The sequence below is a fragment of the Euleptes europaea genome, chromosome 15 (genome assembly GCF_029931775.1).
Source record: "Euleptes europaea isolate rEulEur1 chromosome 15, rEulEur1.hap1, whole genome shotgun sequence".
In the NCBI taxonomy this organism is placed as follows: domain Eukaryota; kingdom Metazoa; phylum Chordata; class Lepidosauria; order Squamata; family Sphaerodactylidae; genus Euleptes; species Euleptes europaea.
Genome location: NC_079326.1, coordinates 26,512,329 through 26,634,224, shown reverse-complemented (window position 1 = coordinate 26,634,224; position 121,896 = coordinate 26,512,329). Strand labels below are relative to the sequence as shown.

At 42.5% G+C, this 121,896-nt stretch overlaps 2 protein-coding genes across 3 annotated transcripts; one reads left to right on the top strand and one right to left on the bottom strand.

Moving 5' to 3' along the window:
• The first annotated feature begins 1,638 nt into the window (after nt 1–1,638).
• ORC4 (origin recognition complex subunit 4) lies at nt 1,639–14,601 on the top strand. Its single transcript, XM_056861638.1, has 13 exons — nt 1,639–1,698; nt 2,175–2,251; nt 3,171–3,261; nt 4,127–4,202; nt 4,852–4,937; nt 5,932–5,980; nt 7,666–7,817; nt 8,653–8,826; nt 10,076–10,162; nt 12,635–12,743; nt 13,671–13,766; nt 13,855–13,922; nt 14,389–14,601. The coding sequence occupies exons 1-13, from the start codon at nt 1,642–1,644 to the stop codon at nt 14,569–14,571; spliced, it is 1,305 nt and encodes a 434-aa protein (XP_056717616.1). The 5' UTR covers nt 1,639–1,641; the 3' UTR covers nt 14,572–14,601.
• A 5,056-nt stretch (nt 14,602–19,657) lies between these two features.
• ACVR2A (activin A receptor type 2A) lies at nt 19,658–109,162 on the bottom strand. 2 transcript variants are annotated; one of them, XM_056861636.1, is made up of 12 exons: nt 108,951–109,162; nt 50,073–50,280; nt 49,512–49,621; nt 43,360–43,514; nt 32,919–32,942; nt 26,057–26,200; nt 24,726–24,869; nt 23,472–23,617; nt 23,031–23,145; nt 22,271–22,409; nt 21,480–21,610; nt 19,658–20,498 (listed from the first exon to the last, which is right to left on the bottom strand). In XM_056861636.1, exons 1-12 carry the CDS (start codon nt 109,003–109,005, stop codon nt 20,304–20,306), a joined length of 1,566 nt encoding a protein of 521 aa, XP_056717614.1. In that variant the 5' UTR covers nt 109,006–109,162; the 3' UTR covers nt 19,658–20,303. The 2 variants fall into 2 exon arrangements, with proteins under 2 accessions (XP_056717614.1, XP_056717615.1); XM_056861637.1 differs by lacking the exon at nt 32,919–32,942 and having other exon boundaries at nt 19,659–20,498.
• Between the last annotated feature and the right edge of the window lie 12,734 nt (nt 109,163–121,896).

Genomic DNA, 121,896 nt, shown 5'->3' with positions numbered 1-121,896 from the left:
GGGTGACTCTGCTAGGAGTTTAGTCCCTTGATAGAGTCTAGACCCCTTACGGTATTGCTCTCAGCTTCCCTGACACACACAAACCCCCTCACCACGTTAAGGTGTGCATCCAGAAGGGGGAGCTTGATCATAAGTGTATCTTATAAACACACTGTACTCCCTGCGAATTACTCTCAGATAAATATGGACAGGTTCTCATAGGTTATCCGGGCTGTGTAACCGTGGTCTTTGTATTTTCTTTCCTGACGTTTCACCAGCAGCTGTGGCCGGCATCTTCAGAGGAGTAACACTGAAGGACAGTGTCTCTCAGTGTCAAGTGTGTAGGAAGAGTAATATATAGTCAGAAAGGGGTTGGGTTTGAGCTGAATCATTGTGACTATATATTACTCTTCCTACACACTTGACACTGAGAGACACTGTCCTTCAGTGTTACTCCTCTGAAGATGCCGGCCACAGCTGCTGGCGAAACGTCAGGAAAGAAAATACCAAGACCACGATTACACAGCCCGGATAACCTACGAGAACCAATGAACTCTGACCGTGAAAGCCTTCGACAAACATGGATAGAATTCTAGTCCTAATATCAACAATGTTTTTTTATGTACTGGGTTTACTTCAAAGGCTGTTATGGCTTTTAAAAATATTGATAGTACCACTAATTTAGGCAAAGCTTAAGTCCATTCCTTCTTTTACAGTGCTGTTTATAAGCAGCCTGAATAAGGTACTGAAGTTGCTGTTCCCCAAGCTAAGCTTTGTGTCATACTATACCATATACTACTGCTACCAGGAGCCTATTTCCTGTAAAATGTCTTAGCATTGTGTCTAGCTCATGTTTGTTGACCAGCAAATATGATGGGTACCTGGAGCTGTACAATAAATCTTGGGCCACTCTAAACCATATATGCCACATATAATCATACATATTACACCAGGGTTCCCAACCTTTTTCATCCTGTGGACACCTTTGAATTTTTTTTTGGGGGGGGGAGTGAATACCCTTCCCCCTAAATGGCTGCCACAGGAGGTGGAGCCAAACACAATGCTTCCCTCATTGCTCTGAAAAAAATTGCAGAGGGGTAATAAAAAAAAGATGGAAGGGAGGAACGGGAATAAAAAGACAGAAAGCCTGAAGGGGAATAGATGCTTACTAGTCCTCTTTATCCTCCAGTGATAGTTGCTGCTATTTCATTTGAATGAGGCAGGCAGTAACAAGCCCTGCCTTACAAAGGTCCCACCAACATTCTGAAAAGCTTAGTGGTTTCCAGGGGAAGTACTGGTAAGTCACATAGCACCAATGTGCGCCATGTTGGGCAGTCCTGTATTGTATTATTGTCACGCCTAATGTTGGGCAGTCCTGTATTCTCATCATTGCCAAAAATTCTGAAGTGGTGCATCTCAAATCTTTCATGGGAATTAAGCTCCAGACTGGATATAATACTGTGTCAGATTTTAGGGAACAGTTTCTCATTGGTGGGTGTTACAGTGTGGAATAACTCACAGAAATGTGCAAGCATCTTTTACCTGTTCAGGCACCTTTTCTACTCTGTTGAATAAGGATTTGGGAATCAATTTGTGTATATGCGCAAGTTCCACTATATATAAATTGTTTCTCCCTCCCCCCCACGTAGGTTGTCAATTACAATGGGTAAACGTAAGTTGAAGGAGGAGAACTTTACAAGTGGGGAATGTATCTCAAAGGTAAGTAAAATACTCCTTGAGACAAAATTTCTTGAATGTGAGATGCAGTAGTTTAGTGACTTGCTCATGCCAGCCTACTTACTACCTTAAGTGCAAATAGAGCTCATGTATTATGATGCATGCGCAGGAGTGGGCTGGGGCCATGGCTTTCCTAGTGTCTTCCCTTTGTCATACTGTTTTGATATTTTGTCATTCAGCTTTCTAGGGTACAGTTATTTCCCCAGAACCTTGGGCAGTAGTCTACTTCATTCATCTTATACTGTGCCTCAGAAAAATGTGCTGAATTTGGCTGGAGGCTTGTCTTATTTTTGAGTAATACTACTTATTTCAAAATAATATTGTATGATTTGTAACTCCCCGAACCACACAGGATAGAAAGAAATTTCTGGAGACAGGCACAAGTAAGCTGTTGTATAATAAACTAATAGTTGGCTGTGGTGTGTTTGAATGTTTGGTATCTATAATTCAATTTGCAGGTACAACAGATACTTCGTGAAAGATTTTGTCATCCAAGTCCAAGTGCAAAGTTGTTTGGAATGGAGCTTCAGTACAAGTAAGTATTCCTTTAAAACACATATCCTGGCCCAAATGATAACCTCACAAATGTATATTAATACAAAGGGCCATTATTTACCTTGACCAAATACACTTTGGCCCATTGGCTTCCTTCAGTGGTCAAATAATATAGATATTAAACACAGAAAGACTCCAGAAGTTAAAATAATACATATGTAATCTCTAAAATAGCCCATGGTGAAATGTAATAGTTATAATACTCTGACCAAAGGCAGAGATACAAAACAGAGGCCTCTTGGTTAGTATTTTTCTGCCATGGTCATGTACAGGTATCCTAGATGGTGATTCAATTGTATGCCTTCTCTCCTGGTCAAAGAATGAAATGATGTTTGGAGCCAATATTCATGTAATAGTGCCATATTGAATGAATAGCCCTTAGGTTACAATTTGTCAATTACCCTATAGTTTCACATTATCTGACCAAATTTTTCCCTGTAAGAAGAGCATGGCTACTTGAATCTCAGAAATAACACATTTCCCTTTTCAAAGGCTTTTTCGCTTCATAGGTGGTTCCCTGCTGTGTTTTCACATATATAATATGCTATTGTGCTTTCTTGAAAAATTGATGGATAGGTTGGATCATAAAATATGTTTGCTGTTTCAGGACTTTTCTGAAATATATCTGCTTGATTTTTTCTATTTGTTAATATCAGCCATGTTGAAAGTGCATGTTGGTGGTTCTAGAATTTTATTAATGTGTTAAGCAGCTGTATATGAAATTTACCATATATATGCTTGTGCTGACATTTAGTTTTCTGTGGCTGAATATATGTTTAAATACTTTTGAAAGTCCAATTAATTGTAATTTTCTCATAAGAAGTGTTAAAATTTATAACCTTGTCCCAGGAACTGCCTCCTCTCAAGTTTAGTTATTCATATTTCTCTTCCCCCCACAGGCATTTATCTGAGCTATTAAAACGTACTGCTGTCTATGGTGAAAGCAACTCTGCACTCATTATTGGACCCCGAGGCTCAGGAAAAACTCTGGTAGTATTTTAATATTAGTTAGGTGGATGCATGGTGTTCTGAATTTAAATGTCAGTAACCAGTGAAGTTTGATTTTTCTGTTACAATATTTTACTGCTTATTTAGCTTTCAGGTTTGGCATCTGATTTTTCCCAGATAATGTAGTTGTTGAATCATTTGCACTGTTTACAAAGTAATCTGTGCTTTTAAAAAAAAAAAGACTGGCACACCATGTGAATGGTGTAGACTACTCTAAAGACCCACATCTTTTATTTATTGGATTGTGATTTCCAGATAAGTCTAATATGAGTCATATGTAAACACTTCCTACCATCAGTATTTCAGTTGTCATTCTTATACAACTGTTAAAAATGTTATGTCCTGCTGGATGGATCTGATCCATCTGCATAACGGAGTCCACTGTAGGAATTTCTGCTGCCTTCTCTCAGCAACTCACTGAGATGCAAATTTGTGACAGGGAAGTTATGTGGCATCAGTTATGTGAGAGGAAAAGGGCAAGCCAAAATTATGAACTTTGCAGTAACAAGGCCAGGACACGTCAAGATATAAACCTGCTTAAGATGGCAGTGCAGGAGAGCCAGGGACAGGAAACAGACTAAGCACCCGGGATGTGCTCTGTAACAAGGAACAAGACCAGGATTGGCACTATGGAGGGGTCCTCCACTGATGGGTGACTGATGAATATATTGCATGTAAACTCAATATACTGATGAATCTTCTGTCAAGTACAAGACGTTTATAGTACAAACAGTGGCCTTAGTTCAGTGTTTCAGTTTTGATCAACAGTTAGTAAGTGGTTTGTAATAAGCAGTGGTGTATGCTCTCTTGCACCAGATGTTTTACTTCATTCTTTATTTCTTCCTAGTTAATACATCACACCTTAAAAAAGCTCATGGAAGTGAAGCAAGTGAGGGATAACATCTTACAGGTTCATTTAAATGGTAAGAAATACACCATTTGATTACTACTTTTCTTGAAGATTACTTAGTCTTGTAATTTAGTACTCATTTGGGTGGATTGAAAATGGCGAGGAAGTTTTCTCTTGTTGCTGTAATGTCCATTAACGGCAGGAATACAATTGTAAACAAAGCCTCTGAGGTTCTGCATTCTCAGCTCTCACTGCCTGATTTTAGAGAGGACTCGTTTGAGGATGATAGGAGAAGGGTGTGGCCTCTAAATGGTTGATGCCAAGGCAATTCTAACATTTACTGTGGATGACAAATAGAGTTTGTGACTATACGAATGAGCCTGAGGGACCAGGATTCTAAGCCATGGTGTAATCCTGGTTTGAAATGCAGATTTATAGGAAAGATGACAAAGTGTGGTTTGTGATTTTGTGCTGGTCTGCAGCAAAAGCAGAAGTGTTAGATTAGCTGGCAGAAACTGGGAGGCATAAGGCACCTTGCTTGTGGTTCCTCATGCTCCTTCACATAGTGACCAATCAGTTTGTCACATCATCTGTATGATGCCTTTGTCTGCTGCTTGTCTGTTAACTAAGGTTCCTTGGTTTTTGCTTTGTGAGAAAGTTTATACCACCTTGATTTACGAGGATAAGCAAAATATAGGTTATGCATTGCTGTTAATTTGTAGGACTACTACAGACCAATGATAAGATTGCCCTCAAGGAGATTACAAGACAGCTAAATCTGGAGAATGTGGTCGGAGATAAAGTTTTTGTAAGTAAAAAGTTCAGATATTTTTGAAAGTTATATAAGCTTTTGTTGCAGGAGACCAAGGATCCCCAACCTTTTTTGAGCTGGTGGGCACCTTTGGAATTTTGAAGATGAGTAGTGAGGGCCACCATGGAAATGGCTGCCGCAGGAGGTGAAGCTGAAACCAAAGTGACTGTTGCCAGAGGGGAAGCCAAACCCAATATCCCCTTCCTCACTTCGCAAAAGAATTGCAAAGGGGGAATAAAAAGAAATGAAGGAAATCCCAAGGGGAAGAGGGAAGGAGAAGGGGAAATAAAGGTATAGCCTGTTGATAAGTGGGCTGCTAGAATAACCAGTATGTAAAGGGAAGGGCAGGCAAATATTTTATGGGACTAAAGGACTTATTAAGGATGCTTTGCAGAAGAGGGGATGATAGAGGTGTACAGTAGCCAGTAATTCGAGTGCATACCATGCACAGATCAATGCAAATGTACATTATTCAGGGTGTTCCTGTATATATTTATTACATGTCGTGAGACCTCACACAAGCTACTTCTAATAAAAGGACTCAACAACCAGAGTTTGAGCTGCAGAAAATATATGGATTATTATGCAGCACGCCAATTGTCAGTAATGTACATTTTCAGTTATGTAAATAGGCTTTCTTATAATGGCTTTCTAATGATTTCTTGTTCTGAATTTTGACATCGTTTGGTTCTTAAATTACGACAAGTTGCTGACCTCTGTGCTTTGTGTGACCTGTCAAGATGAGTCCTAGAGAACTCTGAAGTATGTTTTATGAATCTCTTGTCATAGAGGCACAGAAAGTGCTAGACGGCAAGGAAAAACCCCAGCTTTTCCTTATTCAGAGGAAATTGTCCCTTCTTTTAAGACTGCCTTTTAATTCAAAGGTCAAAAGAAAAAAGCATGTTCCTAAATAATAGTTGACTTAGCAATTTTTTTCATATTTTAAACTTAAAATAAAATAGTTAATCATTCAAACTTTTCACTTTTCTAGGGTAGTTTTTCAGAAAACCTTGCATTTCTTCTTGAAGCATTAAAGACAGGTAAAAATGTTTCCCTCGTAGTGAATGACAAAGAATGTGTGGTTTAATCTAGCGTGACTGCACTGTAAATTGTAGAGATGATTGAGGTGAAGGGAAGCATGGGATTGCACCTTAACTGGATGAGCCTGGGGGGAAAAGCTTGGGTGTAAATGGAACATTTATATTGTTTCCGTAAAATTGTCTTAGTTTTCTGTTAAGATTTTACAGCACATACAAAATTATGAAGACACTGAACGGATGTCCTCCAAGTCATCTTTATTCTGCTCCGTGATTTTTTGAATACCAAACAAGTGAAAATGGGATGCTACAAAAGTGGGACATGTTGCTTAAATTTATTGAAAATTTACTCTCTCGTGTGTTGGCTCTTTAGAAATAAGAAGCTTCATACTTTACTAGGAGTGCAGAGTATACCTGGCAGACCAATCATTTAGCTAATTAATTTTAAACGCAAATTTAAAATCAGTTGAATGGAGTCACTATTTCTTTTAGACTGTTTTGTGATACTGCTCATATCGCCTATGGGAAGGGTCAGCCCAATAAAACAGGTTGCTAAATTCTGTTCTGCAATATACAAGATCAGCCAGACAAAGCGGGGGCTTGGCAATCTAACCTAAAATGGAGAATGTTATTTTAATCTGAGGTTTTTAGCTAATATATTTATCTATTTAAGATTTATATATCTCATAGTTTTAGATACTGTATCTTTTAATTCTATTTTGTAATTGATATGAATATTTTAATGGCTTCGCCGTATTCATAAATCTGATTAGCAGTCACATATAAAGTCCGCTGCTTAAAGTTGGGTCATGGCAACTAGATTATTTTTTTAAAAAAAATTATTTTAATATTTAGTGGATTTTAGTTTCTTAAATATTAGTCAAGAATTTTAACCAGGTATTGTCTTTTTAAAATTTATGTAATCTTTTATCTCATGTATAAATGATACAAATGTTTTACTGTCATATGCCACACTAATAAATCTGAGTTCTGATTCTGCTGGTAGGGAATGAAAAGGTGTTAGAAACAGAGCCTTTGGGGAACTCTGTGGTTCAATTAACCGCAGCCTAATGCTAAAGGAGAACCCACTGAAGACGATCAGGCCTTGTGAGCTGTCAAGAGGCAGGAAAATATTACCATCTCTGCACATACAAGAACTTTTGGACATGTGTTTGAAGAAAACTCTGTCTAGTTTATTGAACATGATGGGTATTGAAGAGACAAGACGGTTCCCAGCCACAGTGCTCGTCCAGGGAGCATAAAAGGAGCTCATTCACTCATTGATATTTTAATCCAGCGACTCATGCTGGACATGAGCAGTGTGCATGGATCTTACTCACAAGGTGGCTAGTCCCAGTAGCATTATTCAGGAATGCCCAGAGCCCCCCAGCCCCTCTGTGTACAGGACAGACAGGTCTCTGGAGCTGATGTAGCCACCCTGGCACTAGACATACGCCCTTTCTTGCCATGGGACTCTGTAGGATGGGTGCTGCGGGCGTGGCACTCCATAACAAAGGAAAATATTAGGCTAATCCCTTTTCTAATAATGAATGGTACCTTTTGTTTATTGAATTGTACATTATCTTACATTTACTTCAGTCTCTCAAAGGCACCTATATTGATGTTTTGGTAATGTATGTTGTTTAATCTTAATGTTTACCACTTTGGTTTATTGTTGGTTTTTTTAGGTGACCGTGCTCACAGTTGTCCAGTGCTATTCATTTTGGAGGAATTTGATCTTTTTGTTCATCATAAGAACCAGACTTTGCTGTATAATCTCTTTGATGTATCCCAATCTGCACAGACACCTATAGCTGTTATTGGTCTGACTTGCAGACTGGTAAGATGAGTCGAGCTTTTTTCTTAACATATGGTACCCTTAGAACATATAGCTCACATACTGGTTTCTCAAGACACTTGAACTGACTTCAGATACTCTTCTTCTAGGGCAGCTAAGGTGGTTTCAGGCTGTATGAATTGGCTCCGCATATCATATTTCAGATGATGCTTTAGTCAAAATTCTGAAAAACCTCTGCTTGTGCTGCTGAAGGTAAAACAGCTTGGTGAGATCATGCTGTTAAAGACATCTGTGAGTGAATTCTCTTCTGTGGGATCGCTCACGTGGAAATGTCAAATTGTGAAAAAAATTCAGTTCGATCTGTTTAAGGCATAGAATGAAAGAGTGAAGAATGAAGTCCTATATGACCTTTTTTGTTGCTCTGTTTGAGCACAGTGTAAAAATAAATACCTGATCAGAAGTTGATTAACAGTAGCCAGATTATTGCAAGCGCAATACTGGAAACAGCATAACCTCCTAAAAGGTGGATTATAATGATTATGGTTAAGATTAAGGCGAATAAATATTTTTTTCAACAATTCTGTAAAACATGGTAACCATGTATTCAGTATTGGAACAAAGTAAAACCAGAGGAAAATATTAGGCAGGTTATTTGATACACAAGTCATTTTTGTATTTGGATAATTGTGAAATAGAATTATGATTTTTTATTAGAGCACATATGTTGAACTGGGGGTTGTACTTCAGCATTTGATCCCCACTGCAGAAAGACAGCTTGGATCTATTTTTCATAGTTTATTTGAAATTTTAGATGTTTTATATAATTGTAATAATTAGGCTGAATGGTAATATTGAAAACTTTTTGGGGTTTTTCTAGGATGTTCTAGAACTCCTGGAGAAGAGAGTGAAATCGAGATTTTCCCACCGACAGATATATTTAATGAATTCTTTTGATTTTAAAAAATACACTAATATTTGTAAAGAACAGCTATCCTTGCCTTCAGAATTTCCAGAAAAAACCTTTGCTCAGAAATGGAATAAGAATGTGCAGGTAATTGAACTAAAGGCAGCAGTAGCCAAGCTCTTGAAATGCCTTGCTGAACATCCTTCAAACTGGTGTGACGTTAAAAGTAATAAATGGAGAGCATACATTTTTCTTTCCAAGATAATAATTAAATTTTGAAATAATAACTTATTTAAATGAAAATATTGTAGTCATGTTGGTGTGTAGAACAGCTAGATTCAAGTCCAGTAGCACATTAGTGATCAACAAGATGTTCGGGGTATGAGCTTTCAAAATTCCAAGTTCCCTTCATCTGGGTCATTTGGGACCCCCAAAATTTTGTTGGTCTCTAAAGTGCTACTGGACTCAAATCTAGTTCTCAAGTGACAAGATGCATGATAGTCAGCATCTCAAGTATAACTTGAGATTGCCTTGGGCCTCTTAACTTAATAGTCCTGGTCATTTGTCAGTACAGTAGTTGCCTTGATCACTAGCTGCCAACCTGCATGCTGGGTGACTGCCTTCCCATACGTCCACAGTTAGGCAATTTTGCTTCTGTGCTGTCCCGCATGTGCCGGCCAGCCACAAAGATGAAAGTTCTCAAGATTTCTGTCTCTAAGGCTATTGGAACGTTCCCCTACCCTCAAGCCCTCTGAAGTTTCCTGCCCAAACAGGCATGTGACAGAGCGCTGCTCCCTCAGTCCTCTCTTCCGTGCCATGGAGATAGGACCCTCTCTGTTCTAGCTCCTCAGTTTACCTCAGAAAGAATTTTTGGTAAGACAAAATGGGTGTCTTGCATCTTCAAACAGGTGCCTAAAATTCTGAAAGCAAACTCATTGTTTTATTTGTTTATTTAAAACATTTGTCGCCTTTCCACCTGAACATAAAAACATTTCAACATTTAAAAACATGTAAAATTCTAAAACAATTAGTAAGAACCCAGACATCATTAGAACCAGGGAAGAGGGCCAATAATTGTTTTGGGGAGTATGCCAAACAAAGCAAAATTAAGCATTTGTCCTACAAAATGGTATTTTGCATGAAGTCTCTTAATTTTAAAGAATGGTAGAAAATAGCTTTTGTAATAGCTTACTCTTTCTGCACACTTTGAAAGATTTTGTTATATGCTTTTTGCCTTTTTTAAGAACTATAACGGGAAGCATTATTGTGATCTTGCACAAATATTGTATGTTTCCTTTCTAATTGCAACAACTCATGATGGAAAAACTATCTGACTGTAAAGACTTGTTTATGTTGGCTATTCTGCAAATCATTATTTTTTAAAAATCCATTCTAGTCTCTCTTTGAAGACCAAACCATTCAAGATGTGCTGCAAAATCAATACCATTATAGTAAAGATCTGCGATCTCTCTACCTGCTGTTGGTAAGCTGATCTTTTTAAAAATCTGCTGAATTTTATTTCTGTAGTTCCTATAGCATCCTGTAGGTGTCAATTTACTCACCAGCTTTCTTGCAAGGAACCTGTCTTACATTCTCTTTTACCATCCATCTTCAGTAATCTTGCAACCAGTTCAGAGGACGGTGCTCAAAACATCATACATAGTGATCCTTTCCCTGTTTTATCCTCACAATGACTCTTAAGAGGTAGTAGTAGAAAAGGGCAAGAGTCCAGTAGCACTTTAAAGACTAACAAAAATATTTTCTGGCAGGGTATGAGCTTTCGTGAGCCACAGCTCACTTCTTCAGATACACTGTGAATTATCTTAAGAGGTAGGTTAGACTGAGAATGATTGACTGCCCAAAGGTCAACCCAGTGATCTTTGCAGACTGAGGTCTATCTTTTGAACCTTTCATATTTTCAGATCCAGGGTTTTTTCATTAGGCTTGAAAATCCGCTAATGAGTTTTCTATCATGACTGAATCAAATTAAACTGTTTACATGTAGTTGCATGAAAACAAAGGAAGCAAGTCTGCAGAAGGAATTTTTACTATTTTGCTTAGCAGCTTCTTACATCTCTGAAAAGCCACTCATGAGAGTCGGAACTCTGCAAGACCACACCTCCAGCAGAATTGGTTTTTGCAGGCACAGCACAGTACAAGAGGTGGCTGAGGGCAGGAGAAAGTGCTAAACAGTGCTCTATTGAATTTGCACTGTTCTCAGAAACCTGCAGATTGTGTCTATATAACAAAACTAAAGTGTGACAGAGTGTGCTGTGGTTTAACTTGCTCACGTTGTATCCCTTCTGTAAATTACATCTGAACTCTTATCACGTATAAAAGTGTGTTTCAGTGGTTTTACTATGTATTAAAATTTTCTTTTTTAGGTTTGAGTAGAAGAGAAATGAAACTGCTTCCTGTAGCATAACATTCTTTTCTAAACATCACTTTCCCCAATATATTGCATTGGATGCCATGACCCATCAGTAAAAGGCATTGTCAGATATGGATCTTTTCTTTGTCTCTCTCCCCCCCCCCCCCCCCCCCGGTAATCATTTGCACTCCTGGAGAAATTGATCCCCATTGTTTTGGTACCCATATGGACTGATAAGCATGTGGGTCAGGAGACTGCAAGGGGGTGGGGGGGGGAGAGAAGGGGGCAAAATTACTCTTCCTGTATCTTCTGTAAGAGTGGCTTTGCTGACAGGAGGTAGGATGGGTAATATTTCTCCTCACTCTATGCAACCTGAATGGCTTTTAGTCCAGGAAGCCTCTCCAACCCAAGGTACCGTATATACTCGGGTATAAGCCGACCCCCCCAAATTTGAGGCCAGAAAAGGGAATTTCTTATTGACCCGCATATAAGCCGAGGGTCAATAAGAAATTCCCTTTACCGGTAATGCTGCGCTCTAAAATGGTGGCCGCCATTTTAGAGCGCAGGGATGATCTCGGCCCTGCCCCAGGTCGCCCTCCTGCCAGCCTCCCGGGCCCTCCCGACCCCAGTGCCATCCAAGGGGGGGGAGGGAGAAGAGCCCCTGAACCCCCTACTCACCGGGAGAGGCGGTGAATCGGCGGCGCGGCCTTCCTGCGCCTGCAGGCCAGGGGAAGCCGCGCGGGCCTGGCAGCAATGGCGGCGGTGACAGCGGTAAGTTCCCCCTCCCTCCTCTACCGTATTGACCCGCGTATAAGCCGAGTTTGGCTTTTTCAGCCCTTTTTTTGGGCTGAAAAACTCGGCTTATACGCGAGTATATACGGTAAGTTACTACTGGGGAGAAGGGGTGAAGGGACAGATCTGCATCCATCAGTGCCTTCTGCTGATCCACACTTTATTATATTAAGTATTTTCATTATTGCATATTATTTAAATTTGTGCTGCTAAGTTCCATTTCTGCAAGAGAAATAACCAGCTTTGTCAAGTACTTGAGTCAAACCACTGAAACATTTTAATTGGAGACTTAACATGAATTGCAATTTCATATTGTAGCGGTTATAAGCTTTTCTTAGGTTGTATTATCTTGGCGCCTTTGTAATGAAAGTTCATACTTGTTGTCCCCTTGTTCCAGCTCTTCAGGAATTTTTATAATCCCATCTCCCAGAACAAATCATTTCCCCTGTCTTTTAATATATTTTGATTAACAAATTTGCACAGTGTAGATTGACATCTATATCTGTAGATATAGAATTTGAACATGTCATATTTTTGTGTTAGAATGTTCTGATTGAAATCAGATTACCAAAGCAATTAACACATTTATCAGTGCAAATTGTCTGTTTTAAATTATTATAGGATGCACTGGGCACTCAGCAGCTAAACACAGTATTGTATCCTTCAGTGTTACTCCTCTGAAGATGCCGGCCACAGTTGCTGGCGAAATGTCAGGAAAGAAAATACCAAAACCACGGTTACACAGCCCGGATAACCTACGAGAACCAACAGTATTGTTTCTTTTTCCTTTAGATGCTTGCTTTAAGAAGTGTAACTATATCCCACCCATTCATCAGTTCATCAGACATTCTTGAAGCAAGCAAACTGTGCAGAGTGGACTCAAAAGCAAACATTGTACACGGTAAGGCGGCAGTGTTTATTCAGTCTTAGTGGCATTTGGTTCCATCTGTGCGCGGGGTGGGTAATCCTGAAGCCCTACAATGCACAAGCCAGAAGCACTTGAGGCAGTGTACCTTTGCCTGCCATTGGTAACACTTTTGGGAAGTAGTCACTCTCATGGTTTAGTTTTGCTTTTTCTCACCCTAAAGCAGGGGTCCCCAATTTGGTGCCCGCCAACACCTTTCCGGCACCCACAAAGTGTTTTTAGGAAGTGGGTGGGTGGGGGGCAAGGTGTGCTTTTGCCCAGCAAGGCTTCTGTTTGGCTACTGGAGATTTGATTGGCTGTGCAATCATTTTTAAGGCTGGCTCCACCTCCTGCGACAGCTACTTTGTAGCAACCAATTTGTGGCTGCACCTAACGCCCTGGGTCAGAATTCCCAAGGTGCCGGCAGGCTCAAAAAGGTTAGTGACTCCGCCATAGAGTTACCACTTCATGGCTGCCAATAGGTATTTTCTTCAGGTGCCTAATTCCCCCAGCTGTCCATATGTGCATGTTCTTATATCTTGCAGGTGAAAATGAAGTGTACAGAATAGAGCAAGTACAGAATAATTGGGCTTGTATTACTGTTTGCGTCAGAACAAATGGAGGAGTGTTCCACCATAGTTGTGAGGGATCCAAAGTAGCGGGAATGAAGTTCACAGAATTTCACCCTTGTTCTGAGCGTACTGCAGTTCTGCTTCTGGGGGCCAGGGTAACCTCACAAGTCAAACTAGGGAACAGTGGGAGTAGGGGGACTAGCAAGAATACCCTTCCCTTCCATGCAGGAGTGTCTTTCCAGCACTGTAAATATCATTATGCCAGCAGAACAGCCCATTTGGATTAAACTCCATATCTTGAGGGCTACATTGCTATGAAATGCAATTTAGGATTTGTTGTTCTCTCTCACAGGTCTGTCTGTGTTGGAATTCTGCCTCATAATAGCTATGAAACACTTAACTGATATTTATGAAGGGGAGCCTTTCAACTTCCAGATGATTTATAATGGTGAGCTGGTATCACAGTGGCTTATTTCTAGTTATTAAACTAGTGGTTTATTTCTCCCAAATCAATAATAATATGTTTGTTAATACAGAGTATCAGAAGTTTGTTCAGAGGAAGGCACACACTGTCTACAGCTTTGAGAAACCTGTGGTTATGAAGGTATTTGTAACTTGTTGGTTGTTCAGTAGTTGGTAGAATATTGTGTTACAGTCACAAAAGCTGAGTATTTTGAAACCACTGTAGTAGTATTGTACTAGTATTATGATTGTTTCCATTTATCTAAAAACTTGACCTAAAATCTGGGAGAATGTTGAGGATCACAAATAGGGCTTTTGCACTAATGCTTGTATCTATTCATTGTGTGGTACTATACTGCCCTCTGGTGTATATTCAGTGTGTATGCACAGCTTCCTATACTAAATATTAAAGAGTTCAGAATTGATTTGCTAATGAGAATAAAATTAGCTTGCAGTCCGAAAGACCAGCCGTAGATACATCCTGTATCTGGGTTTGAAATTCTGTGTTGAGGTATTTATGTAACTGTTTAATACAGTTTGAATTGGTTTCTATTTCTTAACTGATAAGCTAGAGAAGAATTATGTTTGGATTTTTTGTTTTGTTTTAGGCATTTGAACATTTGCAGCAGCTCGAGTTAATAAAGCCTGTGGAAGGGCTTTCTGCATGTGCACAGAAAGAATACATGCTAATGAAACTACTTTTGGACAACAATCAAATAATGGATGCTGTGCAGGTCTACCCAAACTGCCCAACTGATGTAAAACAATGGGCTACGTCTTCACTAAACTGAAGGATGAATGTCTTCCTGAGAGTGACAGAGCTGCTAGAAGTTAGCAGGGCTGCAAATCATTGCTACCAGAGAAAAAGATAACCCAGCAATTACTTCAATTACCAAATGTGTTTTGTTATAACAAGAGTAGTATCTTTTTTTTTTTTTTTTGAAACCAGGGTTTCCAAGAAAGTAAATGAATGCCAATTTCAGATTTGGTCTTCATGTTAAAATAGTCTGCAGGTCAACTACCTGGCAGTTTGTAAAAATGTGCAACTGGCTTTTCATGACAATTGTCCAATACTACTTAGGAAAAAAATTACTACTCCAGAGTTTCATGTGACTTGAGTCCATTCAGTCAGGACTGTGAGCTGCTTGGACAGCCGTTACAACTTTTTAAAGGATGACTGCCCCACTTAAATCCAGCTGGGTCTACAGGACTATTGAGTGTTCTATACTGTCTATATTATTTTCCTTTACTACCCTGTCATTCCTCTAGTGCCTCTTACAGGAAACCTTTTTGGAACTCTGTTTACAGTGCAATTTAGGGTCATGTTCGTGATACCTAGGAATATCCTGTTCTTTACTGCTGCTAAGCACCAGAACTCTTCAGCTACTTCCTGATTTTCTGCTGTTCATACACTGATGTTTAATATCAGTTTCTATTGTAGTTTCTCCCCTCTGGAGGAAGTATATTTAAACAGCCCTGAGCCTTCTAGAAAGTCATTTAGGATTCCTTGGAATTTGTTTTCCTTCTTATGACTAGTGCTTTGAGAACATATTCCTTAATTGTCTACTCAGTTTTAATATTATGTGCATTTGTAATAAAAAGGTTCAAAAGTGTTCTGTGGGCTTGTGAAGTATTTAGAACTGCCAAGTTTGGAAACAATCTTACTGTTGTATTTGAACAAGGGCTTTTAGCAGAAGAGTTACAGAGAATAGGCCCTACTTTACTTTGCCTTAAAGCTGTCATCAGCCTGAATTTTCAACCCATTTCCCATTGTGGGAATTGTCTCCTTACAGTTAACATTGCCATCCAGTGTTGCTCTGTCTGTTTCCTAGCAGGATTAGCTTGGTCACTCGCTGATTTTGGACTGAAGGGGCCATTGATTCAAATGATATCAAAATAGGATTTGTCATACTTGGCCATCTTAAGCCAGAGTTGTGGCAATTTCACAATGGCTTTAGCAGTACCGTAACTGGTTGTTCTGCATTGGTACACATACGTTTCATATATTGTTGGAGATAATGTTCCAACTTAGTTATATGCAGAATACTAATAGTATCCCATTGTAGGAACTGGTCTGTTAAGGCCCAAAGTGCTTAACAGCAGTGGATACTTTTGTTCAGATTTTACCCCAATTGTCTGTCAGGTACATGTACAACTGTGTTACAGCTAAACCTTCTTGAGCTAAAATCAACCTGTTGGTGTATACACTTCTGTGTTTTTAATCTCCATCTACTCACCTATGCCCAATACAGGGATAATTAACTCCCCTAGGGTATGAAATGTCAGCCACCAGTTCCTTCAGCATTTACTGGAGCAACAAATATGGCTATCCACCTTCTTGTTGAAAACACCACTAGTAGGTTTGAAGAACAAACAAGCCCTTTCCAGCTACATTAGCTTGAGCAGAACAGAAACAGCATTTCATGGAATTGGGTGAAGAACACAAGAACAGCTTCTTCAAGCCCTAGTGACTGAAACTGCACAGCTGGATCAGGTTGTATTCTCCACCTGAATCTATATGCCAAAAGTTCAAACTCTAAGGCTAACAAAATAATTCTACATAGAGTTATGGAGCAAGGCCTTTAAAATTAATAGGCTTAGACTGGAGTAACTATTGTATTGCAATATTTTACTTACTTGGTCAATGCCATGCATGGAAATATCCAAACTTCTCAATACTTTATAATTTATTCAACAAACTACTTGCGAATTTATACTTATCTTAGAATGGTTATTCTCCAACAGGGAAGGATAAAGTTGGCTGATTAATGTACACAGTGACTAATAACCTGTTTGGATATGTGGAGGCTGCTCACATAGAACTGGAGTCATTCATTTTTATAACTTCTAAATAGCAAGATCACATTGGAAGTAGTATTTAATGTCCATGGTAGACAACTTAGGGATAACATTTGAAAAGAATATGCAAGTCATAGTAGTCACTTAATTTTTTATTCATCTTTCTGTGGGAATAGGGAAAGAGAATACATTTTATACAATATTTAACAATCACTTTTATCCAGGATGGGGGTGTTTGTTTTTAAATACTTGCTAAAACAGCAAGTGCAAGTTGACAGTAGTACAACAACCTGTGCCCAGAACACTGACAAGTACAGAGTAAAGCTAAAACAATTGCTTACCGATAACTTGAGAGGTAACAGATCTTTTATGGACTGAGTGTGCATTAAAAAAAATAGTACTGCTGGTTGAAGACTCTTGAGGTAAATGATGTTCCAACAAGGATACTGTTTTTATCATTTTGCCCATAAGCCTGTACATAGCTTTCTGCACCTTATACCAAATATTCCTAATAAAATGCATTAAAAAGGTTAAAAAGAGAAAACTGGAAAAAAGGTCAACCAACCAGTCACCTCACTTTGTTAAACTACAATCAGCAATTTATTCTGTAGAACTGTAGTATGAACAAATATTTATTACTACTACATCTGATTACACTTTAGTTATGCAAGAGCTACTCCACATGGATTTTGCTATCAAAGGTACAAAGTTGTGTATTTCAATCCAGACTCATTTTCAGAATACCACCATGAATGAGAATGCTAGCTCAAGAATTCCAACAATTACGAGGCACGATCTGTTCCAAAATGCTAAGTTAATATTTAGTAGCAACTGTACAAAGTCGTCATGCATCATGTGATATAAAATTCTTAGCATCTAACACAAACTGAAAAGGTAATGCAGGGTTTAGACTTTGAGCTGATCACAAAAACTGGCTAATCTGTTAAATCCTGTGCCAATTATATGGCAGCCAACTAAGTAGACACAGGCAAGCCAAAGACAACTGAAAACTTGAGCCAGGGGCCTAGCTTTTCTTCACAAGTCAAAAATACAAGGTAAACCACCAGAGCTGGCCATATCCACACAAGCTGTATGATTCAAACACATAAAAGCAACAATGGTCACAACATCTGCCAGAAAGCAGAGCATCTTCCCTAGCTCAGACTTTAAATGTTGACCTTTATTTATGGGTCTTCGCTCAAGCATTTGAAACCTGCTCACCTCTACATTTACTGTAGTGTAAAGCTGGAAACAAAAAGGTGTTGAGATTCCCTGCAAGACAGTGTTTTAAATATGGATTGAAACAGTTCAGCGGATTTTAAGTTTCACAAAATCAGTATAACAAAGCTTTTATGTCCCATTTCTGAATAATGTAGTGGTATTCTCTTTAAAAATCTGAACCCAGGTACTTCAAATTACCAATCTGGGGACTTTCAAAAGCATCTGATAAGTATGAAGAGATGCATTACCCAGTTTGATTGTCTGTTTTGATGATTTCCCCTCTATGACCTGCAAAAATACATGTTTCCACTTGACTCGGGGGCCATCGTGGTAGATGTTCCTATTTGATGGAAAGTTGCTTTACAAAAACCAAATAGATTTCCACCAACAAAAAAAGTCGCATTAATGTTTTCAATGAAAAATGGTTCTTGTATGTACATGTTTTTGGAGAACCAATTATTCTGTTCCTGCATTTTCCTAGTATAAACACTCCCACCTGAGGAGAAATCAGATATATTAAATCAATAATCAACCATTAAAAAGTTCAGATCTTTTCAGTCATGAGTTGGGGTTGACATACTGAATCCCAAGATTAAAAACCAAGTATTATGCAATCCACACACAATATAAGTAATAATCCCTTGCCCACATTGTCTGTCAACAAAGAATGAGCAAGTTTTGCCCAATAGTATGTTTCCCAATTGGGGGATGGGGTTATGATTACCATAAAGCCATGAGACAACAGTAAACTCTGGGTGGTGTGCCAGTTACTTATGAACAACTCTGCTGTTACCCTTCTCCTCCCTGCTTTACAGAACAATGACCAAAATCTTTCTTATAAATAATTCCTCTTTGTTCCCAGAGATTGAGTACATTAAAAAAAACACTGTTTTAATAAATAACTGATTAGAAGAGAACATTCACAGTGAGCTCCTGATTGTGACATTAAAAAAATTATTTATAAATCTACTGCATGATTTTTTTTATTTAAAAAAATGACCTGACCAGAATACTGGCTTACTGTTGAGTCGGTAAGTTTGTAATTTTAGAAAGTTAAAGTTAACTTTGGCCTGTAGAAACATAACTGATCAAATAACCGTAGTGTATTATTACTTTGGCACCTGTCCACTTACTGCCCATTTCACTTCGGTTGGTATCGTAAGGCTCAATATCTTAAATGCCTGTAACTCTTAAATACAGGAGTTAGATTTAGTGTAGGGCTTTTTTTTGCTAGACTGTGCTACATCATCAACTCTACGTAAGTCATTGCATATTTGATGGTAAGCATTTTTTTTAAAGAAAAGGTGTGGTTATACGTTCTTTGTGACCATAGGATACCCCTATGCATCACAAACATCAAATATTACTCTGACAAGTCGGCACCAAAATCAAGTGTTGTGAAGCAAAAGGCAACGCAAAGAGTGAGGAGTTCTGGGTAGTGAAGCTTCCTGAGGTGATCCTGAAACAGTGACACAGTAGTAACTGTATTCTGTTTAGTGAGACGGAAAATAGGCAGAATATTTACATACATAAATTGAAAAAAAAAGCTTATTTCAAAAGAATTAGAAGAACTTTCCAGTGCCATAGCTCATATAAAGTTTAAAAAGTCATGCTTAAATTTTCAAATAACCCTCAGACACAGCAAACCTAAATAATATTTAGTAAAATAAACGTATGCAATATTTTGGAAACTGGAGGTAAAATAATGCTTTAAACTAAAACGGGGGAAGTTTGCCATTTCAAACACAATACTTTTTTTATACACAAGCTAGATCAAGGAAGGCAAACACACTATTTTAGGAATGGCCACTGACTGTTGGCATGAAGCACAGCTTACCAATTTTTTTCCAAACACCATGAATCTGTAATACATCATTTACAAAATGAGGATCGATTTATTGTGTTAGTGTTGTCAATTTCGCAATTTAGCCGCAGGTGAAACTGAGGTATACCTTGTTGAGGGAGGTTAAGTAATGCTTGGAAGCCTTTTTGCTAGATTCCACTTTGATTACATACAACAGCAGCACACTAAACATTCACAAGCTGTGTCATATTGGCATTACAATAGTCATTATATAAACACAACAGCAAATGCGTTAAAAACAAGTTACCCTTTTTTCTTAAATCTGAAATGAAATGTTTGATTTAAAAAAAATAGCAGTAGTTCATTTTAAGGAATTAAGTCTTTTCTGACGTATTAAGAAATACAATGTCAGCTTTTAAAATGCTTGACTAGCCAGGATAGGTCCGTGTTCTTCAAATGTTCATTAACATCATTCTGCCACTTCTTAGTCTTGTGTCCTTCATATGCAGGGAATGCAGTAAGTCTCCTGGATCCATTTCTGGAGTAGGACAAGAAAGCGTCTTCCTAGTGACACTTCGAAGACAGACTTACCATTCCAAATTTCACGCAGAAAGTTATATTGACCGGAAACAGGCCCGTTAGCTTAGCAGCTCCAGTTCAGAGAGTCTCATTGGTCATGATGTGTGACCGGTGTAACTATCATAGACTGGATTCTTTGGGAGGAAAGTCCACGTTTGTCACCATAGTGACCACAGTCACAATGTCCTCTGTTGTTATAATGTTTGTTAGTCTTTGCATCTGAATAATCCGCTCCTCTACACAACCAGCTGATAATCGGGCTTCTGCATCATGATCCCAACACTCTTCTATAGTTTCACAAAGCATTGTCATTCCCTAAAAAAATAACATCGATGTATAAGGCCACTGTGTTTCAATTTGAATACAAAGGGTTGGATCTAAAGACTCTCCATCAGAAGACTATGAGTGAATCTGGTTCCAACCATTAAGGAACAACTAAAATTCTATTTAAAATATATCAAAGCAACATATACTGTTTTTCAGAGGCAAAAGACACTAACCTCCTATTTGGGTGATTATAACAGAAGACAACACAACAGAAGAGACCCCTGTTTCAGGTTCCTCCTTTATCAAAGTAAAAGTGCATGTGAAGTTTGAACAGGGCTTCATACGTAAGAGGATGACAGCCCCCCCCAGCAAACTCCCAGTTAAATATCACAGAAATATTTGTGCAATTTCACATCGTTCTCACAACCCCTAGAAATCTATTATTATTCTAACACCAGAGAGCACAACTGAGACTGAAATCCAAGCTGCGCTTTGCTGCAACATCAGTAGCGAAGTCACACAGGCACAATCTAACAAAATACAGTCACAGTTTACTCCTAGTGAAATCAGCTTAGCCAGTCATGAGTGAATCCCATTCATTACTTTTAACAGGACTTGTGGTTAATGTCTGCTCTAAACAAAAGGATACACATGTAATTGACAGTTAACTACACTGAGTTATGCACCTGAATGTCTGAAGACCACTACAATGAAATACAAATCCTGAACCTTATTCTCCACAAGAGAATGTTGTTGTTGTCTTAGGATTCAAGTGAACACATGAAGCTGCCTTATACTGAATCAAACCCTCGGTCCATCAAAGTCAGTATTGTCTACTCAGACCAGTAGCGGCTTTCCAGGGTCTGAGGCAGAGGTCTTTCACAGCACCTACTTGCCTAGGCCCTTTAATCGGAGATACTGGGGGATTGAACTTGGGACCTTCTGCATACCAAGCAGATACTCTACCACTGAGTCACAGCCCCTCCCAGTGGAACCTTGTTATTTTGTAAACGTGATCATATTACTTACTGCGTGCTTCTGCCAACACTCTCTCAAAACAGGCCTCTTCTTTTTATGTACGACAACTTCCTGCATATCTTCAAGAGAGGGATGCTGGCCCACCTCTTCTTCAAAAGGTAGCATATACTCATCCACAGGTCCTGTATTTTAAACAATAAAGCATTAGGTAACACATTCACATAACCTCTTCCTTTGGGCAGCATACAAACAATTCTCATTTTAGCCTAATATCCCAATGAAACTGATTAGGCTTAAAATTAGCAACTTCCCCACGATCGCCCAACGACTTTAGGCCTAATAGCCAAGCCCAGAACTCCGTAATCCATTGTCTACCCACGACAGAGTATGGAGAAGATAAGTACTACTTCACGCAAACTTCTATTCATCAACATTCACCAAAAAAGTGCCTATTTCCCCCATGTGCGAGTAACGGACACAGAAAAAGACTAAATATAATTCAAAGCATCTTCTACACATTTTGAAGTGCTTATCCACATAAAGTTTTGCACTTTTAAAATCTGAACTGTAAACTACTTTGGAAAACGAGTATGTGGATAGGAGAGGTATAAAAGTTTGTTAAAACTGTTTATTTATAGTTTTGAATAGACTTGATTTCTGCATCTAGATGCATATCAACACTGCTATGTTGAAATAATTAACAGTTAATTATAGAGTTTTTAGAAGTGTATTCAACACTCTGAATACATAGCATTTAAAAATTATAATTCCTTCACGACAGGTTTTATAGAAAACCAACTCAGCAAACAAAAAGAAATATGAAAGAACTGCACATTACTTACCATCTGCCGCAGTACATCGTGAAGATAGCTCCCACAGTACCAGTCCCATGGCATACATGTCTATTCTCAAAAACGCGTCCCTTTGGAAGTTGATAGCACCTTCTAACACTTCTGGAGCCATATACCTTCGGGTGCCAACCTGGGGAAAAAAAATTAGCCACAATGTTGGGTTTCTATTCATTTCACAGCTAAAAACGGTGCATATGGAGCACGTGTCAAACTGATGCTTTTTACAGAAAGGTCTACTAAATATCTGCAAATACCTTTTGGTTGAATGCTGTAACTACCCAAGGAGCAACTAACACTATTAACTTCAAAGTCATGGATTGTCATCTGGGCATCACATGCTATATTAACAGAGCATTTAACATCTTTAGAAACCAACAATTACAGTAGGTTTCTGAATTTATAATGAAATGGCCAAGACAAGAACATAGGAGCAGCTGAGGACAGAGAGCTTTTGGTAAGGATAGACCAGCCCAGACAGGGAGATGTGCTCCAGGCCTCACTTAGAAGCATTCTCTGAAGCCAAGCCCCTCATAAAAGTTTTATAAGGAACACTGTTTAGATTAACCTTAATCTGCTGGAAATCTCCACGTAACACAGGGGAGAAGGGAATATTATGGAGTTAGAATGCTAACTTTGGAGGCAGCACCAGTAATTTACACATCCCTACCCAGGAACACTTTCTGTCCCCCTTATCCTGCTGCTTTGCAAGCAGTGCTCCTAATGCCAACGAAAGTGAATCACGTCTACTTACCTGACCATGTGTGTCACCTGCTGACTTCCCAGCTTCAAACTTCAAAGCGAGGCCGAAGTCAGCAATGCAAGCTGTAAGGTTGTTTTTCAGCAATACATTCTTGCTCTTGATATCCCTTGAAAAAGTAAAAACAAAGATAAAAGTGATCACGCATACTATATAAATGCCAAAAGATTGTACCGAATAAAGTATCACACAGACTTGTTTAATAAACTCCAACTTCCAGCTCCATTCAATGGAATAATTCATGAAGGGATGGAGGATGGGGAGATGTACAGATTTCCCCTCCTCACTGCAGCCTTCCAGACCTCACCCCATCCCCCTTGAAAGGGTCCTCTTGTACAATCTTCATTAGCGATTGTAATTTATGAAATACTACAGAAGTACATATATTCTTTATATGTTTAAGGAAGGAAGGATTAAAGTATTTTATTATCATACCTATGTGAAATTGCTGGTTTATGCCCATCTTTTAGACCAGGGATGTCTTCATGAAGGTACGCCAAACCTCTAGCCATAGTTTCAGCAATGTGACATAGTTCATTCCATGTGACTACATTAGCCTTGAGGAAGTCTGTAAGCGAACCCTGATCAAAGGAGATGATAAAAATTACGTCCTTTCCTATGACAATATTCAACACACTTCCCCTTCCCAGTTTTCACAAAGATGTTAGAAGTTATAAATACTAAGCAATGACGTCTCACATTTAGATATCCACAGATGCTCCAATGTACACAGAATGCTTTCAGCTACCACAGGCTTTGTAAAGACAGGCTCAGACATTTATCTTGATATCCTGATATCCAATTCTATCATCATGTTTACTTTCTACTGTGAAATTTAAACTGAACAGTTCAGTGCTCAGACTCTTGGAGCAAGCTGTCCAAGGGCTTAAGAATAGGAATGTACATAAAATTTATACCAGCAACTCCTAAAAGCAAAGACAGATAAGACACTCCAGAGTTTCTGTGGACATTCAAGACCATGAGACACAAAGTCTGAGGAAATCAAGGGATTGGTTTTACTCATTTACGTACTTCAATTATTCCTTGTCTTTCTCCCCACTGGGACACAAACCTGCTCACATATTTCTCCTCACCTCCCTTTTATCCTCACAACAATCCTGTGAGGTACGATAGGCTTAGAGCGTGTAGCTGGCCCAAGGTCACCAGCAAGCTTCCAGGGCAGATTGGGGATTCAAACCTGCATCTCCCAGATCATAGTCCAACACTCTAACCACAGATGTACTGTTTGCAAAGCAGAAATCCAAGTACAATTAAAGGTAGGAGCTTTATGGAAAAAATGGCATGCTTGATTTTTAAACTAAGGAAGCCGGACTGAATTGCGCATGAAAGACATAAAGGGCTATTGCTGAAAACGGCAGCCTCATGTAAAGTTATTTCCTTCCCCTTCCAAAATCTCTAGTATGCTGTTCTCAGATTCTTATGCTGTGTGTTTCTCTGTCCCCATTCCACATTACTGGCTAGCAGAGGCAGGAAAACATATATCTTGCCATGTGTAGTTCTCATTGTAGCTAATGAGTTTTGCTGCAAACACTTTTAGAAACCTGTTGAAGCATACATGCCGTATGACTATATAAAAAGTCACTTAATTTACAGCAAATATTCTCTTAGTGCACTCCGAATGGGGCTACTACAAATATGGAAATTGCACATACAAAACAATCCAAGTACCTTTTCATGAAATGCTGTAATCAGCCACAAATCTACATCAATGTTGGTGCCTCGTTTCTCAGCGCCGATGAACTGCAGTATATTTTCATGTTTCATTCCAGGCAAGCTGTAGATTTCATATTCATTTTGCCATGACTGTTTGTCCTTAAAAAAAAAAAAGGTATGTCAATACACAAATACAGCCCACAATTTTAAAAACTTCTCCCTATTCTTAAAATTACTTTTGCAATTTTCAAAACCCATCTAAGCTTTTATATCAATCAAATGGATACCACAGACACTTTATGGGACTTAAACACACAGAAATACCAATTATACTGCAACAGTTTATATGAACTGGCTACCAGATTTGAATAGCTATTTTATTAAACTCTCTAATAATTCGAAGTGATAAGTATGGAAATTTCATTTATACCCCAAACCTTAAACATTGAAACTTTTTAGTAACTTTATATTACATTTTTAAACATGCCCACACAATCAGTGATTTCTGGCAGATATTCTTTTAATAATATAATAGCATAATTTAAGAAACTAGTCTCCCTTTTTCTGAACAGCTAGATTCAAGTCCAGTGGCACCTTAAAAAGGTAAAGGTCCCCTGTGCAAGCACCGGGTCATTCCTGACCCATGGGGTGACGTCACAGCCCGACGTTTCCAAGGCAGATTTTGTTTGCGGGGTGGTTTGCCAGTGCCTTCCCCAGTCATCTTCCCTTTACCCCCAGCAAGCTGGGTACTCATTTTACCAACCTGGGAAGGATGGAAGGCTGAGTCAACCTTGAGCCGGCTACCTGAAGCCGACTTCCGTCGGGATCGAACTCAGGTCGTGAGCAGAGCTTTTGACTGCAGTACTGCAGCTTACCACTCTGCGCCATGGGGCTCCTAGTGGCACCTTAAGAGACCAATAAGATTTTTGGAGTATAAGCTTTCAAGAACAAAGCTCCCTTCATCAGATACCTTTGACTCTCAAAAGCTTATACCTCCCCCCACTCCAAAAAATGGAGGGTCTCTAAAATTGCTACTGGACTTGAATCTAGCTGCTCTACTGCAGACCAACATGACTACCCTCTGAAACGTTCTCCAAACAGTTATGGTTCAAGTAAATGGGTTACTTTTCAGCCCAGTATTTTTCTCTGCCCTTAATTAAGTTGCAATATTTTATTCATTGCATTTTGAAATCTGGAATTACAGGGATGGATTCCACCCCCCCTCAGTTGCATGAGCAACATGTCTCAGTGAAGTTGCATTTCACAATAATGTAGGGCACTAAGATTGCAATCCTAGCAGAGTAAGTGAGTAGCAGTTGAGTGGCACTGTAAAACTATTTATATACCTGGATTGGAAATATTTTCACAGCTACATGTTCGTTTAGCAGCTGAGCTTTCCAAACACAGCCAAATCTTCCCCTAGCTTTGACTTCTAGTAACTGCAGTGGCTTCAGGCCCATCAGTGGCGATGGTGGTGGAGGTCCAGGGTCCTAAAAGCAAACAGACAAAGTAATTAAGCTCTATATTCTTCCACATTAAAATGATTACTTGAGATGAAAAAAAAAATGAAGGGCCTACTTTTAACAATGCACCTTATTAATAATATAATCAACAGGATTTTAATATTAAAATCAGAATACTTATTCCAATATACTGAATCGATCATCCTTATTTAGCAGAAGCAGAAAAAACCAGCAAACCATTATTTGCGTGCAGCAGTACAAACTATTGATGCAATACACAGAAAATTATACAAGCTTCCATAATAATAAGGGGCTTAACACCACCTAATTTACTCTAGATTTACCAAATATTTATAATTACCACCCAAATTTCTAGCAGTTTGCACCAAAATCAACCAAACCCAATCTCTGTAGTGTACCCAATCTCATTGCTACAAATAAGTGGCTTTATGGCATTTTGGCAGCTTTCCAGTTTCACAAACCAAGGGCGGCAACGGAGCGAGCTATTTAGAAAATCACTGAAAGAGGAAGGTGAGTCCAATCTAGAAGAGTTAGCAGATGCCCCTACCTAAGACGATCATCTCCATGGGCCTTTCTATGAGCAACACTTCCACTTTCTGTCAGTCATTGTGCTACCTCAGCACCTTTGGGAGTCTTTCCTCGCTTTATACAAGTTCTCGATCCCTTACAAGTTCTGTTCTAGTGCTGAACCTGCTTGCACGTCAGGGTCAAACATTTTGCTTATATTCTCAGAGACAGGCACTGCAGATTGGGAGAAGAGGCCCGTGGCACAGAGTGGTAAACTGCAGTACTGCAGTCAAAAGCTCTGCTCACAACCTGAGTTCCACCCCAATGGAAGTCGGTTTCAGGCAGCCAGCTCAAGGTTGACTCAGCCTTCCATCCTTCCGAGGTCGGTAAAATGAGTACCTAGCTTGCTGGGAGTAAAGGGAAGATGACTGGGGAAGGCACTGGCAAACCACCCCGTAAACAAAATCTGCCTTGGAAACAGGGATGTGACGTCACCCCATGGGTCAGGAATGACCCGGTGCTTGCACAGGGGACTACCTTTACCTTTTAATGACAGGCAGCATACATGCAAGTGGAGAGAGGTTAATGTTTTGCTCATATGCTCTGGAAAGGTGGCACTGGGGAAAGAGAGAGAGGCTTGGGCTTTTTCTGCACACATCTCTCTGCGGATGTGCTGCCTAATATATGAGAAGCAAGCATTTTCCTTTCATTTCCTGAAAGGTGAACAGACAGGCAGGCTCCTGCAAAGTAGACTGGAGGTGATAAAGGATAGAGGCAAATGTTCTCCCCAAGAAAGGGCAGTGCCAAAGCAGACAAGATGCAAGGAATCTGTGATGGGAAAATAGTAAGCATCACATTTCTCAGCTCTTTCAGTAAGCATGATAGAATATAAAAGCAGACAGCCTGTTTCCCAACACAAACCATTCACTTGTATCTCTCATCTCTGCTTGTCTCTAGCGGGTTAAAAAAAAATACATTCTGTGAAAAGAAAGCTGCCATGAGGTCCGACTTTGAAATAAAACTGGAGTGTGCCAGTGAGTGAAGGTAATGTTATCCCCTCCCATATTTCAGTCTGATTCTTGAAGAATTTTTCTCTCACCCAGCTCTGATACTGACTAGTAAGCTGGGCTATGAGAAAAATGCTGAAATAGAACTGAGCACTACAAGGTAAAATGTGTGTGTGGGGAGGGGGAAGGGGGAAGGTTACAAGGTTCTTCTTCCATCACTCATTTATTGTGGTACAGGTTGAATATCCCTTATCCGGACTGCTTGAGACCAGAAGTGGTCTGTATTGTGGATCTTTCCGTATTGTGGAATATTTTGGAATTTTTGCATATATATAATGAGATATCTTGGGGATGGGACCCAAGTCTAAACATGAAATTTATTTATGTTTTATATATACTTTATATACATAGCCTGAATGTAATTTAAAATAATATTTTAAATAATTTTGTGTACACTGAACCATCAATGGCACTGCTGAGGATCTGTGAGTAATGCCTGCATGCCGGCTCAGAAGGTCCGGTTTTTGGATCCGTCTGGATAATGCATGTCTAGATAAAAGATACTCAAACTGTAATTTTTTTCTTTAGGTTACTAGTAGTCATAATCCTTTCCTGGGAGTTCGGAAGAAGCTAAAGTTTCCCTTCTCTTAGCAAACTCCTCTCGGGAGATAACCATTCAAGTAGCCAAATTTTGCCTCTGGTCTAGTGGGATTCGTAAACGGCTAATTGAAAACCTTTCCCCATAGAAGATCTTTCCTCCTCTTCTTCAAATCATCCCTCCCAGAATATCAACTTTTATTATTTTATTTTATTATTTTAACCTAACTTTGCTTTTTATTGAGCTGCTATCGAAATAAAACTTGATTGATTGAATAGTCATCAACTGAAAAACATATTTAGAAAACATCCAATTTTCACAAATTTTTTAAAGCCCAATGATGGGTTTTAAAACAGCTTTCAAATTCAATTTGCAGCTGCATTTTAGTAGTGTTAACATGTTTTAAGATCTTCTCATGAGGCCAACAGTAAAGCAACAGTACTATCAAAATTAATGTAATAAGTAGTAAACAAATAATGGTCAATGAAAATAAAAATTTAAACCACCTAACAACATACTAAAGAAATAAACTGGCAGATCTTTGAGAACACTGCCTCTTTAACCAGAATACAGGCATGGACTTTCAACCTAATATTCCCACCAGCAACTGAAATGAAATCTAAGATGAAGTCAAAGTACATAAAGACTTCTGTTCATATTTATTCTGCTTCTTCTTTCATCTCTCACACTCTCAAAGTTTAGACTGTAAGCTCCTTGTAGCAGAAACTTGGCTTTTAATGTACAATAATCCATAAAGAAACTATTTGAAAAATTTTCATTTGGGATAATCTTGCACAAAGAAAATACTTGGAATATTCAGCAATCAAGAATCTAAACAAGTATTTTTGTAATAAAATGTAGGGGGCGGGGAGAAAAACAATACTCAAATTCAACAACACTCTTCCTTAATCTTATCCATTATTGTACAAGGAAGCCGCAAAATTTCAAAACCGTTCAATTCACCGTTCAACTAACAGTCCAATTAAAAGGCACTAATCAAAGTCCAACTGTAGCTCCTGATTCCAGAGATCCTAAAAAGTTTCCACCCACAAGCAAAACTAGGCTTAGACAATCTCCCATCTCTGAAGTCCACCTTTTTCAGTAAATTTGTATAATATGGCCATATCTTTGTTCATTTAAATATTTTACACTCCTCCAACAACTTTGGGCAGTATTCATTTTGGCAACTGTAAGAAAATCTGAAGCCACTGCTTTGTACTTGGGTTATACATGTTGGCAATGAATTTGGTAACAAAACTTTAGGATCCTCTAGAATTTTGTATTATCATATGGTTAATAGATTTTCCTCACACTACTCCACAGAATACCTAATAATCTCATTATGTTATGTAAGCAATTATTTTAATTGAACACACATTAAGTAGTAAAAAAAGAGCAAGAGTCCAGTAGCACCTTAAAGACTAACAAAATTTCTGGCAGGGTATGAGCTTTCGTGAGTCACAGCTCACTTTTTCAGATACACATTTAGTAGACCTTCAATCCAATTTCCCTTTTTTTTTGCAACAGAGCAAGCCAGATGTTAAGACTTAGCCAAATTTAAATCTGATACAGAGAAATTAAATTACTATTTCTGCAGCTACACAGGGCTAGGTACCAGAGTAAAAGGCTATAAAAGTGCAGTGTGTCAAGAACATGTTGTAGGATTGCATTTCTGAGCTCTGTTTTTAAAGATGTTTTAAAACTTCCCTAAGTACTACTCCAGCAGTATCTTCTCGGAAAGCTTACATTCACCTGTAAATAGATACAGCAAATTAAATATTATATACTTCTGGAGGTTGTTTTTGGATTGATTTGATGGTTTAATGGATTTCTGTTTGACTTTACTATAATTTTAATTTTGGTTTGTTATGCGCTTTAAATTATATTTCGGTGCCACATTGTTTGGTTTGAAAGATGGCATATAAACACCCTAAATTGTGAGATCCCGCATGGCGGGGGGAGAGTTGGGGTCACTGGGGATGTGGGGGGGGGGAGGTAGTTGTTAATTTACTGCATTGTGCAGGGGGTTGGACTAGATGACCCTGGTGGTCCCTTCCAACTCTATGATTCTAAATGAAATATATATTTTCCATGAAGTGATTTTTAAAAAAATTCTTCATACACAGCTATAAAGATAGGAGTTAGTAACTATTATTACTTAAAAGCTTACAGAAAGCAATTAATAACAGTATCAGGATACAGATGACAGAATTCTAAAGATTATGCAGAACCTTAGATTCAGGAAACAACCTGCCTGGTTTTATGTTTCTTGAAAGAGGAAACTAAAAGAAGTTCAGTTGAAGGTAAAGAAAATAGGACACTGGACAAACCGGGCTGTGTAACCATGGTCTTGGTATTTTCTTTCCTGACGTTTCGCCAGCAGCTGTGGCAGGCATCTTCAGAGGAGTAACACTGAAGGACAGGGTCTCTCAGTGTCAAGTGTGTAGGAAGAGTAATATATAGTCAGAAAAGGGTTGGGTTTGAGCTGAATCATTGTCCTGCAAAAAGTATCAAAGGTAATGTGCTAATCATTGTCCTGTAAGTATCAAGACAATGTGCTAATGAGGGTGTGGTATGTTAATATGGAACCATTGTATCCTGAAGTGATCTGTTAATGTGTGAAATCCAAAGCTAATCTGCATGGCTATTGTGGACTGTAGTTTTTGTTAGTCTGGAGGTTTTCAGGACAGGAAGCCAAGCCTTATTCATTCTTAAACTCTCTTCTTTTCTGTTAAAGTTGTGCTGATGTTTATGAATTTCAATGGCTTCTCTGTGCAATCTGACAAAGTGGGTAGAACTGTCCAGTCTTTCAGTGTCTTGGAATAAGACCCTGTGTCCTGTTTGTGTCAGTCCATGTTCAGCCACTGCTGATTTCTCAGGTTGGCCAAGTCTGCAGTATCTTTCATGTTCTTTTATCCTTGTTTGTATGCTGCATTTTGTGGTCCAGATCTAAACTTGTCCACAGCTGCAAGGTATACGATATACTCCTGCAGAGGTGAGGGGGTCTCTTTTGTCTTTTGCTGATCGTAGCATCTGTTGTATTTTCTTGGTGGGTTTAAACACTGTTTGTAGGTTATGTTTTTTCAAAAGTTTCTCCATCCTATCAGTGACTCCTTTAATAAATGGCAAGAATACCGTTCCTATGGGAGACTGTTTTTCCTGAGTTTTCTGATTTTTGTTTGGTCTAATGGCCCTTCTGATTTCATTTCTGGGATAGCCGTTTGCTAGCAGTGCGTGATTTAGGTGATTAGTTTCTTCCTTGAGAAACTGTGGTTCACAGATCCGTCTTGCACAGTCCATTCATGTTTTGATTATTCCTCTTTTCTGTCGGGGGTGGTGGTTGGAGTTTTTGTGTAAGTAGCGATCTGTGTGAGTTGGTTTCCGGTAGACCTTGTGACCTAATTGAAAGTTTGTTTTACGGATGACAAGGGTATCAAGAAATGGGAGTTTACCCTCAATTTCCTTTTCCATGGTAAACTGAATGTTTGGATGGATATTATTAAGATGGTTTAGAAAGTCCATTAATTTTTCTTCACCATGGCTCCAAATAGTAAATGTATCATCCTGAACCAGACTGTAGGTTTGTAAGGTGCCGATTCTAATGCTGTCTTTTCAAAATATTCCATGTAAAAGTTTGCTATTACTGGACTGAGTGGACTTCCCATAGCTACTCCATCAATCTGTTCATAAAATTCTTGATCCCATAGGAAATAACTTGTTGTCAAACAATGGTGAAATAAGGCTGTTATATCTTCTGGAAAAATCTGGTTAATCAATGAGATTGTGTCTTTTACTGGAACCTTGGTAAAGAGGGATACGTCAGGAAAGAAAATACCAAGGCCACGGTTAGACAGCCCGGATAACAGAACCAATGAACTCTGACCATGAAAGCCTTCGACAATATACTGGACAAACCAATTTCATTGCACTTAAACGGGATGACTGCATTTGTCAAATACACATTGGAACCAATTCTTTAACAATCAACACAAACTCAAACTTAAACAGCAACACAGTTAGCACTTTTCACTGTACAAAGCACTTCACACTTCACAATACTATTTCAATTTTGTCCAGAACTGTAATACTGATTTCATCTGATACCTCATAATGCAGAAAGAAAAATGAATAGAATTTAGGATTTTTAACCAATGTTAAAACTCGGGGCGGGGGGGGGGGGAATCAGGGTTAACTACTGCACTGTGGTTAATAGTGTAAAATTTTCAATATGCACACCGAGCTTTATGACTTTTTAGGTGTTTTTCCTCAAATTGAAAACAACTGGAAATTTACTAGAGGAAAAAGTCTAAAAAAAGGGGGGATATCAATACTAACTGGATTGTACTTGGCATGAAATTAGTTTCTTCTATTAAAGTCACAGGAGAATCACAACTGTTGCCAAAGAGCATAGCCAGGCAAATCACTGACACAGAACTGAAGAACAGTGTGCAGAAGTTTAGACAGGGCATTGATCAACACTTTTGGAATACAAGTATTTGGCATTTTGGTCCATATATGCTTATTAATAAAATTCTATCAAAGTTAAAGCCAAAATGCCACTCATCATGTATAACCCCCAAATCCACAATTGTGAGTAAACAATGCATCTTACCTCTATCATTATGTGAAAGGCGTGCTTGTAAAGAAACACACAGAGGCAGAGGAAGTTATTTTACATGGTACACTTTAGGTACAAGAATAGCATAGGAAAAGTTCTAAACAGAGTGCCAAAAAACATAAGACAGGATTCATTAAGGTGTCCTTTTTTTTGTAATGTACAACGAAAACAACAACAACAACGAAAAAGTTAACAAAGGATGTGGCCAGGTAACAATTTATGTCTCTAACATTACGCCAGAGGGCAGTGCTGCATCATCCAAAACGACTAACATTTCAACTACCTGTGAAGGAAAAAAACGTTAAAAGATCAAGAACGACTCTACCAGTAGAGTCTCTCTCTCTGGCAGAAGGAGCAGCAACACGTCTCTCTTACACTGGAACAAGGCACCTTGCGCTCAAAAAAAGGATCTGCCTCTAGCAGAAAGGATTCAGAGGATCCAACAGTACACAAGTGGAGCAGCACTCTTAGAAGGGAACTGATTTTCACATATCTCATTGGCAGGGAAGTTGGCTGATGATATTATTGGTCAGCAAGCTGCAGAGTTGCTGTGTGCTCTATGGATGGTGAGATTTAGTATTCCTTTAATACGGATAATATATTGAGTTGCTGCTCAGCATAAAATATTGACTTGTTTATGTAAGCAGAGACAATAACCCTAGCTGGATCATGATTTCAGCTGTACATCTCAATCACTTCAAAATATTAAGCTACTGTAATACATGCTTCCACAAGTGTTTTTTGTACCACTAACTAAAAAAATGGATAAGGAGCACACTGGTGCGGGGCAGAGTTCTTATTCCTCATTACATTCCAGACCCTCAGCCGCGTGTACAAAAAATGAGAAAACCCATGTTAACTCCATGCGTTCATAAATGTCTGCATGGTGGTCAAAAAAACAGAAAACATCTGAATTAATGGTTCACACATGGGCAACATATTCCTCCAAACAACTTTATATGATTTTTAAATAAGGCACTACAAAAAAGTAAATATTTCAAACAATTTTAAAAACACCACCATTTTTGTACAGAGCATCTCTGTAGTAAAACAGATGTAATTTACAAGATGTCCTGTTTTAACAGCCAGCTGTCTTTTTGTAAAAAAAACGAACACAAAATCTAGTATTACCCAACATTTAAAACGAAATAACCTAAAGTAAAATAACAAAACATTTATACTGGTGATTTAATCTTAGCTTTGTGACTCTACTACCACATTTTAACGCAGGCAGTTTCTCCCACAGCAGGGCCCATGTGGACAATTAGTATGCCAGTTTGCCTTATGTATCTGGGCTAGTTCATAGTAATAGCTCCCCATATAAAAATAAAGCAACGATGCTACCAGAATGAAGACCATACTTCTTCAAAGGTAAGAGTGACTCAGCATTCTGGATGAGTTACATTTTCAGCAATTCAGATATAGAAGCAATAGTATAAGGCAAGGAAACTCTAAATCTATGGGGCTTAGAGGCCATGAATCAGCTGCTTGCAGAGCAGCCAGATGTACACGTTTGCGATCTTTGTGCCTTTATCTTTTCCATGTACTTTTTCTTAGCTCTGTACTAGTGCTATCTCACCATGTTGCACCTTTTTTACCCTTAGAATACCTGTTTTTGCAAGTAATGTTCAGTGTCCTTTACTGTTGTTAGGGGCAGCCAACCTCCAGCTGGAGATCTCCTGCTATTACAACTGATCTCCAGGCGACAGAGATCAGCTCATCTGGAGAAAATGGCCGCTATAGAAGTTGGACTCTATGGCATTACACTCCATTGAAGTTCCTCCCCTCCCTAAACCATGCCCTCCTCAGGATCCACTATCAAGTTCTCCAGGTATTTCTCAACCCAGAGCTGGCAACCCTACACATAAATCAGCTGTAAGCAGAATAAGGCCCACAGGCCGCATCCAGCAGCCATCAAGGCTTTGGCCATGGTGCAGAGAGAATGAAATTAATTCTATTGGGTGACTCAGTAGGGTTTTCAAGCCAAGAGACGTTAGGAGGTGGTTTGTCACTGCATGCCTCCACATGGGCTGAGAGAGCTCTGAGAGAACTGTGACTAGCGCAATGTCACCCAGCAGGCTTCATGAGGAAGAACGGTGAACCAGAACCAGTTCTCCAGATGAGAGTCCACCACTCTTAACTACTACACCACGCTGGCTCTCAATCATTTATCTAGTTTATAAAAAATCTATTCCAATATGAGATCAGTTGGAGAGGCCTTGCTTCAAGTTGCAGGGATGCCGAGTCAGCATGGCAAGGTCTTCTCACCTGCTGCCCTAGAGCTCTGGAATGCCCTATCCTTTGAATCCATCTCCCCAGGCATTCCAGGAGAGGTGAAATGCCTTTTCTTTCTACTAGTCTTTTGAGCAGATGCTTTGTAATGTTCTGTCCTGTTATCTTTGCTGCTGTTTCTATTTAATATTGTGCTAACAATATTAGATGGGATCCAAGGTTTCTGTCCGCACACTGAGTTATTGAGCATCTTCCTCTTCCCTCAGCAACTCCCTCTGCCTCAAGCTGTGGAGAGCTATGAGGCCTAGGGCTGTTGATTCGGTTCGGCCCGAACCAAAAAACAGCCGAATTTCTCTCAATTTGGCGGTTTTTGAGTTCGGACGAACCGAACTCAAAAAGGGGGGGAACCGGGGAGCCGAATTGGCCGAGTTCGGGGTGTTCCCGAATAAATTCGGCCGATTCGGGCCCTTTCCCCTACCCCACGCACCTTCAGGGAGCTTCCCTGGAGAGGCGCGGGGTGCCCTTTAAACAGATCTGCGCCTCCCGGCTGGGAGGCGCAGATCTGTTTAAAGGGCACCCCGCGCCTCTCCAGGGAATCCCCCTGAAGGGGGGGTGGGGTGCCCTTTAAACAGATCTGCTGCTCCCGGCCGGGAACAGCAGATCTGTTTAAAGGGCACCCCGCGCCTCTCCAGGGAAGCCCCCTGAAGGGGCGCGGGGTGCCCTTTAAACAGATCTGCTGTTCCCGGCGCAGATCTGTTTAAAGGGCCCCCGCGCGCCTTCAGGGAATCCCCCTGAAGCTGCGCGGGGGGCCGAATTTTTCCCCGAACTCCGGATCCCCCCAAATTTCCGGGGATCCGAAGCGGGGTAGTTCGGACTTCGGCACGGCCCGAATAAAAACGGGCCGAATTTTGCCGAAGCCGAACTATACCGAATTTTTTTTCAACAGCCCTAATGAGGCCTCCAGAACAGTATGCGTGAGCAGAGCAAGAGGTGGTAAGTCAATTCTCACTTCTTGCAAGAAACAAAATAATGCAAAGAAACTACTATAGTGGGTGAGCAGCAGATGTAAAATTTTATGTCACACGAGAAAAAAAAAAATCCCCCCTTTTCTTTCTTTTTCTCTCTCTCTTACTTTTAATACAGCTTATTTAGCCAATAGGCCTTGAGCAATGTCACACTAGATACAACAAAAAATAAGTAACTTAAACAAAGTCACAAAGTCTATCAGAGTATGAGGTCCTTTGTATTTGACCATGCATTACTTGAGAAGGGACAGAGTTTAATCTTGCAAGCATAAATGCTCTCTTGTATCAAGGAACAGTTAAAAAATTTAAATGTTGTAAAGGCGCCTTTGGGTAAGACAATCCTAAGTCTAAAGGGGAGCACACGCTATGGGCTCTTTTCGTAGTGCTGATAAAGTCCATGTTATACAGACGTTTATTCACCACAGAGAGCACAGCTGATCTTCGCAATATCACCAGCTTACTACTGCTAAAACCCAGAAGTTGGAGTCCAGCCTCCATCAATTTTCTCCACGGGGTAGCATAAGAGTCAGATTTTAACAGAGGCACCCATATAGTTTCTGTGGCAAATAAATTTTTTGGCCAAAGGCCTTACCCATTCCTATGCTTCCGGACATTGTAAGCATAGTTCCACCCTTACAGAGGCATTAGCCAAGCAATTTGGTATCCCTGTGACCTTCCGCAAAAATAATGACTAAAAGGAATCTAGTGTCTCTCTAGAGGCCTCGATATATATAGAAGCTCCATAGAGAAGCTGACCACCTACTTTTGCATTAAAAACTGAAATAGCAGCAGGAAAAAATTGGCCAGCCGGTGTAAAAACACTATATTAAGGCCTTTGTTGCGACTAAGGCCCTGTTATGAGTGTTCTTAAGATGGGCCCTCCAGGTCAAATAGCTTGGAAGTGAACTCCTACATAACAAAACTGGATAACTTGCTCTACAGATTTCCATTAATTTGCCAATTATATTTATTTGAGTGATTAGATTTAGAAAACACCATCACCTTAGATTTCCCTTGGTTGACTATCAACCCTTTTGCATTACAATATTCTGAAAAGGCCCTCGACAGTCGTCAGAGGCCCACAGAGGTCTAGCTAACAGAAGTATATCATTCAGATATAAACAACACTAATGTTGGAAGTTTCCCCTTTTTTTAAAAAAAATGAAAAGTTGGGGGAAACAAACTTTATAACACTGAAACAACTACACCTTTTAATAATGCATTTTAATCATGCAGATTGTTTAATTTAACACACCAGAGAATATTAATAGTTGCCAAAATTATTCACATTGAAATAACCAACACATTCTTGAAAATATGTTGCATAGATCTATTGTACACCCAGGAATTATCATCATAATCAATTCTGAACCAGGCCATAGAATGGATCAAATATCTACACTATGGGGCCATGTACACACAGGGGAGATTTTTCTACAAGCCCCATATCTGCAGGAAAATCTGAAATGTGTAAAAAAAAAAACAACCCACATTGGTGTTTTTTTAAAACCCCAAACCTTAGAAGTTATCTATTCAATAAGAAAAATATGCCAAACTTGGACCCATGTATACAACTGACTCAAAGGCTCTCTTCCCACCCCTGGGATTGTGTTTATAGAGTTTTCACATGCAGGGGACACTTTCCATATGACAGGCCTGACACAGGCACAGATGTGGGTAACAATATCGCAAGACTGTGTTGTGAGAGCTCAGCAGCCAATTTGGGGGTTGCTCTGCAACACCAACAATGCTAAGGCTTTTGTGCCAGCACAGAGGAGTGTGGGAGAGAAACAATTTTAAAAAGTAAAAGGTGGGAGGAAGGGAAAGTAAAGATGAAGAGGGGCAAAAATGGGAAAGCTAAAGATGGGGTAGGGCAGGGGTGGGGAACCTTTTTCCTGCCAAGGGCCATTTGCATATTTATAACATCAATCAGGGGCCATACCAGACATTGATCTCCCCGCTGGGAGGGGGGGGGCTAGGGTTGCCAAGTTCCTCTTCGCCATGATTGGGAGGTTTTTTGGGTGGTGCCTGAGGAGGACGGGGTTTGGGGAGGGACTTCAGTGCCATAGAGTCCAATTGCCAAAGTGGCCATTTTATCCAGGGGAACTGATCTCTGTTGGCTGGAGATCTCTTGTAATAGCAGATCTCTAGCTAGTACCTGGAGATTGGCAACCCTAGTTCCTTACTCTACATATCAAGACAAATGGAAAGGTGTTTGGAGGGTAGCTTGTGGGCAGTTCAAAGGTGGAATAGGACTGCCTGCTCCTCCACCCGAGGGTGCTGGAGAAGCCACCGGAAAGAGGGAAAGAAGGGAGAGAGGGAGAGAAAGAAATGGAGCAAGGGAGAAAAAGAAAGAAAAGTAGGGAAAGAAAAGGACGGAGGGAGACAGAAAGAGGCTGGGAGGGGGCAGCTGTCAGCGGGGCAGGACGCCGAGCCTCCGCGGGAAGGGAAGGGTCTCCCGGCGCCCCGTGTGCTGTGGGCTGTTTTGAGCCCCCCCCACTTCTCTGCTGAGGGGGGAGGAGGCGGGGGGCTGTGTGTGTTTGGAAAAAGTGGGAAGGCTTTTTCTGTCTCTGGCCACTGATGCACGGGAGGTTTTGCCTTGGATTTGCCGCTCTTCAGATGCACATTTCCCCCCCTCCAAATTCTCAAAACTCTGCATGGGGGCTTATTTTTGAGTTTTCAGCATTTGGATGGGGGAAATGTGCATCTGGAGAGTGGCAAATCCGAGGCAAAACTTAACGTGCATCAGTGGCCAGAGACAGCAAAAGCCTTCCCGCTTTTTCCAAACACACACAGCCCCCACCTCCTCCCCCCTCAGCAGAGAAGTGGGGGGGGCGCAAAACAGCCCGCAGAACACGGGGCGCCGGGAGACCCTTCCCTTCCCGCAGAGGCTCGGCGTCCTGCCTCACTGACAGCTGCCCCCTCCCAGCCGGGCCCACCGCCAGCGAAGGAGGGGGAGGGGAGGTGCCCGAGCCTCCGCCTGCCCGATTTCCTGCCCCGCGGCTCGCCAGCCCGACCGCCGCACCCTTCGCCTGTGGGCCAGGCCGGGCTAGGCCCCGCCGCCTCCCATGTGCCTGGAGTGAACAGCAGGAGGAGGATCCCCCGCCTGGCTGGGCCCCACCGCCACCTGCTCCACCCAACCCTTTCAGAGGAGGCCCGTCTGGTGCGGAGGAAGGGAGCCCAGCCCAGCGCCCCTCTCTGCCTGCCTGCCTGCCTTGCCCAGGCCCCTAAGCCCCCCCCCCGCCCAGGGGGGATCTTCCACCGGCTGGCCTGACCCGAGGGGGGGGCTCCTTTCTACCCACTTGCGAGGGGGGATGTGGCGGGGGGCCCAGCCAGGCGGGGGATCCTCCTCCTGCTGCTCGCTCCAGGCACATGGGAGGCGGCGGGGCCCAGTCCGGCCCGGCCCACAGGCGAAGGGTGTGGCGGTTGGGCTGGCGAGCCGTGGGGCAGGAAGTCTGGCAGGCGGAGGCTTGGGCACCGCCCGCTCGCCTCCCCCCTCCCTCACTGGCGGTGGGCCCGGCTGGGAGGGGGAAGCTTCAGGCTTGTGAGAGGCGAGTGGGGTGGGGCAGAGCCTCCTTCGCGCCCACCCGCTAGCCACGCCCCTCCGCTCACACAGGCCCAGAGGGCGCCGGAGAAGCCGCCGGCCATGCCGAGTGTGGGCGCTTGGCTTCTGTTCCCCACTCGCCCGGCCATCTGCGCCCGCTCCAGCGGCGGCAATGGCGGCGGCTTCTGCAGGAGAGTCTGCGGGCCGCCACCAATGATGTCGCGGGCCGGAGGTTCCCCACCCCTGGGGTAGGGGAACACACAAAGGAGGGTGTGTGTGAAAGAATCATAGAATCATAGAGCTGGAAGGGACCACCAGGGTCATCTAGTCCAACCCCCTGCACAATGCAGGAAATTCACAACTACCTTCCTCCCCAAACTCCCAGTGACCCCCACTACATGCCCAGAAGATGGCCAAGATGTCTTCCCTCTCATCATCTGCCTAAGGTTATAGAATCAGCATTGCTGACAGATGGCCATCTAACCTCTTCTTAAAATCCTCCAGGAAAGGAGAGCTCCCAAGGAAGCCTGTTCCACTGAACAGGGCCAGGGGAAAAAAGAACAGAACAGGGTAGATTTGTGGGTAAAAGAAAAGGAAAAGGGCACTGCCAGGGGGACAGAAAGCAGAAGGGGAGGGGAAGTGTTTGCAGAGAAGAGGCTGTAGATCACTGGTTCCCAACTCGGGGTCCGTGGACCCCCAGGGGTCCGCGAGAACTAAATTAAGGTCCGCAAAACAAAGTTATAAAGTTCCCGGAATATAACCAGACCGAATCAAAAGATACCCAAAAGCTGATTCGCAATCCTTTTGGTATTGCTGTTGAAGAGGTTGCAGAAGAAATCCAGAAAGAGCTCATTGAATTCCAAAATGATAGGCACTGTAAGGATGCGTTTGAATCAGTTTCTCTTGAAGAGTTCTGGTGTAAAAAAGCAATTTCATATCCTACAGTTCGGGGATTCGCCTTGCGATATCTTATGCTCTTCTCCACAACTTATTTATGCGGACAAGGTTTTCTGCTTTGCTTATAATTAAGAACAAGACCAGAAATCGATTGGAAGCAAGTGATGATATTCGTGTAGCTCTGAGCAACAGTATTAGCCCCAGAATTGCCCAGCTTGTAAAAAGGATGCAAGCTCAAAAATCACATTGATTTTCAATTAAAAGTTCTCTATTATAAAAAATATATTCAAATATTATTCTAAGTTTAATGTTTAACTAACAGTTATGATTAAAGTTTATTTTCAAATTCTCAGAATTTTTATTTTGAACCTTGGGGTCCCTGCACCGAATAAAAAAGTCCTAGTGGTCCCTGGTCAAAAAAAGGCTGGGAACCACTGCTGTAGATGCTATCAGAAAACAGGGAATGGGGGGATTACCAGCCCCTCCATGAGTACTCAGAAGTCTTCCATAAAAAAATTATTGCTACAGATTTTCAGTAAGTCTTAAAAGGATTTCATTGATGGCAAAAATATTTCACAGTTTTTTTCAGTGCTTCCCAAAGTGTTTCCATCAGAAAATTAATTAAAAATGGGGGAAAATTGTTTTGTTGCATATATTTTTCTGTTTTTGCCCAGGCCTTCCACATCTCTAATGGAGGGAGAATGGATGGAAATAAAAACTAAGGTATGAGGTCAGAAGAGACATGAAATTGCAAGCAATTTGAAAAGAGGGTGAACCAGGTGAAATGAGGGCAATACACTGGCAGGGCTTAACAATGGACGAGCATTGCAGATGGGAAAGTCAACTCATGAGCGTGACATCACATTTCTACCATTTCTTTTTCCTTGTCACAAGCTTCTTATCTTTTCCTGCTCACTTAATATGTGTCTTTCTTGATAAATAACCCACTACCTGCATATATTCACACATAACCACGAAGACAAAAGACCTGTTAAGTGGGCTGGCACTGAGTACTTTATCAGATTGACCATTAGATAGTGAAGAACATCTGGCTTCCCATCAGCTCTACCATGATTATTACACTATTTTACTACTACTAATTTCCCCTTCCATCTAGGAGAATTTTGGAACAGAATCTGTCTTTGGATTCAAGATGTTACGCCCCTTACATTTCAATTACTGCCTAAGTAAGGGGTTCTCAACCTTTTCGAGTTTGTGGGTATCTCTAATTCTGACACAGGGTGGCAGAGCCAACTACAAAATGGCTGCTTCAGGAGGCAAAGCCAACTGCAAATTGTCAGGAAGTGAGGTTATGTCTAACTGTAATAGTAACTCTTCAGTATTTCAGGTACTACTTTAACAGGATGTCTTTTAAAATGAACATTGTTCTAATGACAAGTTAGAAGTCCTGCCACGCAAAACTCCACCTGGCCCCAACTACTTTCTAAGAACACTAGTCATTCACCAGGAAAGGTGAAGGCAGGCACCATGGCACCTGCAGGTGCCACATTAGAGAACCTCACCTAAGTTTTTGCAAGTTCAGTGATAAAATGTAGCAACAGTCCAAACCAGACATTACTTAGAGGTATGTAAGAGACCTTAAAAAATCTCAACCAAAAAGTGAAAGCATTGTATTCCCCTAATTAACTTTAGAGCAGGGGTGTCGAACTCATTTGTTAGGAGGGCCGAATATGACATAAATGTCACTTGGTCGGGCTAGGCCATGCGTACCAAATAAATAAATACAGCAGGGGTGGGGAACCTTTTTCCTGCCATGGGCCATTTGCACATTTATAATATCATTCGGGGGCCATACCAGGTGTAGATCTCCCAGTTTGGGGGGGAGAGGCTAGGGTTGCCAGGTCTCCAGCCACCATCTGGAGGTTTGAAACCCTAGGAGAGGCTATGCAGAGGAGGGAGGGAAAGGAAGGAAGGCTAGGAAGGAAGGCTAGGGTTGCCAGGTCTCCAGCCACCACCTGGAGGTTGGCAACCCTATCAGAGGCTATGGAGAGGAGGGAAGGAAGGAAAGGAAAGGAAGGCTAGGAAGGAAGGCTAGGGTTGCCAGGTCTCCAGCCAGGCAACCCTAGGAGAGGCTATGCAAAGGAGGGAGAGAGGGAAGGAAGGAAAGAAAGGAAGGAAAGGAGGCTTCCCCCACACACACACACGCACACATGCCTTCCCCTTCACACACAGATACATGCACGCACACACGCGATCAGGGGAAGCCTTCTTGGCTCCCCCCCCCCCAGCATACAAACGCACTCACTGGGCCACGCTAGCGGCATGGAGAAGCCCCGAGAGAGCCAGAACGGCTTCTTGAGCGGCGCGGCTCACCGTCTCCAGCTCGGCCGCACCGCCCAGCTCCAAGAAGCCGTTCTGGCTCTCTTGGGGCTTCTTCATGCCGCTGGCCTGGGAAGGAAGGAGGGAAGAGGGCAGGGAGGAAGGAGGACAGCGGCGGTGGCTCTTCTTCGCCTCAAACCGGAATAAGACCCGGGGAGGGAGCCGCCAGCGCGCCGCATCCGGGAAAGTGGGGGGGGGGCATGGGCCTTGGCTCACGGGCTGGAGAACAGCCCTCCGGGAGGCCGGATCCGGCCTGTGGTCCGCCTGTTTGACACCCCTGCTTTAGAGAATAAATTATCATGAAAAAGACCATTTATGCAAAAGAACACTGAACTCATTCACCTTACAGAATCAATCATTGACTTACAACAAACATAGATGAGACATAACCACTTACTTGGGTTGGTACAAGTACTGGAGGATATGCTAATTTGTGATGTCGGTACATCCAAAATGAAAACAGTACGATTACTGCTATTCCCATTATAGGCACCAGAGAATACAGCAAGGTACTGAACAGGGCTGGCTTAGACGTGACAGGATTGGAAGTAGCTGCAAGGGAAAAAAAGTTGTAATTAATGTTCTGATTGGTCTAATATTAAGCAAACTACTATGAGCCAATTCTTACAATGGGGAGGAGGAGGGGGAAATAAATACATACTAAAAAGCAGAGATCAATGTTTAAAAGCAGAGCAAAGTTTAAAAGATTTTAACTTACATTTCAAATTAGATTTTATGCTGCATTAATGCATTGCCTTTTTAACTTTTTAAAATTTTTGCTTGGCAAATGGTATGAGGCTTGAAAGCTTTCATTTCACCAGTAGAAATCAGCCCAGCCAGAAGCACCCTGTATGACAGCGCCAGAAGCTAACTTTTTCTGCCCACAAAAGCCTTCAAAACACAAGTGCTACTTTTAGACCCCTTAACATTTGCTTTAAATAGTTCCAAAATTTAAGAATACTCATAGGACTTAGATTTAAACCAGCTTCTCAAGCAGGGAAGCTTCAACAATGATCAAGGAAATCAGTGATGCAGAATGACAAGAATACCTTCTATAACCCTAAGTTTTCATTTCAGAGGAAGAGAACAGAGGTGCATATAGCTTAGAGTTTTTACTTCCTTCTTTCTCCCCCTTAAACAACCACAGTAAGGTGTGCCCAAACTAGGAGCTTTCACAAATTGCTGCTTGTTTCTTGCCTAAAAACAAGGACTATGAACAAGGTACTTCTAGGTAACAAACCATATTCTTATGCTCCAATATAAACTCTGATCAATACATAAATGCATTTGTCGTCTACTGGCTTCCCTGGATGCTCAAGACTGATGGAACAAAACCTTGCCAAGCCTGCATTATCTACAAGCATGTAGCTTTCAGTGGTCAACAATTCTTGTCAGATTCTAAATCTAACAAGCCTTTCTGAAATAAATTGGCCAACTCACTTTTAATCTAAACAGATTTGTAAAGATCTTTTTAGAGAAGATCGCTCGCTCTTAAGACAAAGACAAGTAAGTATAATTGAATGGAATATTAGGACAACATGAATGTTCCTTTTAGTTGAAGTTAAGAAAGGCATCTTTGACAGATAGGATCTCTCTCCTGGACCCAAGGCAAGAATGCATACTTATTTATGTCTCCACCACTAGAGGGTATCCTCCTCTATCATTTCTGATAGAGCCTCCACAATGTGTGCATATTGCTGTCCACCAGCCTCCACAATGTGTGCATATTGCTTTTCCTAACCCAATCATTAATAACTCCAACCTCAAGTTGTACAGCAGATAAAAATGTATCTTTAAAGAGAAAACAATATACACTGAAGAACAGTCCACAGAAATGAACAGATTGGGAAAACTTTTGATTATTTGTGCTGGCCGTCCCTGTTCAAGGAGATGCATGCCTTTTCCCTCTTAGTTCAGGCTGGGAAGGATGCTCTCTTTATCTTCAAGCAGACAGAACTTTTACGATAAGTCTCAATGTTCCATTCTCACCTGAAGATAGAGGGCATCCTTGACAGATGGGATGCTAAAAAGCTGTTTAACAATCTAAGCAGGGAAAGACCCCCAGGCAAATATAGCATTAAATGGTTGCAGGATTCTGTGCTTGAACACCACATCACCAGGGGGAACCAACCCCAGTTTGTTACATCTGCCCCAAGTTACCACTCTACAAATATCAAGTAGTGCCATGTTTTTGTAAAAAGCTGCTGATGTAGCTCCACTCTGTATAGAACGTGCAGTAATCCCTTCAGGGGGTTCAAGTCTTTTGACTCATAGGCCAGCCAAATATACCCTCTCAACCACTGAATTAATGACACTTTAGAGACCTTCTTGCCCTTTATGATGGTTTGATGAGCCATGAAAAATGAATCAAATTTCCTAATAGAGATGTCCATGATTTAACTTTGCAGAGCCTTGTGATAATCCAATGTATACCAGTCTTTTATGTGCTTGGGAGAAAAAGAGAAAATATAAATTTCTTGTGACTTATGGAAAATCAAATTCACTTCAGACAAACAGATAGGATCAATACCTTGTTGTCTTTGAGAACGACACAAACACCCACTCTGATACCCTTTCTGCAGATGTTATGGCCACCAGAAATAGGACCTTAAAGGCAAGCAATAGTTTCACACAGTGGCTCAAACAGAGACCTTGTTGATGCTTGCATGACACATGCAATCTCCAAGCAGCGAATGACTAGAGGTCAAAGTTGAGTCCATTTAAAAAATGCTTCACATGGGGATGTCTTGATATATGAATTCCTTCAAAAGGTGTAAGCTTTCCATGTGCTGTCATATATGCTGGTAGTGGATTCACAGAGCAAGAAAAGCATAACTTGAGTTACTTCTTCAGGAGCATTTGCTTTTCATCTACCATGCAATTAAGTGTAGCTATCCCAGGTCTAGATCATATACTGGTCCTAAGCTTAACATGTTGGGTGGTACTGTCAATTATCGTGCAGATTAAACTGAGAACTCTGTCAGGTTTGAAAACTATCATCTCACTGACCAGCGGACAGTAACAGAGTAACACACACCAGGTTGGATTTCTCCCATCTGAGTTTACCATCTTGGAAGTCGTGGTAATTGGAGGAAAAGGTAAAGCAGACCTGATAGCCAAGGTGTCCTCTGTACATCTGCCTGTTCTACTTCCAAACAGTTATAGTGTGTGAAGAAACTGCTCAGTTTGGCATTATACAGAGACAAACATGTCTACCCGAGGGGTGTCCAAACCTGCTTGCTATTTCCAGGAATGTCTCTTGGCTCAGACTAAGCTGGACTAAGCTGGTGTTTCCTGAGCCAGACTGCCTGAATACTGATGGCACTTCTGATGTACTCCGCACCTTAAGAAGGGTGAAGTGTCTCTCTGCCCACAAAATTCTCTCTGAGGTGCTCTCAATCTAGTGCCTCCTAGATGACTGACTGTGTTTGAACTGTCTGTCTTGATGCATATGTTCAGATGGTGAGTTCTGGGGGGGGAGTGGATAAGGGCCAGACAGATAGCCCTGAGCTGTAGGACACAGATATTTGGAACAATATTTGTGTCTCACAAGTCCCTGGTGAGCCCTGCTGAACTGTGGGCTCTCCAATCCAATCATGATCTCAGTGCTTTGTACTTGAAAGTTTCCCCTCGGAAAAACGACTCACCACATTCCGTCACTTCATGCTGTGCCATAGGTAAGCATTCGCTTCGATGTTATGTTTTAATAAGAATTGCCTCTGAAAAGGAAGTAGACTCCAGGATTCTTAAATGTGATCTCACCCACAGTAAAAGCAGATATGGCTGCCATTATGGACAACTGCAGCAGTGCAAGGAACAAGAAAATGAGTTTACCTAATCCGTTGATGAGAAAGCTATGTTCTTATAAGTCTGCATTGTCTCTCTGATCGCACAGATTGCCTTGAGTTTGAAAGGTGATGAGAACAGAAAGTTGTTGGGATAAAGATGTATATGAATTCCATGGTTTGTAAGGTAGCTACCACACAGCCAGCATTAACTTCATAACTGCTCAGGGGACTGAAGCTAGGCCAAATGGCATTACCTTGAATTGAAAGTACTAGTTTCTTATACGAAGCTGAGGAATCTTCTGTGAAATGGAAGGATCAAGACATGGAAATAGGCCTCTGTTAAGTCTACCAATGCCATGAATGTCTGTGGTGCCTGCGTTTCTCCTATTGTTCCCATGATCTTCAATTTGAACATTCTGTACTTCTGAATGAGAAATCTGATGTCCAAGAATGGCCCTCTATTCCTTGTTTTTTTCCTAAGAGACTGAATATACTCAGAATTTTTTCCTGCAATTGCAGTTGATCTACCACTTTAATGTCCAGAATATGATTTATAGCATCTATAGTGCATTTTGTTTTGTGCGAGCAAGGTGATGCGGAGGAGGGCAGGAGCCTGTCCCAAGGAATATTGTAAACCTCTACAGCATAATCCATGGCTACTGTGTTTCACCCTGATTGGTTGATGAGTTCATCCATGCCTGTTTGAATTGCTCCCCCCCCCACTTGCTTTTTTTTTTTCCTTCCTGGGCTGACCTGCAGAACTGCCTCTAAAGGTCATCTTAGATCTAAGACCCAATGTTTATTTTGTAGTCTTCATAGTAGTATGTAGATACCTTTGAGAATCAGAGGACTCAGACCCAAATTTCTCTGGATGACTGTCTGAAGACAGCTTTCTTCTTATCAGTGGTCTCATATAGTGACAGTTCTTTCCCCAAGAGTATTCTTCTCAGGAACATGTAGGATGGCAGATTGCACCTACAGTCCTGTACTTTAACTACAAGTTGCATCTTGCTTCCAATGCTGAAACCATGGTTCATTTAGAAGAACATTTTATTGCATCCAGACTGGCATCTGCCACAAAGGAGAAACTTACTGTTCAGCTTGCCTCTTTCTTACTGTGGAACAATTCATCATTCATCTTTCTCATTCACATGCGAGAAACTCTGAATCAATGGTGCAGTGGCTGAGGCTTTGATGACAGAGTGACACTCTCGGTTCTGCATAGAGATAACTCACTTTTCCAGTGCATGAAATCCTTTTGTGAATGTCTGCCATCCTTCAAGACAACTGCTAATGAAATGAAACCTTTGTATAGTAGCATCATCTACAGGGATTTGAATCTGATCAGTACCCCCTGCTAGGAGAGTCATACATTTTTTGTGCATGGCCAGAATGAAATCTATGTTTTCTTCTAAGAATGCTGAAAAAACAAACATCTGTTCTGAATTCTTAGTTCTGGGGAAAGTATTCTAAGCTCTCTTGGTTCCTCCTTGGGGAACTTCCTTATCAGTATCTTCCACAGGATCAGACAGCTCAAGAACTTTCACTGAAGAACTTTCAGGGTCCTGATTGTTAATAACAAGGTTCCTCTTGAGAAAATAGGCATCTTGTTGGTTGTTCCTGCATGGGTAAACCTTCACTGCGTATTTCCCCTTCCTCTCTGTTAGAATTCAGGTCTGAGTCCTCTGTTTCAAGAAGGTGATCCACTTCCTCTGGTCTATTTAAGGATCTGTTGAAGAGCCCTCCTCTTTTAGAGCTACTTTGGTTGCCAAGTGTTGGAGAGGAAAGGGGCCATGACAACTGCTGCACATGGCTTGTGTTTGTGAGGGAAGTTATTTCCGTGTGTGTGTGTGGAATAATCTGGTGGTGGTTTTTACCTCCAGGTAGGTTTTGTTTGTTTGTTTGCTTCCGGTGTTTTGTTTTGTTTTACAATTTGCTCTGCCTGGACTTTAGTGTCCATTTCCCTGGCTTCAGACTGTTTTAGCCATTCTTGCAACAGAAGTTACTGAAATAGGGGTCGTTCCTCCCCCTACATACACACACAAAGAGGGGGAAATTGGAGGATCTAGCTCCTGACCCATCCCCATGCTTGTTCTGCCTGAGGAACATCCTCCAGCTTGCTCAATCAACTGCTGGTCCTCTTTTGGGGCTACTAGGCCAGGGTGGCATTTTGACACCCCAAACCACACCACTGTTCTCTGGTTTCGAACTAGTAAAGTTGTAGTCAGCTGCTCTACAACTGAACTCTGCCCCTTTGAGGCAAGCAGCCATGCAAATATGCAAGGCCCTCCTGTGTCATAGCTTGGGAAAGAAGGGGAAGTTATTCTTTGGATAATGCTCAGGAACCGTGCCATATCATCATGTCATCTGAGGCTACAGAAGGGCTGGTGCCAACTAAGCAGTGGGGGAGGGGCCAGAAAATATAGAAATGAAGGATATTTTTGAAGGATAAATAGCTTGAAGAGGTGAGAATAGTTGGTAAAATCAACTAAATAGGTAAAAGAAAACGAGCTCTTTTAATTTAGATCGTATGGACATCTCTAAATTCCATGCTCTTATTTGTGAGGAAGGAAAATACTGAAAGAGGAATGCAGCCTCTAGATGTGGAGATGAAAACTGCAACCTAATTTCTGCTTGAAGTGTCCATGAGAACTTTCACTTCTTTCTAACATGCCCTTTTTCTTCAAGTGAGAAGATCCTCTTTTCTAATAAGACAAAAACTGCACGTTCGGTTAGTAAATTCTTAGAAAACTAAACTTACGTTGCGTAACCTCCATCTCTGGAAAGTAGAAAAACCGTTCATTGCACATGTTGCCTTCACAGCAGCAGAAAAATACTTCAGGGCTGTCTTTTTTTTCTATGCAGTCAGTTCTGAAAGGGATTAAAACCAATTATTCATCTTCTATTTAAAATGGTATAAATTTGTTTTAGCACTATACAAGAAATGACGCTTATGAAAAAGGATAAGGATTTTAAAAAATTAGAATCTAAAACATACTACAAAAGTACATTTTCATTAATTATTTCATTAAAAAACAAAATTTCAGAAGGCAAGTAGTTTCTTCTGAAAAAGCAGCACTCCTCTAGGGACAAAAATCATCTCATCTAGAAGCAGAGAGGGTTCACAATGAGATTACAGAAAATGAGATTAGGTTATAGGACTTAACAACGCACTAAAGTGTGATACAGGAATCGATCCTCATCAAGCCCCACTAACGCTGGGCTGAACTGTGCTCTATATTTCCTCCCATCATTATTTTTAAAAAAAGAAAAGAAATGGTGCTCAAAACAAAACATGCAAAAGTAATAGGAATCTGCTTGCCTGTCATAACAGTTAATATCATCCAGCCAGCAGCCCTGCTTCACAATTTCAATGGATCCAGAAATATTCTTCCATGTCGCAAAGCAGTGTCGTCTTTTATCTTTATCGCCATAGCAAGGTTCAATGCCGCTCCGATTCGTTTTGTCCTTCTCCCAGCTACCATTGTAGAAAATGCACTCCTGTGTCTCTGATCTGCCTAGTATGGCACCTGCATGAGATTGAAATAATTTAAAATTAAATCACTGAATAAGGCTGCAAAACACTTTGGGGGCTCAGAACATGGCTGCATTACGCTCCTCATATGCCTTCTGTGCTAGTCAATAAAGAGTTCCAGTACTAATGCAGGCATGGATTTCAAACAGATATTGAAAAGTAGCAGAATAAGCTTGTTTTAAAGTTTAGCAATGTGACCCTAATCACTTGGCAAATACTGAAGATCGCTAAACAATGCTGTTGCTAAAAGGCTTTCAGAGCACAATATTTATGTAACCCATCTTCAAAAGCATACACATGGTTCAAAAGCCAGCTCTTAGTTAGGCCTAATTTAGAGATGCTGCGGTGCCAGAGTCATTGCACAATGGTGATTTTTTTTAGTCTTTCTGGGTTCAGCGGTGAGCATCTCGCTGTCAGAGAAAAGTTCCATTTATTATTCAAAATGTTTATACTCAAGAACATGAGACTTATTGTACTCTATTCCAAGAGGGCAGCAGTACATACCTGACTTCTCAATACTACGATACATTCTCTCTTCCTCTCTCTCTCTCTCTCTCTCTCTCTCTCTCTCTCTCTCTCTCACACACACACACACACACACACACACACACACACACACACTTTATAAACCTTTAAAACACACACTTAGATTTAATGCTAAGGAGAGTTACTTTAGTCAAAACCCATTCATTTCAATGGGCTTAGAATGGAGTAACTTTGCACAGGATTGTGCTGTTAGTACTTATGGCGTTATAAAGACGTGTCACCACTTAACCTTTTCAGGACAATGAAAGGAAACTAAAATATTCACTTCATCTCTCCTGTCATTCGAGACTCAATCTTTCTGCAAATTGCAACATAAAGTCATTAGAAGCCATTAGAACTCCAAGGGAAAATGCAATAGTACTATAATTTTGTTGCACATACAAACTGGTCAAAAGGCAAGCGTGTCTATTTTTGGATTTTTAAAACAGGGCACAAAATAGTCGCTGTTCAAGCCATTTCCAACATCTCCAACAACCCAAGGTGTCTTAGAAAGTTACAATAAAAATAACAATTTTTTTTACTCAACTGAAACATGCAACATGGTTGTTACATACAGCTAAATCAGGGATACTAAAGCCAGCACATATAAACTTTACGAGACAAAAAATCCAGTTAGTTATTGATTTCTTAGACTTAATATAGCTTCAGCCATTGACACAGTCCTAATAAGTAAAGGGATGTTTAGTGTTCTCCTATACTTAAATAAATCAGCCACCTCCAAATGCAAGCACACTGCATACCAAAACTGGTTTTCTGATTATTGGATCAGGTTTACTTAATCAGAATGTTAATAAATTTTAACTCTTCCTTGACAAGCATAAAAAGGAACATTATTAGTGAGTATTCAATCATCAATCTCTTCTACCTTCAACATTTAATCGACCTCTCAGACTGCCTGTCATCTTTCAGCTTTTCCCTCTCTATCTCATTTCCTGTTCCTCTGTTTTTTACCCGAAGACAGGTCTTGTAACTAAGGTAATGGTCGTAATCTTTCTGGCCTTGATCCTGCAATAATTCATCTCTCACGCCACCCTCTTATGTTTTTTTGTCTCTTCATGTCAAATCCAACATTTTTCATCACACTCCACAGTCAAAAGTTATTCAGAGCTATCAGTTTCTCAGACCCAGTTCACGCACTACAGCGGCAGGCATGTTTGCTGCATTTAAACCATTGCTTCCTTTCGTGAAGGGAAAAAAAGTGTAAAGGGAAGATGCATGTCTCAAAACGAATGTTAGAGCCCCCCCTTTACACTTTACAATGTAAAATTTATATCCTCGCAACAACAGAAAACACTGGTGTAAATGTAGCAAATGTGCTTGCCAGTATATTGTCGAAGGCTTTCACGGTCAGAGTTCATTGGTTCTTGTAGGTTATCCGGGCTGTGTAACCGTGGTCTTGGAATTTTCTTTCCTGACGTTTCGCCAGCAACTGTGGCAGGCATCTTCAGAGTAGTAACACTGAAGGACAGTGTCTCTCAGTGTCAAGGGTGTAGAAAGAGTAATATATAGTCAGAAAGGGATTGGGTTTGAGCTGAGTACTTTTGCAGGACAATACTCAGCTCAAACCCAATCCCTTTCTGACTATATATTACTCTTTCTACACCCTTGACACTGAGAGACACTGTCCTTCAGTGTTACTACTCTGAAGATGCCTGCCACAGTTGCTGGCGAAACGTCAGGAAAGAAAATTCCAAGACCACGGTTACACAGCCCGGATAACCTACAAGAACCAGTGCTTGCCAGTGTTTGAATGAGCACTCTTACCAGTTTAAATATGTACTGCTCTGACTTGTTCAAATTTGTACTGACATTCCTCTCTGTTTTCCAAGCATAAAACAGGCATATGTACCTCCAAACAAATTATCAGCCCACCCACAGATTTAAATACTGAATACACATCTAGTGACCTTATCTCAAGGAAAGAGACTGTATTTTCTACACAAGATCCCAGTAAATATCTATCTATCTATCTGTCTGTCTGTCTGTCTGTCTGTCTATCTATCTATCTAGCGCTGAAGGCTATATGAGCCCTAACCTGGATGGTCCAGGCCAGCCCAGTCTCGTCAAATCTCAGAAGATAAGCAGGGTCAGCCCAAATTGGTATTTGGATGGGACCACAGTGGCAGGCAATGGCAAACCACCTCTGAACGTCTCTTGCCTTGAAAACCCTGCAGGGGTCATCATAAGTTGGTTGCAACTTGACAGCACTTTCCATCACCACTACCGCAGGCTACCTATGCTTACAAACCATGCATGATGTTAAGGTATTGAACTCAGTACTCTGGATATTCATCAACATATTAGAATTAAAATATTTTATCCTTTCTGGCATTACTCAAGCTTAACCTCTCTCAATTGCCATTCAGTTCCTTCTCCAGCACCCAGTCCCTGATTTTTCTACTGCCATTTCTCTTTGATCTTCTCCCAGCTATTCCCCAAATACATTCTGACCTTCTCCAGAATCTTTTTTTAAAAAATCATTCTGCAGCCATTTTCCTTCTTCTGTACTTCTTGAATTAGCAATTGCGCCCCTTGGTTACCAATTCAGAAATTCTTCACATCACTTCCTAGGTAACTTTAGCAAATGTACTGCTTACCGTATTTTTCACTCCATAGCACGCACCTGACCATAACACATCCCCCCCCAGCTGGCAGTCGGGGCGGGGAAAGTCAGATCGTGCTGGAACGACGCGAGCCGGCTCTGTGTGACCCCCCCGCCTCCCAGCTGGCCGTCGGGGCGGGGAAAACCGGCTCGCGCTGGAATGACGCAAACTGGCTCTGTGCGCCCAGCCCGCCTCCCAGCTGGGCAGGTTCGCACAGAGCCGGCTGGGCGTGCTGGAACCGTGCGCACAGAGCCGGCTCGTGTCGTTCCAGCGCGCCCAGCCGGCTCTGTGAGCACATTCGCTCCATAACACGCACAGACATTTCCCCTCACTCCAAGCAACGGGACGAGAAACACCCAAAGCTCAAGATGACCTTCCTTCAGAGCGGGAAAATACGGTACATCTCTTGTTCTCCAAGACTCCATATTTCAAATCTAACCTTTAATCTTAAGAACCTGCTGATATACCCAGTCTTCTCATTAGAAAGATTTTCAGACTTTTTGAAATAGCTAGCTGCATATACAGAAGAAAGAAGGAAAGACGCAACTTCTATATTTTGAAACCTCCCCACTTTTCTGTTCCTTCAAATATCTTCCAAGCATGCTGGAAGGGAGGAGGCAAGCTGAGGAATCTCCCACATTTAACTTGAACATGTTGCTAAGATGTTTCCTACCTTGCTAGCCAGTTTACAATCATATTACTTTCATCTCAGTAAGTTTGTCAACCCCCCCCCCCAGCCCTGAAAAACTTCCAACCATCAGGCTATCCAGTTATTCAGAAGAGTGCTAGAAATTGGAGAATTAAATGGTTTTGGCAACTCTGCACAAGACTGGTACCTAAAAATATAAGGATAGCTCTCAAAAGTTTGTGACTAGCCACAAACTCCTTGTGGAGAGAGGAAAAAATGATAAAGGCATACATTTACAACAGGTTTCTGCAGTCAGTTTGGGCCTGTACTGCAGATAACATCTCAGAAAAACACAGGTTAAAATATATTCCTCAATTTGCAATATGTATATTATGGTCAGAATGAAAACTTCATTTTAAGTGGTTTTCTAAACTAGTTGAGAGTGAATTTCATTTTCAATTATGTTTCACAGTCCAATAATTCAGACGTTTTACTCTGTGTTGGTTGTTCCCCCATGTGTATTTCTGTGATGCCCATTCCTTCTACCAATAGAACCTTGAAGGTAATCCTGCTCAGTCATCATCAGCTATAATAGTTGTGACTAAAACACAAGGTCTACAAAGGTGGGGCCAAAAAGTCATACGGAAAGAAGGCAAATGATATCAGCAGATCCATAACATCAAATGATAAATGGGATTATAGTAATGAAAAAAACATGAACAGGAAAGCAACAAAGTCACAGATGAAAGCTATGAACTATATGAACAAGCATACAAATTAAAAATGTCAGAAAGACTGGTGGCTTCTTTGTGATCACAATAAAAACAGTTAAAATAATAGGATTAACATGTGAGACTTTTCACCTTTATAAAGAAACAAATTTATTATTGTCGAAGGCTTTCACGGTCAGAGTTCATTGGTTCTTGTAGGTTATCCGGGCTGTGTAACCGTGGTCTTGGAATTTTCTTTCCTGACGTTTCGCCAGCAACTGTGGCAGGCATCTTCAGAGGAGTAACACTGAAGGACAGTGTCTCTCAGTGTCAAGTGTGTAGGAAGATATAGTCAGAAAGGGGTTGGGTTTGAGCTGAGTCATTGTCCTGCAAAAGTAATGTGCTAGTCATTGTCCTGCAAGTATCAAGATAATGTGCTAATGACGGTGTGGTATGTTAATATGGAACCATTGTATCCTGAAGTGATCTGTTAATGTGTGAAGTCCAAAGCTAATCTGCATGGCTATTGTTGACTAAAGTCTTTGTTAGTCTGGAGGTTTTTTAGGACAGGAAGCCAAGCCTTATTCATTCTTAAACTCTCTTCTTTTCTGTTAAAGTTGTGCTGATGTTTATGAATTTCAATGGCTTCTCTGTGCAATCTGACAAAATAGTTGGTAGAATTGTCCAGTCTTTCAGTGTCTTGGAATAAGATCCTGTGTCCTGTTTGTGTCAGTCCATGTTCAGCCATTGCTGATTTCTCAGGCTGGCCAAGTCTGCAGTATCTACTGCCTTGCATCTATTATTTATACAGAGCACCTATTGCTTGTAATTTTTTTATGTGCATTTTGTATATTGCTGTTTATGGCTTTAACCCTAACTAAGCTTCCTTGAGTTTATTTTTGTAGAAAGGCAAGACAAAGTTTTCCTAACTAAATAAACTAACTTCAAACTGCATACACCTGAAAAGCACATTATTCACATTTTAAATCTAATCCAAACCAAGCTTTAATTTTAAAATAATTCATTAGGTCTTAACAGTTGCATGACTTCCTCCTTCCCCTAACATCCCACAAAAGTAATGAAAGCTTTGTCAATTTCCCCTCAACACAATACCCAATGCTACACAGAACTTTGTCCATAGGGATCCTTAATCAGCAGTAAGTTTTTCAGCCGCTTTGAGACTCCTTATGGTGGAGAAAAAGTGAGGTATAAAAACCAACTCTTCTTCATCCTCAACTGTAGGATCAATCCATTGTATTTTAAATACTTTAAAAAGGCATACTACTCATTTTTGGGGGAGAGGATTAAAATTTTGCTGATGCTGCTGGAACACTACAAACCTGCACTTTTTTCCCCATAGGAACAGAAAAAAATCTAAAGCAGTGGGTAAAAAACAACAAACCTGTGCTAAATTAATATTACATCCATTATGGTTTTGCTATTTCTATATTCATACAAGAAGTGTACAAGAAACTTTGTGACCCTACGATGCATAACATTCATGCAATGAAACAAATATATGCTATACTTAAATTATGGGTAGCACAACGTATACATCTCAAATGATTATTAAAACAGCTGTATTTGTGGTGAAGAAATCATAGAGTAGTTTCAGAAAGAAGCAACCCCAAGAAAACAATTCCAAGCAAATAAATGAATGCTGCATTGGTATATATACTGAGGATATTCACACTTAAGTAAAACAGAATTTTATAGGGGCTGATCACATTCCAACTACAGTCAAACATGAAATGATTGCTACTGTTCAATTACATATTCCTGTTCAACTGTGTTGTAAAAATATTTTAGAACACTTTATACACCGCCTTTGAATTTAAAATTTTGCATCTTAAAATGAGAGTAAAAGACAGGTATAATCGAGATGTTCAGCAGCAAGTAGTTAAACGAGCATCCATGATAATCTTCATATAACGTGAGTAGAAATGTAAAACTTTTGGGAATTCTGAAAACACGGAAAAATTCGAAATGGAAACATTGTGAAAAACCTGAAATACATACAATATTTGCTTTCACCTCAAATTTTAACTTATTTTAATGCTTTAACATAAAATGCGTAATTTAGAATTTAGTTATAGCATATTCAATTGTACTATTTTGCATATTTATTGCATTGAGAAGTATAAACGCCCTAGTTTTTTACAAACGAAATTGCAAATGTACCCAATACTTGAGTGTAGTATATACTCTTCATCTTTTAAAGTGAGCTCTGACTCATTAGATCTCATTCTGGAATATATTTTATTTGGTTTTTTGGATGCCACTGGATTTCTGTTTAATTTTGCTGTACCAGACTAATTTACCCCTCGGGATTTAATACACTGGATTCTTTAATAATGTATTATCAAACACATTAATTGTTGAAAATTATCATTTAAACAATAAACATATTCTTGAAAAATTGTTACATATAGCATATACTTAGAAATTATTTAATACTGCAGAAAAATAATTAAAAATTCAATGCAATAGATTAAAAAGGTAAAGGTCCCCTGTGCAACCACCGGGTCATTCCTGACCCATGGGGTGACATCACATCCCAATGTTTACTAGGCAGACTTTGTTTATGGGGTGGTTTGCCAGTGCCTTCCCCAGTCATCTTCCCTTTACCCCCAGCAAGCTGGGTACTCATTTCACCAACCTCGGAAGGATAGAAGGCTGAGTCAACCTTGAGCCGGCTACCTGAAACTGTCTCCAGTTGGGATCGAACTCAGGTCATGAGCAGAGCTTGGACTGCAGTACTGCAGCTTACCACTCTGTGCCACGGGGCTCCTATCCTGCACATTATGAATCAGTAAAACCTTGTCTTAAAAAACATTTTACGAATTCCAAAAGAGAAAAATATTTCATAGGTGTTTTTCTTTTCAGTGCACCCCACCTCAGCAACTTTCTATGTGAATGCTTCCACGGTAGATATCTGCTTGGTCATCACCTGGGCCTCAGCCTCTACATTTATCAGGCATTACAAGATATCTCAGCTGGAATTTATCAGGCATTACAAGATGTCTCAGCTGATGTGGCTTTCGGGAGAAGACTTTTACAGCATTTGTTTCTTGCTTTGGTTGGCAGATGTGATTTTTTTTAACCTTCCCATTAAAAGTCTGGCTTGGTAACATCCCAGGTATGACAAGTTGTCCTCCTGCAGTCAAGTGAAAATAGAACATTGGACTTAACCATGAAGGTTCCTTCTGCTTGAGGGCAAGGAGGGCATTCTGGACCCACACTGCTTTTTCTTTTCATGGGGGTCCCTACTGGCTAACTGCAATTATCTGAAGGTTGTATAATCTCATCTGCTAATTCAGAAACATGAACGTATGAAGCTGCCTTATATGTTATCTAGGTCACTATAATCTACTAAGACTGGCAGCGGTTTTCCAGGGTTTCAAGTAGAGGTCTTTCACATCACTACCTGATCCTTTTAACTGGAGATGATCGGGATTGAACCAAAGACTTTGTGTATGCAAAACAGGTGCTCTACCACTAAACTTCCAAGAGAAAAAATCAGATCATTTTCTATTGTTCCTCACTGTTACAATCATTTTGTAATTTTTTTCATGTACTCTGTCATTCTGAATGCTACATTATTAGCTACAGTTCTTTCAGAGAACATACTGTTCTTGGAGATGACAGGCACCTGTCCATTGCAGAAGCTCTCAGAAATCTCTGAATGAAAGGTAACAGGTACTCCCTTTTCCTTGGAGACCGAAAATTCAAACCTACTTCCTGCTTCCAGGATTTATGGGAGGACTCAAACGTGACTTGATGTCCTCCTCACCCTCAAGCAGGGGAAAACTTCATCCTGAGTCCAGTATTCGTTCTATGCAACTTCATTTCTTATAAAGCTTCATTATATCACAGGGGAACCTGATTCCCCTGCCTAGTTAGATGCCCAAGTGAAATCACGCCTGTCATTTTTGTGGTTCCTCCCTGGAACTCTGCCTTTTCAGGGGTCTCAGGCACACAGGAATACAGGGCTACTGTATGGCCAGGGGATCACTGGAACAGTTGTTCATTGCACAGGTCAGTCAGGTGAGAAACAAGGATATCCTTAAAGTCAACTCAATATGCTTTACAGCATTACCACTGTGTAATATTATTTATTTTTATTTTATTTATTTTGGACTTTTATCCCGCCATCATTCCCAGCCAAATCCAGGCTCAGGGTGGCTACCAACAAGTAATTAACATATAATACAATAACCATAAAATATAATTAAATAAATACAGTTAAAATTCTAAAAAATATAATTAAATAAATACAGTTAAAAACTAAAATTCTAAAAATACAGTTAAAATTCTAAAAAAATCATCTATTAATTAAGTCTTAAATAACAGATGGTGTTCATAACAAAAGCATAGCCACAGTCACATGGCGCCACTAGGTCATCAAGGATCCCTCCACAGAAAAGATGTTAACCAAATGTCAAAGAAGAAAAGGAGGGAGGATACCGGGGGTGGGTGGGTAGGGAAGCCAGCTCTGATGGAAACTGCAACAAGGAAACACAAGGCCTGGTGTGGTAGTTAAGGGCGGCAGACTCTAATCTGGAGAACAGCGTTCGATCCCCCACTCCTCCTCATGAAGCCTGCTGGGTGACCTTGGGCCAGTCACAGATCTTGCAGAACTCTCTCAGCCCACATGGAGGCAGACAATGGCAAACCACCTCCAAACATCTCTCTCGCCTTGACAACCCTACAGGGTCACCATAAGGCAGCTGTGACTTGATGGCACTTTCCACCACCAAAATAGTATTGGGAAACAAAGCCCTCAAAACTGCACACAGAGCTCCAATTCAGTACTGAAGACATGACAAATTCACGGAATATAACAATAGTAACAGTGGATACATATCGAAAGATCCAAGGGAATGACAGACAGATGAAGAACTGAGACACATGACACCATCCAGGGAGAGTAGGTCTGTCCCTTTGAAGTATCTTAACCCAAACACTTAACAATGTATTTAAATCATGCTAATTTCAACAGAGCCTAATACACTTACTTTCATAGGTAACATTAAGGTGTTTTTTAACCTGAAAAGTTAACACTGAAGAAACATGAATGCCAATAATGTGTCATGCTATAATAAGTATCGTATATACATTTTTAACTCCATTCCCAGACGTAGAAGCAGAAAATATGGAGGGGGAACTGCAAAGCTGGCAAGAGACCCCTTCTCTCTTACAAAAAAAAAAAAATCACAAGGAAGATCAAACAAAACCCTTTCTGCCACATAAAATTACAAAGGTACATGAACAGTGTTTTCTCTGCCAGCAAAAATATCTCATAGCAGAAAGACTCAAGCCTCTGTCTAGAACCTGAGTGAACATAAAGAGAGCCTTGCTATAGGTCAGATAGAAGAGGAGGAAGAGGAGTTGGTTTTTACATGCTGACTTTCTCTACCACTTAAGGACGAATCAAACTGGCTTACAGTCACCTTCCCTTCCCCTCCCCACAACAGACACCCTGTGAGGTAGGTGGGGCTGAAAGCTCTAAGAGAACTGTGACTAGCCCAAGGTCACCCAGCTGGCTTCATGCGTAGGAGTGGGGAAACCAACCCGGTTCACCAGATTAGCGTCTGCCGTTTATGTGGAGGAGTGGGGAATCAAACCCGGTTCTCCAGATCAGAGTACACTGCTCCAAACCACCGCTCTTAACCACTACACCACGCTGGCTCTCAAGAAGCCTACCAGCAGGGAATGAAGGCAACAGCCCTTTCTCACTGTATGCCTCCTAGCTACTTAAAATGCATACTTTCTTTGAGCATGGAGGTTCCACTTAACAGCCCCTGCTAACAACCACTATCCTCTATGAATTTGCCTGATCATCTTTTAATGCCATCTGAACCTGTGGCCTTCATCATATCTGTAACCATATTTATGAACTCTGCAAGTACATTGTGGGCAAAAACAGTTTGCCTTGATTCTGCTGACAAACCCTAAACTCAAATTCAAAACTGAAAGCCTTCTGAAGGAGCTACCCTGAAAATAGTTAAGATCAGCAACTTCCGGTTTACATACATTGTCAATGGTGGCTTGTCTTCTTGAGGAAGGGTCTGCCTGAGGAAGGTTCTCAGGGTTCTATCATTGAACAGAATGTACAAAGCAGGAGGCGTTTCTATAACTGGGTTAGGACTGTAGTAGAATGGAACAGTCCAGGAGGGCAACCTGATAACAAAATAGGATTGCAGTCCACTGCAATTAGTATTACAGGTATCTTGCTTCTACTGCATTGTCTTATACCACTGTAATTCCACTTTCTGTGTTGTTTATAATGTACCTTGCCTTAAGCATTTTGTTGTGTGCATTGTTTTCTAATTCTGCAGTCCTAGTCCTGTTGCATTGTTAATTGGTTGTTTTATACTGCCTGACCACATTGTTTTATATTCTGTAAACCATCCTAAGCCTCAGCAAGGCGGCCTATAAAATAAATACATAAACCTGAAAAAGAAAACATCTATCCACATCCTGCTTGATTGCATAAATTTCTATCATATCTCCATACCTGAACCACAACACACACACACACACACACTTTTTAATCTGTTCTCACAGTGAAGGCAATTCAATCCCTTGACTATTTTGGCTGCCCTTTTGTGCCTCTTTCCCATCTCTACAATATTTTTTTTGAGCTACAAGTGACCAGAACTGTTTATGGCAACTGTATATGCTATCTTCTGACTTCTGTATACAGCAAAACATAGAGGCTAGATTTCGTATCTTCATGTTTGTACATGTTCTGGATTGAGTTCTGTGTTTTTTCCCACTTTCACACCTTTGTGTGGGAAATACTAATTGTTCTTGACTTGGAAGTCTTAAAACTGCAGAAGGGTGCTTCCTACTGGTGGAAGCAGAAAGCAAACTGTCCTTACTGCCTAACGTGGTGGGATGAATCACCCATCTAACCAGGATGCACGCCATACATCAGCATAGAACAATCACTCATGGTAAATCAAGCTTTCACCTCGAACATGATATATGCAACCTATGCCAGCAATACAACTGTACTGTTTACACCAACCAGGCTAGACGAGACAGCCTCTACAAAAGAAGATAAATGGACACAGATCAGGCATTAAAAATAAAAACACTCAGAAACCAGAGTAGCCTTTCAACTCTCCCAAACATTCAATAACAGACTCTAAAGTTGCAGTATTTCAGCAGAAAAGTTTCAAAGGGAGATGCTACTGAGAAGCTACTGGGTGCATGCAGATTTGAAAACAGACTTGCTCTCAACAGGGACTGGAGGGGGTTGTGTGTGTGTAAAGTGCCGTCAAGTCGCAGCCGACTTATGGCAACCCCTTTCTGGGGTTTTCATGGCAAGAGACTAACAGAGGTGGTTTGCCAGTGCCTTCCTCTGCATAGCAATACTGGTATTCCTTGGTGGTCTCCCATCCAAATACTAACCCTATTTAGCTTCTGAGACCTGACAAGATCAGGCTAGCCTGGGCCATCCAGGTCAGGGCAGAGGGGGTTAGCTCACTGTAACAAGTAGTAGTTTCACCATTCAGCTTTATATTCAGATTCATCCCATTCTGCTAATTCAGTGGTCCACACCTACTCTGAATTGTTAACTGTATCTCTGCATATATGTCCTGAGAGAATGGACCTTCTACCCTCCTTTTGTAGTAACTAATGCAATCTGTAGTTTTGATTAACTATCTCTGACAAAGTGATCTCTGGCTTAAACAGTTTATGCCACTATAAATCTGTTAGTCTTTAAGGTGCCACAAACCTTTGTAATTTTGGCTACAGTAGATTAACAGTCCTTAACTTCAATGGACTTAGAAATATATAACTGATTAGGATTTTGCCTCTTACCCGGTCCATGTTTGGTCTAAGGCACATTCATTTGTGGAATCCAGAAGCATTCTTGGTCATTATTTGAATATACAGTACACTACACTGTCAATATGGGGATAAGCAAAGTCACCCATTATCACATTTTATCCTCTGTTGTGTTCTTGATTTCTTTTTCCATTTCAAGGTCATCCTCAGTAACGACATATCTCTGATGCTGAATTACTTTTTAGGCCTGGCATTGACGTTCACTGTGATTTCCAGAAGAATTTTATGTTTTAAATATATCCAACTTTATGCCCTGTGACACCAAAGGGCACCATCACAAACACATCCTTCCATGTATTTCCTATAGATTTTATTATCCAGGGATAAACATACCCATGGCTTCTTTCCAGTCTACCAATTGTCAAATACACCTACTTTGTCCAAGTTCCGTTTTAGCAAAAGGCAAAGGTCATCAGAAACATCCAAAGTAGGTTTGGGGCAAATAGAAATTATGTCCTTTGGCCCCAAACTCACTGCAGATAATTTCAAATTAGGCTTAAATACAGCCTGCCACATTCATTCCAAGCCACGAATGACAATACCAGCAGGGGGGGTATAAGAGCCTTGGCTACTTACCGTGAAGGCTTCTTCTGCTCAGAGGGATGAAGGGCATCTTCATTATGGGTGTTTCCTTTTCCTCTTATCTCGGGAGGCAGGAACCAAATATTTAAATTTTTCTGACCTCTGAGGGTAAACGCCCCCTTGTGATCAGTTAAAGACTTTCCGAGCCTTATATATTTAAGATAGACTGAAGAAACATGTTAGTTATAATTCTATACAAGAAATAAGTTCCTAATAAACATTAACGATGAACCTTTAGGATAACTATAAGTCATGAACCAACAAACAGCGTTTAACTTGAATTGAATGTCAACTGGAAGTTAGATGTAACCATGATTACCTGTAATTTTATTTTATTTGTTTTATTTATATTTTACTGACGTCTGGGCGGGCAAGATGCCCTTCGTCCCTCTGAGCAGAAGAAGCCTTCACGGTAAGTAGCCAAGGCTCTTTCTCGCTCAGAGGGAGAAGGGCATCTTCATTATGGGACATACAAGAGCTGTCCCCCGCCCTTGGGAGGGTTAGACGTCCTGAAGTATACTTTGCAGTACTCGTCTGCCTAAGGCGGCATCTGCTGACAAATATAGATCTAATTTGTAGTGTCTCACAAATGTGGACACTGAGGACCAAGTTGCAGCCTTACATATCTCTTCCATAAAGCACGGCAGTCGAAGGCTGCTGAAGTAGCCGCACTTCTTCCCAAGTGGGCAGTAACGCCCGCAGGAGCAGGTAGGTTACTTATTCTATAAGCCTGTGTTATGTATAAGGTGATGGTCCTACTAATGGATGCCTTGGACATATGCTTGCCCTTGTCAGGTGGTGAGATATGAACGAATAAGGAGTCAGAGTTCCTAATAATTTTAGTAAGATAAATGTAAACAGGTAGTGCCCTTCTTAGGTCTAGCTAGTGCCAGGCCTTCTCCTTAGGATTCTTGGGGTTAGTGCAGAAGATGTAAGCACTATGTCCTGCTCCCTGTGAAACTTGCAGCTACATTTTGTCCTATCTCAGTGATTGGTTCGAATGGTAGTTGTGTGAGTGCTGTCAAAGCTGTGTGCAGGCTCTAGTTGTGAACCTGTGTCTAACAGGAGGAGCTAAATAACTGACGCCCCTTAAAAAGGCTTTTATGTGATGGTGTTTGGTTAAGCGGTATCCAGATACCTTGGGTACTATGGTAGCTATAGATGCCAGTTGCCTTTGTAGAGTGCAGGTAGCTAGCCCTAAGCTCTGTCCCTCCTGATGACTTCCTTGTTGTCAATATGGTAGTGACGGCCACCGGGCTATAACCTAGGGCTATAAGTCATCTCCTTTCAGTGCCCATGCGGTCAGTTTGTACCACCCTGGATTGGGATGGCATATTGGGTCTTGTAGAGGGAGATCTTGTCTGTCTGGAAGTCTCCAATGGTTCTGTATGGACATCTGAATTATAGATGGGAACCACGGTCGTCGCAGCCAATATGGAGCTATGAATCTGACTGATGCTTTTTGAAGTCGTACCTTTCTCAATACCCTTGGAGGGAGGGGGGAAACCCGTACAGTAGTTCGTGTGGCCCTGGTGACATTAAGAGGTCCATTTGTTCCGCCCCCTGTTGACGGTACATGGAATAGTACCTTGGCAGCTGGTGGATGATGCTGGATGCAAACAGATGAATCTGTGGCGTGCCGAATCTCTGAGTAATAAGTTGAAAGACCTCTGGATGTAGAGACCATTCTGCCTCGCTGATGTCCTGTCTGCTGAGCCAGTCTGCTTGTATGTTGACTGTGCCCTGAATATGTTCTGCTGATTTTGATGAGAGGTTGGACTCGGCCCAAGGAAAAATGTAGTCGCTTCTGAGGATCGTCCTGATTTCTAGGGCACTGATGTGAAGATTCTGTTCTTGATAGTCCATGTTGCTTGAGCCATTGTCCCTTGAGTGTGGCTTCCCAACCTGATAGACACGCGTCCGTGAAGATTTGAATTGGTGTTGGACGGAGATACCAACTTCCTTTCGTCAAATTCTGAGACTGAAACCATCATACTAGTCTTGATCTGACTTCATCGGTCAGGATGAGATTTCTGTCACTTCTTCCTTGGTATGTCTCTTTGGTACGGCCTTAAGAACCATTGAAGAGGTCTTGCTCGTAAGCGTGCCCCTTGAACTGCGGGAATGCATGCAGACATGTGACCCTTCAGTTTGGTCAGGGACATTAGAGAAGGCGACCGGGAATTAATCGCTTTCTTTGCTAGAGATGAAATGTTGTGGATTTTTGTCCACTGGAAGGTATAAGGAGTTTGTCAGTGTGTCTATGTCCATCCCCCATCTCTCTCAATCGTTGGGATGGAACTAAGTGGGTCTTTCTGAAGTTGATTATGACCCGTGTTCTGTTAACCTCTTCAGAACTCTCTCTGAATGATCTATGCTCTGCTAGTTTGAGCTTGCGCAAATCAGAATGTCGTCTGAGAAGGGTGCATTCTCACGCCCTCCTCGCGCAGAGATGTGACTGGTGTGTCCAGAACTTTGGTGAATACTCGAGGAGGGGCGATGATAACCCGAATCGTAAGGCCCTGAATTGGAAGAGGTGTCCCTTGTACGGGAACTGAAGGAAACAACAATGTGCCGGGTGTATTAGAATGTAAGAAAATGCTTTTCCCTGAGGACCTGTGTGACTGACTTTAGTGTCTCCATCCTGAAGCGCTTTAATGGGATAATCTGTTCAGAAACTTGAGGTCTAGGATGGCTTTCCATCCGCCGCCTTTGTTGGGAACAGTAAAGAATACTGAATAGACTCCCAATGTATGCTCTAATGGTGAGACTGGCTCCATCGCCTTGATGTCTAAGAGGCCTCTGAAGTTCTATGGATTTTTTTTGGGGGGGGGAATGTTGGAGATATTACTAGTCGATGTGAAGGAGTGTAAGAAAAACTCTATCTGATAGCCTTGTGAGATAATGTTTGTGACCCAGAGGCCTGGTTGGGAGGTGACCACTGACGGTGTAATAGGCTGAGCCTGCCTTCCACTGACTGGTGGCTGTTTGACCGTTGGGCGGTCGGGTTTATCCCCTTTATTGCCCTGGAAGGTGGAGGATTTTGGAGATTTATTGAATCATCCTCCTTTACTAAAGGAGCTGCGATTCTGGTGCCGGTGGTTTCTAGGTTGATCAGGTCTGTATCTTTGAAGTATGTGATATGCACGAAAGGACATAGAGGGAGTGATCCCTTGGATTCCTTGCGTAGAAACTTGTCTTTGGTCTCCACTGATATGGCGACCAAACTGTCTCCAAGCAAGGTCTTTCCCTGATACAGGAAGCCCATAATAACCAATTTTGATCTATATACTCAGCTTGCCAGGGGCGTACCCAGAGAGCCTTTCTGGCAGCTGAGGCTGTGGCTAGTGTTCTAGCTGCATATGACATGTTATCTAAGGAGGAATCAGCTAGAAAGAATACCACTCTCGAAAACGGAGCCTTGACTACTTACCGTGAGGGCTCCTTCTCTTCTGAGGCGAGGGCATCTTGTAGCTGTGGGTTATTGTCCACGCCCCATCTGGAGAGGCAAGACTAAAATGATTTCCTGCTGCCCCCTACCGGGACACTAACCCTCTGTTCCTCAGTCACAGGCTTGCCTAGCTCTAGACAGGAACAAACAAGGTATAACAGAACAAAAACGTAACCTTAACCAGAAAAACAGGAAGGAACATTTCTATAACATGAAAAATAGACAGGACTTGTGACCGGAGAGGTCTGAACTGACTGTCTTCTGAAGGCATGGTTGAAAGCACGTCGTCTTGACTTATCGCCCGGGTGGGCAAGATGCCCTCCGCCTCAGAAGAGAAGGAGCCCTCACGGTAAGTAGTCAAGGCTCCGTTCTCCTCTGAGGCTCGGGCATCTTGTAGCTGTGGGATCTATAAGAGCTCCCATCAGGGTGGGTCACGCATACTCCTCCACGACATGCTGTAAAACCCTGCGGCCGAAGGCCGCTTGTGCAGATGACCATGTGTTGATCTTGTAATGCTTGACAAACGTAGACACGTTTGACCACGTAGCTGCACGGCAAATTTCGTCAACAGGAGACTGTCTGTCAAACGCCGCCGTTGTAGAGGCGCTGCGAAGCGAATGAGCCGTAATTCCCTGTGGAAGAGGAGCACCCGCAGCTTTATATGCCTCCGCTATTGTGGACTTTAAGGCATAACTAATGGATGCCACGGACATTCTGAGACCCCTGTTAGGATTGGAGATGTTAATAAACAAGTAGTCCATCTTTCTCAGTTCTGCTGTTCTGTCAATGAAGATGCGCAAGGCTCTACGCAGGTCGAGAGAATGCCAAGATCGTTCCTTTGGACAAGATGGTTTTGGACAGAACGATGGTAAAGAAATGTCCTGACCGTGATGAAAGGGAGAGTTAACCTTAGGGATGAAGGTAGGGTCTGGTCTCAATACCACCTTATCCCTATGAAAAATGCATACCCCTGACGAATGGATAGGGCTCGTAGTTCCGACACTCGTCGAGCCGACGTGATGGCCACAAGGAATAGAACTTTCATCCTCAGGAACCTTAGAGGTACTGCCCGAAGAGGTTCGAAGGGTTCCTTCGTTAAAGCCTTGAGAACGATGTTAAGGTTCCAGGTAGGGAACCGGTGAATCGTAGGAGGTCGAGTCTGGGATACTCCCTTTAGAAAAGAGACAATATGCCGATGTTTGGATAACGAAACTCCATCCACCATGGGTATAACTGTAGCTATGGCTGCCACCTGTCTGCGTAGAGTAGACACTGCCAGGTTTAATCTCACTCCCTCCTGTAAGAACCCCAAGATGCTGTTAATTCCTGGTTGAAGAGGGTCGAATTTTCTTCTACGTGCCCATCTGACAAAGGCCTTCCATGATGCGGAATATATGCGCCGGGTCGCAGGTCTACGTGCTTCAAGTATGGTGTTCACGACCTCTGTAGAGTAACCCAGATTGAGAAGGTTCATCCTTTCAAGTGTCAGACGGTCAAACAGAACCAGTGGGGGTCTGGATGGATTAAAGGTCCCTGGCGTAGAGCTCCCCACTGCATTGGAATTCTCCATGGATCTTGAACTGCCAGTTTTCGCAGAGTGACAAACCACGGACGTCGAGGCCAAAACGGTGCCACGAGAAGTACGTTGGCTTTTTCCGTCTGAATCTTGCGAAGGACCTTCGGAATGATTGGCAGAGGTGGGAAGGCGTACAGAAGAGTCTTTGGCCAAGGATTGAGAAGAGCGTCGATTCTTTCTGCGTCTGGGTGGAAGTATCTCGAGTAGAATCTTGGAAGTTTGGAATTGTCTGACGAGGCGAACAAATCTACCTCTGGAAGACCAAATCTTTGAGTGATGAGACGAAAGGAGTCCTGGTCTAAGGACCACTCTCCTTCGTTTACTTGTTGCCTGCTTAACCAATCGGCTTCCACGTTGAGGGTGCCCTTTATGTGTTCTGCCCGGATTGATAGGAGCTTGAACTGGGCCCACTGGAACAGTCTGACTGCTTCCTGATGCAATGTCGTTGACCTTGTGCCCCCCTGTTTGTTCAGGTGGGCCTTGGTAGTTGTATTGTCCGTCCTGACCAGGACGTGATGTTTGCAAATGTCCGCTGAGAAGGATAGAAGAGCCAGTCTCACAGCTCGTAACTCTAGTACATTGATGTGTTGGGTCGATTCCTGAGCAGACCATCGACCCTGGGCAATTTTCCCGTTGAGGGTGGCTCCCCACCCCTCCAGACTGGCGTCCGTAAACAGTTGAAGAGGATCCTCGTGTAGGTACTGTGTGGGCTTGGTTAGATTCTCTCTGGACGCCCACCAACGCAAGCTGTTGCGGACCCTGACTGGTAAGGGAATTAATCTGTCCCGCTTTATCCCAATGTCCCCTTGATACGGACGGAGATGCCACTGTAATTGTCTGGAGTGGAACCTGGCCCAGGGTACCACTGATATGCATGAAATCATGTGCCCTAAAAGCTTCGCTAGGGACATTAACCTGGCTGATTTGGAGCGGACGGCCAAGGAAGCCCGACTGACAATCTTTTCCACTCTCTCTCTTGACAGGGATACAGTGTTTTTCCGAGAGTCTATACAGACTCCCAGGTGGACCAGAGATTGTGAGGGGTTGAGGGAACTTTTCTCGAAGTTCACTAAATACCCGTGGTCTTGAAGGATCTGAACCACTCTGATGGTATGAACCCGGGATTGCTCCCTGGATTGTGCACAGATCAGGATGTCGTCCAGGTACGGATGTACCTGGATAGACTCCTGTCTGAGGGTGGCCATAACAGTCACCAGGGTTTTCGTGAATACCCGGGGGGCAGAGGCTAACCCAAAGGGGAGTGCCCTGAACTGATAATGATCCTTGTCGTGGGTGAAGCGAAGGAACCTTCTGTGGGCTGGGTGGATGAGGACATGGAGGTAGGCCTCCTTCAAATCCACCGCTGTCATAAAGGTTTGAGGCTGGAGGGACTCTATGATGGATTTTAAGGTTTCCATCCGGAAACGTTTGCGCCTCATCTTTCTGTTTACGTATTTTAAATTGAGGATAGCCCTCCAGTCCCCATTTTTCTTCGGAACCGTGAAGAATATGGAGTAGACCCCCATCCCTTTCTCCGGGTTGGGGACCTTCTCCACGGCTCCTATGAGCAGCAGATGGTGAATTGCTCTGGCGGTTCTGGCCCTCTTTTCTTTCTTTAGAGGAAAAGGGGAAGAAAGGAAACGATCCCGAGGCAGGGAAGAAAACTCCAGGAGATATCCCTGAGAAATTATCTGGGATACCCATGAATCCGGATTGGATTTGGCCCAAATGTGACTGAAAGCCTGAAGTCTCCCCCCCACTCCCAGTAGTGAGGCGTCATTGAGAATTGTTGTTTTTGGGAAACTTGTCCCCTTTGTCAGACCTAGTCTGGCCTTGTCTCTGGAACTTCCCCCCTTTCCGAAAGGACCTGCTCTGATTCCAGGAGCTGTTCTGGTTCCAGGAGCCCTTTCTATAATCTGCCCGGTATCTGGGAGGAACCTTGGAAGAACGAAAGATTCTGATTCCAGGAGCTGCTCTGATTCCAGGAGCTGTTCTGGTTCCAGGAGCCCTTTCTATAATCTGCCCGGTATCTGGGAGGAACCTTGGAAGAACAAAAGGACGGGTAGGAAGAGGATCTATTCTCCTTCCGAAGTTGTCTCGGGAGCACGTGCTTCTTATCCCTAGTTTCAATCAAAATCCCATCCATTTTTTCCCCGAAAAGTCGTCCCCCTTTGATGGGGTATGACATGAGGATGGTTTTGGATCTGAAATCGGCCGGCCAAGCCCTGAGCCATAGAGCCCTTCTAATAGACGTGGTGGAAGCCATGGCCCTGGCCGTAAAAGACATTGTGTCCAGGGATGCATCTGCCATGAGAGTAATGGCGCTAAGCACTCTTTCCAGGCCCCCGACTACCCTACGGTTCTCGGCTGGAACCAGTTGTAGGAGCTTTTTGACCCACAAGTAAGAAGCCCTCGCAAAAATGGAGGTAGTGGCGCTAGCCTGGATGGCTAGGGCCGAAGCCTCATGAGCCTTCCTTGCCAGCTGGTCAGTCTTCCTGTCCAACTGGTCACGGATGGAACCTACCCCATCCTCAGGGATCAAACCAGGGGTCTGAAGGTCAGCCACGGGAGCATCTACTACATGAACTTTTAACATCTGCATGGCATGGGGAGCCAGGCTATAGTGTTTTTTGACATAGGCCGGAACCTGCTTGTTGGATGAGGGGTTATCCCACTCATCTGTAAGGGCCCTAATGAAAAACTCTGGGAAAGGAACCAGATTGGACTGAGTTCTCCTTCTGGGAAAGCACTCCTTTACTCCCTCTTTGAATTTAGATTTGGGTTCCTCTGAGGACTGTTGTTCCTCATTAAGATCCAGGGCAATCATAGCCTTTGCCAGTAACCCTTGGAAGTCCTCCCCCGAGAACAGCCTGGGTTGTTGGTCATCAGGGCGAGGGGTCTCGTCCTCGGAGTCGAACTCCCCTTCCTCACGTTCTTCTCCTGCTGACTCCTGGTCAGAGGAAGGAATATCATGATGGCTAGGAGAGTCAGAGCCAGATTGAGAAATCTGCTGTGACTGTGACTTTCTGGCGGCTTTAGTGGGCCATAAAGCGGATGTCTCTCCTCTGGATGTCCCCCCCCCCCGAGGTAGATGTACTGCCCTCCTCCCCCACGGAGTGGGAATGGGAAGCTACAGTGGAAGGGGATCCTGAAACCCCGCCAGAAAACTGGGGCAGGCGCATTTGAAAAGCCTGAAAGGCTTGCCACTGCCTTTGTAATGCTATATTAACCATGTCGTTGGCCTGATCTGCGGTTAAAAATCTCCCTGTTGCCGCCTCTGAGGTGGGAAAGGGATTGAAAAATGGTTGATGGGCAGATGCCTGCTGCATAGGCATAAAGTGGCCCCCTATAGGCCCTAAGGAAAAGGCGGGAAGAGGTACTGCAGGCTGCCTTTCTGCTTGTTCCGCACGGGGGGGGGGTACATTACCACCTCCCGACGGGAGACCTTGCATTGCCACGGGATCCAGAATCGCGGGCGAGGTCGCTGCTGAGGAGGGCTGATTCCGCGAGTAGGCAGTCGGGTCCTTCCCGCTGGCTCTCGCTGCGCCGGAAAACTTCCCGTTGCCGCGTCTCCTGCGTTTAAGGCCGGCAAGGGTCGGGGCTGTTTTTCGCGCCTTTTTATTCCTGGGCTGTGTGGTGACTTCCCGGGTCTCCAGCAGCTCTCCGCTCTCCTCTGCAGTCAGCGCGGGTCCGCTCCCGCCGTCCTTAGACTGCGCGCTGTTGCCAGGGGCGAATTGGACCAGCCCCAGAGAGTAATCTTTTTCCGAGAGAAGATCGTCTTCTCTATTCAAAATGGCGTCCGCCATTTTCTCCCCCCCCCCCTCTTCTTCCCGACACAAGACTGAGGACGACACCAGGAAGGTCGGGAAAAAGACACCGGGTAGGTAGGGTAGGGTGGGGAGGTAAATGGAAGAAAAAGAGGAAAGGATTGAGGGAAAAAACACACTAAAAGCCTCTAAAACCTAAGCCTAATCCCAGAGCTGTGAAGATCACTGCTCTCTCCACTAGGCAGGACAAAAGACTGAGGAACAGAGGGTTAGTGTCCCGGTAGGGGGCAGCAGGAAATCATTTTAGTCCTGCCTCTCCAGATGGGGCGTGGACAATAACCCACAGCTACAAGATGCCCGAGCCTCAGAGGAGAACATGGATGACATGGTATCTAAGGTAGAATCAGCTGGAAGGATACCACTCTCAAAAAAACATGGATGCCCTTCTGGCATCTGATGCTGCGGCTAGTGTCCTAGCTGCATATGGCATGGTATCGAAGTTCGAATCAGTTAGAAAGAATACCACTCTCAAAAAACATGGGTACTCCTGTAAAGGCGTTTCTTTCTTCCTGTGGAAAAAGTTGATATAACTTCCTAGTCCAAATTATTGCCGCTCTGTATACTAGGGCAGATGTGATAGAAGCGCTTGATAGTGAGTGCCAAGGCCTCTGAGCATTTATGCCTACTAACTCTGCCTTCCTATCTGTAGGGTCCCTAATCATGGCAAGGCCATGTAACAAGGATGAAGGAGTGAAGGCAGTGACACGTGATTCTACTGAAGGCACTTTTAGAATTTTAGAAGCACCGATAAACCAAATATAAAGGCTTCCTAGAGGCTGTGGAGCATTGTATGGGTGCCATTGGTTTCTCCCGCTCTGCTTTCAACAGAGTTAGAAATAATCAAGCGCTGGCACAAACCTATCTGGAGTCTTTTCTCCCACTCTGAGTCCTCTGAGAGATCAAGAGTAGCTAGGTTTTTATGCCAATGCAGAAGGAAATCTTCTGCGTTAAATACTATAGACAGTCTGGGTACCAATTGGCAATTTTGTGACCGTGAATTAGCTTTCAGCGCTGCTTAGGCTGGCCAGAACGTACTCTCTTGGTACTACTTGGACTGGTGATTGGCTCACCAGGATCTCAGGCAGAGGTCTTCCACATCACCTACTACCAGAATTGGCCCTCTGCATGCCAATCCGACGCTCTGCCACTGAGCCACAGCCGTTCCCCTGCTTTGGCTGATATTCTGCCCTTTTAGCAATCAGATTACTGTTTGTGGTGCTGGAGGGTGTGATCCCTACGATCCCTGTATGGATGGGGCAGGATAAGGAGGTTGTACTGCCCTTAAGCCATCTGAGAAGGCGTTTTTAATCAGGGCGGAGAGCTCTGCTCTTACAGGAGTAAAACAGGCTGCATCTATGGGGGGGGGGGCGAAGTCACCTTACCGGCAGTCGATGTCTCCGTTGATGCTTCCCGTCCTTGAATAATAGGCGAGCCGCCTGAGGACGGAGCATTGCGAGGCAAAAAGGCGAGCCGCCAGCCTCCTTCATTTTCCCCGTTTGTGCAGTGTGGGAGAAGTGGCTATAGCCGCTGTGTTCTCCTGGCTGCTTCCCGCTGCTTCCCGTCCTTGAATAACAATAGGCGAGCCGCCTAAGGACGGAGCACGGCGGGCGAGGCAAAAAGGCGAGCCGCCAGCCTCCTTCATTTCCCCCGTTCATGCTGTGTGGGAGGAGCGGCTACCGCCGCTGTTTTCTCCCGGCCGCTTTCTGTTGCGATCTGGCAGTCGCGTCTTTCAGGCGCGGCAGAGCAGCGTGCGTTTTGCAGCAGGCATTTGGCGCGCTTGTTAGCGGTCGAGCAAAGCTGTTTGTACTTGCCTGCGCCGTTCTTGCCGCTTTTGCCTTTCCCTTTTGAGTTTTGGTCCTCAGGTCACCAGAGTGACTGTCCGAGGGTTCATCTAATTGTAGTGGTAAGGCCACTAGCAGGCTAGGGTCTAAATTGGCAGGCGCTATATAGCTGTCCTGATGCCGATCCGCCATTTTTTTTTTTTGGCGGGAAAAGACCCTTCTGAGGAGAATAGGCAGAAAATTAAGACAGTAAATAGAATTGAGTAGTAGATTAGTTAGGTTAAGTTTAGGTTTGTTAAAATAAGAATATTTTTAGGTCTAATAAGTAAGGTTAAGGTTTCTCTATTATTTCTGTAGCAGAGAGCTGCTAGAAGGCTGCTCTCCCGTTCAAGGCAGGAAATAGAACTGATCACAAGGGGGCGTTTACCCTCAGAGGTCAGAAAAATTTAAATATTTGGTTCCTGCCTCCCGAGATAAGAGGAAAAGGAAACACCCATAATGAAGATGCCCTTCTCCCTCTGAGCGAGAACTCCCTGCTATGCTTCAGCTGTGGCCCAGGTTCAAAGAGCTCTCATAACACCACACTGTTCTCCACTAGGCACTTCTATTCACCTAGCGAGGAATTCCTCAGAGAGGGGGATTAAAAAAGACAGAAAGTGACTAATCTTTGTGCCACAGCTTTTTCATAGGTCTCTTGTCGGATATCACTATAGCTAACAGTAAACCGGCTGGCTTTTGTGTGAATGAGAGCTGAAAAAACAGTCCACCCATGGCCTCTACCTATTCAGGGGAAATCTCCAGGTATGCAGAAAATTATCCAAAAGGGGGGGGTGAAACAAAAACTAGCCTGATAAGAGTTAAAGGGTCTCCAAAGAGAAAAACTGACACTGCAGGCCAGTGTCACTTAAAGAGGCAGAAGAAACATCAGTCTGTTTAAGATCAGAGATGCAAACTTCCAAGAAATAAAAGTCAAAATATGTGTAATACTTGTTATAAAGCTTACACTTGTGCAATGGCTTTTAAATAAAATGTCTTTGTAATACACTGAGTTTATAAAATTGTATTATCTGGCATATTCATTAAACTTAAAATATAAATGGCCTAAATTTTCCACAAGCAAAATTGCAAATATACTCAATGGAAGAGAGACTGCTAACTAATGCATACTAATACACTTTTGCTTTTTGCCATCTGAGAGGGAAGCAAAGGTCAAAGTTGAAAATTGAAAACAAATGTAGCAAACAAAAGAAAGTGTAATATTTTGACAGAAACAAACATGGGCAGAGCAATCCTAAAATTGGTGTGGGGGGGTAGATACGTGACGGCTGGGAACAGTGCAGCTGAAGTGCCTCCTGAGAGGCTTCCAGGCCAGGGAAAAAGGGTTTTAAAGGCATTTTAAATAACCAACCCGTGAAACTCGCCTATTGAGCTTCACGGGGTTATGTCAGCTATTTTGCTGGTGCAGGACCGCCGCAGAGCAAAGGGGTGTTCCTGGGCTGAAAGGGGGTTTGAAGCTGTCTAAAGGCAGCTCCACTCCTAGGAATGTCCGAGGAATGGCTCTCCAAACTCACTTCCAGGAACACAGCAGCGCTGGTGCCCGAGGCCCACACTGTTGTGTTGCTCCCTGAGGGCTGGAATAAGTGTCCCCTTGCTGGTGTAGCTGCCACTTGGCAGGGTGCCAAGTGGCATGGACACCGGCGTAGGGGTCACGCTGGCTCCTATGAGACTCCACCCCCCCATTCAGGATTTCACGCTACTTCATTGTAGGACCAGAAACACATATGGATATTACGTTAAATTTCATAACAAACTGTCCTCTTTACTAGCATATCATCATATATGTTGTAGCATATTAATTATGGGCACATTAATCAGATTTACACAGGAAATCCTTGAAAATAGGAGGTTCAGTATCCAAGAAGTAGATCCCAAACTACAGCAACTTGAGGACTCCAATTCTGATTTTGATGGTCTTGCAAGCCTCCCCCTTCTCCCTCACTAGTACATACAAAGCATGCAGCAAGATGCATACGTCACAGAGAGGCTCCAGTATTGTCCTCAAAACAATAAGCGAAAACCACAATGGCTACACATTAAAAGCCAATTTGAGTAAAACGTTTGTATTGTCTGTTCCTAGCCTGCAAAGTCAGGTCTCACAGAACAACTGGTTCTATAGGGTCACAATTCAAAAGGCCAAGTTCTTCTGATCAATCCCATCCTTTGAAATGACTATGTGCTACAAACAAGAAAATTTCCTGTTGGTTAATAACTTCTACAAGAACAGAAGCACTCAACAGGGGTGGTAAAGTACCTGGGAAAATATTCACAGCTCCACGCAGGAATAGACCAGCATCACACAACACCTGAAATTCCAATAAGCAACTGAAAACCACCACTGGCTATTACTGTCTATGGATATGTATACTGGCATTTACAGTGAAACTCTTATCATTGGAAAGAGTAAAAAAAAACCAGTGCAATGTTATACCTGAAGTAACTATGACAAGTATTTAAGAACTGTACCTCCCTGGTGCCACCCAACTAGTTACATTTCCAAAGGTCGAGCAATTGGATCGCAGCAACTAATTAGCATGATTTCTGGTTAGTGCTGATAATGATTTTGAAGCTAGCCAACTACTGGTTCAGCAGCTTCATTAACTCTCATCCTTTAACAGCAAAAGAAACTATTCCATTGCCTTTCCCAAAGGTGGAGAGAGAGTCCTTGACCCCATTCCTGAAGACTAACAGGGCTCCATTTTCACTTTAACGAGATGGTCATGACAGGGCTTCATCTTTTATCCTTGAAAAGGACTCATGGACCACTTGGAGTATCCCTTCAGACCCTTCAATACACAGCTTGTGTATTGGTTTACAATGCACATAGGAATTACGTAGTAATACTGATTGTAGTATGAATATATTTACGCATGACACATCTTCAGTAAAGCCTGATCCTAAAAAGCATTTCGCAAAAGAGAAAATATTTCACAGGTGAGTTTCAGTGCTCTTCAAAATTTAAATACATCCCCAGAAAACATTTTCCCTATATTTTTCCCTGTCTCCTTACCCTCAACCCCAGGCCTTCATCTCCACTCAAGATCCTGATATTTTAAGAGAATGCTAGAGAAAAAGATTTTGGGGAGCAAATGGGCTAATCTGCGGAGTTCTTCATGGAACCATGACCAAGGAAAAAAACCCTGCTATGCAGACAGGGGCCTCCTTAATTCCCAGCAATTTATATCAAGTTCTATGAAAAAAATTAAGCCAGCTAAAGGATGGGGGATAAGTTTAAGCTCCCAAGACAACAGTATCTATAGCATACACTTTTAACGCTTCCCTTTTAAGAAATTTTTTGCCATAGGGCAAACCAGAAGGCATAATTTGATGATAACGTTGTAGTGGCATTGCAGTAACACCTTGTACCACAGGTTGCAGAGAAAGGGCAATGTTTCTGACACACACACACCCCTCCAAAAAAACAACAACAGGATTCTGGAAAAGCAGTACATAAATATGGCTAGTGGGCGGAAAATAAATGCAGCACCAATACTTTCAAAAGCTGGTTAGGCAACAAAGTGTATTTGGACTGAAGATCAATGTAGTAAGTGCTTTACTGGAAGAACAATACAAAAATGCTAAGCTTGCTTTCAGAGATCATCAATATGCTTTCCTCTCAGACTACCTGTAAGTCATTAGTACGCATATCTCAAGCCCCAAAAATATTTAGTTGCAACTCTGTCTGCAAATGAGCATTATATCTTCGCACTAGGCTTTAGCTATTTAGGGAATATTAAATTTAATTTTGCTAGATGGTTTCAAAGTCAGCTGTTACTTTGTGCGGCTAAAATTAATTTTGAAAAGTCAACCCTTATAGAAAGTAATAATTCCAGTACTAAAAAACAACTGTTCACCCAAAACAATCCCTCCTTCACAATAGGATGCCCTGTTTAAATGCAATCCTTTTATAATGGGAAGTAATCCACAATTTTTAATTTAGTCATGCTAAGACTGCAAGACATAGTAAAGGTCACGTTTGAAGAGAAGTCCTAGGTCTGAATCCCTACTTATCCACAAAGTTCATGGAGTAATTTATAGCCATTGGAGGAGCTGCTGCTGCCCTGGAAAAAAGGCACTTTAGATGTCAAGCCTATATTTTATCACGCACAGCAGAGTAAGCTAAATCCTGTCAGTCACTAATACTTGAAGCATCTGAGTAAAAGGTAAGAATAAGGAGCCATCCTAATGTCTTTGAACGTCAAGTGCACAGTGCTTGCATACCATTCCTACCTCCCTCTTCCACAGCAGATCCCTTTGATCCCCAAAAAGGTAGTACTTAGGGGCCTTGGGGACAAAACCCTCTGGAGCACAGGAAGTCTGCAATGAGGAGGGACGACGACGGAAAATCACCTCCATTGCCCTCTTCTGCTATCAGTGCTTTTGATGTGCAGAAGTGCTACTGGCCAAAAAGAGCCTTGGCTACTTACCGTGAAGGCTTCTTCTGCTCAGAGGGACGAAGGGCATCTTCATTATGGGTGTTTCCTTTTCCTCTTATCTCGGGAGGCAGGAACCAAATATTTAAATTTTTCTGACCTCTGAGGGTAAACGCCCCCTTGTGATCAGTTAAAGACTTTCCGAGCCTTATATATTTAAGATAGACTGAAGAAACATGTTAGTTATAATTCTATACAAGAAATAAGTTCCTAATAAACATTAACGATGAACCTTTAGGATAACTATAAGTCATGAACCAACAAACAGCGTTTAACTTGAATTGAACGTCAACTGGAAGTTAGATGTAACCATGATTACCTGTAATTTTATTTTATTTGTTTTATTTATATTTTACTGACGTCTGGGCGGGCAAGATGCCCTTCGTCCCTCTGAGCAGAAGAAGCCTTCACGGTAAGTAGCCAAGGCTCTTTCTCGCTCAGAGGGAGAAGGGCATCTTCATTATGGGACATACAAGAGCTGTCCCCCGCCCTTGGGAGGGTTAGACGTCCTGAAGTATACTTTGCAGTACTCGTCTGCCTAAGGCGGCATCTGCTGACAAGTATAGATCTAATTTGTAGTGTCTCACAAATGTGGACACCGAGGACCAAGTTGCAGCCTTACATATCTCTTCCATAAAGCACGGCAGTCGAAGGCTGCTGAAGTAGCCGCACTTCTTCCCAAGTGGGCAGTAACGCCCGCAGGAGCAGGTAGGTTACTTATTCTATAAACCTGTGTTATGTATAAGGTGATGGTCCTACTAATGGATGCCTTGGACATATGCTTGCCCTTGTCAGGTGGTGAGATATGAACGAATAAGGAGTCAGAGTTCCTAATAATTTTAGTAAGATAAATGTAAACAGGTAGTGCCCTTGTTAGGTCTAGCTAGTGCCAGGCCTTCTCCTTAGGATTCTTGGGGTTAGTGCAGAAGATGAAAGCACTATGTCCTGCTCCCTGTGAAACTTGCAGCTACATTTTGTCCTATCTCAGTGATTGGTTCGAATGGTAGTTGTGTGAGTGCTGTCAAAGCTGTGTGCAGGCTCTAGTTGTGAACCTGTGTCTAACAGGAGGAGCTAAATAACTGACGCCCCTTAAAAAGGCTTTTATGTGATGGTGTTTGGTTAAGCGGTATCCAGATACCTTGGGTACTATGGTAGCTATAGATGCCAGTTGCCTTTGTAGAGTGCAGGTAGCTAGCCCTAAGCTCTGTCCCTCCTGATGGCTTCCTTGTTGTCAATATGGTAGTGACGGCCACCGGGCTATAACCTAGGGCTATAAGTCATCTCCTTTCAGTGCCCATGCGGTCAGTTTGTACCACCCTGGATTGGGATGGCATATTGGGTCTTGTAGAGGGAGATCTTGTCTGTCTGGAAGTCTCCAATGGTTCTGTATGGACATCTGAATTATAGATGGGAACCACGGTCGTCGCAGCCAATATGGAGCTATGAATCTGACTGATGCTTTTTGAAGTCGTACCTTTCTCAATACCCTTGGAGGGAGGGGGGGAACCCGTACAGTAGGTCGTGTGGCCCTGGTGACATTAAGAGGTCCATTTGTTCCACCCCCTGTTGACGGTACATGGAATAGTACCATGGCAGCTGGTGGATGATGCTGGATGCAAACAGATGAATCTGTGGCGTGCCGAATCTCTGAGTAATAAGTTGAAAGACCTCTGGATGTAGAGACCATTCTGCCTCGCTGATGTCCTGTCTGCTGAGCCAGTCTGCTTGTATGTTGACTGTGCCCTGAATATGTTCTGCTGATTTTGATGAGAGGTTGGACTCGGCCCAAGGAAAAATGTAGTCGCTTCTGAGGATCATCCTGATTTCTAGGGCACTGATGTGAAGATTCTGTTCTTGATGGTCCATGTTGCTTGAGCCATTGTCCCTTGAGCGTGGCTTCCCAACCTGATAGACACGCGTCCGTGAAGATTTGAATTGGTGTTGGACGGAGATACCAACTTCCTTTCGTCAAATTCTGAGACTGAAACCATCATACTAGTCTTGATCTGACTTCCTCGGTCAGGATGAGATTTCTGTCACTTCTTCCTTGGTATGTCTCTTTGGTATGGCCTTAAGAACCATTGAAGAGGTCTTGCTCGTAAGCGTGCCCCTTGAACTGTGGGAATGCATGCAGACATGTGACCCTTCAGTTTGGTCAGGGACATTAGAGAAGGCGACCGGGAATTAATCGCTTTCTTTGCTAGAGATGAAATGTTGTGGATTTTTGTCCACTGGAAGGTATAAGGAGTTTGTCAGTGTGTCTATGTCCATCCCCCATCTCTCTCAATCGTTGGGATGGAACTAAGTGGGTCTTTCTGAAGTTGATTATGACCCGTGTTCTGTTAACCTCTTCAGAACTCTCTCTGAATGATCTATGCTCTGCTAGTTTGAGCTTGCGCAAATCAGAATGTCGTCTGAGAAGGGTGATTCTCACGCCCTCCTTGCGCAGAGATGTGACTGGTGTGTCCAGAACTTTGGTGAATACTCGAGGAGGGGCGATGATAACCCGAATCGTAAGGCCCTGAATTGGAAGAGGTGTCCCTTGTACGGAACCGAAGGAAACAACAATGTGCCGGGTGTATTAGAATGTAAGAAAATGCTTTTCCCTGAGGACCTGTGTGACTGACTTTAGTGTCTCCATCCTGAAGCGCTTTAATGGGATAATCTGTTCAGAAACTTGAGGTCTAGGATGGCTTTCCATCCGCCGCCTTTGTTGGGAACAGTAAAGAATACTGAATAGACTCCCAATGTATGCTCTAATGGTGAGACTGGCTCCATCGCCTTGATGTCTAAGAGGCCTCTGAAGTTCTATGGATTTTTTTTTTTTTTTGGGGGGGGGGGGGAATGTTGGAGATATTACTAGTCGATGTGAAGGAGTGTAAGAAAAACTCTATCTGATAGCCTTGTGAGATAATGTTTGTGACCCAGAGGCCTGGTTGGGAGGTGACCACTGACGGTGTAATAGGCTGAGCCTGCCTTCCACTGACTGGTGGCTGGCGTCACTGTTTGGTTGGGCGGTCGGGTTTATCCCCTTTATTGCCCTGGAAGGTGGAGGATTTTGGAGATTTATTGAATCGTCCTCCTTTACTAAAGGAGCTGCGATTCTGGTTCCGGTGGTTTCTAGGTTGATCAGGTCTGTATCTTTGAAGTATATGGTATGCACGAAAGGACATAGGGGGAGTGATCCCTTGGATTCCTTGCGTAGAAACTTGTCTTTGGTCTCCACTGATATGGGGACCAAATTGTCTCCAAGCAAGGTCTTTCCCTGATACAGGAAGCCCATAATAACCAATTTTGATCTATATACTCCGCTTGCCAGGGGCGTACCCAGAGAGCCTTTCTGGCAGCTGAGGCTGTGGCTAGTGTTCTAGCTGCATATGACATGTTATCTAAGGAGGAATCAGCTAGAAAGAATACCACTCTCGAAAACATGGATGACATGGTATCTAAGGTAGAATCAGCTGGAAGGATACCACTCTCAAAAAAAAAAAAAAAAACATGGATGCCCTTCTGGCATCTGATGCTGCGGCTAGTGTCCTAGCTGCATATGGCATGGTATCGAAGTTCGAATCAGTTAGAAAGAATACCACTCTAAAAAAAAAACATGGGTACTCCTGTAAAGGCGTTTCTTTCTTCCTGTGGAAAAAGTTGATATAACTTCCTAGTCCAAATTATTGCCGCTCTGTATACTAGGGCAGATGTGATAGAAGCGCTTGATAGTGAGTGCCAAGGCCTCTGAGCATTTATGCCTGCTAACTCTGCCTTCCTATCTGTAGGGTCCTTAATCATGGCAAGGCCATGTAACAAGGTTGAAGGAGTGAAGGCAGTGACAGGTGATTCTACTGAAGGCACTTTTAGAATTTTAGAAGCACCGATAAACCAAATATAAAGGCTTCCTAGAGGCTGTGGAGCATTGTATGGGTGCCATTGGTTTCTCCCGCTCTGCTTTCAACAGAGTTAGAAATAATCAAGCGCTGGCACAAACCTATCTGGAGTCTTTTCTCCCACTCTGAGTCCTCTGAGAGATCAAGAGTAGCTAGGTTTTTATGCCAATGCAGAAGGAAATCTTCTGCGTTAAATACTATAGACAGTCTGGGTACCAATTGGCAATTTTGGGACCGTGAATTAGCTTTCAGCGCTGCTTAGGCTGGCCAGCACGTACTCTCTTGGTACTACTTGGACTGGTGATTGGCTCACCAGGATCTCAGGCAGAGGTCTTCCACATCACCTACTACCAGAATTGGCCCTCTGCATGCCAATCCGACGCTCTGCCACTGAGCCACAGCCGTTCCCCTGCTTTGGCTGATATTCTGCCCTTTTAGCAATCAGATTACTGTTTGTGGTGCTGGAGGGTGTGATCCCTACGATCCCTGTATGGATGGGGCAGGATAAGGAGGTTGTACTGCCCTTAAGCCATCTGAGAAGGCGTTTTTAATCAGGGCGGAGAGCTCTGCTCTTATAGGAGTAAAACAGGCTGCATCTATGAGGGGGGGGGGCGAAGTCACCTTACCGGCAGTCGATGTCTCCGTTGATGCTTCCCGTCCTTGAATAATAATAGGCGAGCCGCCTGAGGACGGAGCATTGCGAGGCAAAAAGGCGAGCCGCCAGCCTCCTTCATTTTCCCCGTTTGTGCAGTGTGGGAGAAGTGGCTATAGCCGCTGTGTTCTCCTGGCTGCTTCCCGCTGCTTCCCGTCCTTGAATAACAATAGGCGAGCCGCCTAAGGACGGAGCATGGCGGGCGAGGCAAAAAGGCGAGCCGCCAACCTCCTTCATTTCCCCCGTTCATGCTGTGTGGGAGGAGCGGCTACCGCCGCTGTTTTCTCCCGGCCGCTTTCTGTTGCGATCTGGCAGTCGCGTCTTTCAGGCGCGGCAGAGCAGCGTGCGTTTTGCAGCAGGCATTTGGCGCGCTTGTTAGCGGTCGAGCCAAGCCGTTTGTACTTGCCTGCGCCGTTCTTGCCGCTTTTGCCTTTCCCTTTTGAGTTTTGGTCCTCAGGTCACCAGAGTGACTGTCCGAGGGTTCATCTAATTGTAGTGGTAAGGCCACTAGCAGGCTAGGGTCTAAATTGGCAGGTGCTATATAGCTGTCCTGATGCCAATCCGCCATTTTTTTTTTTTTTTTTTTTGGCGGGAAAAGACCCTTCTGAGGAGAATAGGCAGAAAATTAAGACAGTAAATAGAATTGAGTAGTAGATTAGTTAGGTTAAGTTTAGGTTTGTTAAAATAAGAATATTTTTAGGTCTAATAAGTAAGGTTAAGGTTTCTCTATTATTTCTGTAGCAGAGAGCTGCTAGAAGGCTGCTCTCCCGTTCAAGGCAGGAAATAGAACTGATCACAAGGGGGCGTTTACCCTCAGAGGTCAGAAAAATTTAAATATTTGGTTCCTGCCTCCCGAGATAAGAGGAAAAGGAAACACCCATAATGAAGATGCCCTTCTCCCTCTGAGCGAGAAAGACAGTGGGAGGAATTTCTCCAAATTCTTCCTCCTAACCGCACCCTACCTTTTGGGGGGATCAAAGGGACTCATGGGGGAGGGGGAAGATGGGGAAAAATCCATGTCCATTGCTCTCCTAAATTGTAGGATCCAGTCCACCATTCTGTCATGGGTCAATACCTACCGACAAATTAAACTGTACAAGAGTGTTATCTTCACATAATTCTATAGGGAAAGTTGAATTTTTTTAAGTACAGGCTCCTGCAATGACTTAGAAACTAAAATCTAGCTTGAGCCTATTGTCGGTACTGTCTAAGATATTCTGGCTGCCCTGGTAGCATGCCGTGAAAATCAGCTGTTGGCGTGCCATGGGAGAGCTTCTCACCCTTGAAGTCCAAGGAAAGTGCTATTTGGGTTGGTCCTTCCCTGCGTCTCAAATACTTATCTGTTCCCATCCTTTTAGGTATGCAGGACACTCCTGCATTGGACTCCCAGAAAAGTTTCCAGAAGCTCTTCCGCTGAGGAATGGAAGACTTATTCATATTACAACCTAACAGCCACCTCAACTAAGGTGACAATATTGCAACTGGTAAAAAAAGGGAGGGGTGTCTTTGCTTTTTAAAAAACCCAATAGCATGAGGAAAAGGAAGGAGATAAGGTTACTATCAGCTAAAAAAAAAACAACAAAATAGAAAGCAGAGGAAAAGTTGGCTTAGGAAGTACTATGAAGCGTAATTCTTCAACTATCCCCCCATCCTGTGTATTTCCTTCAGATCCACTACCCCCGCCCCCAAGCAGCTCAATTTTGGAAGGAACAGAAGGCTTCAGGGGGGAGCAGACCCCCCCTTTTTACCAGTTGCAATATTGTCACCTTAGCTAAGGTATGGCTCTAGCACAACCCCAGTAACACTACTTCAGATCAACACCACTGTAAACGATTTAGTGCAGTCAGTGGGTTTAGGTTGGAGGAACTCTGATTAGTATTACACTATCAGCCACTTAAATATGATAGATGAGCTAGTTGAAATAGCTGGATACAACATGAAGGTATAATTTAACAACATAACATTGTATAAATTCTGCATGTACTTGATGTCAAGCTAATAAAAGTAAAATAGAAGAATCATAGAGTTGGAAGGGGCCATACAGGCCATCTAGTCCAACCCCCTGTTCAATGCAAGATCAGCCTACAGCAGAGGTTCCCAAACTTTGAGTCATGGAGCACTTTTCAGGAGAGAAATTCATCATGGAGCACTAATTTTTACCTAGCACCTATATGCTAAACCGAATAACAACAATATTTTTATTTCCAATCTCTTCACAGAACACTAGGATATGCCTTGCGGAGCTCCAAGTGCTCCTTGGAGCAGAGTTTGGGAACCTCTGGCCTACAGCAGCCCTGACACGTGCTTGTCCAGCCTCTGATTAAAGACTGCCAGTGAGGGGGAACTCACCCTCCCTAGACAGCTGATTCCACTGTCAAACAACTCTTACTTTCAAAATCTTTTTCCTAATATCCAGCCAGTACTTCTCCGCCTGCAATTTAAACCCATTATTGTAACCCATTATTGTGAGTCCTATCCTTTGCTGCCAATAGAAACAGCTCCCTGCCCTCCTCTAAGAGACAGCTGTTCAAATACTTAAAGAGAGCAATCATGTCCCCCCTCAACCTCCTCTTCTCCAGACTAAACATTCCCAACTTCCTCAGCCTTTCCTCATAGGACTTGGTCTTCAGGCCCCTGATCATCCTCATCGCTCTTCTCTGCACTCACTCCATTCTGTCCACATCCTTTTTGAAGTGGGACCTCCAAAACTGTGCACAATATTCCAGGTGTGGCCTGACCAACGCTGTGTACAGTAGAACTATAACATCTTGTGATTTGGATGTTATGCCTCTGTTGATGCACCCCAAGATCGCATTACCTTTTTTTGTCACTGTGTCACACTGGCTGCTTATATTGAGATTATGGTCCACTCGTACTCCAAGATCTTGTTCACACACACTGCTACCCAGAAGTGTATCCCTCATCCAGTATGCATGTCCCTCATTTTTGTTACCCAGATGTAGAACTCGGAACTTATCCTTGTTGAATTGCATCTTGTTCACATCCACCCACTTTTCCAGTATGTTCAAATCTCGTTGAATTCTATCTCTGTCTTCTGGTATGTTAGCTGTTGCTCCTCCCAATTTGGTATCCAGATCATTAATAAAAATATTGAAAAGTACCTGGCCCAGTACTGAATTCTATGGCACCCCAGTGGACACCCCCTCCATTCAGATGAAATGCCACTGACAACTACTCTGAGTGCGGTTCTCCAACCAGTTCCCTATCCTCCTAACTATCCTAGGGTCCAGTCCACAGCCCTCTAGTTTACCCATTAGAACATCATGGAGAACCCTGTCAAAAGCCTTACTGAAATCCAAGTAAACAACATCAACTGCATTCCCTTGATCCAGTAAGTTCATCACTCTATCAAAGAAGGAAACGAGGTTGGTCTGGCAGGACCTGTTGGGGACAAATCCATGTTGACTTCCTTGGATCACCAAGTTGTCTTTCAGATGCTCACAGAGGCCCCGTGGAGCATAGTGGTAAGCTGCAGTACTGAAGTCAAAAGCTCTGCTCACAATCTGAGTTTGATCCCAGCGGAAGTTGGTTTCAGGTAGCCACCTCATAAACACAGTCTGCCTAGTAAATGACATGATGTGACATCACCCCATGGGTCAGTAATGACCCAGTGCTTCCACAGGGGACTACCTTTACCTTTTACCATGCCATTCAGTGCTTTGATTCAGCCAGAATTTTGCCCCAAAGATACTGTTGAGCAATAACTTGTTCTTATCTAGAGATTGATGGTTAATTCCTCATAAGAACATAAAAACAGGAGGCAGGGACAAAGCATAACTTCCTAAGACTGCCAGTGGGAGAGATGCTTCCCTTCCAGCAACTGGTTTCCTGTCTCCACAAGGAATGCAGAGATAGCTGCAGGAGGATCTCTAAAAATTAGGTGACTGGGCAACAATGTGGCAAATGAACTTCCATGTAGGTAAATGTAAGGTGATGTACACTAGAACAAAACTGCCAACTTTTAAGTATGCACCAATGGGGACTGAACTTTGAGACGGAGCGGGAAAGAGACAGCGGGGTCACAGTTGATAGCTCAATGAAAATGTGGACCCAGTGTGCTGCAGTGGTGAAAAAGGCAAACTCTATGTTGGAGGTTATTAGGAAAAGCCAATGTTATAATGCTTCTGTATTGATCTATGATGCAACCTTATTTGCACTACTATGTGTATGGTCACCATATCTAAAAAAGGACATTGCAGAGTTGGAAAAAATACATAAGAAGGCAATGAAGATGATTAAGAGCACCTCTCTTCCTCTCCCCAAACCTTGGAACAATCCAATGAAGCTGATGTGCTGTAGATTAAGGAGGGACAAAAAGAAATCCTTCTTTACTCAAAAGAGTGATTAAAATGTGGAATTTGCTGCCAAAACATGTAGTGATGGCCACAAGCATAGACAGCTTTAAAGGGGGATTAAACAGATTCATGGCAACAAAACAGAACCTCCATATTTAGAGGCAGTAAACCTCTGATTACCAGAGCAAGGATGCACAATCAAGGGAAGGCCTAGGCCTCTATTCACTGTTGTTGGCACACCTAACCTGACAGCCACTGTGAGTGACAGGATGCTGGTCTAGATGGACCACTGATCTAATCCAGCAAGGCTCTCCTTATAGTCTTATGTTCACATCAGCATGAAAGATGAAGCCACACTTAACACTAACTTTGGATAATAAACCTTCAAACCATGGTTTCAGAGACTTGTTTGACCATAATTTGCTGAGTGGCCCATATTAGGTAACACTGCTACTAATTTAATAAAGCAATAGTTTTGTGTGATGCCTCAACTGAGCCTCAGTTTTTCTGGTTCTCTGTTTCCATAGACTCTGTTGTTATTGTCCAACTTTTAAAAATTGTATTTCATAACTATGCTACAAGACACTTGAGCATGATTTAAATATAAACATAGAAAGCCCAGATTTGCCAGCAGTGACTTTTTAATGTGTTCTTTTTTCCCCTTTACAAAGGTAAAATTTGGTCACATGAACAACTATCCATAATGTACAACTTTATCAGAGTACAATTTGGACTACAAATAGGCTTGATTTTTTCACACACACACACAGGCACTACTTGTATAAACTATCCATGAAATGATACTACCCAGAGTCTCAGAACAGACTTTGAATGTCATTAAAAAGCAATCCTATTCGCTTCTACCTAGTCAAACTCCTATTGGCTGCTCCAGCTCAAACAGTCTTGTACTAGTTGCAAAACAAAACAAAAACCTTAAGGTTCTCAATTCACCCACAGAACAAAATTACACAAAGGTCTTCCGAAAAACCATATGCTCCAGTACTCCACCTCTCTCAGGAACAGTATTACCTACAGCAGACTCTAAACAGTAAAGTCAGAACAAAACCACACTGTATGTTGAAAACTAGCATATTTATTAGAGAAAAAGGCACTCCAACCTGTTAAATATTAAAGTTTAAAAGGCACAAATGATACAAGTGGCTTCAATGGACTCAGAAGGCTTTAATTATGCACTGTTAATTCCAATTTAGAAGGAGAAATGCAGGTTGGTATAGCAACTCTAGTAAAAAACACTGTCAATTGACTGATTATTATCTGACTGCAGTCAAACATTGGCAAATATTCAGTGAACACAAGAATGCCACCATATAGTTTGCAACCTACTTTATTTCATTGGTTAGCAATAACTGCCTTCAAAATCTGACTGTTTTAATAGTTACTTTGCTCTATTTGAATATTTTAAAAATCAAATTAGAACATTAGACTGGCCCTGACGATTCAGGGCAAAAGCCAAAGAGAGCAGCTCAATAAATCATGCTTACAGAAACATTGAAAGTTATAATTCCATTATATTTTAAGAATTTTGTTTAAAGTATATTAAATTGTTTCTGCGATTTGATTAAGCTTCAAACCGGTTAATAACTGAAATATCTTCATTACTATTAATTTTCTTTTTGAGGTCAGCAGAATTCCAGCTTGCCTACCACTTCTGTTTAGAGTAAATGTGAGCATAGATTTGGGATGAAAAATTCTATATTTCTAAAACTCTACTGTTACATAAAATTAGCATAACGGGATGGATGTCATTGCCAATACAATATTAGCCATGGTTGGCAGTTTTAAAGTTGTAATTAATGTTTTCCAGGTGAGAATCCCTAGGACTTTTTTGAGAACAAATATGTTTTATTGACTTGTAAACCAGGGCAAGGGCAGGAGTGACAAAACTACCAATGCATGTAATAATCTAAATTTTAAAAGATCAAGTTATGAATTCATCTGAATAGCTGTGCAGGTCATATCAAAACCAAAGGTAAAATTCTTATTTATAACTTCCATATGGTAGAAGGGATACTGTAATCACTAATCTGATAATGAAACACAATACAGGGAATGACAGTGAAATCGAGGCGCCACAGCAACCTCCATGGAAGAGGCTAAATTCTGTTGAAACAGATCAGTAAAGAACCACGTCCATTCCATATGATGCACATTTCGGTGTACTAAAATCAGAGAATTAACAGTATTCAGTACCATCAGTTTTTTCTTAAATCTAAACAATGAGGGAAGCATATACCATATAATCTTTTATTTTTACATGTATTATCCAAAAAATCCACATAAAGCTGAGTTTGTTTGAACTTTTAAACCACACTTTTTTTCCCCTCATCAAATATTTCAGGTCAAGTATTTGTTGCTGGGGGTCCTTTTAAAGTTTTGCTTACTAGATATAAGTCTAAATAAGCATTCTAAAACATATCAAGCTCAACTTAGAGTGAATTCAAATTTTTCTGGAAGACCCATATCACATCAGTTACCATATTTTTCGCTCCATAAGACACACTTTTTTCCTCCTCAAAAGTGAGGGGAAATGTCCGTGCGTCTTATGGAGCAAATGCTGGCTGGGCGCGTGCACGTCGGGACGGCGCGAGCCAGCGTTCCCCGCCCCGATGGCCACGGTTACACAGCCCGGATAACCCACAAGAACCAATGAACTCTGACCGTGAAAGCCTTCGACAATATTTATTCTGCATGTTTTAAATTGTGATTTTTTAACTACCTTAAGGCACAAAGAAAGGTGGGATATATATATTTAACAAAATATATATATATATATATATATATATATATATATATATATATATATATATATATATATATATATATATATATATATATATATAATTTGTTAAATATTTATATCCCACCTACTGAATATATATATTCAATAGATGTGGGTAAACAAGTTCAAATCCTGATAAATCCTCAGGGAAAATTAAGGCAACCATCATCAATCACTACCTTCAGTATATCCATACACTGAATGAACCACTACAGTTGCAAATTATGGCTACAACTGTATCCACATTGATAGTAAAGTCCACTAATTTGGTAGGATTTACTTCTGGGTAAACATGCATAGGATTATGCTATAAAAGAATGTTTACTAGGCCTTGCATTCATGTTATCAACACCCTGTGTTTCAGGATATTTAAATCAGTCTATTTCCTGAACAGGAAAGCATACTAATTGGTTGCTACAACAATTGACTTTAAGTAAGGTCTAAATACCAGAATTCAATAGGCTCACACTGGAGCAACTCAGCATAGGATTGCCCTGCACATTTGGTAGTGATCTGGAAGAACAGTGTGCCTTCAGGACATGGAGAATCAATGTTTATTGTTTAAGAGTCTATATATTCATATTTTGCACAAAAACTAACAGAAAACTATTGTGACATTTATACATGCACAACTCCCCAGACTGTCTCATTTCTGCTATGATTTGAACTCTTACATAGAAAAATGATAGCTGCAACTTGGTCAACTCTGATACTATATCATGTGTTTGTTAAGTGCTGTCAAGTAGCTTCTGACTCATGGCGACCTTATGAATCAATGTCCTCCAAAATGTCCGATCTTTGACAGCCTTGCTCAGATCTTGCAAATTGAGGGCTGTGGCTTCCTTTATTGAGTCCATCCATCTTTTGTTGGGTCTTTCTCTTTTCCTGCTGCCCTCAACTTTTCCTAGCATGATGGTCTTTTCCACTGACTCGTCTTCTCATAATGTGACCAAAATACGACAGCCTCAGTTTAGTCATTTTAGCTTCTAGGGTCAGTTCAGGCTTGATTTGATCTATAACCCACTGATTTGTTTTTTTTGTTTTTTTTGTAGTCCATGGTATCCGTAACACTTTTCTCCAACACCACATTTCAAAGGAATCGACTTTCTTCCTATCAGCCTTCTTCAGTGTCCAGCTTTCACACCCATACATATTAATACAGAATACGATGGCATGAATTAACTTAATCTTGGTGGCCAGTGACAAATCCTTACACTTCAGAATCTTTTCTAGCTCCTTCATGGCTGCCCTTCCCAGTCTCAATCTCCTTCTGATTTCTTGGCTGCTGTCTCCCTTTTGGTTGATGATGGAGCCAAGAAATAAAAAATCTTCAACAATTTCAATTTCCTCATTGTCAACCTTAAAGTTGTGTAATTCTCCAGTAATCATTACTTTTGTCTTCTTGATGTTCAGCTGTAGTCCTGCTTTGGCACCTTCTCTTTTAACTTTCAGCAGTAGTCGTTTCAAGTCTTCGCTATTTTCTGAAAGTAGTATCATCGGCATATCTCTAACTGTTAATGTTCCTCCCTCCAATTTTCATTCCACCTTCATCTAAATCTAATCCAGTTTTCCTAATTATATGTTCTGCATATAGATTGAAGAGATAGGGAGATCAAATATACCCTTGTCTAACACCTTTGCCAATTGGAAACCATTCTATTTCTCCATATTCTGTTCTAACTGTGGGCTCTTGTCCAGAGTACTGGTTGCACATCAAAATGATCAGATGCAGTGGCACACCCATTTCCTTTAAAACCAGTCATAACTATATCATACCATAGTTTAATATGAAACATGGTTTTCAAACTCCTACTTTTCCTCCGTCTTCTCTTGTGAGGGGAACGATGCTCAACATAGCAAAAACAACACATGATGAGGGAAGGGAGTTGCAGCGTAGGAGTAGTACATAAACACCCAGTTTCTTTAAATGAAACTAAGTCCTCGTGGCCAGATGAACTCAATCCAAGGGTACTGAAAGAATTTGTGGATGTAATTTCTTTTTGAGAATTCTTGGAGAACAGGTGAGGTGCCAGAAGATTGGGGGCAGACAAATGTTGTCCCCATCTTCAAGTAGGGGAAAAGGAAGATCCAGGTTACTACCGACCTGTCAGCTTGACATCCATACCTGGAAAAGTTTTAGAACAAATAATCAAACAGCCAGTACTTGAGCATTTAGAAAGGATGGTTGTGATTTTTAAGAGCCAGCACGGTTTTCTCAAGAACTAGATGTCAGACTAACCTTGTCTTCTTTTTTGAGAAAGTTACTACCTTGCTGGAATCAGGGGAATGCTGTGGACAAAGTTTATCTTGATTTCAGTAAGACTTTTGATAAGGTTCCACATAATATTCTTGTTGAAAAGTTGGCTTAGAGCCTATTAATGTTAGGTGAATCTGTAACTGGTTGACAGATCGCACCCAAAGAGTGCTTGTTCTTCATCCTCTTGGATCTGCCCTGGGCCCTGTGTTGTGCAATATCTTTATAAATAATTTGGATGAAGAAATAGAGGGGATGCTTATTAAATTTGCAGATGATATTAAACTGGGAGGGGTGGCAAATATGTTAGGTCAGAGCCAGTATACAGGATGATCTTGAAAGGCTGGAAAACTGGGCTAAAACTAATAAAATCAATTTCAGTGGAGATAAAGGTAAAGTTCTGCATTTAGGTAGGAAAAATCAAATACTTGACTTGGCAAGAAGGATCTAGGGGTCTTAGCAGACCATATACTAAACATGAGTCAGCAGTGTGATGCAGTAGCTAAAAAGGCAAATGCAATTTTGGACAGTATAAAGAGAATTATAGTGTCAAGATCACACAAAGCGATGGAATCAGTTTACTCTGCTCTAGTTAGATCTCACCTACAGTACTGTGTTTAGTTGTGGGAACCAAAATTTAAGAAGGATATAGACAAGCTGGGACGTGTCCAGAGGAGAGCAACGAAGATGGTAACGGGTCTGGAGACCAAGTCCTATGAAGAAAAGTTGAAGGAGCTGGGTATGTTTAGCCTGGAGAGGAGACGACTGAAAGGAGATATGATAACTGTCTTCAAGTACTTGAAGGGCTGTCATATGGAGGATGGTGTGGAGTTGTTTTCTGTTGCCTCAGAAGGTCAAACCAGAACCATCAGGTTGAAATTAAATCAAAAGATTTTCCTGCTGAACATTAGGAAGAACTTTTTGACAATTAGAGCTATTCCTTGATAGAACAGGCTTACTCAGGAGGTGGTGGGCTCTCCTTCTACAGAGGTTTTTACGCAGAGACCAGAAGGCCATCCGTCAGCAATGCTGATTCTGTGAACTTGAGCAGATAATAAGAGGGAGGACAGAAGGGGTTGCATCAGTGTTTGACTCTTGTGGCCCTCTCTTACATGCCCAGGGAAGTGCCAATCGCCACTTTGGGATCAGGAAGTGATTTTCCTCCAGGCCAGATTGGTTTTGGTTTTTTTGGGCCATCTTCTGGGCATGGAGTAGGGGTCACTGGGGGTGTGGGGGGAAGGTAGTCGTGAATTTCCAGCATTATGCAGTGGGTTGGACTAGATGACCCCAGTGGTCCCTTCCAACTCTATTATTCTAACTAACTATGAAAACTATGTAAAACTCTTAATGACAGGTTACATAAGAAAGAACATCTTGGAACAAACATAATAGGAAAAAAATATACTGAAGACTGACAATATCCTGGCTGCTATAGTTGGCACAGTTACCTATTTTCATATATGTGAAGTAGCCAACTGTGTCCCCAAGAATACTTCTGAGTGGGTCCATGATGTCCTTCTCACCTTCAAGCAGAAGGAAATATCTATTTAGTTATTTAACTTGTTCTAGCTGTTGGAGGGATTAACTACACATCATTGAATAGGAATTTTGTGAAACCCAGAAGGAAAACCTGGTTTAAATCCATGATCTAAATTATAGTTTTCACTCTTAGTATTTTACCCCTCTGATTCAGATCTGTTTATACTGAAGCTGTAGCAGCTCTCTTGTGTTGCAGGACTCTAGTTGTGGGTTCCAGGTACTCTGGGAGGAGAATGTGGCTACTGGTGCCAAAAACTTATAGCTAAACTATATTTGAAAAGGGAGGCTTGGTCCATAACACACATTTACATCTAAAAATATGTCAACCTAATTCTCCAGAGGTAATATGCAACTGAAAATCTAACATTGTTAGATTTTGGAAAACAAGTAGCATTGTTAGTTTGGAAAAAAAGATGAGCATATATATGCATGTCTTTCACTGCTATCTTAAGCGGTATCTGAAGCAACGTACAATAGAAATTACTTACAAAAACCCTCAAACATTTAAAAAAACACACCTATGCAGAAAACATCCCTAGGAAAAATCATGAAATAAAAAATCCCATGTCTTCAACCTTTTTTAAAAAGCAGGTTTTAAACAAGCAGTCAGATCAGTAAAAGGTGGCTAAAATGCTTCTAATGTAGTAATAACACAGAGTACGGTGCTAATCCAAAGAGGGCACTGTACCATGCTCTCATAATTTTCATTTTGTAAAAGTCAGGATATAAAGCAGCATCTTCCCTGCAGATCCGAGGAAGTGAGAAGTACATAAGAAGTTGTTCCCCAAGGTAAGAGGCCATGTAGAAATTTACAATAAGTCAACAGAATTTTGAATGGGGCACAGAAGCAAAAGGATGGCTTTCCTGAAAACTTTCCTATTAGAACTGTAGAAGCATTTTGCTCTAACTGAAGCTTCTGAACAGTCTTCAAGAGGCAACCCCACTAAGATTACAGCAGTCCATACATGAAGTTACAAAACATTGAGAAGAGACTAAAATCCATGTCAAAGAAGTGGATGCTGCTGGCTCATTAGCCAAAGCTGGTGAAAGTAACAATGGCTGTTGCCACCACCAGCAGTAAATCAGAGTTGAGGAGAGCTCAGAGACCAGGCTCCTTGTGTTTCAGGGACAAGGAAATGCTATCCAGGACAGGTGGAACCAATAGCCCTCCAATTATCCTAATCTATGTGTTGACTGAATTAAGTTTCAGTTAAGCCTCATTTACTCAATAATGTGTTTGGACCTTTGAGATATTGAATCACTGCTTCGGTTAGCAGCAAACCAACTACAAAGGTATGCCATCCATTGTGATGCAGGGTCATACAAATATTCAAAGAAGAAAAAGTGAGGGAGGTTTTCCCAAGTGCTCTGTAAATTGCATGAACCCTCCCCTCTATCTGGATGGTAAACTGGAAATTCCAAGATTTGCAGCACAAACCTCATCACGAAATGGGTTAGGATAGCATCTAAACCAGGGATATCGAACTCATTTGTTAGGTGGGATGGATATGATTTAAATGACACTATGTTGGGCCGGGCCGAGTGTACCATAAAATTTAACGTCAGGTACCAGAGATACAAACTTTATAGAGGACACAGGCAAAACCAATTAACGAGGTGTCAATTATCAAAGACTGTTAAATAAAAGAAAGTACTGTTAAGAGTGTTATTGTTTTAAGCATGTTTGTATTTTAAGTAAAAAATAAAAACAATATCAATAATTGGCTTTGCCTATGTCTTCTATAAAGTTTGATCTCCGATCCCTAGCATTATTATTTTTTAAATTTTAAGTGAAAACAGATTTTTATTGTGATCTCTGATAGATTGCCGAAAGGGTTGCAGAATTCTGTGCAAAATAACAGCTGTAATTGACACTGGTGGAATAGTGTTTCAGTGAGCTTTTTGGCTCGGTTCTGAAGTGACGTGGGACTCTTTTTCTCCCCTTTAAGGACACAATTTTAAATCGACCTAAGGGTGTGTGGATGGTAGATTATCTTTTCCTTCTCATCTTTGGCACAGTGAACTGATCTAAACAAAAGAAGCGGAGGGGGGGCAATGCTCATTGCAGGAACCCACAGCAACTTCTGGCCATAAAAGAAAAAAGAGGGAGAGAAGGAGAGAAAGACAAAGAAAGGAGAAAGAGATAGAAAGAGAAACTGAAAGAAAGAGGGAGAAAGAGACAGAGGGAGAGACAGGGAATGAAAGAAAGAGACATCTGGAAAAAAAACCTGTGGCTTTATTATTATTATTCAAAGGGATGACAAGATCTAAAACCAAGATGGATGTAATTTACATACACCCAGAATTGGGGTGTATGTATGTGAAAATGAAGCTGAAACTAAACGTGGCTCCACTTTCCTCTTCAGCCACTTGAGTTCATCTTCCTGGCAGCTCTTCTCGTAACCCATCCCTATGGCTGGGAACCCTTGAATCTCCCCCCGCCCAAATAATCGCATCCCAGAACATACAGCAGCCACCGTAGACATCTCCAGTGGATTAATTCTTTCTGTTGCTGCCCGGAGGATCAATGGGCTGCGCCTGGAGAGGGGTGAAGCCTTCAGAGGAGGCTTTTGGGATCAGTATGGCAATAATTATTAATGCCACTATATTGTGCCTTTAAGGGGGTTTCCTTCCTTCCTCCCCTTTTCTTCTCTAGTCCAGTTTTAGACACGCACAGAAAGGGGGGAAGTCAAACCCTGGACAATAATATTCCCCTCCCTCCAGCTCCATTCCTCCCTCATCCCAGCAAATCCCACCAAAGACGCAGACGTCCTGGTGCTGCAGCCCCCTAGGCCAGGGTCGACTCCCCCCTCCCTCACTTTGGTTTAGCGGGCTTTTCCCGTTTGCAACTGAACAGCAGTGGGGACGCTTGGCTGAAGCTTGGGTCTCCTTGGCTTGGCGGTCCAGGTGGTGCCCAAGCCGTGCCTGCAGTAGATTAACTTCAATTTGGGCGAGGGAAACGAGCGGAGAGCAGAGGTCAGGCCGAGGGAAGGTGAGCAAGTCTTGGAAATGGCTGCCGCCTTGCTTGAAGCCGAGCCTGGTCCTAGGAGTCTTTCCTCGGAAGTATGTCCAATTGAGATCCATTACTTCCATGTAAACATACACAGCATCGGGTTGGGAGGATGCCCTCCTCTCCCCCTCATTTGGGAGGAGAGCCCGGCCCAGTTCTGCATGGGTGGCTGAGAGCTACTTTCCACATTCTTCCCGGGGCCCTGCTTAAAGGGGCTATTTTCTTAAGCTTGGGGGGGCTGTTTGGACACCGGGCGCTGTAGTTACCTTCTGTGCTTAAAGGAAAAAACAGCTAAATAAATGCCTCTTCTTCCTTCCCCAGTTTACCTCATATTTGCATGAGCAGACTGGTGATTTGGGGGATTGGACTGGCGTCAGCCAGCTGAAGGGGGCCAGCTCAGAATGCCCCTGGTGCTACAATGGAAGGTTGCTGACCACGTCACCTAGATAACCAGGGCCCGGGGTGTTCCAAGGTGTATGGAGCAGATTGAGATCAAAGGGAGGGCCAGCTGGGCAGCAAGAGCATGCGAGGATCAAGCTGCGTGGAAGATTGTGCGGGGCAGAAATTTGTCCCACCCTCAGAATGTGGAAACTGCAGCAAAGTTTGCTTCTCCTTGTTTTGTGTCAACGAGGAATCCACCATGATTGGCTTTCAGCATTAACCGCACAGCAGCCGGGCTGGCCCAGATCGGGAGCGGGGGTGGTTGGCTCGCAGGCTGGATAAAACCGCTCAAGGGGCCGGATCCGGCTCGTGGGCCTTATGTTTGACAACCCTGATCTAAGCCCTATACCAGTGGCAAACTGCACCAGCATTGCACTACTACAATCATAGCACCAATACAGAACTGGTTGGTGTCAGTGACACACCACAGACAAAGCAAGACTTAGTAAACCTCCTTAACTTTTAGGGGCTGGGGGAACGCCCCCAAAACCAGTACAGCATTGGACCACTGAAGATCCTGGTGTACCACTCAAATATTCCAATGATGCCTGGGGGTCGGTTGGGAGGTGGGGAGACTTGCTATATTACACTTAATATAGCAAGTCTCCCCACCTCCCAACCGACCCCCAAGCAGTGATGCAGCTTACCAACTAAGGCCATAGTCAATCACACCACCCACAGTACTATAAACCCTATATAAACCCTATCCAGGATGCCAATCCATCAGACGAGGCATGCAGGATGGGACTATATCACTGTGACTTCGTATCTTAAAGCATACATAGAACGTACTTTGATAATGGTAACCCCCCAATATGGTGCTTTGTACAACAAGGGAACATTGAACATACACACCTAAGGGAGAAAGCATTGTTCTAGCATATGTCTCACACTGCCTTGCCGAGATCACTTACAGATAAGCATCTCAGGACTATGAAGGTCAATTCTGCAGGACACCTCCCATCTCCACCAGTTCTGCCCACCACTGCTCAAGTTGGGAGGCAGAGGGGAAATGGCGGTGGGGGGGAGTGGAATTTTGCTGACTCTTACATTTCTAGCACTACTCAGAAAAGGTGTCATCATGCTGGGCAACACTCTTAGCTTCCCCATTAAACTTTAAACTATTGAGTTTTGGATGAATGCTACATAGAAACAGAGCTGGAAGGGACCCCAAGGGTCATCTAGTACAAACCCCTGCACAATGCAGGAAATTCACAGCTACCCCTCCCCCACTCCGCCAGTAACCTCCGCTCTATGCCAAGAGAAAGGCAAAAAAACCTCCAGGATTCCTGACCCAATCTGGCCTTGAGGAAAATTCCTTCCTAACCCCTATGTGGTGATCAGCATTACCCTGAGAGTATAAGGGCCACAAGAGTTAAGCACTGGCTCATCCCTTCTTGCCCTCTCTCTCACAATCTGACTAAATTAATAATGAGTCACAGAATCAACACTGACCAAATGGCCATCTAGCCTCTGCTTCAAAACCTCCAAAGTAGGAGATCCACCACCTCACAAGGACACCTGTTCCACTGAGGAACTGCTCTGTCAGGAAGTTCTTCCTAATGATTAGCTGAAGGGAGGAACTTTCTGACAGTCCTCAGGGGAACAGGCTTCCTCAGGAGGTGGTGGGCTCTCCATCCTTACAGCATAGCCACAACATGATAATGTCACTTACAGGTCACACTGGCAAGGGCCCCCACCCAATTTAAGTCTCCCACAAATTGCCAGCCGCAGACTGGCAACCCACTCAGGACACGAACATCAAAGGGGAGAGTCTACTCCCAGAAACAGGAATATAAGGACAACACAATCCACAGGTAAACGAAGGGAAGTCCCAACCTCATGCTGGGACTGCCAAAACTTCCTCCCCCTCCCCCCATGCCTATAACTGTTATATCAACAATCCCATCTCCCACAACAATTGCAAGCTGCAAGTAAGCACAGTGCAGAACATGAGGGGGGCTGGCAGAAATGCTGGCACTAAATTACTATGCTGTCATCAAAATAATAGTCCCCTCCACTGCAAGTGGGCAACACAAGAAGCACAACTACAGTCCAGATTGGTTACCAGTCACTCCAATCTGACCTATGCTAATGCAGACCAAACACCTAGGACGATTATTGCCTTGCAGGATCAAAGACCCATGCAGTAGCCCCCAGCAGACAGTGCAGATACGGCTCCACTACAACTCCCTATAAGTGTTAGCCCAATGGTTACATTCTGTTCCCCCAACAGGCACAGCTTATCATGTGGGAACTCCCAAGGAAAGAGGGGGGAAGCTGCTGACTCTGCAAGAGTACCACATGCAGCCCCATTAGAGTCCACTTGCTGTCTGATGTTACTGCAGAACCTTATTTATTACTTCCCTTGTGCCTGTTCGGACTCTGTGCCAGAGACCAGGATGGACTCGGTCCACAATGCAACGCCAGTGTACTGTACCTCCAACTCTACCACCAGCTGCAGTGACCAGTATGCCTCTCACTGGCTTGTTCTTGCTTGTCTCTAAGGCTCAACAGAACGTTATCCAACCAACTGTCCCTCTCATGGGCTTGCACTGAGTGGGACAGCTCTATGTGTTGTCTTGTCAACCTGAAAAGGCACACAATCCATGCTAGAACAAGATAATTGTCAACCCTTGCTTTCAGTACTTCTCCTGATATAGTTCAATAAATGTGTAAATTGTGGCAAGGCTGTGTCTGATTAAAGTTTGAGAGATAAAGTCCAATTCCCACACCCTGCCTGCTACTAACCTCAGCTGTCTCTGGTAAGCAGCTCACACTGGGAGGGGACTGAAGGATGTTCCAATGTGTGTACAGGTATGTTCTCGCAATGGGTAATGAAAGGGTCCCTAGACTGCACACACCACAGATACTCACTGGCACATGATACGCCAGGCAGCTGGCAAAAGGCTGGAGGAGGGGGAGAGAGGTTGCTGGGGCAAATGGCAATATGCTCCGAGTGCAGCAAGGAGATGGTACATGGGGGCCTGCTAGCCAAAATGATGGAGCAGCCAATCAGTGGCCTATTCCAAGTGACTGTATGATTGAGAAAAAAATTCAGCTGTGGTTGGGGACTTGGTCCAGACTGCCTCGATGATATCACCTTGGGGATTTTTAACTAGGGGCCTTAGTATGCTTTCCCGGCACATTTCTACTGTGCCATGCCTTTGTTTGTATACTATACGGCTGGTGCTAATGGCAGGGCTGCCAGTCCCTATGCTGTGTCTTGTTCCTGTGCACCCAATTTAGGTGAGTTGTTAGAGAGCTGCTCCTTATGTGTGAGATATGGGAGCCATCCAATGCTGCTTGGCCTGTTGCTGACCAAAGGATGAGCTTTGCCTACTTGACAGTATCCCCTTAGTGGAATCAAGAACCCTGTTTGCCACTTGGGTGTCTATTGAGGGGATTCATAGAATTGCCTTCTAGAAGGTGCAGTTGAGTGTCCCCCATGTTGGTGCCCCAGAATCTGCATTTCCCTTGCCTGGGAAAATGTCAGTGCTCTTACGCTCCGTTCAGCCAAAGATCTTGTGTAGGAGACATCTTTGATGTTCTATTGACAATGCCTATTCTGAGTGAGCTACAGATGTCTGAACCCACATCTGTTTCTTCACTCCAGGGCTTCTCCCTGACACACCACAGTGCACTTTCCCTTGGTATGTTCTGCATATGGGCAACAGTGCCCTGTCCTGACATCACGAGGGTGTGGCTGAATGAGCATACATGGTTGGCCATTTCAGTCTTTGTCATGGATTTATTTTTTCAACTTATAACCCCCACCCCTGGGCTCAGGGCAGGTAACATCAAACATATCAACCATCAACAATAAAATAATTCTGGGACTTCCTGTAGAGCGTTTGGTCCGAGCGCCATTGTTTCCTGGGGGCTCCCAGGAAACACCAAGAGTCGTTTAGATTTGGAGTGCAAAAAGCACTCCAACTCGGTCCTAAATAGTGGATCGGGAAGCAGGAAATTCCCCTGCAGCCTTCAAGAGCGGTTTGGACTCCCATATTCTCTAAGAGAGCTTTTTTAAGCCTCCCGTAGAGTTGGAAGTTGTCCCCGCCGGCATAGGGGCTACCATTGCCACGGACGACTCTTTGGATTATAGGCTTTGACCTCCTCTATACATTAACATCAAATAATCTATGAAAAGAACAAGAAGCCTCACCTTTGGAAGTCAGAGTGAGTAAAAAGACACTTTTTGCCTTTATCTTGATTGAGAAGACCTGAATGACGATAAAAACACCTACGAAAACCGGCGACTCCCTGCCCAGCGTAATGAGACTTTTAAAATAAACAAATGCCATTAAATGAACTGACTAAGACCTTATCAACTTGATCAGTGAGTAGACGCAATAAAAGGGACTTTTGAATGACTTTACAACTACCAATTAAATGCTTTGAGGGGAGGGAGGGAGACGAAAACCTTCCCCCCCCCCACTTCCGGCTCTCTTTGATTCAATGTCCAGCCACGTCGCCTCTTAAGACCGGAAGATAACAAGAAGGGCTTTGTTACCATCGAAAAGATAGGGCAGATTGGAAGACTTGAAGTGAATCTCCCCTGTGTAACCATCAAATCGTTCCTACTACTTAACCACCGAGAGGAGACGACGCAGGGTCTATGATACTGCAGTTTCCTGTCTACTTTCTTTTCTTTATCTGTGCTGCTTTGAAGCATAATTGAGGATATCTTGAAAATTACAAAGCCTGCTTCTATATAAGAATACAAGCAGATATGTCAAACAAGAGGATGGAAGAGATGTTACTCAAACAAATGGACATGTTTGCAGTGCAACAAGATTTAGTCTTTGAAAAACAACAAGCGCTCTCACATCAAGTATTTCAACTAGCTGAGGTGATGAATATCCTATTTAAATCAATTAATGGAAAACTGGACACAATTATTGAGGAGATCCACAATATGAAGACCCAAGATTTTAAAGAGGTAGCTGCAAGTGACCAGCTGGCAAGGAGAGAGAGCAACATGAGAGAACTCAATACCTCTACAATTTACTTGTCTGAGTTACTGCTGACAGGAGGAGCATTATTATCCCAAGAAAACACTTCCTGCCAGCCAGCGATGGAGGGAGACATGACGAAGGATTTTACCAAGAAGATGCTGGAAATTTTAACAAGAAGCCAATGGATACAATCACCGGGATCTTCTTTTACATCTTCAGAGGCCAGAATTGCAGCTACTATATTGAAAAACGGGGGGTGGGGATTGGGAAATAAAGAAGGACTGGCAGATCCCCTCCCAAAACAAGATAATGGCTAAAATGATGCTTATTTTTGGGGTGTAAGGGAGCCACGGTGGATTTACTTTGATGAATTTTTAATGGGAAAATTTGTTTATGTATTGATCTAATCCCTTTAATTTAGAATAATAGAATGTTATATAGAGACAATGATGATAATATTATAACTAGGTAGGACTTGAAATTGCTTATAGAAGTAGTATAGATAGCTTAAAGCAAGTCTGTATGAGAGAAAATAAGGATTAGAAATTAATTTGAAATGCAAAAGTGTTAACCAGTAGAATCAGTGACTGAAGAAGATGCGGGGAAGTCACATATAGTAGATAGCATAGAATATTATAGATAACATATTCTCAGTAATAGCAATGAACTTTTTTTGTTACAAGCAGTTACAACTGAATATATTGTTGAGATATGTTTATTTTAGTTGAATTGTAGAAAATAATAAAAATAATTAAAAAAAAAACAATAAAATAATTCTAAAATTAAACAATAAAACCCAATTAAAAACCTTTAAAACTCCAGATGACGCCTAATTTAGCCTATAGTGCCTGGAATATGCAGTAGGTTGCCCCTAGGATGCATGGACAGCACATGCATGGACAGCACATCACTCCATGACTTGTGGCTTGCAGCAGGGTTGTTATCGACTCTAGCACATTCACTATCTTCTCTGTACCTGGGCGGGGGGTGTCATAGTTTCCCTCTGCAGAGCAGGCACATGGTATTTCCTAGAAGTACCAGGGTCATTGGATTGGTCTGCTGAAGGCTTAAGCCAGTTTCATGATGGCTGTACCAAGCTCACAAAAACCAAGCACCATCAGATTGGAAAGACCACCATCAGACTGGAAGGAACACCCAGCAGTTAGAAAAGATACCTTAAACGGTGGACTGTTTGCACTAAATATTTGGACTGTGCACAATATCCAAAGTGCTTCAATAATGCCAAACAAGGATTGTGAAGAACAATCCTAAACAGAGTGAGATGAAGAAATTTAAACAGGAATTAGCTGATCCCACTACTCAAGTGACACACGTTTCCACCATGGTAATGCTAGAGACCAAATTAAAGCTTGCTGTTGGGGGTGGGGTGGGGGAGCAAGGCACACGTTCTTTCTGCCATTTCATTCCTCTCACAAAATCCATTTCAACCATGAAGGCCACAAAAATAACACTGTAACAGAGCACTTCAACTACTTCATACACTGTCTGAACAAAATTATCATACATGTCAAAGGATGAATATACAATGCTAATATATCTTTGAATTTGTAGAAAAAACTGGAAACAAGGATTTAGAAACTAATATGAATTACTTATGTACTCTTTAAGGTTAAGCAGTGCATTTTCTTTAAATATTTATACAAGGGGAAAGGGGGAAAGAATCTGAACAAATGATCCCTTGTGTAATACAAACTGTCAGAAATCCCAGCTTAGATTTGTTATCTAATGCTGTACTTTCTCTTCCATATTTTTTCATCTTGAGCATTTTGAGGGAATCTTAAGGCATTACACTATTTCCAAAACAAAACAATATTTTAGTGCTCCACAAGATTTTCCAGTTTTTGTATCAGAAAGACTGAAAAATGTTACTGGGGAAAACATAGAAGGGGGGATTCATATTTCAGTAAACCTCAGCCTCTCCCTCCGAGTGCCTATCCTGGCATACAGTAATGACATCTGGACCAATTTTTAACATCCGGCTCTGTAACTCCTCAAGAAATTCCAGTGAGCCTTTAACAACTTCACCATTAACCAGCTGAGCCTGGAATAGTCCATGCAGCAAGCTCACTTGTGGATACTGCTGTACAACTTACATGATGGACATAAACATGCTACTTCACATTGAACTACTACATTTGTCTACATGCTTCCAGCTATTACCCTGAACATCTCATATGATTACAGCCAAGACCTAGAGATATTATCACACCAAATAATCCTTCAGTACCCACAGCAAGACACTCTCAAACACTCTCCAAACTACAGTATCCGCTAACAAGGTGTAGACACAAGTAGATGGATCCCCACTAGTTACATGCAGCAAATTAGGCCTAGATGGTAAAGTGACAATCCCTCCAATGAATCATTAAGGTTCTAAATTAAAACCACTTTTTGAAGATGATCCTTCCTTCTCCACAAACCTTTGGGGGGAAGTGGGAGAAGGTAAGGTCCAGTCTTACTTACAGACAACCACACCTCAAAATTAGAAGTAGCTATCAACACAAAATTAGAAGTAGCTACCGTTACAAGTTCTGTTCTAGTGCTGAACCTGCTTGCACGTCAGGGTCAAACATTTTGCTTATATTCTGAAAGACAGGCACTGCAGATTGGGAGAAGAGGCTGCATGGCAGAGTGGTACGCTGCAGTACTGCAGTCCAAGCTCTGCTCACAACCTGAGTTCGATCCCGACAGAAGTCGGTTTCAGGTAGCCGGCTCAAGGTTGACTCAGCCTTCCATCCTTCCGAGGTCGGTCAAATGAGTACCCAGCTTGCTGGGGGTAAAGGGAAGATGATTGGGGAAGGCACTGGCAAACCACCCCATAAACAAAGTCTGCCTAGAAAATGTCGGGATGTGACATTACCCCATGGGTCAAGAATGACCCGGTGCTTGCACAGGGGACCTTTACCTTACCTAAAATATCAAGCTAATGGTGCAGGTAACTACAGAGTTCCATATCATCAACTACTACCAAGAAATAGATGCACCTTTTCAATAAGGAATCACAGAATTTTTCAAAAAGCAGATTCAGACTGGTGTACATAAAATTTAACATATTAGCAAAACTCAAACTCCAAAAGAGATCTGCAAAGCTCAACTTTGAATCATGTAGCCAGTGTACCAAGTAGTTTCAGTTACCCAAGCAATTTAAACAAACTGAACTCTGAATGCCAAAGCTGCTAAAACAGATCTTACTAAGATTACAGTCGTCTTCCATACAGCTGTGGTTGCGTTCTTGTATGAAAACTTTCATCGAGCTTATTGACAAAGAAAATGAAACTACATTAGTTATAGAAGGTTTGAAAGTTACGTGGCAACCAAGTAGTCTAGAAAAACAGCATTCTTTGAGTTCCATTACAAATACAGCTTCTGGAAAGCTTAATGTATAAAATTATATTAGGCTATAATGCAATTAAACATAGTGTGGTCATAACTACTTTTGAAAGCCACAACATTTTTTACACAAAGCATTTGTATGCTTCTGACAAAGGAGTGTACAAAAGGGAAGTACAATCAAAGTAATACTGATATACAAATACAAGTAACTCTATATTACTTTCTCAAAATCTTCCAGAATGTCAGTCTAACAGTGAGGAATTATCTGAAAATTTAAATTTCATAGCAAATAAGGCTACACACGAGCAGAGATAAGAGTGGCTTCATCTTAAAGTTACCAATTCCCTTCTCCCAACATGTCCAAGAACATGCCCTCCACCCAACATCACTGCCTTTTGTGAAATTTAAAAAAGTTCCCTTAGAAAGTTTACTAACTGAAGAATTAACCTCACAATGAAGCTTTCCCTCATTATAGCAATGCAGTGGTTGGAAACTGGGTTCAAATCCCCACCCTGCCATGGATGACAGTGAGCCAGTAATTCACACACACTCAGCTTAACTTGTCTCAACAGGGTTGTTGTGAGGATAAGATGAAGGGGAAAATGTCATAAACCATTTTGGCTCCCCACTAGGAGAAAGGTGGGGCATAAATAAATTTTAAAAAAGAGAAAGGGCTTGTTTGGCTCTTCCACGTGAGGTTTTTGTGAACAACTCTAGAAAACAAATTCCCCAAGGTTTACCTCGTACAAATTGGCAACTACTAAAGTAACTCAAGTGGCAAAAAAAAAAAAAAAATCCACTGTATGTTACATAACCACAGAGTTTATCCTAAGGAAGACAAAAAAAGTTTTAAATGTCAAGCAACTCACAGCATTGTAGCCATGAGTGTAGTCTTCCAAACCAAACTGTCAATAATAAAATCAATTTTAGTTTTGAATTTTGTCGTGTCTAAGGGGGGCAATGATACACAAATTCCCTACAGTAATGTTTTCCACCTGGGGTTGTTCTAAAGCAATTACTGCATACAAAATTACAGTATAGACTATAGAATACTGTAATGAGAATCTATTGCTCTGTAGGATTTATTCTTAATAGATGACATTTCAGGGTCACCCTTTTACAGCTTCACCTTAAATATATTTACACAGAGGTAAATCTTCATGTTCAATGGTACTCACTTCCTGGTGAGCTCAACAGTGACAGGGAAAACAATGTCTTTTTCTATACACATAAAATGGGAGTGCCTGCAATTTCTTCAACAAAGCTTGATATCCAATGAAAAGGAAGGAACCACAGCGTACACATTAGAAAGCTGAAAATAAATAATAATGCACAAATACCATGATCCTATTTCAAAAGCAGTTGGGAAGGCTTTTTTATACCGATACACATACCTAGGGGCTCAATTCTTGAAGCAGGAATGATTAAAAACCTAGCAATACCGAACTAAATGCTTTGGTCTGCATTCATTAACATACTGTGGCGATAAATATCAGTGAAAAGTCTATTTAATTTCCACTACTTTTCTCCTTAGAAATGTTAATTATTGATGTAAAGCTATGCCTAGTTTTATTAAGAGTTAGTATTCAAGCTATATAATCCACTCCATTGTGGATTGACTTTATTTTCACATGGTCACACTTCTTTACAAGCGTTTTTACCCTTTTGTGCACCATTACAACACAAATTTTAATCAAATGGTATCCAAGCTATAGCGGAGCTTGTGACAAAACAGAAGCTCAGCTGAATGACATTAATAATAACAAGCTATGTTCATTCCTTATATAAAATTCCTTTTGTGTGCGCGTTAAGTGCCATCAAGTTGCTTCTGACTTAAGGTGACCCTATGAATCAATGTCCTCCAAACGCCCTATCGTTAAAAATTCCATTTACTACACATCTTTTGGAAATGCTTCACAATCACACCTTTCTGCAAAGTAATTTCAAGGCCTTAGTGTCAGAAACAGGAGCAAGAACTCTATAGATGGGTGATCTATAGGAGTGCAAAGGACTCTTGACCAGATCAAAGACAGCAAGCCTCAGCACACTTAACCAGGAAGTAAGCACCATTGAAGTCAGCAGAACCTGCTTTCAAGTTGAGATTTAGTTCAGGTTGGAAATCAGAGGCTCCTTTCGGGAGCCCATTTAGTTAAGGGAACCCATTTAGTCATTGGAATGGCAATAAATCACTGATTAAATAGACTGGGAAGGCGCAAAAAGAATTTTTGTAAAATACAAATGGACAACCCACAATGCAAAGAAACGCCAAACAATCTAAAGTTTAGCATTTCAATGCAAAATGGGGAACGAATATTCTAAACTACCTTTGTATAGAAAAGCTGGAACAGTTTGCCTAACAATGGCATCACTTGTGTCTTCTGAAAGTTATGGTAATATCTCATTTGCTGGAATATTATGCCGAACTATGACTTTTGTAGCTAGCTTTTCCTTTCAACAGGCATGGATTCTGTTTGGTATTTAGCAGTGTTCGCCATTTCACAGCACAGTCAACCCACACAGAACAGATCAATAACATTACAGACACAAGACTAGACTGTATCCATTTAATAACCGCAAGGAAGTGTACCATTCAGCAAAATCTTACACAAGTTTCACAACTGCTGGAGAGTAGGAACTATAATGAGAAAGAAAAACCTGGTTATGCTTTCACCTAACTGCTTGCTCAATTATAAAAAGCTATTTCACTTTTCAATTAAGACTCAGACCATTTATTTTTTACTAAGGAAAACGGAGCAGTCATCCTATCCATTACTAGAGGTACACTGTATCTTCGAAGAGATATAGGATTTCCTGTACTCAGAACTGCATAAAGCAGTACAACCACTGGTTGCTGCCCAGAAAACATTTCCCTGTGACCAAAACCTGATCAACTTATTACTTGTAACAAAACAATTTTGGCTGCAAATCCTGGAGTTTGACATTTCCACATAGCATCCAACTCCTTATTAGTGCAGTTAGAATTAAGAGCTTTATTTTTTTAAACTATATGTAGCTTTTTAAAATACTTTCATTCAAAACCATTCAGTGGTTTCTTCAGACACAGTACCCTTTTTAATACTCTGATAAGAAAACATAACACTGAATACATATCATATTCAACTAATCAGAACTATCACCATTCCAAATTTCTTTAAGCCTAAAAGCATTTAATTATTCTTTCATAGCACCACAAACTAGTAGCTTGCAGTACCTGTATAGGACACCTACTTAAGCCGCAGAAAAGCTCAGCTGTAGACTCCAAAGATAATGAAAGCAGCACTTATTGCTGCTGTTGAAAGGAAGGGCTCAACAAGCAAAAACAAACCAGTGTTATAATTTTAACCTCAAGCAGTTTAAAGATTACAAAAGTCTAACCAAGGGAAAGAAACCATGTACTTACCTGAAGAACAAGAGATAAGAAAAACAGCAAACACCAACTTTGTAGCAGCTCCCATTTTCCAAACAATCAGAACCGATACAAAAGAATTCTATATATCCAGGCTCCTAGGTCTTCCAAATATGAAAATTCTTCTCTCTCCTTGATAAAACTATCTATAGCAACATATTTGTACATTTATGTGTCCATAGGTGTAAAAGTGGATTCTATTCTATCAGTCTTTAGCCACTGTGATAAAAGGGATGTATATATTTGGGAACACACAAGTCATTTGGCTTCTATACAAATTGTGGTAAAATTCAATTCATAAAAACACAGTAAATACCCAGTTTAAAAGGTCAGGATGGAAGAGTTCAGTCTTAGGCAAATAATTGACTCAAGAGCACTCCCCCCCCTCTTCATTTTGAGAACCGCAAAGTCTCGGCCAGGGAGGCTGAAACCAGGCAAGATGCACAGATATTAGTAAACAATACTTTCATCTTCGCACATCTTTTACAGCATGTAGTGTTTGGGTGAGAAAAAGCTCCGTCTCAGTTTCAAGTGTCAACCCAACTACACCCTCAGTGAAAAGGGGAACAGCAACTTAATCCATTAATTAAAAAAAATATATTAAGCAGAACGTGAAACACTGATGTCTCCTATTAATAACGCAGAGAGTAACCCACGGGGAAGAGGAGAACAGATATAAAAACTTGTCAAATCGCCACAGTAGTCCAAATTGCGGTAAACCTCTCTTCCTTATCTAGTCAATGAAAGACGAACATTTCCATTTGTCCACGCTCCTTTGCTTTGCCCACTCGAGGGAGGAAACCCCACGCTCCAGACACTTTTCGGTCGTCAAGGAAGATCCCCAACTCTTCAGAGGACTCCCCCAAACCTATTCGGGCCCCCCTCGAGTCTCCAGTCCAAGACACCCCTATTTGGTAGCGAAACCACAACAAAGCGGTGGGAAGGGACGGGGAAGGTGCATCCAAAAATAATAATAATAATAATCTCTTCGCTGTCCTTGAAGTGAAAACCCACCACGCACACGCCGCTTCTTTAAAAGGCTGGTGGGAAATCTTCCTCGGAGCGGTGGTGGGGGGAAGGTTTTAAGCACTGGAGCCGAAGAAGCAGGCGACGCTTTATAGCCACGGGAAGCAGAGGTGGGCAAGCAGGTCTTCTCGAGAGGCCAGGCTGGTGGGGCAGCGCGGATCCCACCCCGCTCCTCCGACCTGGGCGGGTGCAAACGCGCTTCTTCCTCCCCTGCGACTCTTGGAGGGCTCGGCGTTTCCCACAGGCTCGTGTGCCGCCGCCGCCCCCCCTCCGCGCACAAATCCAGCTCGGCTTTTGTTTTCCTTCTCCTCCTCCTCCTCCTCGGAAATCACACCCGCAGCGAGCAGACGAGAAGTGGGGCGGGCGAGGGCACGGAGCCTGGTCAATCCTCGCTCGCCTTTCTCTTCTCCCCCCACCACCACCCCCCGTGCCTCCCACACGACGTGTTGCAGGCGAGTGAGGGGAGGCGGGCGGGAGCCCCTTCTCCTTCTAGCTCTTTTCCTCTGGCGGCGAAGAAGCTGCTGCTGCTGCTGCGGGCCCCGACCCTCCAGGCTCCTGGCGGCGGCCGGACCCAACTTTGCGCCCCCGACCACGAAGTTGAGGCGGCGGCGGCGGCGGGAGGGCCGGGCCGAGCCGGTGTCTGCCTTCGGGGCGGCTCGGCGGCGAGCGGAGGAGGGGGGAAGGGACGGCGCCGGCTTTATCGGCCTGCGGGCGGCGCGGAAGGGCCCTCCCTGCGTCGCGGCGCCCCTGTGGTAATTTCATCACTACCCATTCACTCGCGCGGTGTGGGGAACGGGCCCAAGATGGCGGCGCGCGGCCGATTGTTTTTGTTTCCTCTCCGCCTCGCTGCTTTTTTTTTTCTTTACCCCTCCCCCCTCCTCCTCCTCCTCTTAACTCCCCCCCCTCTGCTCGCTCCCGCGGCCTTCTCGTTCCCTCCGCTCCAACAGGCCCAACGGCTGCCGTCACGGGCGCGCGCGACTTCGTTACTGCGCCCGTTGGTGTGTGTGTGTGGGGGGGGGGACGCGCGCGCGAGACTTCGTTACAGCGCCCGTTGGTGTGTGTGTGGGCACGCGCGCGCGAGACTTCGTTACAGCGCCCGTTGGTGTGTGTGTGTGGGGGGGGGGGACACGCGCGCGCGCCTCGGCGCTCCGCCTTCCCTTCTGATCCGTGATTGGCAGCCCGAGCTGGCCACTCCCCGCCAAGAAGAACGCGACGTGGTGGCCCCGCCTCTCGCTGTCCCCTCTGCTGGGTGGGGTTAGGTCCGGGGGTATGAATGATCGGCGTTTTGGAGGCGAGGTGGGCGCTGCTCCCCGCCTGACCCCCCGTGTGTGTCGACTCAGGAGTCAGGGCCCGGCTCTCGACGGAGCATGCAGGTCAAACGTGCAGAGGATTAGAAAAGAGCAAGAGCCCAGTAGCACCTGAAAGACTAACAACAATATTTTCTGACAGGGTAGGAGCTTTCGTGAGCCGCAGCTCCCTTCTGTTGCTGTCTGCAGTAATAGAAAAGAGCAAGAGTCCAGTAGCACCTTAAAGACTAACAAAAATATTTTCTGGCAGGGTAGGAGCTTTCTGGCAGGGCTGCAGAGGATTGCAGCCTTTGTGTGAATTGCAGCCCCTCTGCGCGTTTGCACAGGAGTGGAGCTCCGTGGGATTCGCTTCCGGATGAGCACGTGCATTTTTTTGGCCTCCGTGAGAGCCTTCGGTTTCTGCAATACAGCGAGGCGTGTGTACACAGTGCTTGGATCTGGTAGCTTGGGGCCGCTTTATTCGTGATCCCCTGGGAAGCCCATAGTAGCCAAGACATCGAGACGAGACAAGGAATTTTGAAATGGAATGAGAAGCCATCCCCTTGCTAAGATTTAGCAGATAGGGATGAGGGGAAAAATATATATTCCCCGCTTTTCTTTCACTGTACTCCTTTTCCTTTTATCCCTTAGAAGCTCCTTGATCCATTGATCTTGAGCAGCATATATCTAGGGTTGGAGGGATATAAGGACTGAAACAAATCTTGCCACTGACAATGTAGCCTTGGGGTCGCTATCGCTTAGTAAAAAAGGCATTATGTCAGTCACAGAGGCATTGGATTTGTATATTAAAAGGGGGGAAATATAGTGCGATCGAAGTTCCTCGTAAAAGCGGCATTCCAAAAGGGCATGGGCTAATGTGTCAATAGAGCCAGAAGAGCAAGGGCAGATCGTGTCTTGAGTATGGTATATTCAGAATTCTGCCCTGCATTACCATAGAAGGGTTAGCATTCAATCTAGCCAAGCAAAAAGCTCTACAGAGACGAGGAGTTGTCAGATAATATGTATAGGCAGGTAGACCACGTGGAGGGGGTATTCCGAAGAACTGGGATGAACAGACGTGACGAGCATGAAAAGTAGTGCTGTTATAATCAGGCTCTAAGGAGGGCGATGCGGCTCACCGCCTGACCCCTGTGTGTGTCGACTCAGGAGTAAGGGCCCACTCCCGACGGAGCATGCATGTCAAACGTGCAGAGGATTGCAGCCTTTGTGTGAATTGCAGCCCCTCTGCGCGTTTGCACAGGAGTGGAGCTCCGTGGGATTCGCTTCCGGATGAGCACATGCATTTTTTGGCCTCCGTGAGAGCCTTCAATTTCTGCAATACAGTGAGGCGTGTGTACACAGTGCTTGGATCTGGTAGCTTGCAGCAGTTTTATTCATTATCACCTGGGAAGCCCATAGTAGCCAAGACATTGAGACGAAACAAGGAATTTTGAAATGGAATGAGAAGCCATCCCCTTGCTAAGATTTAGCAGATAGGGATGAGGGAAAAAAAAATATATTCCCCGCTTTTCTTTCACTGTATTTGTGGGCCAGAACCCAGAATCGGTCATCAAGAGAGTTAGTACCGAGTATCACCATTAATGGCCAATTACATCATACTAATTATTAAAGACGGAGGGTATTAAAAATGGATAGAGGTTGGTGGTGTATTTTGTACTATTTCTTCAACTACATAATTAGGAAACCAAATTCAAGATTTGAAATTAACACTATTTTGTCTGGAGAGGGGGGTGGGTGGACACAACCTATCCCTGTATATTGGACAGAGAGATTGTCAATTTATAAAAGTTACAAACAGGGAGCTGCTCAACCCCACAGTTCAAACTTTGCTCCCAGCTAGCTCACTTTGTGCCCATATAACAGACTAGTTTCCTTATTATTAGGTACAAAGTCAGGACAAAAGATAGCTTCTTATTTCAGACATCCATAATGTTGGATGACTGCGTGGCTATTATGGGATCCCACATTAGAATTAATGTTAGTGCCACAGGACCCTATTTTATTTTGGGACATCACGGAGAACATTGAACTACAGACATGGAGATGAATCCCGTAGTCTGTCAGTGGAAGGCACTAATAGTTGCATCTCTTTCTCACACCCAGACTCCTTCCCCAAACCTGGGAAAGTTTATTCCTGGAGGTGCAGGCTCTGTGTGGTCTAACAGCCATGTAAGTCATGAGGCTGCAATGAGGAAGGGGAAGGCAGCAAAATTGCACCTTCCTACCTCTTCTCTGAGTGCAGCTCTGCTAACAGAAGAGCTTGCTTTTTAAGGGAGGGGTTTCATCCCCTTTCCTCCCCTTACCTCCCCTTACCCCATGTTCCTGACCCTTTCAGAAAGGACTGCTGGGAGAAGAGGGAACTCAAGAAGATTTGTTATTATTATTATGCTGGATCCAACCCACTGCACCAGTTTGTTTGGGGACTGTTTTGTCTCTTGAAATTTTGAGCTGATAACTTGTAATTGAGCAATTCTTAACTTGTAATGGATGGACACCAGAGAACTGAAGTGCATTTTCAGGTTATCCCTGAGGCCATGATAAAGATAACAAACTAATAGGCTTGCCTGAGCAAATGTGTGTGTTAAGTGTCATCAAGTCATTTCCGACTCATGGCAACCCTATGAATCAATGTCCTCCAAAGCGTCCTATCTTTAAAAGCCTTGCTCAGGTGGCCTGAGCAAATAGGAGGCTAATTATAGCTATGTTTATGTTGAATTATGTTTGTGGGGAGAAAAGTGAGATGTAAATATTTAAATCAATAAACAGCAGTAAAATGTTTTTTCTTATGTGCTCAGATGCAGTTTGACTGTAAATTTAGGCACACGGGAAGTCTTGCTTAGGTTTGTGTTTAGGGTTGCCAGGTCCCTCTTTGACACTGGTGGGAGGTTTTTGGGGCAGAGTCTGAGGAGGGTGGGGTTTGGGGAGGGACTTCAATGCCATAGATTCCAATTGCCAAAGCGGTCATTTTCTCCAGGTGAACTGATCTCTGTCAGCTGGAGATCAGTTGTAACAGCAGGAGATCTCCAGTTAGTACCTGGAGGTTGGCAACCCTAATGTGTTTGTGCCATTTGTTATAAGCTAGCTAGAAGGTGTGAAGCTAGCTAGAAGTTATAATTAATAACAGCCAGATTTCTCATCTATTTTCTTCATAATAGCATGATAGTAAGACAACTCATCCGAGTATATAGGACCTTCGAAGGACTTTCAGAAAGCTACAGAATATAAGATCCAACCTCCAAATGCACTACAGGTGTTAGCAATAATAGCTAGCACCAAAGGATATCTCTATTAAAGAGACATGCACATGTGCCTAGCTACTCTGAGATTTAAAGGAATAGCTTTATAAATAACAGGACAAGGCTAGTTCAGTATTTAGACCATGTGGAGCTAATGTTCTGAATAGGAAGATGAACTTAGTTTCTTGTAATAAACGGCATTGTATGTCGATCTGATTATATGGGCGAGCCTGGTATTGCCATAACACGAAAAAAGAGATGTCATTTTCATTATGCCCTTTTTCCATATAATGGGAGACCATCGGGGCTTCCTTGATCTTAGCATGGATTCGTGATCTGTGTTCACAGATATGTGTCCTTATAGTCCATATTGTGGAGCCAATGTACATCAAACAGCAAGGACACAAAATAGCGTAAATAACTTGCCGCGAAGAGCAGTTAGTAAAATATTGTCGAAGGCTTTCACGGTCAGAGTTCATTGGTTCTCGTAGGTTATCCGGGCTGTGTAACGGTGGTCTTGGTATTTTCTTTCCTGACGTTTTGCCAGCAGCTGTGGCCGGCATCTTCAGAGGAGTAACGCTGAAGGACTGTCCTTCAGTGTTACTCCTCTGAAGATGCCGGCCACAGCTGCTGGCAAAACGTCAGGAAAGAAAATACCAAGACCACGGTTACACAGCCCGGATAACCTACGAGAACCAAGCAGTTAGTAAATTGCCTCAATGCAAATTTGAACCCAGTGGTAGTTGCACTAACATTTTTGATTGGCAAACTCAACAAACACACTAAGCAGGAACCACATCTGTGGTGTCCTGTTTGGGGGGGGGAAGGTAAGGTACTAATACGTGCAGTCATGGTGAAAGAGCTATCCAAGGTAGAGTCTGAATGAATAACCATGTTCCTGATAGCAACCCACAAGTTGGTGGCATTTGGCAACCCGGTATAGACTGTATAAGGTGCCAGTGTTTTTTAAGTATCTTATTAATCTTGTGGGAGTGAGGACTATAGTCAAGGGACCAACAAATATTAGATCTATTGTTTTGGGCAGTAATATTTCCTGAACTGGACCCAGATAAGAGAGTGTTCCGAGAGCGGGACTCTGCTCTAACTCTAGCTCTATGTAAGATCTCATTAGGGTAGCCTTTAGATCTTAAGGCTCTATCCAAGTCATCTGCTGCATTTTTATAATCCAACTCCTTTGTGGCATTCCTTTTCAATCGCAAATGATTGCTAAAAGGTAAGTTTCCAACAACTTGTTGACCCAGCCACCCACCCAATAACTCAGTGGGAAACAGCACTGAGAGGGAAGCTTGGGTTCCAATGTGCAAAAGTGTGGCATTGACCATCAGAAGGCAAACCAAACATTTGGATGCCTATCCTCCAACCGTCACATCACAGGAACAGAAGAGGATCAGAAAGGATTAAAACCCAAAAGATCCAGTCCTCAGAGTGACTCTGTTACCACACAGCTCGAGGAGAACCACACATCTGGGACTGAGTAATTGTAAACCCTCAAAGGTGCAACCTACGGACCTACTTATAGAGTCAAGGAATTAGGATGTTGCATATGGAGCTTTGGCCTTTAGAAGCAACACAGGCCACCCACTGTAAAGGCTAAGAGAAGCCACACCCACAGGCAAACCTTAAAAAATGGAATGAGAGATTAATCAGAGAGATGCATGAATGAATAGCCCCACTTTGGCAATAGCATGGCTATCATATGACTGGGGATGGTGTATTAGTTTGCCCATATCTTTACATCTCAACTAGCTACACCTTGTCCACATTCATTTGTCTGATTACTTGTGCTAGCAATGTATTGTCCCAACAGACTTCATTATATTTTCTCTCCCCACCCTTTCCTTTATGTAGTCCAACTGCGTTGTGTGTCACACCCACAGTCACCAAGAAGATAGCTGATAGGAGCTTTGCTAGAGCTCTGATGGCCAGAAGATAGGTGCCATGGGGCAGCCTGCTGAGGCATCCTCGTGCAAGGAGGACCTTGAAGCAGGAGTAAGTAAAAGAGAGGAACAGCAGCAGGCTGAGCAGCCACAGACAGACGAGTCCTCCCCATGTCAGAAAGCCAGCCACAAGTAGTGTCACCAGAAAGCTCCCCAAAGCCGCTGGAGCAGAGATGCAAAAGGCTCAGAGTGCTATTACATGACTGTAGAAGGAGTGCTAGACTACAAGCCCAGCAAAGAACACTCCCTGAAGACGGTGGTGAGGCTAGTAAGCTTCACCAGGCAGGGAATGCTGAGACAAGAGTAACAAGCATCAGCTGGTTCCCCCCAGAGTTGTTTAAGCAGGCACTCACATCCAGACCAGTATGGGAACACCTTGTTACAATTATTTCATGTTCACTGTGGACTCTGACCACTCCTGAGACTCTCGTGGCCTTGACTTTGGAATGGATGTTGACTTGACATTTGTACTTCGCTTCTGGTACTGACGCTTAAACAGCCTAAAACAGCCCGGTATTGCACCTCGGTCTGCTGTCTGACTCCGCTATCTGCCTCTGTTCCTCAGATCTGCTGGCATTCAGGACAGTAGGAAACATACTCATTCCTCATGGGTACCATGTTGGATAACCTTCTGGACTTCCCATTCTTAAGACAGTTGTTGGTAATAAGCAGTGGGTTGAGGATGATCTTTGTGTACTGAGCCTGATTAACACAAAGACGCTGAAGTAAATATATTTTAAAAGCTTTTATTGAACAGCATCCAGTCCTCAGAGTTCTGAAAGTGAGACAGATGAATGGGGTTGACAACCTTCATGTCTCAGCAGGATTCCAATGCCTTTGAAAGCTGCATGACAAACAGAAAAGTAATGGTGCGGCTTACCCCAAAACTACAAGCACCATGTTAAGCATGGCTGCACCTGCCAAAAACTTGCACAATATATTCGGCTGCAACAAAACCTCATATGGAAGAGCACATGTGTGTGCGGCTGCTAATAATACTTTAGGCCTTGTCTGTGATCTTAAGTGCTTTGAAAATATATGTTGAAAGGGTATTGGAATGCACTTGGGAAGAGCCAAGAAGGGGCATCAGTTTATTATTTGTTTTAAACTCTTGACCCTGCTTTTGTCCTGAAATGAATCTCCCAAATATGATATGATAATGATTAAAACCAAAATGCATATCATGCATATAATAATGATTAAAATCAAAATAATCCCACAATTATAAAATAACATCAGAAAAATAAAATAAGATCAGCAGCCAAACACCACCGTTATGTGCCCTCAAGTGCCTTCCTGAATATATCAGTTTTACAGAGCTTCCTGTAATTAATAGATAGAGGTTGATAGCTGCAACAGCAGATCCTATTCCTTGTAAATGTAATAACTAGACAGTAGATGATTGTGAGAGAAAGTCACAAGTTGTCTTCAAGTTCAGGGATCTGCAACCTATGGCTCTAGAGCCAAATGTGGCTCAGTATGGAACTAACCGCTCATTCCGGAGCCTTTTGGCAGCCAGGGACACTGTGGCCATGCCTGTGGCGCCTCCATGGCACTTCCAAAGCCATTCCCCAGCTGCTGAAAGTCTTTAAAAAGCCTTTTAAATCCCCCCCCCCGAAAATGGGGCATTTCCCCCATTGTAAACAGTGAGGCTGCTCCAGGAAAAACCTGGCGTAACAATGCTGTTGTTGGAGGGGGTGTTCCTGGCCCGAAAGGCCCCCTGGAACTCCCTGGGAAACACCCCCCTGGGACGATGGTGTGAGGATTTGCACTGGTGGGATGCCAGTGGGAGGCCGAGGCAGCGTCCCAGGGCTGCGCTGCCACGCCAGTGCAGGAAGGCCGGCATGAGCGTCCCAACGCCGGCATCCCTGCCGTGTACAAATTTATGCTACTGCTCTACAGTTATTGTGCAGGGTGCTCCCATGTATGTTTATGACTTGTTGTGAGACCCTGTTTGTGCAACAACCGGGGCTTGGGCTGCAGAAACTGTCTGGATTATTAAACAACTTTTCAATTATAAGTAATATTTAGTTGCATATTCCCAGTAATGCAAATGGCTTTTCTTATACTGACTCTTTGTTGATCTGATGCTCTGAATTTTAACCGAATTTGGCTCTTCAATTATAAGAGATTGCTAACCCCGATCTAGTTTCTGATCACAATGCCTCCGTATTTGGAAAGCCACTTATTGGAGGAGAAACTGCACACATCAAGGCAATATTCACATAGGACATGTAGTCCCATCTGGGGAAGCAGCATGTTATAGCTCCCCAGATCCATAAGGACAGGGGTCAGGAACAAGAACAGTTCTCAGATGGCAGTAGTTCATTAGGCCTGGGGAAACAAATACAATGCTGCCCCTCTCCTTCTAGGTTTCTGCCAGCTATGTCCCAGGGTAGGACACTCTTCTCTGTCCACCTGTCATGTCCACCCTATCTGGAGTGCATATAGTGCTGTTGGTGTGCTATGGCTGGCTTCACAGTTAGAATCTTAAGATCCCTTGTGGTTGTATAGACAGATTGGGAGGAGGCCAAGGTGGGGGGTGGGGTTAGTAATTTTTGGTAGTCTATTTAATGAGTGTGTTAATTTGCACCACCTCTTTTGCAGTATAACCTGGCCACTGGGGTGGAAACATGACCTGAGGGAACATAAGGCCAAACTAGATGTGATGGTGTCCTTTTGGCTTCCACGAGGAAACCGCCACAATTTTAAAGTAATTTTAAAATGCTGCGAGGGCCCAATCTATGTGCCCGCAGTGTGACAGGCTGAGGCACTCCCCCCACGTGCCTTATCAAAAGCAGCCCCCCCCCCAAGTTGTTTCAGGAAAAGGTGTGTGGGGAGGAACAAGAGCACTTCTCAGAATTTCATTCAATTGGTTTTGGAGTGTTCCACTAGGCCTCAGTGAAACTCTTGTCTTCTTGAGCTATGTATAACCCCTGTGTCTTTCTTCACATTATGTGCATAAACTGTTCATGATCAGATTTACAGCCTTCTAAACCCACTGAATTCCATGGACTTATAAGGGTGTAACTGCTTAGGATAGCATTGTAAATCACAAATAGTGTTACACCAGCATTCTGGGGTATATTTTAACCCAGTATATTACTCATACTGATAATATAAACCAGAACATGTCCATTTTTCTGTGCTACGGTAAACAAATTACAATTGATTGTGAAGATCATGTGCAAATCATGTTTTAAAAGCATCCAGTTCTCTCCCCACCCCACATCTTGAACCAAAGTGTTTATGTAATGACATTTTGTTTTATGCAGAGTTGTGCAGTTCTGGCAATCAGGATATACTTGGGCATCTTGAATGCTGTCATCTTTGCTGAGGAGCATGGAATGAATTGAAAATATTAATTAAGTCTTACCCTGTTTAACATGTAGATTTTATATTCTTCCATCCCAACATTCAAACTCAACTTGTTCTACAGGCTTATAATAACCTCCATCAGGCTCAGCAGCTTCTGTAAGATCATCTCACCTTGACATTTGAATTGAAAGTTATAGGCACCATCAATCCCATACATGGTCAGACCTTTTCATTTTGGGCTATTTATTTTACCTCTCTTTAATTAGGTGAGTTAAGAAGAACGATGGATGCTTTATTATTTTAAAATTTGGTCCTTAAGTTCTACCAAATGCTTCTTACACTGCCATCCTAAGCATAGCTATACTTTTCTAATCCCTTTGACTTTGAGTTCGTTAGTGTAACTCTGTTTAGGATTACAATGGCAAGAGCCTAACAATTAAATCCTAAGGACAGTTGCATTATCCTAAATCAGTGGGCTTAGTGGGTGTAAATCGGTTGTCAGAAATATAGAAGTAAACAAAGCTTTCCCCCAAAGTAGCTGACCACTACCTTGTACACCTTGTGCAGTGTCCTATACTAGGTTTTATGACAATACTAAAATGGTTGGCATTATACAAACAACAAGATGGATCCAACAGTTCCCTTCCAAATGTAGAATCTTCCATTAGGAAGGAGTTGTTTTTCTGGAGGGTCTCAGTGGAACCAAGCAATCCATTCCAGTCCTCCACACATCAGGTATTTCTGGTATAAAAGTCCTTCCCAATTATATTTTAATGAGATTGCAACTCAGCTGTGCAATATTCTAACAATCTTGGAAAGTGGAATGGAGCCTACCCAAATCCTATCACTGAGCAGAAGATGGTTGGATCCACCCAAGCATTTGAAACATACTGAATTATATCCAATGCTTTGCTACTGGTGGAGGGATATGTGTGTTTTTAGCCAATTTCCCCCTCTCACTGCAAACTGCCACATCACACCTAGTTCTCACTCTGAGGAGGAGGGCATCTTCTAGCTTGGGTGTTTCCCACTCTGTGCTCGGTACCTCAGAGCAGAAGTAACCCTCACGGTGAGTAGCCAAGGTTACGTTTTGTTCTTGGGGATCCCATGAACCCTGGGAGCAGCATTTTGAGAAGGTGGGGAGGGCAGGCAGGAAAGTTCCATTTTGTTAGCAGAGCTCCACTTGCAGTTTGTTTCAGTATTTACAAACCATTGGATGCACAAAGGCTTAATGTGCTTCAGTGTCACTTGCCTGCTTTTTATGTATTGTGAATTATGAATTCTTAACATAGCTGTGTATCATAATGAAAAATAAAGTCATGGTTACCCTTGTTTGAAGAGGGTAAGGATTGTCTCTTTGTATATCTCTGTCACTGTGGAGGTGGGGTTCAGTAGGTGGGATTCACCTATGTGAGTAGGATAGTAGTGCAGCATGGGGTTTGTTCAGCCTCAAACTATCGCCTGCTGCAAGGACCATATTTTCCCTGTTAGTTCTTGCCCTCATAATTATTCTGTATCTTCTGAATTTATTTACACGAAAGATGGAAAATTATTTGAAACGCAATTGTATTAATCAACTTGTAACATGCAGAAATAAACAATAAATTTGTGTGTGTCCCTTTCATAATTATATTCCTTGTTCCAGGACATAATTTTGATAAAAGAAGAGTTTAGACAAAAATTTCAAAACTTACTACTGCAGTTGTACATTTGGAAATGTAGATTTTTATCTCAAAATTTGACATCCAAATTTCAGAATGGAAATTTGACACTAACATTTCTATTTCAATTGTTTGATCAATAAATGAATGCAGTTAATATAAATTTTACTAATTTCTGTTTTAAGTCACTTTTCAGATACTGTCAAATATTGAACACATGAAGCTGTCTTCTACTGAATCAGACCCTTGGTCCATCAAAGTCAGTATTGTCTACTCAGACCGGCAGCGGCTCTCCAGGGTCTCAGGCTGAGGTCTTTCACATCACCTACTTGCCCCGTGGCGCAGAGTGTTAAGCTGCAGTACTGCAGTCAAAAGCTCTGCTCACGACCTGAGTTCGATCCCGACGGAAGTCGGTTTCAGGTAGCCGCCTCAAG

Bases quoted from the DNA above. Each gene is read 5' to 3' on its own strand.
- ACVR2A (XM_056861636.1), bottom strand. From the start codon at position 109,005: ATGGGAGCTGCTACAAAGTTGGTGTTTGCTGTTTTTCTTATCTCTTGT. The intron at 26,201-32,918 runs GTAAGATGCATT...GTTTGCTTTTAG, and splicing joins CCTTTCACATAATGATAGAG to GACCCTGGACCTCCACCACC. The intron at 20,499-21,479 runs GTAAGTAATATG...TTATTTTTTTAG, and splicing joins AGTGTTGGCAGAAGCACGCA to GGAATGACAATGCTTTGTGA.
- ORC4 (XM_056861638.1), top strand. From the start codon at position 1,642: ATGGGTAAACGTAAGTTGAAGGAGGAGAACTTTACAAGTGGGGAATGT. The intron at 4,203-4,851 runs GTAAGAAATACA...GTTAATTTGTAG, and splicing joins CTTACAGGTTCATTTAAATG to GACTACTACAGACCAATGAT. The intron at 4,938-5,931 runs GTAAGTAAAAAG...TCACTTTTCTAG, and splicing joins TGGTCGGAGATAAAGTTTTT to GGTAGTTTTTCAGAAAACCT.